Source organism: Leguminivora glycinivorella, chromosome 21 (genome assembly GCF_023078275.1).
Source record: "Leguminivora glycinivorella isolate SPB_JAAS2020 chromosome 21, LegGlyc_1.1, whole genome shotgun sequence".
Classification (NCBI taxonomy): Eukaryota; Metazoa; Arthropoda; class Insecta; order Lepidoptera; family Tortricidae; genus Leguminivora; species Leguminivora glycinivorella.
Window position 1 is genome coordinate 14,165,994 of NC_062991.1, and position 114,484 is coordinate 14,280,477.

Below are 114,484 nucleotides of genomic sequence, written 5' to 3' on the forward strand. Positions count from 1 at the left end.
CTGTGATTATGATGCTATTAAATCAAAGATTTGCATTTAAAAAAGAAAACTTCAATTGAGTATTTGTAGATTTTGTAGTAACTTTGAATATTGACAGGTATCCCTAATTTATGACAGTGATGACAATGTTGTCGTCACTGAACAATGTTGACATTGTCAATAAGTGCGAGAGGGACAAACAATGCCCTCTCATGTGGACACACTTTTTGGATTAACTACTCAATCTAGCTTAATATCTCTAAATCTATGGTACCTACATGTCGGCGACGCGGCGGCGAATTCGCGTGCGGTTAGCTTGTTAGTGTAGGTGTAAGAATTTAGAATGGCAGCATTTTGTGAACATCGAAGGAGTGAGCCTTCTGTGCTTGTACATTGCAGATGCAAATCTCTGGTGAAATGGAAAGGGTGGAAATGCTCTCTTAAAAAGGTGTTAAGCACAAAAATGATAATGAATATGACCCCACGATCGAACTCATATTCCACAATACCTATGGCACCCGCGGCACAAAAGGGGGTCGTGAAATTATTTAAAACCCGCTGCCCGTAGTCATACTGAACACTTATAGCACAATTTCGACTAGTATTTTCAACTTATTTTTCATGGTTTCTTATGGTTTTTTCCATGTTTTACAATCTTTATTATGAAGAGAAGAGAGTTGTCTGTCCAATAATCACGCGGATCGGGGGACATGAGACGCGTATTCAGCGGACAATGTTAAAATATGAGTGAAACAGAACGAATAGTCCGCATAAAGTGTTTATTTTGTAGGTGAATTGATGAAATTACAGTTTTATATATATATTTTTTTTATTACATACCTACACATAAACTATCAATAACAGGGCATCCTAATACGATAGTATGGAAATTTACACAACATTTTATACATTGCCGTAGCACAAAACATATAGCGTAGCCTTTGTGAATTCGTTCAGAGAACAAGAGAATATATCTAACTCGATCGCTACTCGATTGATGGTCCGGAGTGCGCGCGTGAAAGGGGCCTGGCGAAGGAGTTGCGTTCGAGCGCGCGGCTCGGCCAGCAGGGTCGGCCGCCGCCGCCGCCACACATACCGATCAGGGTGGCTAGCCGAATGGCACAATCGCTCACGAAACGAAGCGCTAGTAGATATCTATCTCTATCGCGCTTGCGTATTGGCGCGACAGAGCCAGCGGCGTAGCGGCGCCAATACGCAAGCGCGATAGAGATAGATATCTACTAGCGCTTCGTTTCGTGAGCGTTTCGTGAGCGATTGTGCCATTCGGCTAGCCACCCTGGCCCCGTAGCCGAATGGCATTTCTCCGACGCCAAACGAAAGCGATACGCCGCTGGCTCTGTCGCGCCAATACGCAAGCGCGATAGAGATAGATATCTACTAGCGCTTCGTTTCGTGAGCGATTGTGCCATTCGGCTAGCCACCCAGGTACGTTTTTTAAACGCACCTCTGCCAGGACTATATCAATCTAATATATAAATATAATCAATCTAATTCCTTCGTAAGTATTTCGTAAAAAGTGAAACTACCTTCAATATCAAGAAGCTAAATAAATTGTTACATATTTGTAGTTGTAACATTACAATTTTTCGCTTGTATATTTTACAATTCACAGTCCCACAATTTTATAGGTGTCATGACATACCCTTATTCTTTGTGATACGCTTTCACAAAAGTGACTTATTTGTACACTGCACACTTGTAGCGAACACATATTTGTAATTATTGTGGTACATTATTATGTTTACAACTCAACAATTTTGTCGAATTGTACGCTTGTAAATTTTTGTGGGATAGGGCACAGGATTGTACAACTTGCCTCGTACCAACTTAAATATATACAAAGACAGTCCCAGTTCCCGTCTAACTTCTAGTTTATTGTATCCTACCATGCCTTTTAAGTTGGCTATTGTTCCTCAACCTACTAACTGAGCGGCAGCTGACTAGCCAACATGACAATCGTTTACGCGCTCTGCAGCAAACGAAACGCACAAACACGAAAGAGTGATAGAAAGACACCAAGCGTCTCGTTATCGTTTGTCACTTGTCACCATGGCTACGCTGCCTTTTACGAATTATCGCCCGGGAAGAACTAGGTCATAAAAACTTTTACTAACTGACCCACTTAAAGTAAAAACCACAACAGTCGAGAATTATGGGTTAAACTATAAATATCCGTTTACATTATCCCATAAGGGCTGGTTCGAACTTTCGTAAACGTCAAATATTAGGTCTAAAGTTGGGTCCAAAATTAACCAAACTAAATTGACAGGTCATGCACAAATGTTACCTACCCCTCCACATTTAGACCAGGTGCTGTTCATGAATAGATAATAATAGAATAGAATAGATAAAAAAAAAAAAAATTGAAAAATATTTTTCCCCTCACTAGCTCGGAAACACGTGTTTTGTCCTTTAATACCAGCGGGTAAAAACGCATTTTATCCACTAGTGGGTAAAGTAATTTGACCTTGAATAAAGTCAAATTAACTGCTATAAAATTTATAAAAGTAGGTGAATCTAGTAATAAAGATGATTTACCACCTGTGGAACTACTGGAAGCAGTGATAAACACATTTTTTGCGTTGTAGTTTCCTCTCTATAGTGAGGGGAAAAGTTTTGTGTTACACTCGGGTGCAAATGTATTTTACTTCTCGTGTGTTAAAAAACTCACAAGTTCAGGATTCTATTCTCGAACCACTCGCTTCGCTCGTGGTTCAACTATAGAATCCTTTCACTTGCTCGTTTTTCAATTCCACACTCGGCGTTAAAATACAACTTTGCCCCCTTGTATAACAAATAACTATTTTTTAACCCCTTAGTTGCAAAAAGTAACTACCCTACCCCATTTGGGAATAAGTACATGTAAGTCGGGAATGTGTAGCGCTGGTGACCTAGCGGTAAGAGCGTTCGACTTTCAATCAAGATTTTATTTGCCAGTCGCTTTTCGGTAAAGGAAAACATCCTGAAGAAACCGGACTAATACCAATAAGGCCTAGTTACACATTGTGAAGAAGAAGAAGAAGCGCTGGTAGCCTAGCGGTAAGTACGTGCGACTTTCGTTCCGGAGGTCGCGGGTTCGAACCCCGGCTCGCACCAATGAGTTTTTCGGAATTTATCTGCGAAAAGTCATTTGATATTTGCCAGTCGCTTTTCGGTGAAGGAAAACATCGTGAGGAAACCGGACTAATTCCAATAAGGTCTAGTTTACCCTTCGAGTTGGAAGGTCAGATGTCAGTCGCTTTCGTAAAAACTAGTGCCTACGCCAAATCTTGGGATTTGTTGTCAAAGCGGACCCCAGGCTCCCATGGGCCGTCGCAAAGCCGGGATAACGTAAGGAAGAGGGGAGAAGTCGGGCAGTGTGTAGTGTACTTGACGTTTTTAAAGAAACGAATGTATGACGAATCCTAAAGTTTTGAATCAGGTCGGTAGCCATTCAACGGACAGGAATAGCACAACCAATATTGTGATATCATTGCTCTATATAAAGACATACTGGGTTGCGCAAATGCTTTTACTTACTATTGGATTTATCTCCATTGCGAAATAGTGTATGGTACAGGGCAATTACAAATGCCGGGTAATGCATGGGAAACACGTTTCTGATTGAAAAAAAAATGATAATACATTACAAAGGCTGTCTGGTAAAGATCGCTCTTTAGCGATAAGACCGCCTGTTGTCTGCCTCTATTTATAATCATGTGTTTTGTCTCCACTGTATCTTTTTTCTGTATCTTTTGCTGAGGTGTGCAAATAAAGAGTATTCTATCTATCTATGAGTGAAGTAGATGAGTGAGTGAGTGGCTCGACAATCGGAGTCATGGGACTGTATGAATAGTCCAGTCGCGTAGCGTCGAAACAACTCGATTTCAAACGGGTCCCCTAGTATCTGTAGAAGTCCATACAAAACAGATCCCGAAAACCCCTCCTGCTTTACCAACGAAAATCTTCACGCCTCGCCACTGAGTATTCATTGAATACCTAATGCTCTACACGTCAAATTGAATAAAAATTATTCACCGCGATGTATATTTATACAAGGTGCTCGCGAGGAACCCATATAACTTTAACGGCATATTCTTGGTCACATTTTAAGACTAAAATGTCATATAAACTTTTCTAGATTTCGTCTAGTTTCAGAGTTATTGCCAATTAAAAAAAAAACATTTCCGTCTTGTTACTCAGAAAAGGTCTTCTTAACGGCGCTGATGCGCAGTTGTGGAGCATAGTCTCACAGTAGTCATTGATAGATGTCAAAATATGACAAGAAAAACTTCCAAAAAATTTGGTTTTTAGAAAAATAAATTAAGGAACTCATTTTAATTGCCAACTTCATGGATAAAAATTACTTTATATGTGAAAATACGTCCAAAAAAGTAAAAAAAAAACAACAAAAAAATTTTTTTTGCGAAAATTTTTAAAATTCATATATCATTTTTTCTTTCTTTTGGCCTCAGAAACGCGTGGTTCAAATTATGCGGGTTCCTCGCGAGCACCTTGTATAATATTTACTCGATATCCGTATCTCCGCAACTCGCAGCTCGGAAACGCCGATAGCTTTTATTGAATCGTAAAAACTCAATCCGAGTTAATCACCATTAGTGGTAAAGCTGGGTACATACCGGCGGTGTGATTCAGTTTAAGCCTTGCATCGCGTTGAATAGTATGAAAATGTATGGATTTGGTTAATTGTTTTATTCAGAGTTGATCACCATGACGACCAGTCTGGCTCAGTCGGTAGTGACCCTGCCTGCTAAGCCGCGGTCCTGTGTTCGAATCCCGGTAAGGGCATTATTTGTGTGATGAGCACAGTTATTTGTTCCTGAGTCATGGAAGTTTTCTATATATTTGTATATTATATAAGTATATCGTTGTCCGAGTACCCACAATACAACGCTTTTTCGGAGCTTACCGTGGAGCTCAGTCAATCTGTGTGTGTGTTTTTGGCTAATATATTACTTACACGTGATGGCGATCTCAAAAAAAGAAAATCACCCAGTTCTCTTATACAAACGCAAACGTACAAAAATTGTCTGCGCATTCTTTCTTTTAATCAATAATCAATAATAATCAATAATAATCATTTATTCATTTGCAAGAATGTAGTACACAAAACAAGTTCTTACAGTATACATTATGTCCCATAGTACATTCTGCTTATCAAAGCATGCAAAGAAGGTGTGCTTAATCTAACTTAATAAATATACAAATACAGAGTGGGGCCTGTAACAAAAGCAAAAAATTAAACTGTAGGCTATTCTCCTTATACTGATCAACATTTGTTCAGCGACTTTTAAAAATAACTTGTATTTTGATTTTTATCACCCTTGAAAGTTTTTTCTAAGAGGTAATGTATTGCGAATTCTGTTAAGTCTAAAGTGTGACAGACAACGTCAATGACAATAATAATGGCGTACATTGAAGCTAATATTTATTTTGTATGAAAAATTGAAAATTTAAAGACTTCATAATTTTTAAAAGTCACTGAACAAATGTTGGTCAGTTTAAGGAGTATAGACTACAGTTTAATTTTTTGCTTTTGTTACAGGCCCCACCCTGTATACAAGGTCCTAACAAGTAAAAGATTGTTACACTATTTATTACACACATGTCTAGATATTATCATGATTTCAGAATTTTAAATATTGCAAAATTAAGAATTATTATTTACTACACAAGTCAATTATTAATGTCTGGATATACTAATGTCAAATTTAGATTAAGATTGAAACATGATACAATATTAAATTAAATATTAAATAATTACATTGCGTTACAATTAAAATATTCCTTAAGGCTGTAGAAGCAATTTTGCTGAAGCCATTCTGTGACTTTCTTCTTAAAGACATGGAAACAGTGTTCTTTAAATTCACACGGTAGATTATTATAAATTCTAATGCACATATAATATACATTTTTTTGGCTACATACTAGGCGATAAAAGGGTGCTGCGAGTTTATAAGTATACCTATAAGAACGATTTGAGACCTGAGATTGTAATTTAAATAATTGCAGGTTTTGTTTTACAAAAATACAGATTTATTGCGTAATCATCTAGTTCAAACAATAATGGCGATGACGTGACTTTGGTGAACGAGCCGATCCATTAGTGGCTTAAGGGGGGGAAAGATAAGTTCTGTCAGTGATAATAAAAGGTACTGAATAACTGACAGACCGATATCGTCCAGCGAACTGGTACTAACAATTCGTACTTTATTTTACTAAGCAATAAAGACTAAATAAATAAATACCTAAATGAAAACGTTCTTTGAGTAGAAACTATCTGAGTTTTTTATTCCATCCATAAGACAAGCCGAAAAATGTTTTATAGTGAAATCACATTTAACATCAATCATCTCAGTCACATCAACATAAAATTAGGCTATTTCCTCTCGCATCGACATCAACCAAATTATTTTTATTGATTTAATCATCACTGGGCATAAAAATGAACAGGGTACGTCACTATGTTTGAAATTTGCGTAGCAAAACACGCATATACGTACTGTTGTGTGTTTACTAGTGTTTAAAAATACTGTTTACTTCTTAAACTCTTGAATTTTTCTTTATTTTTGGTGGTAACTAAAAAACCTAAAAAATCCGGATTTAATCCGGAATCCGGATTTTTTCCTACAAATAATCCGAAAATCCGGATTTCCCAACATATAAGCGGATTTGCAATCCCTAGTACGTAGCCAAATGCACAAACGCTCTCGACAATATAATTATGTTTCGCAGCTATCTACTCGTATATCTATCGGTCTTGTGTATTGGCATGACGGAGCCAGAATGCATTTCTGTTGGCGTCTGGAGTCAACCATTGCCATTCGGCTACGCCGGTTGATATACGTATGTATACTCGGTCTGGCGCAGTCGGTAGTGATAGTGACCCTGCCTGCTACGCCGCGGTCCCGGGTTCGAATCCCGGTAAGGGCATTTATTTATGTGATGAGCACAGGTATTTGTTCCTGAGTCATGGATGTTTTCTATGTATATAAGTATTTATATATTATACTAGCTTTTGCCCGCAGCTTCGCTCGCATTAGAAAGAGACAAAAAGTAGCCTATGTCACTCTCCATCTCTTCAACTATCTCCACTTCAAAAATCACGACAATTCGTCGCTCCGTTTTTCCGTGAAGGACGGACAAACAAACAGACACACACACTTTCCCATTTATAATATTAGTATGGATATATCGTTGTCTGAGTACCCACAACACAAGCCTTCTTGAGCTTACCGTGGGTCTCAGCCAATCTGTGTAAGAATGTCCTATAATATTTATTTATTGTTAGGTTGTTGCTGCGCGAGTGTAGTCACAGTATTATGATAACCGTGGATGGTGTAGACACGGCCTAAGGTTTATTATAAATAAGCGTGACTTGGTAACTGACAACTCAGCAGTAGTTTGACGGTAATGTATAATCAATTATAGGTACACATATCAAAGATATGATAAAAGATAAAGATAAAAGACATTTATTAGTGACATTCACAACACGTACGTACATGTACAAGCAATAAGAAAACAAGAAACAGAACAGAACATTAAGTGCGCATCACGAAATGGACCCAACTCAGCATATTGCTAGCTGAAAGCCAGCGCTGGTCTTCCGTGGGGCCCATTCGCTGATGCCACGACAGATAACACACACAGAACAATAAAGAGATGAGATCGAGAAGAAGAAATAACACACACAAAATATACTATTTACACTACATAACAAATATATTTAAATAACAAAAGGAGAGAAAAAAAAAGCATTTTAAGCAGTAAAATAAAAATAAAGAAGTAAAATAAAATAAAATTAATTCTACATTACGAAAAATCGGCTTTCTTTTCGTTCTCCATGAACGCGACCAAATCAAATTGTCTATGCCTGATACCAAATTCTTCTCTTTTAAAGATGAGAATTACACAATATTTTGTATCACAAACAATCACAGCCTAACCACAATGTGGTTCATGACGGCATGACCTGGTGATCTATGAGTAATTCAGTGGTTTCAAGTTTTAAGGTGAAAGACAATGATACACATAAAAGATATCAAATTCTAGGTACTTTATAATCAATTACACTAGTGTAACCTCAGCATTATGAACCACGGCGTAGACACAGCCTATGGTTTAATCCACAATGTAGTTCGCGATGGCATGACCTGGTGACCTAATGTATGATTCAGTTTCAAGGTGAAAATCAATTATACATATCAAAGATATCAAAGATATCAAATTGAACTGTTTCAAACATTATAATCAATTACACTATTGTAACATCAGCATTATGAACCACGGTGTAGATACAGCCTAAGGTCTATTCCACAATGTAGTTGATGGCATGACCTGGTGACCTAATGTATGATTCAGTTTCAAGGTGAAGTTCATGTACTGTCAAACATATAAGGTTTCAAAGACATAAGGTTCACCGACGATCACTGTATCAATAGATAGAGTTACCATGGATTTGATAAGTACGTTACTCATTTTTTTTATAAATTAATATCTATTTTTTATATTGACGACCGGTCTGGCATAGTCAGTAGTGACCCTGCCTGCTAAGCCGCGGTCCCGGGTTCGAATCCCGGTAAGGGCATTTATTTGTGTGATAAGCACAGATATTTGGTTCTGAGTCATAGATGAATACCCACAAAACAAGTCTTCTTGAGCTTACCGTGGGACTCCATCAATCTGTGTAAGAATATCCTATATTTTTTTTTTTTATTATTTATTTATATAATTTAAAATAGAAATCACACAGTGAAAAGTGTCTACACTGTCACACCTCGGACACTGGCAATCAAATATATGAAAGAGGCGCGTTCCTAGCACACATTCTAAGCTCGTGTAAGTGAACGCGTACTACGCTTTTTATGAGTGAAATATAATCGACTGTTCGCGTTTTTGGCAGGCGGTAACTGTGAGGTAACCGAGAGGGGGATGGGCGGCGCTTTCAGCGGGGAGCGGGAGTAGCCATACTGTACGATAATACTATTTATTATACTGGGACACTGTTCACACCGTTTTCTCACACTCATTGATTCGAAAGGAACGATACTACAAAGCTACCACTTTTTTTATTTGTACTTTTTTGCATACTTGTAAGTAAGAATGAGTAATAAACATCGCTGTTCGCTACCTTGAACCAGTTAATGTTCCTCGGAACGAATCTGAAGCTTTTAAACGTTTCACGGAAAATATATTTTAGTGGGTTCAGTTTTGATGACTCAGACTATTGGAATATCTAGAATAGGCGAGACGACTAAAAAATAATAATTCGTCCGTCAGTTAGATTATCAAAGAATTTTAGACACGTATGTATTTCTTCTTTTTTCTCGTAAACGAAAAATGACGACATTGAAGTTTCGCGTGACGTCACGCCTAGATATACAATTTTTACTTAGAAGTGACGTCACAAGCCCACACTCCGGAACTTTGATGCTCTATATCTTTGTAATTTTTCATTAATTAGAAAAATCGAAATATGTGTTCAGTATTTTTGGACGATCTAACTGACGGACTAAACGGAATGCCATTTTTTTTATGAAGTCCTCACCCCTACGTCACCCCTATTAGGGGTTACTTGTACTATTAATATATTATATTCTGTGTTATAAGTTCAATAATATAATATTATTTGAATTTTAATCGTTTAGTTATTTACGGTAAAAATCCTTTTTAAACCCCCGACGCAAAAACGATGGGGTGTTATAAGTTTGACGTGTCTGTCTCTTTGTCTGTGACATCGTATCTGGTATCGCTGTGGCATCGTAGCTCCCGAACGTATGAACCGATTTAGATTTTTTTTTGTTTGAAAGATGAATTAGTCGGGAGCGTTCTTAGCCATGTTTCATGAAAATCGGTCGACTATGTCACGGTCGGGGTTTTTTTTCAAAAAAACAATTTTGTGGTTATCGTACAGATACAACATAAAATGGAAAGAAGTGGGACACAAGGTAATGGACAATTTGGTACTAAAAATATCATATTGTTGACACAGTTCAGGTGAATAAGTTTTTTTGCAAAAATGTCATTTTTGGCACAAGCTTCTATCGCCGACTGTACCTTTCTTTCAACAGTCTCTACTGCTCTCTGAGACGTTTTAAAAACCCCTTACTCGATGGGGATACGACGTTTCATAACAGAGTGCCCATGACCACCTTTCTGCTCCATCATCAGATCAGCTCCATGATACCATTATATTGCATTGTCACGTGATTTACATGTGTGCAAAATTTTAGCTCAATCGGAAACCGGGAAGTGGGTCAAATAGCTGCTATACGTTTTGACACAAACTAACATACTAACACGGCAAGTTAAATAAAAGCTTGTAATAAGTTGATCGCATGCCTATGTTCGTTCTAACGAGCGATTTCTGGTCGCCAAAAGTAGATTCCGTATCGATAGGTTTGGGGATATCCTTAGTATGTATATCAAACGGTTTTTACCTGAACTGGGTTAATTTATAAAAAAGATCATAAACATTTATTCAGTAAGTAGGCCACAGGGGGCACTTTTACATGTCAACATTACAATTTTACATTACAATAAATAATATGAATTCAACAAAATTAAAAAGCTACTTCAAATTAAAAATTAAATGTGTTGAAAAAAAATACAAACTGATACAAAAAATAAAAACAACTAAAATAACTTTAGAGTTGTAAAAGACTAGATATCACAACTAAAGATAATAAATACACTTAATCTATTTTTTTCTTAGAGATGTATGTGGTCTCCAAGAGTCAGAAAGAAACAAACCAGAAAGAAAGGACCGAACAAAGTGCCTCAATGTAATCTTACTCAAAATTAAAGTCACAAGTAGATATAGCCCCTATTAGCTGAAACAGACCGGTCTTCACAAACAGCACCCGTTCACGAGTATGGCGCGTATCTCTGCCATCGCCTCTCTCAACCTTCGTTCGAAAAAGTATAACATTTTATTATCAAATTGTCCATACCCTCGTGTCCCGCTTCTTCAATTTCAAACATAACTTCGAACCTCACGAAAAACATTACTGAATTACTGAAAAGTAATGTTCTGCGTGTCTCGATCATACCTAAAGAAGCAATATGGGCCATAAAGCCACATTAATAGAGGTGAATTTACATAATCATTCCGGCCGTTTTGGAGTTCAATGGCTCATATTTTATGTCTAATGGAAAATTTGCCAGTCGCAGTGGTGTGTTTAGAACAGTATTTCAACTATGACCCTGGCACATAATGTGAAAACATAAGGAAGTAATATTAAAGAAAATTAATTTACAACGGATTTAGAGTACTAGTATCTCCTTTCTCCTAGAATAATAAGAATGGGAGATGATCGGGCTGCTAAGAGGGCGTATCTGGGAATAGCACGCATCGGGGAACCAGGACCTCCCTCTAGTCTTACCGTGTATTTACCAATTGAACCACTAGACCCAATTCTTCCCAATAGACTTACTGATAGTAAGAGCCAGGCAAGAGGTAGGTTAGGTTTTTTAGGTACCTTTAGATGCCCGAAGGGCAAACAGTGCAGAAATAGGAGCCCCGCGCAACGGGGCTCCGTCGAAACAGTTGTCGCGTCTGGTTTCGTGCAAAAAGCGAAGGTTTACAATCAGTAAGTCTATTGGAAAGAAAATTCCCAGTGGTTCAATTGGTAATGCTATTATATTGTCGCTAATATTAGTAGTGGCCGCCCGGCGGGGAGACAGTGTCGTGGCGGATCTGCGTCAGTTCAACTACATACAAGCCGATAATTGGCAATTAGCTACGCAGGATCGGGATAAGTGGCGTGCTCTCATTTTGGAGGCAAAAATCCCTTTTGGATCGCAGAACCATATTAAATTAGTAATGTTAGTACCTACCTCATTTTTCGAAGATTCATGAATAATTAAATAGTACTTTAACATTGAACTAATCATGAAATAAACTATTAAGGATGGTTCATGGTATGACGGGACGTCACCGGGACGGCGCGACGGGCGCTTTTGAATATTATTTTTGACGACCGCTCTGGCTCAGTCGGTAGTGACCCTGCCTGCTAAGCCGCGGTCCTGGGTTGGAATCCCAATAAGGGCATTTATTTGTGTGATGAGCACAGATATTTGTTCCTGAGTCATGGATGTTTAAGCTGAGTCATGGATATAAGTATGAATTTATCTATTTTAGTATGTATATCTTCGCTTAGCACCCATAGTACAAGCTTTGCTTAGTTTGGGGCTAAGTTGATCTGTGTAAGGTGTCCCCAATATTTATTTATTTTATTTATTTATTGCAAGAATTCTAGGAGTATACATGCACTGTGCTCTTGTTTTATAAGATCAATTTGGTTTCAATCAAAGATTAGCCTAATACTTCACGATCTTTTCAAGTTGAACTTGCTCCAATCATTATATTATTATAGTCCGTCAGAAACTTTGCATCAACTAGGTTCACAAGTTGCTAAATGAAATGTGTCTGTATATTTAGTAATGTCATCTGCTTCCCAACTAAACCATAGGAAAAGGTCAAAATAGAAAACTAAATACATACACATACATACATACATACAATCACGCCTGTTTCCCAGAGGGGTAGGCAGAGATCACGGATTTCCATTTACTACGATCCTGACAAACCACTTTCGCTTCACACACTTTCATAACGTTTCTCATACACGCTCGTCGGTTTCGAGTACTTCTGACCTGGCCTTTTTGCAATATTTCCCCGATTTGATCAAGAAAAGTTCGCCTAGGTCTTCCACTACCAACTGACCCTTTCACTCCTTTTTCATATACTTTCTTCGTTAATCTCCTCTCATCCATCCTCTCTACATGCCCAAACCACCTTAACATACCCATCTCAATCTTTGTCACCACATCTACATCCACTCCACACTTCTCTCTTATCACGCTATTTCTGATCCTATCACTCAACTTTACACCAGCCATGCTTCTTAACGCTCTCATTTCCACGGCATTCACTTGACTTTGAAGTCTTTTCTCCCACACCCAACTTTCACTACCATACATAAGTGTAGGCACCAAAACTCCTCTATGCACTGCCAGACGTGCTTTTTGCGATACTTTCTGGCTGCCCATAAAAGCGTTTAGTGCTCCATTCACTCTATTCCCAGCATTCACTCTCCTTTCAATATCTTTTCCATGTTTACCGTCCCTTGTAAACAACGTTCCCAAATACACAAACTCTTTCACTTGTTCCAAACTTTCATTATCGATCTCAATTTCGCAATCTGTCATAATCTCATCTCTTTCAAATACCATTACTTTCGTCTTACTGACATTCATTCTCATTCCTTTCCTCTCGAAGGATGCATGCACTCTTGTTACCATCAGTTGTAACTCCTCGGCCGACGACGCAAGTAATACTAGGTCATCGGCATATAGGAGACATTTGACCAGTAACCCTTCCATTCTCAACCCACAATCATAATCTTTCAGATCTTGCAAACAACTATCCATGAATAAATTAAACAGCCACGGCGACGCTACACATCCACACACACACTACACATTTAGAAAACTAAATGACTAAATAGATCCTATAGATAGAACTTAAGTGTATATAACTCACGTTACGCTTGAAGAAACATAAAGTTGACATTATATTACTGTTTAAAATCTGTTTAATATAGAATACTAGGCAATACGTGTAATATTATGATCGGCATTCCATCTGCACATCAAACTGGCGAGTAATGTGGAACGGTTTTTTCGGACAGACTATTTTGATCGCCTATTGAGCTAGATTATTGAAATACTAGGTCCTCTGACCTATTTTTGTGAATATATGAGACCATGATGATCATGAAATACCTACATGGTGCCTACGAAGGACGATACATACCGGGACTAACATAGTCATACAAAAAAGTGTAAGTAAGTACCCCTGGAGCGACATCGTCTCTTAGACTAAGCTCATTAAATAAAGATTTAAAAAAGTACCCCTGAAATGGCCCACAATTCATGGATATAAACTAAATGGCGCTGTTCCACAGCCTGAAAGTGGCAAGAATCATATTTTCATCAATATTTTTGCATGTTTTTAATTTATTTTAAGAACAAACGACATGATTTATTTATTTTAATATGATGACAGGTATCACTTCAATACACATTTTGGAAAAAATAAATTTGTTGGCCTCATCAGTGTAGTTATGATAGTAATTAATAGGTGGCGCTAACAAATGGAGGTACGATTCTTAGTATGAAGATTGTCAATCCTTTATAAATCATCCTTGGTGCCTAGTGTCTTTATATTTATATTTAGAAAATCGACCTTTAAAGATACCGTCAATTTTGAAGAAAATCTCCCACAAAAACTTGTTTTTCTTACGTTTATTTATCCTTGTGGCGGGTTAAGAATTTCACCACATTTCTTTCATCCCGTGGGTGTCATAGAAGTGGGTTCAATTGTGATGTGGACGATGGTCTAGCAACCTGTCACTAATGTCACAATTTCTTATTTAATCACAGATTGTTACCTCGAGGCAACTGCTAGCTGGTAGGTACTTAACGCGCGACCGCAAACGACTGACGTAGACCTGATTTTTTTTTTTTTTTTTTTGCTTTGTGGCATTGAAAATTGGTCAGTTTTGGAAATACAGTCGTGAGTTTATGTATGTGAGTCTGTTTATATTACCACCTCGATTACCATCCTCTAGCACCTTTCTTCATTACAGACTTGGCAACACTAGACCAAACTTTCTGACAGACTGTTTCAAATACAATAAAGATGACGATTCTGATTTACACATTTGATATGGTTTTAAAACCACCTTGGTAAATTATACAACATAATATGCTAGTAATAGATATATACCTACTCAAATGAACGTTGATTTATCTAATTGTTTTCACGACACCAACTGGCAAAGATTTATTTTGCTATTCGAAAACGTATATAAAATTGCATTTTATCCTTAAGAGTGCAAAGTAATTTCATATAAATTTTAACTTGATGCTTTCAGATGGCTGGTAGAATTTACCTATAAATAATTATTTTGAATCATAGATATTGAATAAATTGCTGAGTTTCATTTAGTTTGATGTTTTATAGTCAGTGTTTTGTTTGGTGTGGTGAAATAGTATTTTATGCAACTGGTGGTTAAAAGAGGTCAAAAAAGGTGAGTGGCGTGGGTAACAATTTGAGGCGAAGCCGAAAATTGTTAATAAAGACGCCACGAGCATTTTTTGACTCAGTTAAACACCGTTGCATACAATACTTTTTCTACGACCAAGCACTTATTTTGAAAGAAAATTATAAATCAACAAATAGGTACCTACTTTCAGTCATCTTAGTTATCTAGTGGACCGCCTACCATTTTGAATATGCAGTTTGAGTGCAACATGAAAATAAAACTGTCTATGGTATGGTTCTTTGAAGCCTGGCCACTAAGACGAATCGAGCCGAGTTGAATCGAGTTCTCATACATTTGAATGCGATTCGACGCGTCGTCAATGAACGCAGCAGAAAACGAAGGAGTCTCGACTCTGCGAATTGGTTTGTTAAGTTGGTAGCAATGTATTTACTGAACTGTAACAGTTATATCGTGCTACTGCTACTAAATGTTTTCAGGGTATAGACTAGATAGACTTGTCCTGACATCTTTTATGTAGGGGTTTAAAGTTCTATGCACGACCTTGTAACTCACGAATAACAGTACGGGAGTAGAAAAAATTGTGTATTTCACTGGTGGCAAAGCGATTAAGTTAATTTTAAAGTATGATATTTATAATTTACTAGCTTTTGCCCGCGGCTTCGCTCGCGTTAGAAAGAGACAAAAAGTAGCCTATGTCACTTTCCATTCGTTCAACTATCTCCACTTAAAAAATCACGTCAATTCGTCGCTCTGATTTGCCGTGAAAGACGGACAAACAAACAGACACACACACTTTCCCATTTATAATATTAGTATGGATACCTATTGTATTTAATTTACTTAATTAGTTTAATGTATTATAATTTTAATGTTAATACAATAATTATGATCATATGTTGATCGCAGAATAAATAAATGAAATGAAATGAAAGTTTGGTTAACCTTTAACGCTCAAGATTACACTTTTTGAAAAATATTGGAATCTTTCGCTTGCTCGAGTATCAATATTGGTACGTGCGGTTAAATAACAACTTTTCCCCCAACAAATAACTATTATTGCTATTTTAGAATAATGCTTGTTGGTATGTAAAGATGACCATCTGTTGTTAATTCGTAATGTAAAAGAAACGTGTGTCGAATAAGATTTAGCAAAGCAATTGTATATTTGTCTTTGTTATTGGTCCTCCCATTGTCCATCTTAAATATGAACGATTTTTTTTTGTGTCAATGGCAACCCTGTCGCTCGCACTCCCCCGCGCCGCCGCCCGCCCCCGGCCGGCGCCCCGCGGCCCGCTATATCCCTTTTTTATATCGTAAACATTGTAACAATATAATATCAACGCCTTAACCAATTTTCAAATCAGCATCGGTCTCCATTTCAACGCGCCTGTCGAGTCATATAAACTTCCTGTCATGTCCCTGTCTATCTTATTTACTTTAGTTTAATAATATATCACGTATTGGCACGGATGTTTTCATTCTGACATAAATTCAATGTCAAAATATTTAGAGCTAAATATAATTGGCGTAGAAACTCTAGGTCCATGGGGTCCCAGCGCGAACAAGTTGTTCACAGAAATCGCGAAGCGTCTGATAGAGGTAACCGGTGACCGAAGAGCTGGCGACTTCCTCGCACAACGTATCAGAATTGCGATACAGCGTGGAAATGTCGCCAGTGTCCTTGGTACAGTGCCTCAAGGGCCTATTTTAGACATTAGCTACCTTTTAAGTTTAATTTTAGTTTCTTATATAATTATGCAAATATGTTCATGTAAATAAAGATATATTAATAAAGAAAAAAAAAATCTTTTTCACCACACCAACTTATAAAGGCTTACTTTGTTATTCGAAAACAGGTAGCAAAATTGCATTTTATCCACAAGAGTGCAAAGTAATTTTATACAAATTTTAACTTGATATCTTGAGCTGGCTGGTAGAAATTACCTATAAGTAAATGATGATTTTGAATTATAAATATTGAACAAATTGATAGATTTGATTTAGTTTGATGTTTTATCTAGTCAGTATTTTGTTCGTGTTGATGTGGTGATTTTTTTTATTTCACTCGGCGGCAAAGTTTGTTTAACCTTCGTGCCTTGAAACCCTCAAGGCTCCACTTTTTGAACCATATAAGTAGTATTGGAATCTTTCGCTTGCTCGGGCTTCAATATTGGCACGTGCGGTTAAACAACAACTTTGCCCCCTTGTAAAACAAATAACTATTGCACGAATGCCTACATTTAATAAAATAATATAAGTTTTTAGGTAAATAGAAATTTCAAATATTCTATTTTTTTCTTTTATGCAATAGTATAAAAACATAGAAGTGACATAGAAGCTAGGATCCAGGCAGGCTGGCAAAAATGGAGAGAGTTAACGGGGGTACTGTGTGATGCTCGAATATATTGGCAATACAGCTAAAAGAATAGAATAGAATAGAATAGAAATCATTTATTCGTGACAAGTGAAAACAGAAATTATTTACACAACACAAAAATATAGGTACATACATAATAATTGCCACGAAATGGTCCCGACTCAGCATAAAAGGTAATGTTTACAAAAGGGCTGTACGGCCGGCGCTTCTGTATGGTGCAGAATGCTGGCCGACGCGGAAGGAGGAAGAGCACGTAATGCACTGCACAGAAATGCGCATGCTTCGATGGGCAGGGGGAGTGACGCTGATGGATAGGGTCCGGAATAGACATATTCGTGGGACATTTGGAGTTGCACCTATAGCCGAAAAAATGTGCGAGAGCCGACTGCGCTGGTTCGGCCACGTAATGAGAAGAGATGACCACCACATGACTAAGAGAGCCCTAAACGACATACCCTAAATAAGAAGGGGCAGAGGCCGCCCACCCACGACATGGATGAGCACAGTGTCGAATGACTTGAGAACGATAGGCGCAAGCCCTGACATGATGGTAAACAGAGAAGAGTGGCGCAAATTGATACGGAGAGCCGACCCCAAACCCTAGGATATGGGAAAAAGGCTAGGTTGATGATGATGATGTAATAGTATAAAAAATAAAGTTAAAACATTACACAACAGTCGAACCACACCATTAAATGTGGCGTGGAGGCTTGTTAACAAAATAATTGGCTGACGTGTCGTTGTGAATGACTACTTACAGTAATTAACACTGGCGATAATTTCACATGCTACAACGTACTTTGTACAAAGTACATAATGCCTGCCTTTTAACAACAGTTATTTTGCGACATCTAATTTGTATATTTAGGGCTTGTTTAGGATATTTTTTTCAAGAATTTACAGAGTGGCGCCTGTAACAGAGGCGAAGAATTGAACTGTAGGCTGTTCTCCTTATACTGATCAACATTTGTTCAGTGACTTTTAAAAATTATGAAGTCTTTAAATTTTTAATTTTTCATACTAAATAAATATTAGCTTCAATGTACGCCATTATTGTTGTCATTGACGTTGTCTGTCATTAGAACTTTAGACTTAACAGAATTCGCAATACATTACCTCTTAGAAAAAACTTTCAAGGGTGATAAAAATCAAAATACAAGTTATTTTTAAAAGTCGCCGAACAAATGTTGATCAGTGTAGGGAGAGTGGCCTGGGGTTCAATTCTTCGCCTTTATTACAGGCCCCACTCTCTATACAAAATATTAATTAATTTGTCCACTTCTCGGATTTAACCTGATCCTCCTGGGTCCTGGTGCCCTCGTACGAGTACATAAGGAACTTTAAATTACATGAATAAAAGAAAGTTCTAAATTCAAAAGCACAAAAATTTACCAGGGATCCAGGAGGCTATTCAACTACTTACGTTCTTCTTTTACCCCATCGCAGATTTCCATAATGAAGAATGTAACACTCATAACCATAATACATATCTGTTTTTTCGGGTAAATGTCCTAAACTTAAATTGAGACCGCCAGACTAAAGTAGGACTAGGCAGGCCACGTTTGCCGCTTGCACCCGGAGAGGGGGGGGCAGTGGATGGCTCAAATTAAGCGCGGACGTGGCAGGCCCAGACGGAGATGGCGGGACGACCTTGATACCTTCATGATCAATTGGCCAGAAATATTACACCAACGGGAGCTGTGGAAATCACGGGGAGAGGCCTTTGCCCAGCAGTGGGACACATAAACGGGCTATTGAAAAAAAAAAAATTATCTACTTATGTTCTTCTATTGCGCCATTGTAGATGACCATGCTGAAGAAAGGACTCTTCGTAACCGTAATATAAAAAAAAATCGGGTAAACGTGGGGCGGCAACGGATAGATTTACTTTTTTCTGAATTCAACTACCTATGATCTTCTTACCCCATTGGTAGATTACCATAATGAAGAAGGGAACGAACATAACCGTAATATTATAATGATTTTTATAGAAAAACCAGTAATAAATAAAATAAATAAATAAGTATTATAGGACATTCTTACACAGATTGACCGAGTCCAACGGTAACCTCGAGAAGGTTCGTGTTGTGGGTACTCAGACAACGGGTCCATATTGGCTCATATAAAATTATTTGTAGTGAAATTATTGTTTGTATTGTTGTTCTCATAATTTTACTTGTCATCATTTTGTTTTATTATTATCAATACTAATACTATCACTGTTCATAATAATAATTTGGCCGAAAATTTTTAATCATAACTTCTATACAAATATTTAATAACATTCATAATTTTGTGTTTAAGAAAATCATTTTATCATAAAGTTATTTAAAAAGTTTGCGGAAGTTCTATGAAAAACTTGTACCATTTATAGAAGCGCGCTTGGAGCTTTTAAAGTGACATGTCGTCACAACTTTTAAAAAAACTTGTATCTTCGTCTGCCAATGAAAAGAAAATTGTAGTAAGTATGTATGGAATGCATATAGACTTACTGCGTTTTAACTTTGAGGAACAGCGTGAGATACGAGATTTTTTAAAAGTAGTGACGATATACAATTTAAAATAAAAAGTCGTTTCTGGTTTGTTCACGATCAACCTAACACGGACTCTGTCTAACATTAGTATAAAATGTATTTATGATGAATGACATTATGAACATAAGTCATTCGAAGTTACGATAGTTATTAACATAAAATTGTTATAAATAATGATCATTATAATGTAAAATTGATGAGAAACATTTTCGGACTACCAATAATCTATGTACCAATTTTATATGAACTTTGGCGCAGCCTCAGACAACGATATATATAATATACAAATACTTTAGTAATGGATACTTTCATGCATGTAAGCGTTACGATTTAATTGCAAACATACAATTAAATTTACACATTGTTGGTTCTATTACTTAATTATATTTAGAAGTGTACCTAATTGATGCCAGTTATTCCAGACTTCATTTTAAAATGTCTTTGACGTCAGCATTCAATAATAGAGCGGGTCAGGTCATATTTATTAATAAGTCTCACGCCTGAAAGGAAATAACTACAGTACGTGTAAATTTAGAAAGTTCAAGTATAAATTTAGAGAGATTCATCCACCTTTTAATGGTCATAAAGGTCCACGTGAAAGTAAAATCTGGGACACGTTTGGGCTTTTGCAGTAATGAGAAATAATATTAATTTCGTTATTCATTAAATTAAGGAATAAAGTTTTTGTAAACTATACAGCAGCTGAAACATTCTAAAGTATAAAGCGTTTTAGTTTCGTCGATGTTGGAGATTTATTTTGAAATAGGAAATGCTGATTCATAGGTTCGTTTTGAGGAGCTAAAAACTTGAGTTTTTTTGGGGAACAGACTATATTTATACTTGTTTTCACATATTCTAAACTAAATATACTATACTTAAGGTGGCGTTTTAAATATGTGTGCACGACTCTGTAAATTAAAAATTAAAGTCCGGGGGTAGAAAAGGAATACTAGTAATTTAGTTACTTACTTATACTAGATATCAATTTCTTTTTTCAGTTACATACTTTAATATAAACATTTTTACTGTCCCGTGTCCGTCATGTAGAAAGGTATTCCCGATGAACTACAGTATGTAGTTCTTCAAAAAAGGAGTGTACAAGTTTCTATTGGGTCGGCAACGCACACGTGACACCCCTCGCCTCGTGACCGCTTTCCATCAGGCGGGCCCTGTTTGCCACCGACGTGGTATAAAAAAAAAAGTGTTTTGCATATCACCGTTTAGGCTGAAATATTATTTTCTAATTCTGGTTTCTCACATATCTTTCCTTCTTTCCAGGCAACCATGAGCGCCCCAGAGCCGGAGCCAGTCCCGGCGGCGCCGGCCGGGACCCCGGCGGACCCCGAGCCGGACGGGCCCCTGATCCCGGTGCCCGTGCCCCGGAAAACCGCCCGCCGGGGCCCTAAAGTCCTGCAGGAGAGGCCGAAACGCGCGCTATTCTGTTTGACCTTGAAGAACCCCATCAGGAAGGTGTGCATCGATATTGTTGAGTGGAAGTATCCTTTTCAATAGTTTAATTTGGTAAGACGACCTCCTTTAACATTATTTTAGCTCTTAGATCCAATGAGGAGGCACACTGACATTTTATCCCGCCTGGCGGCACCTGTGCAAGTGTCTAGGCATGTCACTATCATTCATATGTAAGAGAGAAAAAAAACATATCATCTTCTCGCTCTCACGTATGAAATTCTTTATTTATGCAATGCAAGTGAATGGACTAATAGGGTGGCGCCATCTGTGCGTCCTCATTTAATTTGGGTCAGTTACTAGCTAATTTCGAAGTGTAAATTTAAAAATTCCACAAATACAGCAACAAAACAAGTACAAAACAAGGAGTGTGTACACTCCAGTTGCTAATGAGTCGGCAACGCGCATGTGCAGGCGTCCATAGGTTACGGTGAGTGCTTTCAATCAGGCGGACCGCATGCCTGTTTGCGGACGTGGTATAGAAAAAAGAAAATCAAAGGTACCCTTGTATTGTTATTTCGACTATACATACTAGAAATAAACGAATTTTACGTCAATAGGTTTTCCCCATAGCATAATGCCATATTCAAGCAAAGAACTCACATACCCATAATAATATGTGTACATTTCAGGTAAGTATAATGCTTATTTGTAGCTCATAATTATTCTGTCAATTAAGTATCCAAAATTTCTAATTATTATAGTAAAACGGAAATGCAATTAGGACTATTATCCCAATACGCGTTGGAAACCACAACATTTAAGCCGTTTATCCTTCCCGGCCTGGCCACCCGCGCTAAGTAAACAATCATATTTGCGGCCGAAAACCGCAACAATCGAGCACATGGGCTGAAAATAGCGCATTATGTCATACGGGACGAAAATGATACATGGAATCGAGTTGGTGTTTTTTTTTTATTTTTTTTTTTGTGAAGATCTGTCTGTTTATAAAGGCTCGAGAGACCGAAAGCGTCTGCAAATGGAACTGAGAGAGGTTATGAAACGTAATTAAAGTAGGTAAGGTGCGAACTCGCATGCAATTTTAGATACATTACTTACTAGAGATGCAACGAATAGTTGTTTGGCCGGATACCGGATACCGAATATTCGGCCCAACCATCGGCCGAATATTCGGTATCCGGCCGCCGAATATTCTGACAGCAGAATTTTACCTACAATACCTACAATTTAAGCAGGGAGCGGGCGCGTCGTGCAGGTTTTGACTTGTTTCGTAGTGAACTTCGCGCGGAGACCGTTTTTGTTTAAGTAAATGTTTATTTTTTTAATAATAAAGGGCGATGATTATAAGTATTATAAGCGTAACTGTTTTTTTTACATTCAAATTAAATGTACCCCAAAATCATTCAATAAAAATTGCACATCCGGTATCCGGCCGGATAGTACGTCACTATCCGGTATCCGGCCGAATATTAAAATAAGGGCCGAATAGGCCGGATACCGAATAGTAACCGAATATACGGTGCACTCTATTACTTACTGTTGAGCCTACAAACAACTCAGCGCACCAATCAAATACGTAATGTATTGAAACTCGTAATACTCGTATACGAGTTCTCGTACCGTCTAAATGGGCCTCGCATAAACTCGTATACGATTCTCGCATACGTGTTTTGTTTACACGGAGACATACAAACATCAAAGGCGATTCTCCCGTGCGATATCGTACGCATAGTTTACATGATACGATATTTTTTCTCGTACTTCGATAATCGTACGGTAGAGGCGAGAAACTCGTACCATCTAAATGGGGCTTAATACTCGTAGTGCAGTCACACCTTGGTCAATGGCGATCAAACATACGAAAGGAGCGCGGCGCATACCATGCTTATAATGATAAGACAGGTCGACTTGTCGCGTTCCTGACAGGCGGTAACTGTGAGGTAAACGGTTATACTGTACGATAGTATTCTTTGTTATACTGCGCTTGAGTGGGATAACGAAATATATTTCTACTGAGCTTATATCGACCGGAATTTTAGCCGTAACCATAAAGAGACACAATGTGTCCCTGGTTTGTCAACAAATAATGTGAGCCTGTATTAACCCCATGTTTTGGCGGATTTTGGCCCACAATGCCCCAGAGGTGCAGGTTTTATTAGCGCACGTAATGCCTTCCCGTCGCCAGTAAATTTTGGGGGATGTAATTTTATACGCTCGTGTGTTATTTGTTTAATTTAATATCGCCTTGATAATCGCACGAGACAATTTTGTACACCTGCATAGTGGGCAAAGACGTAAATAAATAGACGTAAATATGTAACTCCGTATAGACGGATAAAGTCTAAGAAAAAACGTACCTCAAAGCCATAGAGAAAAAGGTACGGTGGCCTTTGGGGAACGTTCGGCTAGATGGCGCTAATACTAATATTTGACATTTTAACACAAATCGAGCTAACAATATGGGCCAAATTGTCAAAACTGAGGTTAAAAAGTTTTAAGCTTGTGTCGAGAGATGGCAGTCTATGCACTGTGATTACACATTTTACTTTGACAGTAACTCTCTATAATACTCGATCCTCTTTGATAGTGGGTAAAACATAGAATAGCGCTGACATTTAATAATCAAACGAACTTACCTGTGAAGTTTGATTCCAATTATACGAGTGTATCAATCGAGGATGATATTCTGGTTTACATGCAGCAGTACGAGGAATCGTACCATCTTCGTCACACATTCAGAGTTATAACAACCTAAAAAGGAATCCTTAATAGTGCCGTCTCGCTCATGCCCTTTACCGTGAGAACCCCGGCTGCGCGGCCGCCGCCGGCGCGGGGTTTGCACAACTACCTCATTCTTTAGAGTCTACATTATCGTATTTTGTGCTATACTGAGAATATTTTAGTTTAATTTTCTGGGGTAATGGGCGGGATGGGGAGTTTATATCATCCTCGATTGATACACTCGTATAATTGGAATCAAACTTCACAGGTAAGTTCGTTTGATTATTAATTATACTTCGTGTATCAATCGAGGATGATATTCTGGTTTACATGCAGATGTTTAGAGCATAACATCAGCTCAGAAAATAAACTAAAATGTCGAAAAACCAACTCAATATAATCATATTAATTATAGTATTTAGTAACAATAATTGAAACAAACATTAGTAAATATCGAGATCAATCAGGTAATGTAGGTACATGTAAATGTATACTTTCAACGGTTTACAAAAACTAGTATAAAAATACATTTATCGTTTTCTTAAGTATATAAACACTTAATAAAATAAAAGTAATTTATCTAGTTCTCATCCAAATCGTTCCTAAATAAAGCATTAACAAATTGGTCTTTATCAGTGTGTACTACTTCCCGACAGTAATATTTAAGGAATACATTAGAAGTATCGCTCCAGCCCGCAGCCTTACGAACCACTTCCAGGTTAACTCCGGAGCTGTGCGCGGCCGATGTGGACGCTGCACGCGTACTGTGAGCTCCAAATAATGTTATATCAACACCGCTTTTCTCTAACACATGTTTTACCCAATGTGCTAACGTTTGTGAACCTACAGTTTTGTGAGGCTTTCGGGTACTAATAAAAAGATTTCCTTCCGAATGATTTGACCGTAAAGCCCTAGTTTTATCTATATAATTTCGAAGTGCCAAAGCTGGACAAACACTGGGCCTCTCTAAAATGAAAGGTAATCTGATGAGTGGTTGGTAGGTTCCGGGCCGCGATGTTTTAATAAAATCAGATATTTTAATAACAATTGCATCATTTTGTATTTTAATATTTTGAAGCTTAATTAAACTAATCGTTTGCATTCTTTGAGCAGACGCTATAGCTAAAAGCGCGCAAGTCTTATATGTCAAATCAGCTAGTGCTATGTTATCGTAAGGGTATACATTCGATAAATAATTTAATACAACATTTGTATCCCAAGTTGATTGATATTTAGGATTTGGAGGGTTTAATCTAAATACCCCTTTAAAAAATCGATTAATGTTATCATTTGAAGTCGCATTTGAACCTAATAATATAGACAAAGCGGACCTATGTATATTTAAACTACTGTAACTGGCGCCTTCATTAAGTTTTGTAGTTAGGAACGCTATAATCTTAGTATAATCAGCATTATATAAATCAACATTATTTGTTTTACAAAAATACCACCAACATTTGATAGAACTACTATATTGCTTTAAAGTATTTTTAGCAAAGGAGGCCATCATTACGTCCAAGGATGCTTGTGGGACCCCGCGCTTGATCATAGATTGCCTGATAATTTCGCTGCCACCAGGATAAGGCTCGCATGAAGCGGATGACAGACTCTGAAAGGAGAGTGTAACAAATACATATGAGGGCCGAAAAATATTTTTCAGAAACAACAAGCCTGGACCACAAGGGAAACCATGGCTGTGATGGCCAGTACGGTACTACTACAATACCGACTGCTTTATCTAATTTAATTTTTTCTAACAGTCTGGTAATTAGACTGAATGGAGGGAAGGCGTAAAAGAAAATTCCCTGCCAGTTGAAGGTAAACGCGTCTACTATTTCAGCATAAGGGTCAAGTTTCCATGAAGCGTATCTTTGACATTTGTAATTCTGTGCACTGGCAAATAGGTCAAATGTTGGGTTTCCTAATAATCTACACATTTGAGTGAATACTTCATCTGAAATCTCCCATTCGGTGTCTATGTTAATTCGACGAGATTCCTTATCTGCTATTATATTCTCGCAAGATCGAATGTAGGATGCAAAGACATGAATGTTTAGACTTTCACACAATTGCCATATTTTCCTAGAAATTTCATTTAAATGAGGGTGCTGAACACCGCCCATGCGGTTAATGTAACATATGGCAGTTGTGTTGTCTATTCTCAACAATATATTACAATTTTGTAGACCCGCGGCAAAAATTTTAATACCATAATACGCGGCTAACAGTTCTAACGTGTTAATGTGTAATTTCATTTGTGCATTTGACCAATTGCCACTTGTACTTTGACCTTTGCATGCTACACCCCAGCCGGTGTTAGATGCATCACTGAAGATTTCAAGTAAATAATTATTTTTTCGAATAGGTGAAAATGACGACTCTATGTTATCTTTCCACCATAATAAATCTTGTATTATATTATTTGGTATCGTCATTTGTTTGTTATAATTTTGTGAATCACCAAGAGCTAAAAGTTTTTCTCGTTCAAATAACTTCGTATACATCCAACCATAACTAACAGCTGGGCAGGCAGAGGTTAAAAGTCCTAAAAATTCAGCAAAATATCGAATTGTACATTTATTTTTACACAAAAGTTCTAAGGCTTGAGATTTAATGCGCTGTTTTTTCTCGTCAGGTAAAAAAATAGTCATGTCCGTGGTATTAAAAACAAATCCTAGAAATTTGCAAATCTGTTTTGGTATCAGTTCGCTTTTAGCGAAGTTAATGACAAATCCTAGCGATTCTAAAACGCAACGTAAATTGTTAACGTTTGTTAAGCACTCATTGTAAGATCTCCCTATGCACAAAAAATCGTCTAAATAATTTACTGACAAATGTCCTGACAAGCGTAAGTATCCTAGTACTGGCTTTAATATTTTTGTAAAAACGTAAGGCGCCGAACATAAGCCATTCGGAAGTACATTAAATTCGTACATTTGATTATTCCATTGAAAACGCAACAGTTTTCTGTCATTCTCATCTATAGGTACTAGAAAGTAAGCGTCTGTCAGATCTAAGGTTGCTAAAAAATAATTATGGTCAAGCAATTTAAGTGCAGTTCGATAATCTTCCATTTTGAAGTGTTCAACTTTGACATATGTGTTAAGTTGCTTCAAATTTAATATGAATCGGTGCTTGCCGTTAGGTTTTGATACAGTAAAAATAGGCGAAACGAACTGTCCTTCACATGGTGTACATGGTGATACATAATTCGCATCTAAGAGATCTTAAATACAACCATCAATAATTTCAGCCTGTTTATGACCATGACAAACACTGTTCATCGGTTGTATCATTTGAACCGGTCTGTCTATAAGAGGAATTTTATATCCTTTAATCCAACTCAAAATAGTAGGGTCGTCAGTAATTTCACACCATTTATGATAAAAATACTTTAAGCGACCAGCAATAGGTACCTGGAGATCCTCTGCTAACGCCTGCCCGTGCGCTGGTAGTGCTGGTGCCGCGTGTAGCTGCTGTAGCGGCGACCCCTCGGCGCCGGCGCTGGCGGCGGGCGGCGCTCCTGCTGGCGGTACGGCCGGTGGGGCGCGGGCGCGTGGGTCGGCCGCGGCTCGGTCGCTGCAGGTATGCGCGGCGGCGCCCCCCTCGAGTTTAAAGCTCCCCGCTGAAACTGTGTTGCAGGCGGCCTGTATGCAGGGCGTAATGGTGTAAACTTCATGTCTGAACCAGTTTTGTTTATTGCCTTAGATGACTTGATATGATCACTCAGGTCGTTGCCAAAGAGATATTCGTCGCATCGAGTGTCCTTGAGAGCATCCCTCACATTTTTGTTTAAAATATTTAATATCGCATAACGGCGCGACAGGGATTTTCTATGATGAATGTCACATATTAATCTTCCAGCATCGCCTAAAGCTTTTATTATGTCTTGGGGCATATTATTGTTTGGTAAAAGGGCCCAATTGAGAACTTGTCCTATGGCAGCAAGACTTGTAGAAATCTGATTTTGTTTACTTTGACTGTATAAATCTTTCTTGAGGTTTATTTCAGAAAGAGCTGCTTTAATTTCGGGATTAAGTTTAGGGGCAGTAATATTTGGGCAATTTTTTGGCGGCAAATAATTTTTTGCAAGCTCCAATTGGACCTCTTTAGGCAAACCATTAGAATATATATGTGCCCATCTTGAGGCAATATCCTTATGCAAATCAGCACCGTATTTTTTTTCCGTAGTAGGGTCGTCGCCTAGCAATTGAAGTATTTCCGGATCTAGCGACGGTACATACTCATCTGTAAGAGCCTCGTCTGTATTTATCTTCGATATACAGTTAATATTAGGAGTTTGGTTATACATCACATTAGACGGCGCACTAGGCGCAGTTGGAACGTCATCTTGCATAGGCGGCGCACTCGTCACGGGCGGCGCAGAACACTCAGCGAGCGCACTTAGGGCGCACGGCTCGGACTGTGGCGGTACGGTCGGCGCAGACAATGCACCGGGCGGCGCCGCTTGCGCGAGGGGCGCGGGCGCGGGCGCGGCGTGCGCTGACGGTACGCGCTCCGCGAACGATGCGGGCTGCGCGCTCGAAGGCGATGGCGGCGGCGGGTAGGGGGCGGCGTAATCTATCTCATTGTGGGTAGGCTGAGAATGAACACCCACTTCGTCCAAATCTATGATTTCATCTCCTAAAAAAAAAATTATTTGGTAATAATGTAGATATTTGCCTCGTCACTGTTTAAAGTGGGGCCCAAACAAGAAACACGATTTACGTGGAGTCTCAACACATTTAGTGGAGAAAATAGGTATAAATGAATATGATTGTTAACCGCCTCGATACTGTAAACCGCCTCGACACATTTAGTGGAGGGATAAGGTATATGCTTGTAAACTGCCTCGACACATTTAGTGGAGGAATATGGGTATACCTATGTATGTTTGAAAAACTGCCTCGACACGTTTAGTGGAGGAAATAGTTGTATACTGTTAACTGTCTCAACACATTTAGTGGAGATTATAGTCTATGTTCGTTCCCCTCACTATTAAAGTGGGGTTTAAATACTCATCACGATTTACGTGGAGTGGAGAACAAAGACACGTTGTATTTTAATTACCTTGAATATCCATATTGTCCATTTCATAATAACGTCGATGCTCGTAGTCACTCTCAGACGATGTAGAAAATGAACGGCGCCGACGCCTTAATTTTGCTTCTAACTTTTTAACCTTTCGGAGTATGTTAGAATAATCTTCATCCCTTGAGCGTTTCCTTTTTCCCATTGTGTATCTTGAAAAATCACTGAACACTTGGCACTACTTAATTTATTTTCATGAAAAAATTTAAGTGTGACTTAGATGGCACAAAATCACGTAATGTAGACTCTAAAGAATGAGGTAGTTGTGCAAACCCCGCGCCGGCGGCGGCCGCGCAGCCGGGGTTCTCACGGTAAAGGGCATGAGCGAGACGGCACTATTAAGGATTCCTTTTTAGGTTGTTATAACTCTGAATGTGTGACGAAGATGGTACGATTCCTCGTACTGCTGCATGTAAACCAGAATATCATCCTCGATTGATACACGAAGTATAATAGTCTATTTACCACCTTTTCTGTAACCTATGTTTAACAAAATAATGTTGCTTATGTCCATGGGCGGCGATGACTGCTTCCCATCAGGCGGCTCGTCTGCTCGTTTGCTGCCTATTTCATAAAAAAAATAAAGAATTGATTGATTGATTGTGTATTGTCATTCTGAAAAAGCTACGTAGTTATGAGACTAAAAATGCATTTTTTACAGTTATGTGGTGTTGTGTTCCTGTCGGTGAGTAAGGCTGCCAGAGCTCAACGGGGGTGCGGTGTGCTGATGACGGGAGGACTTACGGAACTAACTTGTTCCGTTTATTGTCCTTTGAGTCGTCGGCAACCCGAACCCTCCTTAGAACTTGTACACTCCTTTTTGCTGTGTACTTAACACAGCAAAAGGGAATGTACAAGTTTCTAATGGGGTGGCAACGCGCATGTGACACTGTTTGAGTTGCAGGCGTCCATAGGTTACGGTGACCGCTTTACATCAGGCGGGCCGTATACTTGTTTGCCACCGACGTAGTATAAAAAAAATAAATAAAAAAAAAGTTATTATAATTAAAGTTAATGTTTATAAGATAAACTTTTACTGTACTTATTATTAATCTTACATTAAGGATTAACTTTAAAAATCTAATATTATATCAATAAAAAGTTGATATCTCAAAGTCCAGTTAAACTATTATACATACATACATACAATCACGCCTGTGTCCCATGAAGGGGTAGGCAGAGCACATGAAACTACTCAGGTTTCAGTGCCACTCTTGGCAAATAAGGGGTTGAAAGAAAACGAAACTGTGACATTGCAGTGACAGGTTGCCAGCCTGTCGCCTACGCCACAATTTAACCCATATCCCACAGTCGCCTTCTACGACACCCACGGGAAGAAAGGGGGTGGTGAAATTCTTAATCCGTCACCACACTGTTATACTTAATTAGTTTTAATTTTACAGACATATCGTAAAAAAACTACGTGTTACACAGTGTGAATACAGTGTGAATACAGTGTGAATCCAAAGTTACTTGCTATTTATTTATACGATAGGAGGCAAACGAGCAGACAGGTCGCCTGATGGTAAGCGATCACTGCCGCTCATGAACAACTGAAACACTCTGTGTTGGAGGCGCGTTGCCGGCCTTTAAGATAGGTGTACGCACGTTCCTTCAAGGATTGAAAGTCGTATCGGTCCGGAAATACTGCAGACGATAGTTAATTCCACAGTTTAGCCACAGTATAAGAAAGAGTACTATTGTACAGTATGGCCACTCTCGCTCCCCGCTGAAAGTGCCTCTAGGTTACCTCACAGTTACCGCCTGTCAAAAACGCGAACAGTCGACGTGTCATATTTCACTCATACAAGCATGGTACGCGATCACCTACACGAGCTTAGAATGTGTGCTAGGAACGCGCCTCTTTCATATTATATTTGACTGCCAGTGTCCGAGGTGTGGTTTAGCTGTGTGAGGCAGGAAGATCACGATGTATAAAATAAACCATACATATCAATTTTCAAGAAATCAAAAATAAATCAGTTAAAAACGTGGCCATCAATCTGATTTATTGAGCGAACAAGATAATCCACTACTTTTATGTGGTTGTAAATTTAAAATCTACCAACGTTACATTGAACAAAAATAAATAGTCGAGAAGAAAATTACATTCAGAATTAGAACGAGAAACTTGGTACCTATCATTAAATGGGCCATTTGTTTCAAAGTTGTCCACCCCACTTTTTTTTTTGGATTTGGATTTTTTTTTGTGCTTTCCACTTGGAATCGCGTGCTTTTTCAATCCTAATGGGAGAAAAAAGAGTCCCAAGGGTTTTTTCCCATTCCGTTACCATTTTTAGGGTTCCGTAGTCAACTAGGAACCCTTATAGTTTCGCCATGTCTATCTGTCCATCCGTCCGTCCGTCCGCGGATAATCTCAGTGACCGTTAGCACTAGAAAGCTGAAATTTGGTACCAATATGTATATCAATCACGCCAACAAAGTGCAAAAATAAAAAATGGAAAAAAATGTTTTATTAGGGTACCCCCCCTACACGTAAAGTGGGAAGTGATTTTTTTTTTCATTGCAATCCTAACGTGTGATATATTGTTGGATAGGTATTTAAAAATGAATAAGGGTTTACTAAAATCGTTTTTTGATAATATTCATATTTTCGGAAATAATCGCTCCTAAAGGAAAAAAAAGTGTGTTCCCCCCCCTCTAACTTTTGAACCATATGTTTAAAAATATGAAAAAAATCACAAAAGTAGAACTTTATAAAGACTTTCTAGGAAAATTGTTTTGAACTTGATAGATTCAGTAGTTTTTGAGAAAAATACGGAAAACTACGGAACCCTACACTGAGCGTAGCCCGACACGCTCTTGGCCGGTTTTTTCATACATTTTGTATGTACATTTGTGCCATTCGGCTACGCACCCATATGACTATACGCGCCATGTTGCGGAATTTCATTAGAACTATTTTCTTCATATAATATTGTCTTCGGTTACCGCGATAGTTACTCATGAAATAAAACTATGGAAACGGATTAAATCGCGTATAATGAATTTTCATTTCATCCCGACGGCGACGTTTCGAACACTTTTTTTTTATTGGCTTCCTAATGATTTGCCAGTTCGAACACTTCACAGCATTCGTGGTCAACGGGCGACTGAGGAAAAATTACAATGTGCAAAAGCTACCCACATAAAAGAAATATTAACGAACCATGACCATAAATAATATAGATTTCTAAGGCTGGTTCACATACTAAAAATAAAGCTAGTTATAGTAGTTATACAATATTCAAAATACTATTTCAAAATATATTTTCTTCATACTATACTGACTGTCAACCCATACATCAGAATAACAGCACCCTCCTGACAATAGTCATATCGTCACTACTTTAAAAAATCTCGTATCTCACGCTGTTCCTCAAAGTTAAAACGCAGTAAGTCTATATGCATTCCATACATACTTACTACAATTTTCTTTTCATTGACAGACGAAGATACGAGTTTTTTTAAAAGTAGTGACGATATATAGAGAGCGAATTTCAGGTAGCGATTTAAAAATTAATATGGATATGGCTAGTGAATTTTTTAAACAAATGTCATGTTTTTTTATTGTTTATTGTTATTAAAATACAGTGACAAACTTATATCTAACATATAGTCCCACAAAACTCTGGAACAGAACGAGTTTGTCTGTGGGTTCAACAGTCTCTCAATTACATAAACAAAATTAAATTAACTTAAAGAAAAATCGTTGAACTTCTTAAATAATAGATAATATAAATTATTGTATTATATTTAGGTTTGCCCGTGTGGTGACGGGTTAAGAATTTCACCACCCCCTTTCTTCCCGTGGGTGTCGTAGAAGGCGACTGTGGGATATGGGTTAAATTGTGGCGTAGGCGAGAGGCTGGCAACCTGTCACTGCAGTATCACAGTTTCGTTTTCAGTCAACCCCTTATTTGCCAAGAGTGGCACTGAAACTTGAGTAGTTTCATGTGCTCTGCCTACCCCTTCATGGGACACAGGCGTGATTGTATGTATGTATGTATGTATTTAGGTAATGTGGTTTATAATAAGGTCTTACAATCTATTCGGTCCACTATGTCGGTGTTTTTTTTTTTCAAAATTTTATTTTTGTGGTTAGGTTATGTTTACATTGAAATTTTTCATAACTTGTCCGTGTCTATTGTTGCGAATGCGACGAGAACAATATTAAAACCACCGTGAGGCACTGACATATTAAACATGTAAAATCGAGTAACTTACGTAAAACATCCACCATCGTATACTATCGGAATCGAGCGTGCTCAATGAAAATGCTCCTCGTTACGGAGCGATTCATGTCGAGCGACCTTCGACCATTTTTACGTGACACCCGATTTTACATGTTTAATATTAAAACCATAACAAATTGGTAAACAAAACGTGACAAAACTAACAAAAGCTTTTGAAACAAAGCTGTGGCACTGGCAAAGCCGATTTCACACGCGTAGTTACTACGTGTTTTAAGGCCCGTGAGGAAATCGCTGTTGGGTTTACAGTTTACACACGGTTTACAAATTCCACAGCACTGATACACATCCTGCTTTTCTTCTGCACATGTTTTTTCTACTTATAAAGTAAGTAAGTAAACTAGAGATGGGCCGAATATTCGGTAAATATTCGGTATTCGGCATATTCGGCATGTTTTTCAATGTTCGTATTCGGCCGAATAGTTCGGTTACATTGCCGAATATTTACCGAATAAACAAATTAAATAAATAGCGTTAGTTGTGTCGTTTTTCATCGCACAATGACATCCTATTTCAGCATTCTAAGGAACCACTAAAAGGAGATAAAATGCGTTAAAATATAAGTACCTACAATAATTTTTTTTTTTTTTTTTTTTTTTTTTTTTTTTTTTTTTTTCATTTATTATTAGGGACTTAAATCATTAACATGATTATGCCAGCCCCATTGTACCTTATTCTAGTGTTTACAAATTGTACTTATTAAAGTAATCTAAAACTAAATATTTGCTTAGCCTCCTCTGAGGTGGGTACTGCTAAAATGCTCTGAAGCATACCTACATCCAATCTATTTACATTGAGTCTGCTAAGCAAAGATTTTCTCTCGCTTTCATTCCGTGCACATTCCGTCAAGATATGTTGTACATCTTCAACAAAACCACAAACTACGCAATTAGGGGATGGTTCTTTTTTCATTAGGTAAGCGAATTTTTTTGACGGGATGTGCCCGGAACGCAATCTTAAACCTATCTTAATTAATTCCCTACTTAACTGAGTATTAATGAACCAAGGTATATGAGGAGGTTCCGACTGCATTGTTTTGTACCACACACCTTTCTCTTTAGAGCGTTCATCGAAGTGTTCCTTCCACATACAATGAATGTTTTTTTTATATGTATGTAGTTTGTCAGTAAAGTGTGGAAAGATATACACGTCTGCGCCATTTTTGCATGCGTCTTTTGCTAGAGCGTCAGCCTCCTCATTGCCTCGTAGCCCTACATGAGCGGGGACCCATTGCAATTTCAAAGTCCTGTCAGTTGGCCACATACTTAATTTATGCAACACAGAGTACGCTAACGCTGTGCCTCTGTATCCAGAGGCGCAGCGAGCTACGTGCTGCAACGCGCTTTTACTGTCTGTGAATATTACGACATGTTTATTTTATAAGTTTAAAGAATAAGACATGGCTTCTGAAATTGCAAAGAGTTCCGCGGACATAATACATATCTCTGATGTTATCTTATACTTACCATTAACGCTATTCTTGGGATCATAGTATGCAGCCCCGGTACTAGTTACATCTTTAGAACCGTCGGTATATATTTTATGCCAACCACTATATTTTTCGTTTAATTCTTGTAAAACAACGTGTCTTAAGTCTCGAGAATCGTACATTTGCTTTGAGAATTCAACTAAGTCTAAATTGCTGGCTATAATATCCCTTGTATTTATATTCGATACCCATGTATTCAAAGTAAACATTTTAAGAGGGTTTGATGATGATACTGTTTCTGATTTGATGGAATTATAAATTATTGCTAGAAGCGGTTTTTTCTTTCTATTCCAATATCTATTTTGGATGGACAGATTAAGTGATTTTAAAAGCTCTAAAGTTTTATTATTTAGCATGGAAAGGCACTTTAAACTATATTTTGTAGCTAAAAAGTTTCTACGTAAGTATAGGGGCTGCATACCTAGTTCGCTCTGCATAACATGTATTGGAGTAGTTCGTATGAAACCTCCAATAATTCTTAAAGCCTGATTTTGTAGTTTATCTAATTTTTCTACATGACATTTAGCACTACAATCATAAATAAAGCATGCATAATCCAGTCTACTCCTAATTAAGGATATGTACAGTCTCCTCAGGTGAGTGGGGTGTACTCCCCATGAAGGCCCCGCTAAAACCTTAAGTATGTTTAAATGTTTAGATACTTTAACTTTTATGTCATTTATGTGGGTATTGAAAAGTAGTGATTTATCTAGCCAGAAACCCAAGTACTTGACTTTTACTTCTGAATTAATTGTATTATGTTTATAAGTCAAATCTATGGGCGGCGTTCGGTGCCCTCGATGAAATAGACAAGTCTTTGTTTTATCTTGTGATATATCTAAACCTATGCTTTCTAAGATAGCTCCTATTTTATTGAGTGATTCTTGCATATGGATGATATTTTCACTTAGTGAACACGACTTCTTGTATATAACTAAATCATCTGCATACTGCGATAGTATTACATTTTCGGTTTGCTGAGCTATTTTATGTGTGACGAGGTTAAATATAAGTGGAGACATTGGATCGCCTTGGGCTAGACCCCTACTACAACGTCTAGTTATATCTTGCATACCTCTTATATTAAGTATCCTATTATTAAGGAATTCCCACAAATAATGACAATATTTTGTTCCCACAGATAACTCATCCAAAGTTGTTACGACACTTTCTATTAAGACATTGTTGTAGGCATTATCGATGTCAAGAAAGCAGGCGAGGGTTGGCATTTTCTCAGCGAAACCAATTTGTATGTAAGTAGTCAGACGAACTAAGGCGTCTATACAAGACTGGCCCCTTCTGAAGCCTGTAACAGACTCTGCTAGTATTTTATGTTTTTCTGTATACCACTCTAATCTCTTTGTCATCATAGCGTGGAAGATTTTGCAGATACAAGATATTAAAGAGATGGGACGCAATTTGACCACCGTGCCATTTTGTTGTCCTTGTTTAGGTATAGGTATCACTTGTATATTGCGCCACTGTTCAGGTATGTAAGAGTTCGAGAAAATACGGTTATATAACATTAATAAATATTGTTTAGCGCACATAGGAAGGTTGAATATCATAGAATAGGTTACGTCATCTACACCGGGCGCAGTATCCTTCTTTTTCAAACAACAAATTAGTTCCTGAATACTGAACTCCTTTTCTAACACTTCATTATTTGACTTAAGAGAGGGTTTGGAGCGCATAACAAAGTCTGGAGATAAACTGGAAAGTAACTCCTTTTTTTGCTCATCAGGAACTGTAAAAGTATTAACTTTAGCTCTTTTTGCCCAACGCATTTTTTGCCACACTTCAGATGCATTGGAAGACTGGCTTAAATCATTGCAAAACCGGTGCCAGCTTTCATTTTTTGCCCGCTTAATTAGGATTTTACTTTCCTTGTTGATCTTTTCATATATGTTAAGATTTTGTGGTGTAGGGTTTTTACGAAACAATTTTAACGCTAGACGTCTCTGTGCAACAATTTTAGATAGTTCGGTAGACCAATAGGGTTTCGGTGTAAAACGCTGAGTGGGTTCTTTACTCATTTTGATTTGAGGTATATATTGGTTGGCCGACTCATTTATAAGTTCTAAAAATGTGTTGTACATACCTTGTATGTCCCCGTTTTCGGTTAGCCGAGTCGGTAATTGTTCCTCGATGTATAATCTGTATGCACTCCAGTCAGCTTTTTTAAAATTGCGTTTATAAGTATAAGATCGGATACTATTAAACTTTAAAGAATATTTAATTAACAAATGATCACTTCCTAGATTTTCGTTTGTTACTTTCCATGTAAAGTAAATAGCAATGTCAGTAGATACAAACGTTACGTCCGGTGATGATTCTTGTAATGTATCATTGACAAATTTAATTCTAGTAGGATTGCCATCATTCAAAGGAATGTAGCCATATTCAAACGCTGCATCAGCCAACTGTCTGCCTCTACTGTCGGTTTTATAGGACCAGCTGATGTTATGACCGTTCAGGTCACCAGTTATCAAAGACAACTTGGAAAATCTTGAGAAAATGCCATCCCAATCACTCTGCGCAGTATGTACCGACGAAGGACAATATATTGAAAGTATATTTTCTAAATATTTACAATTTAAGATCTTCACGTGCAAAATTTCTATCTCTGAGTTATTGTTAGTAAACTCTTTGGTACTTGAATATGATTGAATAGACTTATGTACTATAATTGCTACTCCTCCATAGCCATCGTCTCTGTCACAACGATATACATTGTAACCACTAAAGTTCAGTTCTAATTCAGGTTCTAACCACGTTTCACTTATAATAGCAATATGAACTTTTTCTTGACATAGAATTGCTTCAAATTGTAATCTCTTCGGTCGAATACTTTGTGCATTCCATTGCACAATGTTTAATACAAACTCCTTATCCATTGAAAAGACTAGAAACTATACTGCTCAAAACAACATTATTTTTAAAAAAGTGTAAAACAAATATTTTAATGCCCTCTACAATCAGTTTCAAACCTTCCTTTATCTTTTCTTCTAATGATGCTTGCGACATATAAATATCTTTTACTTTTTTGAGAAATAATACCCATGATAACGAGTCTATATTTTCTTTCCTATTTTCTTGACGTGGTATGTTGTTTTCTGATGTGTTAGTACTTTCTTTCCTTGTATCTCTTCTGTGTAAGTCTGTTTTTGGGTCACTTGTACTTGGTTCTGATAAGGTTGATCTCGCAGGTTTTTTCTTTTGTTGTTGTTTCGTATCAGGTTGCCTTCGGTTCTTAGAGATTCTCTTTTCAGGCTCATCCCCATCATGCTCCATTTCTGAGTCTGTATGGCTCCTGCCATATACAAGAGCGTCACTGTACTTTGTGGAAGAAGAATTGGCGGTTTTCGGTACTTGAATTGGATCGGCGATGAATTCAGTATTACTCTCGATAGTTTTCTTTGTTACATTTTCAGTCTGGTTTAATATTGACTGTAATGCTATACGATATGAGCAATTTTTCTCTGTCATAATGGTACGAATTGTTTTTTCTTTGACATATGCCGGACATCGTTTATCGAGTGCCATATGATCTCCTTTACAATTGACACATATGTAGTCTTTGGTCTCACAGTTGACATGGCCACCCCCACATTTGGGACATATTTTCTTTTTTAATGGGCACAATCTCACAGCATGGCCGAACTTCCAACATCCGGAACATTGAGTTACAGGAAAGTAATTTAACTCCACTTTTATCCCATACCCATATGCATATACGCGTGCTGGCAAAGTAGGTGACATAAAACACAATCGTACAGTTTCACTGTCCACCCAAGTACCATTTTCATCTAGACGTTTCAGTCTTCTCGCTGACACTATTTTGTGTTCGCATTCAAAGGTGGTCTTAATTTCCTCTTCAGTAACGTCTAATTCTATGTATCTTATTATGCCATACGTGTAGTTTAATTCGCTCGTGAGCTGACACCTATATCCGGAATCATTAAATTTAGATGATTTTAGTAATTGTTCGGCGCCCTCCTTATTATTAAATCTTATCAGCACCTTGGATGAGTTTTTAAAGGTGATTTTTTCAATATTCTGTATACCTTCTGATTTCAGCAATTTTGCCAAGCCGACTTGTTTAGGCAATTCATCTTTAGATGTCAGACAAACCTCCCATGTTTTGTCGACAGATTCCATATTATCTGGGCGCGCAGGGTGCCGTTCCTGACGCAAACCTTCGGTGGCAGCTTTTGAATTCGTGAACGACAGGACTGGTGCATTATCCTGAGAGAGACTTCGAATTAAACGTTTTGATCTCCTTTTTCTTACAACCAACTTATATTCCCCCTCCTCCTCATCTTTTTCATCCGTATCCAAACTACCATTTCTAAGCCTTTTTTGAGAACGAAGATTAGGTGATTGAATACCTGGTACTGAATTGTCCTCAACATTCCAATCATTTGACATAACATTTTCTTGCGAACACGACTTATTATTTTCTCCTGATCCCTTGTCACAAAATTCATCATGTTCACTAGACGAACTCAATCACTCATATTCCCACTCAATAACGTCCAATCTATACGCAAACAATAGCCGGGCGGCCGGCCGGCGCGATAACGGCGTAGGTAACTACCAATGCAGGTAAAACGAACTAGTAAACACGTGCGCCCGTAATTAAGTGCCACCTTAATGACATCCTATTTCAGCATTCTAAGGAACCACTAAAAGGAGATAAAATGCGTTAAAATATAAGTACCTACAATAATTATGTAAAAAAGTAAAAATTACGTAGCTTAAGAAACAAAAACCAAAATTTTCTTATGCACTAAATTACAGGAACATTAAGAGCCTTAGTACCCATTACCAATCATTGAAAAGTTTTTAACTCTAAGCCAGGATTTAAAATATGGCGGAACCGAATATTCGGCCGAATGTTCGGTTCGGTAACAGCTGAACCGAATATTCGTATTCGGCAAAGTCCGTATTCGGCCCATCTCTAAAGTAAACACTTTTTTGTACAAGAAAAGAATCAATTCTAATGAACACAAGTTAAATTATAATCTATTGAAAATATTTCAACCTGTGCTGTCTTAAAGTAGTCACACTACTATGTATAATATAAATTAAAACCGAAATAAATTACACATATGAAAGAAAAAGTGACCAAGTTTCCCGCGATTGGAGAGTACGCTGGTTCGATTCCAGCCTCAGGCACCAGAGGACTTGGTCACTTTTTCTTTCATATGTGTAATTTATTTCGGTTTTAAGAAAAGAATAATCACAAACATACATATTATATGTATAATTATACTTTTTTTTTATACCACGTATACGTTTTACGTATACAAACAGGTATACGGTGCGCCTGATGGAAAGCGGTCACCGTAACCTATGGACACCTGCAACTCAAGGGGTGTCGCATGCGCGTTGCCGACCCATTAGAAACTTGTACACTCCTTTTTTTGCATATGGCATAATGTGACATAAATAGCAAAAACATATTTTTTTCCAAATGTAATCTAAAAATTATTCAGAAGGTAGTAAATATAATGTTAGGTACTACCTTTCGCCCGCGGCTTCGTTTGCGTTAAATTCGAAATTTGTGGAACACAAATTTCCACCCCTCATTTTAGGGAAGTGGGGGGTTAGAAAGAGACAAAAAGTAGCCTACGTCACTCTCCATCTCCTTAACTATCTCCACTTAAGAAATCACGTCAACTTGTCGCTCAGTTTTGCCGTGAAAGACGGACAAACAAACAGACACACACACTTTCCCATTTATAATATTAGTGTGGATGAAGATACCACTTGTATCGCTCTGTAAAATGTACCTATTCACTTGTATAACTCAGAAACAAATACTGAACACACCATCGTACATCCAAATCGGATATTTAGCAGGAAATCCGTTGGAACAATATGAAACATACACAAACCAATTGTCTTTTATTAATGTTTGCATGTTAATATATAGAAATTTAATGTAATTGGTATGTGTATACCCAATTTCAAAATTGTACTTTGTATGCCTATCGGCGAAGCATAGCGCTCTGACAGAATTTTGTATCAACATTGTTACCTATGTTTACAAACAAATAAATCGTTTAAATCGTTTAAATCGTTTAAACATTCCAAATTCCTTCTGCCCCATATCAACTAACTGACATCGAGTTTTTGAACTCGCATTCGTAATTCAAATTCACGCACTCCCACGCAGCGTTTCCGGTTCCTGACACTTGCCACAGTTTAAACATAATTTATAATATTTTTGGGGTACGAATAGGAATACTTATTTTGATTTATTTTCATCGACCGTGCGGTTTCAGAGGAATTTCCTCCCGCGGACGCTCCGGCTGTGGAATGAGCTGCCGAGGTATTCCCCATGAACTACTAGTATGGGGTTCTTCAAAAAAAGGAGTGTACAAGTTTCTAATGGGTCGGCAACGCGCATGTGACACCCCTTGAGTTGCAGGTTACGGTGGCCGCTTTCCATCAGGCGGACCGTATACCTGTTTGCCACCGACGTGGTATTAAAAAAAAAGGCCGACAAGGTCAATATGAGGTTTCTCCGTCGTCTCTCGAGAGACTATCTACGTACACTTTGTTTCTACTAATTAATGCGTTTTACCTCATATCCTAATTACAGAAAGGCAATGGAGCAGGAGTGAAAGGTTTCCCTACACTCCTATTCTACTGTTCGAGTGTACTTACTAGTCAAGAGTTTGGTCTTCTTACACACAATTTATAAACAGGTTTCACAGCATTGGCCTAAATATCAGAAAACTATCAAATTCAGCAGTAATTTCATCATGAAGCTTGAGAAAGAACAAAAATAAGTAAAAACAAGCTGCAAAGTGAATATTTCCAAGCGCTTCAAACAGTTCAACATTTTTAGTTGATCAACTGCTCCAAACTATGAATATATTGTGCGCTTGGCTACTTTCCAGATTTCTAAAATCTGCCCCAGATTGTCCTAAGTCCACAAATAAGTGGTGGCTATTTTGTGACATAATGCGCTGGCTATTAGAAATATAATCGCGTGAATTAGCGTTTGAGTTTTTAGAGAGATAAATATTGAATTATATTGTTTGCAGAGTTCTATGAAGGTTCAAGGTTTAGAAGAGTTCCGTATACATTTAATTTAAATGGTATAGGAAGCAAACGTGCATAAGTATAAACACAACAGAAACAAAACTCCGACACAAATTATTTTATGAAATGTTGCGTATAATATGCCTTCTAAAGTAAAAGTAGTAGTGCTCATATTAAGGGGCTACTAAAGGAGCGACTGACAGCTCATAGGCCACGCTTGTCAATTACCTCAGCCCCCGCAAGCACGCACACATAGAAGCGCCGAAATGCGTTCCGCGGAGCAATAGCCCAGCTAAAGCTCCATCTAGCTTCATAAATGTAAACTACAACTATCGGCAGTCAGCCAAAGAAAAATATTTCGGCAAAATGACATTAACAATTTCACGCTTCACAGATGGCGTTGTAACTAATATTGTATTCAATTCATTCGCCCAATGTCAAATAACAAAACGAATGGTTCTTAATGTTTATATCAAAGCTACTATACGTTACTATAGCTTATGGAGTTTTTTCTACACTCCATATTATGCGCCTTAGGAGATTTATAGAGACAGCTATAATATCTATATTAACGAATTATTCTTGGGTATAGGTTTAAGTAGTTTATTTAACCCCTCTTACAAATAACATTTCCTTGCTACCTAGGTATCTAAATCGCGTTGTATTTTTTTTATTGTTTTGCAATACTTACTTTACTTACCCTTTGGAATATACCATACGTTCTGCAACACTGCTAGCCCCGTGATGTAGGTAAGTTCTTTTGACGGCTGCCACGTTTGACACGAAAAATGTTTTAACATATTTAAGAATTATTTTAATTTGGAAATAATGAAGAAATTCATTTAAGAATCAGGAAACTGTGCTCAGCAAATTATCAGTGATACGAGTGAACAGTTTTACCTATCTACGTAATATGGGAATATCATTTTACCTTTGACCTACAAGACGCCGTACGCCGTCTCTAGTTTTTCGTTTTGCTGGTTCACGCCTGTGATATAGCTCGAGAGCCTGGGCCTGTTTACCTAGCGCGCTGCGCTCGGGCTCCGACAACGACGACAAAAGCCTCCGTCGCCGCCGCAGATCGCGTCGGCCTACCAGTTTGCAGTATCGTGTCGTGATAGACATTTATACGTGTGAAGTTGTGCTTTTACCTATGTTTCTTTGTGTGTGTTGTTAATATTGTGATGTATGTTTGTGTTTGTTAATGTATATACCTTTAGTTATATTTTTATAATGGTTAGTTATTTATAATGTCAAATCAATGAGTTCCCTTCCTGAGTCGACGTGCCCCCACTGTCTGGATTCGACGCGCTTGTTTACATCTCGAGGTCTTAAGTCGCACATTACTCGCAAACATAAAGATATTCCTCATTTTAGTTCCTTGCAGTCAGCCAGCAATGCTGTCGCTCACTTTGATGTTTCACAAACAGCCCCTACGCCGCCAGCAGGCTGCAGCCTGGATCAACTTGCCTTATTTAAAAAGTCTGTCCGCGTTCTCCGCCATATCCCGAAAGGGGCAAGGAATATGGCCGCTAATAAATTATGTAGTATAATTGATAGCTGTGTTACAGTTAACGGAGTAAACCAGTGGTACGCTCTATTATCTTTCGCCTACGGGGCCTTGAGAACTCCTGAATCGGATAGCACAGGATCTCTCACCACCAAAGTTAAGGCAAACATAGATGCTTTCTCTTACTTAGCGCCCGTCGAAGTTGTGGCGGCTCACCCTTCACTTCCATTAACTAGGTTAATTGAGACCAAGGCTCACGAAGGCGATTTGAGAGGAGCTGTCAGACTACTTATGAGCGAGGACACAATCGCCCCTCCAGGACAAGACACCCTCTTAGCTCTGCAGTCGAAGCATCCGGAACCATCTCGACCTCTTTGTTTCCCAGCGGAACCAGATGTAAGCTCTCCAACCCTGTCAGTTAAAGTGGAGGATGTTTCGTGGGCTATAAACTCCTTTCACTGTGGAACTGCGGCGGGGTTGGATGGCATTCGCCCTGACCATTTGAAGGAGTTGACATCTGGCTCGGCTGGAGACAGTGGGGTGCGCTTGCTGGAGTCTTTGACCAAATTGTGCAATTTTTTATTGAGCGGGAAGGTACATTCTGAAGTCTGTCCGTTTTTGTACGGAGCTTCTCTCTGCGCTTTAAAGAAAAAGGAGGGAGGGGTGCGCCCAATAGCTATTGGGAGCACTTTCCGGCGACTAGTCGCCAAACTTGGTTGCCGTGCTGTGAGAGAGCAGATGGCTTCTTACCTTCAGCCACATCAAGTGGGTTTTGGGGTCCCTTTGGGTTGTGAGGCGGCAATACATGCTGTTCGTACTTTTGTTTTGGATCCAGAGAATGCAGATAGTTTAATCGTTAAAGTGGATCTAAAAAACGCCTTCAACTCGGTTGAAAGGGATTCCCTCTTAAATGAAGTTAAGGAATATATACCATCTCTCTTCCCCTTCCTCTACCAGGTCTACCACTTACCATCTAACCTCTTTTATGGTTCTGATTGCATAATGTCTCAAGTAGGTGCGCAACAGGGAGACCCGCTTGGCCCCCTCACGTTCAGTCTCGCAATACAAAAAGTTATCACAGAACTCAAGTCTCCACTTAACATTTGGTACCTCGATGACGGTACCATTGGTGGTAAACCGGAAGAGGTAAAGCGAGACTTGCTTGTATTGTTACCGCGTCTTAGAGATATGGGGTTGGAAGTGAATGGGTCTAAGTGTGAGTTTTTCCCTTGTGGATCGGTTTCCTCGCCTTTTCTCGCCAACTTATCATCCGTGTTGCCTGGACTTCGGGAACTGAGCTCTAACTCTTTAAACTTACTCGGTGCTCCTATATTTTCATCTGCAGTTCCTGAGGCTCTGCGGATACGTAGGGAGATGCTTCTTCTTGCTGGCGAACGCCTCAAGGCATCAATCCTCACGTAGCATTGGCTCTCTTGCAAAAATGTTTTGCAGTACCAAAAGTGAATTACCTTCTGCGTACGGCCCCTGTATGGATGTACCCTAGCGACATCGATTGCTTCGACGTCGCGATAAAGTCAACTATAGAGTCCATCGTCAACATTTCCATGAATGAAAACCAGTGGACACAAGCATCCCTCCCGGTTCGCTATGGGGGTCTCGGCATACGACGCATTAAGGATGTGAGCCTGCCGGCCTTTTTAGCGTCTGCCCATGGGGTTGCCAACCTTGTTGCTAACATTATACCTAAAAATGGCGACAGGGTGTGCATACCACATGTGGCGGACGCTATTAAGGCTTGGTTGTGTATTAACACTGGAGCGACGGTGCCGGAGAACCCTAACGTTCAGCGTGCTTGGGATGACACCCGCTCTAAAGCTGTAATTGACAATCTCATCACGAGTGCCGCCGGCGTTGACCGTGCGCGGCTTTTGGCAGTGTCTCAGCCCGAGTCAGGAGCATGGCTGCATGCGTTGCCATCTCCTCAACTGGGTACACTGCTCGACGGTGACTCGCTGCGTGTGGCCGTCGCTCTCCGCCTGGGCTGCGATGTTTGCCAACCACACACATGCATCTGCGGCTCTATGGTGGGAGCTGACGGCCACCACGCTCTGAGTTGCCGTCGCTGCGCAGGAAGACATCCGCGACATTTTGCCCTCAATGAGACCATCCAGAGAGCCCTAAGGTCGGCTGGTGTCCCTTCGGTACTTGAGCCACCAGGACTTAGCCGCACTGATGGTAAACGTCCTGATGGCCTGACTTTAGTACCGTGGGAACGGGGGCGGTGTTTGGTATGGGACGCTACGTGTGTCAGTACCTTCGCTGCCTCCCACATCGCCCGCACCTCGCACGCGGCCGGAGCAGCGGCTCAATCGCAAGCGGGCTTGAAACGCCTAAAATATCTTCCCATTGGCCCGAGCTACATATTTGTCCCATTCGCGGTAGAGACGGCGGGGAGCTGGGGAACAGACGCGAAGGGCTTTGTACGCGAATTGGGCCGCCGACTCAGGCAAAAAGGAGAAAGTCCCCGCTCCGAGTCGTTCCTGGTGCAAAAGCTGTCCATTGTAATTCAACGCGGAAATGCTGCGAGCGTCATGGGCACTTTTGCACCGGGAACGACAGGGAATAGTTTATTTGGATAGTTTTAAGTTTTTATTGTTATTAGTGTTTAGTTATTAGCTATTGTAATTTTCTAACATTTACATTAGAAATAGTAGGTCCATTATTAACATTTGGCATTTTCGCGAGAATAATCACCAAAAATATTTTTTCTAAGGTAGGTAAAATTTATGGTTTTCCTACTCAGAATCACGAGCCCTTTCGATCTGGGGCAAAAAACAAGAAATAAAAAAATGGTCCCGAAATTTTCTATTATTTCGCATACTTTTCACTTTGTAACCGCAGCACAAAGTGTTTGAAAAATGGTAACGAAGTGGGAAAAATTAAGTTTTTTTTGCAAATTCAACAAGCTGCAAATTCCACTTCATGCCAATTGAAATTTAAGAAAATTCATCTTTAGGTATGCAAATTCGTCATTTTAACACAACATGCTGCAAATACTTTTTTTTTGCAAATGCAACATTTCAGAAATTCAACTTCTGGCTGGACACCACCTCAACTCACTGGCACCTCAGATACTACGCGAAGACCAATCAACATAGACTTACATTAGATTATAATTATATTGTCTTCGGTTAGGACGATAGTTATTTATTACTCATGAAATAAAACTAGCTTTTAATGTCGTCGTCGGAAAACATCAGGATATATTTATAAGTAAATTAATTATACGCGATTTAATCTCTTTTCATTCTTAGAAAGAATGTTGAGTTTGCGGTCCCTTCATTGTTACACGGATCCGAATTAGGGTCCATGTAATGAACGTCCGTGTACCCGTGTTACGTCGTATGTCCAAATTCATGGAATTTAATTTTGAAATGAATATTGCTAATCACAACAATAAATTGCTGTAATATTAAAAAAAAAAAAGATGATAATTGCTTATTATTAACAATAAATATGGCAGGGATGGAACTTGGCAGGAAGAAGAAGTAATAGCTTGTATAATTAATTAATTATGCAATCATGCGCTTATTGTTATGATTTTTTAATGTAAGGTACAGCGGGGCAAATCTCGACTGGGGGCAAATGTAACTGGTCCATTTTTTTCATGTTTTACAATGCTTGAATTATTAATTAGAGTGTCCACTGGGGGCGATACGGGATTTTGTCACTAAAATACCGGTTGAAAATAAGAATTTTCTGAATTCGAACGCGTGAGACTCAAAAGCCGGCCCGCTTATATATGGTAGGCGTGTGCAGTGGATCTATGTAGAACTCATCATCATGTATGTAATAAATAAACGTTTCTTAGAAATAAACAGATTTTTTTTTATCATAATATAAAATGGATCAGTTACAATTTCCCCCCAGTCAAGATTTGCCTCTCTGTACCTTACCTGGTACTATGATTATAACAGATATACCCATTTTAGACTAGCGGTCCCGTATGGTATCACTTAAATTCATTTGATTGAATTGATTGAAGTTTGTGTGTCTTGTAATTCGATAAAAGCTACTAACATTACGTACACTTTGTTTTATTGTAAATTATTAATTTTCTGTATTTACATTACAATTAAATGAAAAATGAAAAATGAAATGAAAATGAAATATTTATTTTTCAAGTAGGCATATTACAATGCGCATATGAACGTCAAATAAAGCTACGCCGGCTCTAACCCTACGCCTCAGCCTCGAGAAGATTTCAGTCCCCCCTCAGTTGGGAGGGGGGTATCCACTATGGGACCGGCAAGAAACTCGGCGGGCAACTTCTTTTCAAAACATTACATCTTATAATTAACATGCATTAAATAACAACATACAATTTAACATGCAAAAGTATTCATCAAAGAATATGAACAGACTAGGTACTCTATGGAAATCAATTTCAATAAATTATATTATTGCTTAATAATACGTCGTTCTTCTTCAGAGAAAACATATCAAATTGTCATAGAAGAAAAAGATAATATGAATCTCAATATCATTAAATATGTAATTTACCTACACAACATAAAATATAAAATATTTGATGTGCTTTCTTATCTGAACTGTGTCCTCTATACATAATACAATTATTTTAATTGCTATTCGTTTTTTGTAGTTTCTGGTTCGGGCCATGCATGTTTGTCTGTCAAATAGTCCTCGACTCTGTAATAAGCCTTTAACATCAATGATTTTTTTAAGTAGTTCTTAAGAGCTGGGAGGGGTAATCTCAAAGCAGTGTCAGGTAACTTATTATAAAAATGAATGCATTGCCCAACAAATGACTTCTGTACTTTACGGACACGAAACTTCTTTATGGCAAGCTTATTTTTGTTTCTAGTCTTATAATTATGGATATCAGAATTCTTAGTGAAACAGTCTAAATTCTTAACAACATAAATTATACTATCATAAATGTATTGGGAAGCTACAGTTAAGATATTAATTTCTTTGAAGAGTTCTCTTACTGATTCACGTGTTCCTAAGTTGTAAATAGAACGAATGGCTCTCTTTTGTAATACAAAGATAGTCTGTATGTCAGCTGCTTTGCCCCAAACCAGAATACCGTATGACATTACACTGTGAAAATAACTATGATACACTAGGCGAGCTGTCTCAACATTAGTCAGTTGCCTGATTCTCCTAACGGCGTATGCGGCTGAACTTAATTTGCTTGCTAGTTTCTTTATATGAGGACTCCATTGTAGATTTTTGTCCAATGTTAAACCAAGAAACAGTGTTGTATCTACCATCTCTAAGCATTCAGAGATTCAAGAATTAGGGAACAAATCAAATTATTTTATTGAATATTTTTCGATTTGTTTTTTTTTTTTTCAAGTAGTCACACTAGTTCACACTACTATATTAATTATAAATTTAAATAGATATCATACACGAAAGAAAAAACGACAGGGCCCACCAGGGGCCACTGGTGGCTGAGCCGGGAATCGAACCCGGGTCTTCAGCTTACGCGGCTAACGTCCTTACCACTAGACCACTCGCCCGCCCCCGGGTGGCGCCCCCGGCTATATTTAAATTTTATTTAAATTTATAATTTCTTTATTTACATTAATTATCGCCTAGCCAACTTACTCCGAAGATGGGGTAGGTTAACTAAGAGTCTGGAGTTTAGAAAATCGAATAGATACGTGTTATAATTGCAAATAAATACTTGCGTCAAAAATAAAGGGTTTAGAGACCCGAATAGTTCTTCTATCTGTAACAACAATTATTTTCATTAAATTGATTCAAACATCAAAGATATATGAGCTGAAGCCAAAAGTTAGTCAACTATCCCCGGTCTCCCCTAACCTACTTTTTAGGGTTTCGTAGTCAACTAGGAACCCTTATAGTTTCGCCATGTCTGTCTGTCTGTCCGTCCGTCAGTCCGTCCGTCCGTCCGTCCGTCCGTCCGTCCGTCCGTCCGTCCGTCCGTCCGTCCGCGGATAATCTCAGTAACCGTTAGCACTAGAAAGTTGAAATTTGGTACCAATATGTATATCAATCACGCCAACAAAGTGCAAAAATAAAAAATGGAAAAAAAATGTTTTATTAGGGTACCCCCCCTACATGTGAAGTGGGGGCTGATATTTTTTTTCATTCCAACCCCAACGTGTGATATATTGTTGGATAGGTATTTAAAAATAAATTAGGGTTTACTAAGATCGTTTTTTGATAATATTAATATTTTCGGAAATAATCGCTCCTAAAGGAAAAAAAAGTGCGTCCCCCCCTCTAACTTTTGAACCATATGTTTAAAAAATATGAAAAAAAATCACAAAAGTACAACTTTATAAAGACTTTCTAGGAAAATTATTTTGAACTTAATAGGTTCAGTAGTTTTTGAGAAAAATACGAAAAACTACGGAACCCTACACTGAGCGTGGCCCGACACGCTCTTGGCCGGTTTTTATTAAATGTAGTCTAACATGTCTACCTATTACATATTATTATGTTGAAAAGGTCTGTTTGCTAATAAATACTTATAACAGATTTTTATAGTATTTTCTTACTTTTACCAGGGGCGGCTCACTTCGCGCTTTTATCGCCGCGCTACAAGTACATGTCGGCGGCCGCGAATTCGCGGCCCATTCAGTGGTGACGACTTTCGCGCCGCGCAATAAAATTCAATGTCGCCTGCTCGCGTGCGGTCCGTTTGTTAATGTAGGTAAAAAATTAGAATGGCGGCATTTTGTGGACATCAAAGGAGTGAGCCTTCTGTACTTGTACTATTATATATTCTATGCTTTTACCTCTGTGCGAGGCTAGCGGTCTCATATGGTACCAGCAATCATTCCAAAAACCGAAGGTCACACATTTTTTTACTCAAATATTGTTACCTTTACTCAAATAAACCATAGATATATTTAAAGAACTACAAACATTGGATTTAACAAAAAACACTCACTCAATGGGGCTAAGTATCTTGATTGTGTACACTTATGAGGACACCGTGAATCAATATACATTTTAAATAAAGAATAACGATTAAATGGCGGTATGGTCTCAGTCGTTGGAGGTATACATACAGTACCTGTACAAGATAAAATATACTACTGTGTATAATGTATAATACAAACTATGCCAAGCATAACCAAATAAGGATGTAATTCTGAAAATAAGTGATTGAAATAAACAATTTGGTAGTTATGTTGTTTTATTTTATATGTATTCAAGGAGATGAAGAATACAGGTATGCTATGTGCAAATTTCTTTTTTGATGATTTTTAATTGCAAGAATCCATTTGACCTCAATGGTCTGGAATCCAATTAAAATCGTAGGCAAGCTCGGGTGCCAAGTAAATGATATTATAAGATTAGGAATAATAGGAATGCATCCTTAAAATTAACATAACTGAGAAAACACCGTGTAGAATATTCATATGTCTTGAGAGAATCTGTATCTCTCTCAGTTTTTCTCACTCAGAAGGTGGATCTTCAACACGTCTCGGGTAGTCCGGCGGTTCCTCTTTCTGCAGCCAAGATGAAAGCGAAACCTTGTCCTGATTGTTGACATTTAACTGAAAGTTTAAAGAAATTTAGTAGGTAGTAAAATCACGTTTTTAAAACAAAGATGTCAAATCAGGTAAACAGCTGAACATAAAAAAATCTCTTTAATCGAACTGAAAGAGAGAGAGGCTTTATAACAACAAAAATAGGGTGTGAAATTATTGAAGAATTCGATACGACTGGACGATAATTTCAAGAACAAAGAGGATTGAGGCCCAAATTAATAAGTAGTTATGACTTATGAATGCTAATTGTTACCAGAACTGGTTTCAGACAATACGTATGTTGTTCCATAAACATAGTAAAAAATCTAGGTATTAGGAACCCTTTTACTCAAAAACTGTCCGTAGTTGAAGCTGTAGACAGATCCTTAGACATTAACATATTATCTTCATCAATTTTCACAGCTAGGTAGTACCTATCTAGTACGTATAGAGTACCTATCTCTGCTGACATTAGAATCCCCTTAGTCAAAGTCCAATCCATCAGAAAGGTATTAATTTTATTTATTATTTTAAGCCAAGCTCAGTTTAGTCAAGACTAATTTAAAACTGTAGGTAAATTAAACATAAACGCACTGGCTAGCTCAAACTAACGTACAAGGTAAATCAACTGATGATTATTTTATTTTACATTTTGTCAGAGTTTCGTTTCCTTTCAACCCCTTATTTGCCAAGTCTGGCATAGAAACATGAGTAGTTTCATGCGCTCTGCCTACCTCTTTATGGGATACAGGCTGATTGTATGTATATTTGTAAATATTATTTTATGTAAACTTTATTGCACAATTCATTAAAAAAGTACAGAATTCGAACTTATTTACTGACAAGTTTTATGTGATAGATCAGTAAAAAACCTGAAGCTGTAAAAACAACCTAACAAAACCATCATATTTAGAATAAAACTGATGTAATATAAAACAAAATTAAAGTTTTTGAAATATAGAACGTTAACTAAGGTTTTTTTAGCAAAGTTATTTTTTAATCTTTAGTATAGTATGATTTAGGGGAGTGTACAAGTTTGTAATGGGGTGTCAACGCGCATGTGACACTCTTTGAGTTGCAGGCGTCCATAGGTTACGGTAACCGCTTTCCATCAGGCGGATCGTATGCTTGTTTGCCACCGACATAGTATAAAAAAAAACCGGCCAAGTGCGAGTCGGACTCGCGCACCGAGGGTTCCGTACAAACCTAAGGTTTTCGGAATTTTTCCTTTATGTGTGCTATAAAACGTTGCTTCATGCCAAATTTCAAGATTCTAGGTCGACTGGAAGTACCCTTTAGGTTTTGATTCCCTTGCGAGTACTTGCGAGTTTCAAAATATGCAGCTTAAATTGCTGTTTCTTTTGATTGCGTTGACATAGAAGTTTGATTTTGTTACAGCTTAAAGGTATTATAGACCTGAGTATTTGGTATGAATTTCAATTTAATACCTCTACGCGTTTATGAGGAAATGGGTAGTAAGTTTAAAATTATTAAAAAAAAATATATTATGTGATGTAACTAAAAATGTATGGTTTTCGTAATTTTTCCTTTATCTATGCTATAAGACGTTGCTTCGTACCAAATTTCAAGATTCTGAGTTCACGGGAAGCACCCTGTAGGTTTTGATTCCCTTGCAAGTGTCGAAAATTTGCGGCATAAACGGCTGTATCTTTTGATTGCGTTGGCTTAGAAGTTTGATTTTTTCACAGCTTCAAGGGACAGTAGACCTGAGTAATTGATATAAATTTCAGCTTCATACCTCCACGCGTTCCTGAGAAAAAGGGTCTTGACAGACGGACGGACAGACGGACAACAAAGTGATCCTATAAGGGTTCCGTTTTTTCCTTTTGAGGTACGGAACCCTAAAAATAAATAAAAAAAAACTAAATTATTTAGTTAAATTGATAACCAAGGTACAAATTTTGTTTAGTTTTTTTTAATATTGTGAGATGTGTATCATAACCTAGAGGAACTACACTGTTCAGTTTTATAAATAGTGGCTAAAAATTAGTGGAAATTAATATATGAAATAAAAGTTTATCATAATACAGACTTAGGTATATACCTACGCTTACTTTGTACCTTATGCTCGTTTAGCATGTCGTGTACTGGATATAATGAACTAATAAATATTATGCATTATTTGTATAAAATCCTTTAACTGATGGTATCTGAAATAAAAACTTAGGTACACAGTAAATATAGACTAACTTAAAAATAACCAAAGAATCCACCAAAATGAATTCCCACGGGAAGTACGAGTAATTAGTCAACTATGCCTATTACATCAATATTACTCGCTAAATTCTTTGGCCAAGGAATGGACCAAGCCTAGGGTTTCCTAGTACTATCGAAGAGGACCTTCTTTATATATTATCTGAAGTAACTCTCTAACTTCACCATACCAGTCCAGTCTACTACATATTAGTAATGATCAATCCTTCTAAGTAGTACTAGTACCTATCAAATACCAGAAGCGATGTTATGCCTTATCGTATACTCCTTATGCTAAGAAATGATGATGGTTACACGTTGTCCTGTAGAAACAAACCCATTCGTTGTTTGTGAAATTTCTTAAAAATATTTATTAACATGTAAATATTTGTCTCTTAACTATTTAAAAACGCACTATAGAATAAATAGCTTTTTGGTTTTTCACCGGGCAAGTTGCCCAGAGATTCCTTGTACTTACTTACTTACTTTTACAGACATGATTTATGTTTTAGTTATGAAGATGACGGTTAATGCAGTACAAGGATATTTTCCATACCATCTTCGATTCCTATTTCTATATACCTCTATATAGAAAAAAATGGAGTAGGTATATATAATTGGTCGCTTATCTACCTAACAAATAAATAAAAAGTGGTAACGGTTCGGGAATCAGCAGATATCACATACGTCAGTATACCACAGGTCGATATTCGAGTCTCTACACTTTTTATTGCATTTTTCTAAACACTCTCTCATCCGTCACTATCCGATGACATCACGGCGCTTTTTAGTGGCAAGGACGAACCTGTTTAGTCGGACCTGATTACAGTCTTCTAATCACATGTAAAAGCTACCACATAAGTACCATTCTTTAACACATGAGCTTCTTCTACTCCATGCTTTTAACATTGTGCTTAAAACTATAAACTTAAAACTATACATACATAGAAAGAAAGAAAGAAAGAAAGAAAAAATATTTATTTGGTATAAGAACAGTATAGGTACAACACAATACAAATAGAGTGAACCGGTATACCAAATAGGATGCCGCTCAGTGTAGACCATGTCTAAGAGACACGGCACTGATTTTCAGGGCACCCATAATTAAAACTAAACTTAAAACTACTTATGACAAGATCAAAACAGACTTACACACAACATACATACAATCACGCCTGTATCCCATGAAGGGGTAGGCAGAGCACATAAAACTACTCATCTTCTCTACTTAAAACTATGTGTATATTAAAAGACGTAGTACCTTGAAGTTTCTGGGCCTTATAGTATTGTTCGAAAATAAATGAATATTCTATTTCGGAACACCTGAACCTTGCAAAAAAAATTTACCGGATTATCAAATGAAAGTAAGAAAACTAATTAACGTTTGCCTTCTAGATAGTTATGATTACCAAGACCTGTTCTCTGTCAAAAGAAAAAGGTACCCGTTCTAAATGTCTGCTTGTGTATTCGTGTAGTCCCGGCAGTGCTAAGTTGCCGAGGTACCGAACCCGTCCTTTACAGAATGATTTACATTCCTCACTGTTATAAAATTAAAAACGCATCCATTCTACTGTCTCTTCTTCCTCGTTCCCTCAATGCTGAGGATCGCGACCACAAGTAGCGTGTCTCCATTGAACGCGGTCATAAGCCATGTGGACTGCACGGTATAGGCTGCCGCCAGTCGACTTCTTCACACAGTCAGACCATCTCTTACGAGCCCCACCCCAAGCGCGTTTACCATACTGTACGTAGAAAGCAAACTGGACTGTACTTAGAATCCGTGAATCCGGACATATTAAACTTGGGTACCCGGACCTTGATAACACGGACCTAGCCACAAATGCGGATTTATATAACACTACATAAAAGCGAGCCAGGCACCTCATACACGAAACGCACATGCGACTGCGATCGATACTGAAGAAATAATAAACTTTAATGTTTAGAGACACATGAAATGATGACGACCGGTCTGTCCTAGCGCGTAGTGACCCTGCTACGCCGCGGTCCCGGGTTCGAATCCCGATAAGGGCATTTATTTGTGTAATGAACACAGATATTTGTTCCTGAGTCATGGATGTTTTCTATGTATATATTTATATAATTAAGTATATCGTCGTCGCCCAGCACCCATAGTACAAGCTTTGCTTAGTTTGGGGCCAGGTTGATCTGTGTAAGGTATCCCCCAATATTTATTATTTATTTATTTATTTACATACACACAAACGCATAAATGAGCAAATCCCTAACATGAGCTATGTGTCACTGAAGGGCTCCTAATCGGATCATCATCAGCAGTTCTTTCATCAATCTCTTAACACGAGCTATGCGTTTTTGAGGAGTTCCGTTCTGATCATCATCAGTTCCACTTCGTCAAATGTAAGTCCTTGTCCTTATTCATAATCCAAAACATTAGAGAGACTTTGGTGATAATACAAAAGTCACTACAAGTGTGCCGTTCAAATTTGAGAAATTCCCTTGATCTTTCATGGATTGGTATCCAAAGGAGATCACCAAAACTCCAGCATGATCGAAATCTGACTTGAAACCTCAAAGTGCTTAAAAAACTTAACTCGTTAAATTCGTCGTTGAAGAGTTCCGCTCTGATCATCATAAACTGTTCCACTTCACCATATGTGACTGTTTTGAATGGAAATGCATGATGTTCTAATAAAACACAAAAATCACTATATATTATGCGCCTTTCAGACTTTAGGAGTTTTCTCGATTTCTCCAGAATCCAATTATCAGAACTGGCTTTCAATAATATGTACATACACTAAAAAAAAATCGAAACCTGTCTACTTAGTAACAAACATCAAACATTACACACAAATTGATAGATGATAACCTCCTCGAAATTTGGAAGTTGGTTAAAAACACAAGTTTTTAAAATTGATAATTAAAACTAGGTACCTTATATTATTTAAATTACCTTTTACAATTTTTTTTATACCACGTCGGCGGCAGGTAAGAGGAAAAGAGGTCACCGGAAACTTTGGACACCTGCAACTCAAGGGGTGTCACATGCGCGTTGCCGACCCATTAGAAACTAAGTACACTCCTTTTTTGAAGAATCCATACTGTAGTTTATCGGAAATACCAAAACTATGCTTTATTTCGTGCTACCCTAATAAGGAATTCTGGTAGTGATCGCATACATCGATAAGACCGCCTGTGTAATTCTGTTATTAAATTTGTAAACCTGTTATCTTTGTGGGGCAATAAAGAAGATTAACTTATTTACTTACTTAAAAAGTAAAGTAGTGTGTTAGTGCGTTTTTACATTATCCGATCCGATATCGGATGTAGGAAAGATTTCAAAATAAAAAAATCAAAGATGGTGGCGTAAATATACGGGACATGGGATGGGTCCGACATCCGATATCGGAACGGATGATGTGAAAACGCACTACTAAGAGAAACTATGTAAGAGACATAGAGTCATCGAGTATTTTGCCGAACACGCAGAAAATAGACGGGCCGAACCGCACCAGAAAGGTTCCTTTTGTGCCTATGTTTGGTATGAAATGAAACCCTAAAAAAGAGAAAGCCAATTCTTAGGTTTATTTTACAGTTCTGGATTAAGCTTGAGTTTAGCTATATATAAACAATAATAATAACATTTGTCGGACACTATCCCGGTGAGTCACTCGGGCACATTGCACAGACATGACCTCATAACTAGGATAATTCACCAGCAGTTAGTATTTTCCATACAATCTTGTGGACCGCGAAGTACCGTACTACAAGTAGGTACTTACTACTTACCTGCGCCAGTTCTCGAAAATGGACGAGATACTTGGTTGATTCGACGATCATCGTCGTTTCGGCGAACGATCTCATAGGCAAAAGTGAGCGACACTCGCTAGGGGTGAGATGCAGAAGGCGGTACTCCTGTACACGGCGCGTAGGTCGGTCACCTTGGGCCCTGCCTGCCCCGCTGCTGGATGTATTTAAAAAATAACCATGTACCTGGAGTCTGTCTTTTCCCTTTCTTATACCATTGTTTTTGTATCTTTTGTATTTTTAGCATAAGCTACAGAAAATATTTTGACATACCAACGTCAACGAGTTTTAATCACAGACAACCGCAGAACAGAAAGATCACTGCACAGACCATACAGGTTGTTTGATAGCGAAGTACGTACTAAGTAGAAAATATCAAAGAATTATAGCAGAGAACGACATAATTACTTATGTTTTAATAGCCAAGCCGAAACGGCAGATTTAACATTTTAAAATTGTACTGAAACACATCCAACTTATCAGTACGTATAAAACCATGAGTCGTTTATGTAAATGGCCTTGGAGATGATGAAATGAGAAAATGAGCCAAATAAATATCTGTAAGTACTCCTCACACTAATAAATACCCTTGGCGGGATTCGAACAAGGGACATCAGCTTTAGCAGGCCGGCAGGGCCAGTCCAATCCAATATGTACAAGGATTTCACTCCAGAGTTGTGGGTTCAAATCCCGTTGCGTGGCCAACCAACTTAAACATTGTAATTTTTTTTATTGCAATATCTATTCTTATTTCTCAATGAATGTATTTTTTTATTTTTGTTTTATTTTATTTTACTTATAATTGTGTAAATTATGTACAACACACAAAACAACATTGTATACATTAGGTTAGGCTCCCTCAGAAAAGGTTTTCTTCTTTTGAAGATGAATTAATATTAATTTCTTTATTTATAATTTATTTGGTATAATAAGAAAGAAAAAAAAAACAAAAAGTAGAAATTTCGAAATAAAATGGAAAAAAATCACCTAGAGGTTAGCATTTTTAGCTGATGGCTGGTACCACAGGGCCACGGACACATTATCGTTCCTGTCGAAATTTCATAGCATCTTGTAACTCAAATAGTATAGAGTTTGACGTAGCTTTGGCAATACGCACACATGCGTATATATAATAAATATACAAAATGAACGTAGTTTATGGAAAAGGATCTAACCCACAAACATTGCCAATAGAATTTAAACTTTCTGACAATAACAATAGTCATTCATTTCAATGGCAATTTTATGGAGATAAATCCTTTTCGCTAAACTACGTCCAAATTTTCGTAATTATAAATTGTCAAAAACGCTGCGCGATTTGACATAGGTCTTGCCTCCTCGAGGCCCGCCGGCCGTCTGACATTTTTGACAATAAGGACACATGTATACGATTGACGTATGAAAGAAAGAGAAACGAAACCGCATAAAATGGCCGTTTTCTGTTGAATTCATGATATCGTAAATGATGATAAATCTTTGTATATACGATAATAAAAAATATTTCCTTCTACGAGAGACTAGATAATTTGGAAACCTTCACTTTAAAGTAGGTTAGACTGATTAAAGTTGCATATTTTTTTCACAATGTTAGTTAAACGAAAAATTAAGGCCTTACTTTGGATTAAATTTCTATCGAGAAAATTGTAAGCATTCGTGTTTCGAGCTGTACAAAAATTTCAATCATATAGTCAAGATATACATATCCAAAAATCAGATCTCTAGGTTTCCGGGGCTAAGCACACCAGTGAATCTAAAATCCTAATATTTATCGATGCATGGCCTTAAACATGTAAAATTGTCGAAGATCGCTCGACATGTTTCGCTCCGTAACGGGAGCATTTTCGTTGAGCACGCGCGATGCCGATGGTATCCCGACGCAGACTGCGGGCCGCAGCTCGCTGCGACCGTTGACTCGGGCTCGGCGGCGGCAGGGGCGGTGTGAAACTACCCTCACTTTCGACACAATTGTCATTTGTTGGGTTGCACAAATGACAATTGTGTTACCCGATTTTATATTTTTAATATGTCAGTGTCTCACGGTAGTTTTATTATCAAAAGTACTAGTGCTTAAACGTGACGGAAGTGTATCATTATCATTTACGTTTCGAGTACTGATACGACATTTACCTTACTGGCTAGAGAAATTGAATTAGCAATGGCAGGGTTAGAGCCGGCGTAGCTTTATTTGACGTTCATGTGCGAACTATAATTATGCCTACTTGAAAACTTTATATTTTATTTAAATTTTTTAGCTGTGTCTTATCTACTCGTCATGATTATAATAATTTTTGTTACAATTAAAAAATGTTTTCAATGAGTTCCTGAACCAGCGCTCAGACCGTTCGAGTGGATGATCCTGACTACCATTTTCGCAAACTGCATAGCCTTAGCAGTTTTCACGCCCTACCCCAACAGCGATTCCAACTACACCAACTCAGTGCTGGTAAGTCTACATATCCTGGGTCTTCACTCCGACAGCATCTATCTTTACACCTTGGATTTGGCTGCAAGCATCCCTGGTCTCTTCTCCTGAGAGATCATGTCTAAAATCGTAGCTAACAATAACTAACTGCACTAATTCTGGGCTAGTGAGTCTTCTGAGCCTGGATCCTTACTCCATTGCAGGCAGAGTAAGTCTAGACCTGACCATTTGTCACCTTCTCAGTTACTCGTGCCTTTTACCCTAACAAAGAACAACTAGACCAACATGGTGTTGGTATCATCAGACCCTAGATCCTCTAAAACGTTCGAGTGGATGATCTTGACTGCCATCTTTGCCAACTGCATAGCGCTAGCCGTGTTCACGCCCCACCCCAACAGCGATTCCAACTACACCAACTCAGTACTGGTAAGTAATTACTTTAGCCAAAAGTTAACCATACCATATGATATGAGCACATGTTGTTGTCTTTCAAAGAAAGGATAATCCAAGGCCTTCACAAGCTTCATAACCTACACTACCTGGCCTCGCTCCAGTGTAGTGTTTGTTAAAAGGATACAATCCTTACAAAAAGTTCCTTCGCGAAATCATCTATGAACATGCACCGAGTGTTCTAACAAGCCCGAAATTAAATAGCATTATCAGTAATCTAGACCTCGTAATACTGGGCCAAAAGTCTTTGGAAGTTTATTGGGGTCATCAGTGTTCAAAACATTTTATTCTAAAGGTCCCCCTTTATTCCAAAAGCTGAAGATACAACAGTTACGTTTTTGAAGAGTTTTACAGTTATTTATACTTACTAGACTTTTGGTTTCACATAATTTGTAAACTATTACACCCTTATTCATAAACGTACTCTAAAGTTATCAAGCCGATAAAGTTCGTTTGTCCCTTTTCGAGGAATTGGTGTGATAGAAAAGGACAAACGAACCTTATCGGCTTGATACACTGAGAGAAATTTGCATTGTGAATTTAACAAGTTCGACTTGTTGCGGTTTATCCGTTTGAATCAGCCAAACGTATGTTTAAAACAATATGTGTCAGGTTGTTTTTATAAAATCGACTTGTTGATTCAAATATATTGCCAATTCAAATGACAAGTAGCTTGTTGTTTGAACCAAAGAGCACGTAGGCGCTATTTTAACCAAAAAACTTGTTGAACGAACATGAAAACTGGTTGTATTTTCTCTCAGTGTAACTTTAGAGTGCGTTTATGAATAAGGGGATTAAGATCTCACGGCTATACCCTATGACCAAAATGGTTGTCTACTTCTAAATGTGCTTATTTTATAATTTTTAGGAGAAGATCGAATACGTGTTCCTAGTCATCTTCACGGGGGAGTGCTTGATGAAGATCTTCGCGTACGGGTTTGTGATGCACGCCGGCTCCTATCTGAGGAATGGATGGAACTTGCTGGATTTCACCATCGTTGTTATTGGGTGAGTTAAGAACTTCAGTTATGCCTTCTTGTTTAAACTGTTCTTTTGATACAAAGTAGTCTGTGCAAACAAAAAATTGTGCTTTTGCAAGCGCAGCTTTTTTGGACAATTTTATTAATATAGTGCTCATTATTCTATCAGAACTATCAGAATAAAGAACACTATTCGTGTCGTAGTCGTAGAATGTGTGAGGCCATTGGGACCCTATACATTCAGTGACTACCCTACCATAGAACGCAGAATGGGAATCCCTGAAACAATGTAATAACATGAATAGTTTGAAGTATATGGCCGTCCATTATAAAGATCGGCTTTGGGTTAGCATGATGTATATATAGATCAATTGAATCACTCTAAAATTCAAATGGCTTGTAATTGTGGCCGGGAGAATATATAGTTGTACATATACTGTGCCTGTTTAATTGCAGAATGGTGAGCACGGTGTTGTCGAGCATATTCAAAGACGCTTTCGACGTAAAGGCGCTACGGGCGTTCAGGGTGCTCCGACCTCTAAGGCTTGTTTCTGGAGTACCAAGTAAGTTCTTTACATCCTAGGCCTTTCTAGGATGACTAAGGCTAGAGTGGGCCGGGGCCGGGCTGGAACTTCTAATAAATAAATAAATAAATAAATATTATAGGACATTCTTACACAGATTGACTGAGGCCCACGGTAAGCTCAAGAAGGCTTGTGTTGTGGGTACTCAGACAACGATATATATAATATATAAATACTTATATACATAGAAAACATCCATGACTCAGGAACAAATATCTGTGCTCATCACACAAATAAATGCCCTTATCGGGATTCGAACCCGGGACCGCGGCGTAGCAGGCAGGGTCACTACCGGCTGCGCCAGACCGGTCGTCAAATAGTTCTAATGCATTTTTTAATTACCTTTTTCATGTCGCCAATTGCACCTAGCTTACCTATCAAATTTATTGTCAAACCTGCTAGAGTACCTACCGGTTGAAAAGCAATTTCAATCGATGCTTCAGTAATTTTCTCTATTTAAACTTTATAGCCCAGTACAAATTATACAAAATAAATGAATGCTAGAAGGAGCATTCGAAGAATTCGATGATTTCGGATTCTAAGTCCGCTACATCAAAGGCATTGCTCCAGTCAGTGCTTCTATCGCATGTCAACTACACGTGCTTGACTGGTGTGTGTAATTATTTTGGGCCAAAAACCGGCCAAGAGCGTGTCGGGTCACGCTCAGTGTAGGGTTCCGTAGTTTTCCGTATTTTTCTCAAAAACTACTGAACCTATCAAGTTAAAAACAATTTTCCTAGAAAGTCTTTATAAAGTTCTACTTTTGTGATTTTTTTCATATTTTTTAAACTTATGGTTCCAGAGTTAGAGGAGGGGGGGACACACTTTTTTTTTCCTTTAGGAGCGATTATTTCCGAAAATATGAATATTATCAAACTTTCACTTTTTATTTTACCACTTTGTCGGCGTGATTGATATACATACATATTCGTACCAAATTTCAGCTTTCTAGTTCTAACGGACAGACATGGCGAAACTATAAAGGGTTCCTAGCTGACTACGGAACCCTAAAAAGGAAAACGTAACAAGTGACAACTGCCCTATTCTGTTCCCAGGTCTCCAGATCGTGCTGAACTCCATCCTGAAGGCCATGATCCCGCTGCTCCACATCGCGCTGCTGGTCATCTTCGTCATCATCATCTACGCCATCATCGGCCTTGAGCTCTTCTCCGGGAAAATGCATAAGACCTGCTTCAACAAACATACCAGTAATTATTCAATTTACGAACTAAAATAATTTTGGAACAACTGGGATTGGCTTCCACATCGGCTTTTCTACCTCCAATAAAGTTTGCACTACAAATTGACCGTGAATTCAATTCAATACTTGTATCAAATGATTACGCACTTTAAGTAAAACTTCAGAGGTGACTTGAGAAGAAAAGTGTCGTCTAACACTTTTCTTCTTACGGCAACTATCCACTTAAACGGTGGTTTCGCTTCCACCACGGTCTTGGAAATAGCTAGAATTTAGTTGCTATTTTTTCTTGGAGTTATTACAATTCACCATAACAAATTTTACTAGGCCCATATTAAATTTATCGCAAAAACGATATGAAAATGTTTACTGCAATATGGATTTGACATCGTAAGTCAGCGACTAAGATGTCAATTTTGGCCGTAGTGAGCGCTGTGATCGTTTTAGCTACCCCCTCCACCCGCTTTGTACCCTGCCAATAGCGGTACTTACACCACCATCCTTTGTATTTTCTTCGTGTGCCAAACAACCTGCTTCATTCCAGACGAGATTATGGACTCCCCCCACCCCTGTGACGTAGACAACGGCTTCAACTGCTCGAGCCTGGGCGCTGAGATGGAGTGCCGCGAAGGCTGGATAGGCCCAAACTTTGGCATCACCAACTTCGACAACTTCGGGCTGTCCATGCTGACTGTGTTCCAGTGTATCACGTTGGAGGGGTGGACTGAAGTCATGTATAATGTAAGTAACTTATACCACGTCATACGTGAGCTAACCTTCGTTGTACTATTTAGAAATAACCCAAAAAGTACTCCATCTAGTAGTAATCAACTTGGCGTCGCTCGGTTCAGCAAGAGCTCAGGGTGTTAGGGTTGGGGTGGGAGTGGGAGGAGGTTACCCAAACTGCCCAAGACCAGAGTAAATGGAGAAATATTATTCGAGCTATACACCCCAGCAGAGCGTAACAGGATGTAAAGAAGAAGAAGAAGAACCCAAAAAGTAGATCTATCAAAAGCATTTGAACGCCGAATCTGCTGATGAAATTTCTTTAGAATCGCTTAGATATTGCTAACCTGTAAGACAACGGTTTCTAAAAATTATTATGATTTTATCTGCAGAGAAAAACTCTTTGACAGATACATATATTATATTATCTGGTGTTAAAAAGCTAGTTTTATTGTGGTGCACCGCAAGGAGGTACTTTGGTGCCATTTTAATTGACAGTGAAATTAAGAGTGAACCTAACTTGACAAATTGTGTGGTGATTTTCAGATTCAAGATGCGATGGGCAACAGCTGGGAGTGGATTTATTTCGTGTCGATGGTCATACTGGGAGCTTTTTTCGTCATGAACCTAATTCTTGGTGTGTTGTCTGGGTAAGTACGAATCATGATGCATGTATAATAAAGGGGCTGCAGAAATTACACATAAATGAATTTTTCAATATTTGAAAAGACTGACCCTTTGAAAAAATCCACTAAGTCTTTTTTCAACTCATGCCAAACAATTGAAACTAATAGATTAAGCCCAAATGCTTTTATTTCAGAGAATTCTCAAAGGAGAGAGAAAAGGCGAAAAACCGTGGAGACTTCCAGAAACTTCGCGAGAAGCAGCAACTAGAAGAGGACCTGAAGGGTTACCTCGATTGGATCACACAGGCGGAATACCTGGAGCCTCTAGCTGATCAGAACGACACTGCTGATCAGATGAGGGAGTATAGTTTAGGTAAAACAAGAAATGGCAAAGTTCTGAATACTACACTAAAGACTTCTAATACAAGACAAAACATTGGTTACAACTTGGACATGGACTAATAACTGCACGAATTTTGTATACATTTACTCACAATAGAACTTGAGCCACCAAGATTCATACGCCATAATTATGGTGGAAAGATTCTATAGCTAGGAATGAGGTCTTGGTGGTGCCCGATTGATATTCCGAAATAAAATACGCCGATGCTCGGTACGCCGACAACGATTCGCCGACGTCTGTTTTGGCCGAATAACGATTGGAAGATTCTCATTTCGCATAATATTCGTTCGTAAACGGAGTCAGTAGGCAGAAATTTGATACGCCGATTTACTTTTCGACGAACAATCATTTAGTAATTGTAAAAATTGGCCGACACAAAATTGGTCGAAGCACAATAGGTCGAGTGATCATTTGGTATTTTTTTTTTTGGTGAGTTGGCTGGAGCCTGGAACTTGCGTACAAAGTGTGTGACGTTCTGCCTGCGCAGGACTCACATATCCTCCGTGCCTGATGGGCCTGGGAGGTTTTACCGAGCTAGTCTCAGATGTGGGAGAAAGGGGGTGCAAGGCGAATAGAGAGAAACACCGGTTTCACTTAACTAAGCGGGCTTTTATGCCGTTTATTCACACACACAAAATAACCTTAATACTATCGCGGTAACGCGGCCTATCCTATGCTATATCTAACCTTCCCCGGCCGGCCGGGGTTAAACGGAATCAATCTAGGGTGCGCCGGAAGGGCCTACAACTACAGGGACCTATCGAGGGTCAGGAGGTAGGAAACCGTAACCCGGCCTAGGCGCGAAATGGTCACCCCGGCCCTGATCACGGGGGAGATAAAATAAGGTAGGAGGGTTTCAGAGGGTAGGAATCGTAACCCGGCCTAGGCGCGAAATGGTCACCCCGGCCCTGATCACGGGAGAGATAGGATATATAGGTAACCCGGCCTAGGCGCGAAATGGTCACCCCGGCCCTGGTTTGGGAATTCGGTGGTAATCGGATATCAACCCGGCCTAGGCGCGAAATGGTCACCCCGGCCTTGGTTGTTGGAGGATAAGTGGATGGGAGCGTCGCCGTGAAGCGACGGGGACGGAAAGGGCCGCTGCACTGGCTGCGCGCACTTAAATATGGTCGGCCGGCGATCCCCTCCACTGCGCCGTGCGCTGCCGGTGGGCTCGATTCCGCGCGGGGCGCGCCGCTGTGATGACATGGCGCGCTGGTGACATAGCTATGTCACATACCCCCTCTTCGTCCGGAGATTTTTACCTGGGGAAAAATCACCGTTAATCTAGATTTGAAATATGTGGGGCCCTATTAGTCCCATTTATATGTTGATATGCAGGTAACTATGTAGGTAAGTTATGTTTCTGAAACTCATGACTTCTCATATAAATTTGCGTTACTAGTAAGCGACGCATGTATACGTTTACTTGGTATTTCGTTGTGGGTATACTTATAATTAAAAATAGACATTAAGTCGGTGACGGTAGTTAAAACAAAACTATTTACTTTTTAAATAAGGATAGGTACATTTCGGTTGAACCACTCGTGATGCGATATCGATTCGTTTCTAAACTTTAGTTATTTATTTACTGTGATAACTTTTGTTTAGGTAAATATCCAAATATTTTCTTTGACCTAACTGCAAAAATATGATTTCGAGGTTTTGTGTTATTTGCTGGTTATGATATTATTGCCGCCGGTTGGTTGTTGGTACCTATGAAATGGGATGTATATTTGCGTTTAGCTTTAATTTTCGTAGGTATCTTGGCCAATGCTGGAGTGTATTTGGTCGACTCATGAATTGGCGTGTTTAGGGCGAAGTTAAATTCCGATAGGTATTTATCCCGTTGTGGTTTTGTCATATACCTATTGCTATCAAGGTTTCGAGTGTTTTGTTGTGTTGCTTTACGTTTCTGGCAGGCGTTGCATTTTTTTACGTATTTGTATATTTCACGTTGCATTCCGGGCCAGTAATATCGTTGCATAACTTTTCTAGTGGTTTTAGCTATACCTAGGTGTCCGGCACTCGGCGTGTCATGGTATTGCCCCATTATCTGTGACCTCCTGGCCTCCGGTACACATAATTTCCATTCCGTGTCTGGATCCGTATGTGTGTTGCTTTTTCGGTTGATTATTTTTCTGTATAGTTTTCCCCCTTCGACGCGGTATTCTTGTGTTGTATCTGGATAATTTTGTGTTTGTAGTAATTTTCTTCCCTACCAGCCTTGACTGGCTGTTGCGCTGTGCAGCAGCGTTGGCTGGCTGGCGTATACTGGGCTCCATGATGATTCGTCCGCTACCTGGTTCTGCTTTCCGTTTCTATATCTTATGTCGAATTGGTACTGTTGTTGCTTGGGGTTCCTGGGGTAATATTTCTGCTTGACGGTCTCGTTATGCTTCATCCTTATCTTATGTTGGACGCATGTATTTCCCTTCGGGCTGGCGTCGCATTTCCTGAATTCGGTTTTCAGTATTTCTTCCAATTCTGCTTTTTGCGGTTCCGTTAACTTTTGTTGTTGTGGGTCAATTACTAGTTCTGTTACTGTTCGCGGCTTTGGAGTCTCTGTTTCTGGATGTGCCGTTGCCTGGCATGGTGTTGATCCTTGTGCTTCATCATGGTGGCTGTTTGTTTCATCCTGTGTACTAGGCCACGTGATTTTCACACCTAATCTTGTTAGCAAATCCATCCCTATGATTATGGCTGATGCCATGGGCATCACACGCACCCAGTGTTGGAGCCTTGTCTTTTTTATCTCTATTTCTACTCGTATGCTTGTCCGTACTTGAGCTCTCGTGCCGTTTGCGAGGATGATCCTTCGTTTTGTTTTTTGCTCTTGGCTTTTCTTTTCTTTGCACGCTTTATATACCGTTTCATTTATGTACGTGTGTGTTGATCCTGTATCTATTAGGCAACTGTACGTTGTTCCGTTTATGGACATGTTGATGAACTGCCTATTGTCGCCGTTGTCCTCGTCGCGGGCGGCTCCTATTGGCTGTGGTTTTCCCCACTCGCTCTTCTTTTTACAGCAATTCGTGCTGAGTACCCCCAATGTGCCGCAGCTACTGCAAAATATGCGTTTCTTTGCCCGACACTCTCTAGTGTCGTGGCCCGGTTTTCCACACGACCAGCAGCATGTCTTTGGGTCGTATTTTGGGTGTATCTTCGTCCCTTCGTGGTTATCGCGCTCAGTATTGGCGTTCCGGTACCGGAGTTGACTGTACCTCGGTGTGTGTATGTTCTCATAATCTGCTGCTAGTTTTACCAGATCGGTGAGGTTCTCGAAGTCATTTTTCTTTATGTAGAGCTTGTAATTTTTTCCCATGTTTTCATGTATCCTATGTAGTCTTTCTTTCTCGGTGAGTTTCCCGTATCTTCGCATTAATGTCTGCAGGTCAGTCAAGTAATCGATGAAACTTTCTCCGAACTCTTGTTTTCTTGCTGCTATCTTGACTATTAGGTTCTCCTCGTAATTACTAGGGTAGTAGTACAGTTTGAAGAGTTTTAGGAACTGGTCCCAGCTCTGGAATGAATCGGTGTGGTTTCTATACCACGCTAATGCTTTCCCTTGCATTATACGCGGGAGCGCGGGTAGTATTTCCTCCTTGTCTATACTGCTCGCTGTCATAAACTCCTCCAGTCTTTCTACGAATTCCTCGGCGTCGTCGTATCCTTTGAACGACAGGTTCCACTCCCGGATTAGTTTGGTCAACTTGTTCGCATTCATTTTTCCTTCGTCCTCTGTCATCTTTAAGGGTTTTCCTTTTTCTGGTGTTTCGAACTCGTCTGAGGTCTTTATGGATTCTGCTAGCAGTTTTCGTATCTGCTCGACTGTAAGGTCAGTCGTTGGGATATTCCTATTCTCGGCTTCTTGTATTAGCTCTGGTTTCTTTAAGTTGTAGATCCAGGATGTCGACATCTATGTACTTTATTTCGTAAACGGTTTCCTGTGGTGTTCTCCTGTCGTGACGCGTTGGGATTTAGTTTGTCGCGGTATGGATTTTGTATTTGACGGTATTATTGGTGACCGGATCGCGGCGGTATTTTACTTTTATGCGGGCGGGCGGGCTGCGTCGCGAGAACTAAATGAGCTATTTTCAATGACTGACCTTTCTCCCGAGTCTCCTAAGACTCCTAAATTGTGAGTTTTTCGGTTGGGCGCCAAATGTGACGTTCTGCCTGCGCAGGACTCACATATCCTCCGTGCCTGATGGGCCTGGGAGGTTTTACCGAGCTAGTCTCAGATGTGGGAGAAAGGGGGTGCAAGGCGAATAGAGAGAAACACCGGTTTCACTTAACTAAGCGGGCTTTTATGCCGTTTATTCACACACACAAAATAACCTTAATACTATCGCGGTAACGCGGCCTATCCTATGCTATATCTAACCTTCCCCGGCCGGCCGGGGTTAAACGGAATCAATCTAGGGTGCGCCGGAAGGGCCTACAACTACAGGGACCTATCGAGGGTCAGGAGGTAGGAAACCGTAACCCGGCCTAGGCGCGAAATGGTCACCCCGGCCCTGATCACGGGGGAGATAAAATAAGGTAGGAGGGTTTCAGAGGGTAGGAATCGTAACCCGGCCTAGGCGCGAAATGGTCACCCCGGCCCTGATCACGGGAGAGATAGGATATATAGGTAACCCGGCCTAGGCGCGAAATGGTCACCCCGGCCCTGGTTTGGGAATTCGGTGGTAATCGGATATCAACCCGGCCTAGGCGCGAAATGGTCACCCCGGCCTTGGTTGTTGGAGGATAAGTGGATGGGAGCGTCGCCGTGAAGCGACGGGGACGGAAAGGGCCGCTGCACTGGCTGCGCGCACTTAAATATGGTCGGCCGGCGATCCCCTCCACTGCGCCGTGCGCTGCCGGTGGGCTCGATTCCGCGCGGGGCGCGCCGCTGTGATGACATGGCGCGCTGGTGACATAGCTATGTCACAAGTGTTCTGCGGATTCAAGAATCTAGTTGTTAGATCTTTTGTAATAGTAATTCACATTTATTTCATTTACTTATTTATATTAATCATCATGTTCTGATTCTAAGGATTAATTTTAGTAAATTATTTATTGTTAGTTTCAACTCACCAAATTTTTTATCGAACATAATGTTGCCAGTATATGTAAATTATTACCGCAACGAAAAGAATTTCACATTAATACATTGTTCAAGACCCCCCCCCACTTTCTTCCCGTGGGTGTCGTAGAAGTCGACTGTGGGGTATGGGTTAAATTGTGGCACTGTCACTGCAATGTCACAATCTGGATTTCTTTTAACCCTTTTTTGCCAAGAGTGGCACTGAAACTTAAGAGTTCATGTGCTCTACCTACCCCTTTATGGGCTACAGGCGTGATTATATGTATGTATGTATGTAAAAAAAAAGTGTCTATAAGTGCGTAATTTTTCTACAACAGCGATAAGTTGAAAATATTTTAACAATGTATAAAATGTGAAACGTTATTCGACTAAACGTGGCCTAAACGAAAATATTACTTTGCTAAATGTAAAATGTCCAATAATAGTTCGGATAATTTGCACAGAAGCGAACTGAATTGTATGCGGATCAAGATTCTACGTAACGTTATTCGACCAAAAGTGACAGCGATAGTTTGATTATTCGGCTAAATGGCTTTCGGCGAATCAATAATCGGCTAAAAAATTGTCGGAGAATCATTAGGTAGCCGGTCTTGGTTACTTTGCTGGCAGATCATTGTAGTATCGATCCAGAGGTCTTGAGTTCAAGTCTTACAGACGAATACAGTACCGTGTCTATTTTTAAAATAACATAGGTAGTATATTAATTCTGAAAGATACTCTTAGATCGAATTGCGTTTATTATTTTCCAACAACCTGGCTGCTCATGTATATATTTATTTAAGGACTTAACGTCTGTTATACAGGTGCTGGAGCGGCAGAAAACCACGACTCGTCAGACCATTTAGGAGTGGAGATGAATGAACCACAGAAGATCTGTCTTTGCAAACTCTGGAAGCAAGACTTCGATAAAGTACGTACTTATTTTCATGTCTAATAAAAATAAATAGAGACAGTTACGGTCATGTCAGCTTAATTTGGTAAACTCGAGTGAAGGATTGTTGAATTGTTAGTGATTCAGTTTAGAATTTTGTTAAAGACATTTTACACCTCCAACCTCCAAATTACTTTCTAAGCCAAAGATTGACTTTTAAACGATTTTTAAATATTATTTTACCTATTTTGATTAAGAAGAATTAAGAGATATGATAACTTCACCCACTTGATTCCAGATAAATAGAAGAATGAAGCGTAGCTGTCGGAAAGCTGTGAAATCGCAGACGTTTTACTGGCTGATCATTCTACTGGTCTTCCTGAACACTGTAGTCTTAGCCAGCGAGCATTATCAGTGAGTATAATTTTAAAAGCAGGATAAAAATATAGGTTACACGGAAATATAGATGGAAACAAAAATGAAAATATAGAACAAGATAATGAAAAACGATTTGATAAATGAATGATTCTATAAACAAAATAATGATATGTATTATAATGGAAATTTAAAGACACATTTAAAGTTAGCAAAGGGTGATCCAGGGGATGAACATGATACAATTAAAGTACAGTTAGTAACAGAGTCAAAAGAGACATTTTGTGAAGCGAGAAAAAGTGATATACCTAAATCTTTGAAGCTTTAAGACATTTTTATTGACTATATTTTTCTTTCAGGCAACCAACATGGCTGGATCTGTTCCAAGAGTATGGGAACGCCTTTTTCGTAGCACTTTTTACTTTAGAAATGTTAGTCAAGATGTACAGTTTAGGATTACAAGTAAGTAATTTTCTTGAATTAGTGTTTCATATCTTACTTTAGTTCATATTAATTTGATCCTTTGCCGACAAGTAAAAAATAACGATAATTTCATCAAAATTATCATATGTAGGTATCTATATTTCTTATATCTTGAACTTGTCACTTTTTACCTGCTACTACTACCGGTAGGTAACCTATATCTCGTCTCAGATGTAATATCTGCCAGTGTTCTTAATTAATTGCTCGACTTTCCGTACTATTTGTCTGTATCAGGTAAAATATTCTTGATTACTACATTAATGGAAATATCTCCATACTTTGTAAATACATTAGCATCGTCATCATTATAATCATCGATTAGTTCGATTACTTTGATTTCTTCTTATTTTAAATTATTTTTTATTCTTTCAATTCCACTTGCTCTATTACTATACATATTTCATATCTGTATTTTTACTTTCTCACAAATCCGATTTTTCTTCAGGGTTACTTCGTATCACTTTTCAACCGGTTCGACTGCTTCGTAGTCGTCGGGTCTATCAGTGAGATGGTGCTTACGAAGACAGAAGTGATGCCTCCACTTGGCATCTCTGTGCTGCGGTGTGTCCGGCTATTAAGGGTGTTTAAAGTCACCAAGTAAGTTTGAACTTATAATACGGTCTCCAATATTTGCTGTCAGAAAATTGTGTGTTTTGTTGGTTATTGATAATGTGAGTTTTTGCCAAATTTATCAACAAATAAATTTATCTTGAACCACCTAGACTGACAGACTGATTAGGCTCAGAACCAGTAAAATTGGATGTCTGTAATACAAGAGTAGTTAGAAGTCGGTGGCAGTTATCGCTTACCAACAAGCAAACAATGGGCTCGTTTACACAGTCGTTATAAAGAACATTTTTTCTTCAGATATTGGCGCTCCCTCTCTAATCTAGTGGCGTCTCTCCTCAATTCCATCCAGTCCATCGCCTCGCTGCTTCTGCTCCTGTTTCTCTTCATCATGATCTTCGCTCTCCTCGGCATGCAGGTCTTCGGTGGGAAGTTCAACTATGATCCCGTGGAGGAGAAGGATCGCCACAACTTTGATTGCTTTTGGCAGGCGTTGCTGACGGTTTTTCAGGTTTGTTAAAAAAAAACAGTAGTTCGATTTGTAGACATTATATTCATTATCAGCAACAGAAGTCGCTTGATAATTTTTATCCCTTTTCATATTTTGCTAAGCATTGATACCATCATGGTACACTTCGATTTTTAACAATCGAATCAAAGTCATTATCAATGCAACAATCATCAACATCTTTTTAATTTCATCTACCTTAATTTGAAATTTAAAAGCAGAGTACGTAGATTTTACCTTTAACCTCAAAAGAAAGAATAACCTCTAACATGTCAATTTTTAGATTCTAACGGGTGAGGACTGGAACGCGGTGATGTACGAAGGCATCAAAGCGTACGGGGGCGTCGGCTCCGTCGGCATCGTCGCCTGCATCTATTTCATCATCCTCTTCATCTGTGGCAACTGTATCCTTTGTTTTATCTTATGTTATGTTATTTATATTAATCAATTCATCTATAATTCTGAAGTGTAATTTTTGTACATGTATTCTTGTTTGAACCTAATAAATTTAATAATATTCATCTATTGTATAAATATCATTCATTATAATGGTAGTTAAATATAATAGAGTAGAATTAAATATAAATAAAAAAGAGTTGCTCGGATATATTTTATTTACAATAGAGTCTAACTTAAGATTCACTAATAGAGCTCGGCTCGTAATCTCTAAACGTAAAAAACTAGTCTTTACCAACTAAATCTCTTCATCCTTAACTCATAAGCACAGACATCCTACTAAACGTTTTCTTGGCCATCGCAGTAGACAATCTCGCAGATGCAGAATCGTTGACCAACATTGAAAAGCAGGAAGCGGTGCGTAATGTCTATTTCATATTATTTTGAACCAAAATTCAAGATTATTACACTTTAGCCACTTCTTAACATTAATCTACTTTGTTTTAGAATCCCGATGAGAAAGAAGCCGGTAGTGTAATAATCGATGGTGCACATGCAGATACTGATGATGAATACATCCATGATGACGATGCGTATACGACGGACAAGTATGTACACAATACTGAAGTAAGAATCAATTCACATGTTACATCAAACTTTAAAACTAAACTTTTGTCTTTCAGTTCGGAGCATGAATATGAAGAGACAGGATCAGAAGGAGGGGAAGAAGGAAGAATAGAAATAGAGGGTGGAGAGGAAACAGAGAGGATAGAAGAGGAACAAGAACGGGAAGAAGAGATTATTCAGAGGAATCATATAGGTATATATAGTGATAGATTACTCTATATTTATTGATAAGGTCTAAAGTCTCAATGAGGATACAAAAGGGGTACAAAAATCTCGCATGACAGATCAAAAGAAATGTGCAATAAAGTGCATAAAGTTAGGATTTCCGATTGAAATATCACCATATTTCATCCCTATTACGAGAATACATCGGCACATATCAATGAATATAAAAATACTGACTAACTATTCAAAAGGTCATGCGGTGGTAGAAAAGTGATTTGATGAAAAAAAATATATTTACAGTATAGAATTTAATACGAAATTTAGTTGTAATTAAATAAGTTGATTACGATTTTCGTTTGCTGATGGCGATGTCTATCTATCATGTTTAAAATAATATTCCTAATTAAAAATAGTATCTGTAAAATAAATTTATAACTAAAAAAATGTTAGTAAACATCAGCAAACTAAAATGACTAAATTATTAATCACTAACGACACTAACTTCTGTTAACATGTACTAGTTTAAGCAATAATTCATGGTATTAAAATAATCCCTAGAGATGGTAACAATACTAACAATGCATTAGGTTCTAAAGAAGGACCCACTGTAATGGTTGTGGAGCTAACACACAAAGAAACAGAACCTAACCATGCAACAACAGTGAACACAGAAGGCGACGAGCCGAGATTGAAGCGAAAGCCGACAACGTCATCGGCAAGACCAAGGAGGTTGTCAGAAGTCGACATACACGACTCTAAGAAACCCATTCCTGATGCTACCTCCTTCTTCATATTTACCAAAACCAACAGGTTAGGGTGTGGGACAGCAGCATCTACAGCTTCCATTAATTAGATGTTATTTTTTAAAGTACTTTTTGATTTGATGTTTCTTGATTTGTCATTGATAGTTTTATAATCACGATTTTTTCTACTTCAGTTTTGTTTCTGGCTGATTTTATCTCAAAATGTTTCACTATAACTATCAAAGACGAATTATTATTCTTCACGCCTCGATTTTTCTACCTAAATATTTTCAGCTGTTTTATTATGTATATTTTAATATTTCTATTGTTTATTCTTGACTACACGTTTATGAGCTGTACTCACATTAATTAATTTAGCATTTTCTTATTCTTAAATAATCTTAGCTGACGATACAAACTGATATGAAATTAGGTATCTAAAATCTTTTCCAGGGATTTCGGCATGTATATAGAAGAGTTTCTTTAGTTTAGGGTATGCTCTAGGTTAAAATGCATTTTAGATTTTAACAAAAGTCTACTGTCGTCTCTTTCTATCTCACAAAGATGCCGGGCAGTCTGAAGAAGAGGGGACGCTAGTTACCGCCAGGCCACGGCGGGTTTCAGAAATGAATATGACCAATCAAGTGCCGCCTATACCGAACGCTAGTAGTTTCTTCATCTTGTCACCAAAGAACAGGTGATTGGTGGGGACATACCAGATCTCATTGTAGTCATTGTCTAAATTGACATCATGTTGTCACAATGGGCGAATACAAGTAGCGGTAACTTTATAAACGATGAAATTGGGTACACGCATACACAATTAATGATCAGCATTCCTTTCCGTGAGTAAAACCTAATATTGACTAAAGATTAGAAATACCATAATTATAATGCGTTCAACAGCATCCTCCTTAATGATTTAAGGCCATGAATTTATGTCCCTATAACTTGGTAAGAACTTAAACATCTCAGTTTCTTTATTATTAGTCACCTGGTTTCTGGCAATACAATACTCTAATCATAAGCAATAGAGTCTAATGCGTGTGAACAGATTTCAGCGTTTGTTAAATCTTCTACTTGTCCACGCATATTGTTATTGTCTTACAAACAATTGGCCTTGTCATCATCATTCATATCAATTGTCCCGTCTAAATCATCGCACGAGTGTCGTTCTTCAATGTGAACCTCAAAAATTTGAGAAACAATGAGATTTCAGGGTATTTCAGATTCCTGTTAGTCGTTAGGTTTGATTGTTAGCAGTACTGATAGATCAGCATGAGCTCCCTAGATAGATTTAGGCTGTGGATATGGTTAGTTATAGTATCGTCTGCATGCATGTATGAAATGTTGTCTGTTTGATTTAGTACGTCTGCATTTATGTTGCATGCACTACGCATGAGCTTCATTTTATTTTAACCAATATTTTGTAAGTATATCTATATTCGTATAAGCATCTAAATGTGCCTTTCTTTTACTAATAAAAATTGTTTAAATGTTTTTCTAACTTCTGTCCTTTAAAACAATATTGAGTTTAAAACAATATTGTCATCCTAGTTTCTACAAAAAGTTACTAAAATTATTGAGAAATATTTATATACCACACTGAACTTTTTACTTTATAAAACTATTTTTACATCAAGTCGCACCTATCCTTTCTATTGGCATTGTTCAATAGCCACTATAAACCCAAATTCAACATTAAGTGTATTACTTTGGTGTCCCCTTAGAACACTAATACTATTTACTTCCGGCCATGCCCTTATTAGAATAATTGCTTTTATCTGTATTGACAAGATTATCATATACAGGTTCCGTGTGTTCTGCTATAAGCTGTCAGCATCTTCGACCTTCGGGAACATCATCCTGGTTTGTATCATGTTCTCATCGGCCATGTTGGCTGCTGAAGATCCTTTGGATGCTCAGCAGAAAGGATTTAGGAATTGGGTTAGTATAGTTATTATAGTATACTTCTGTTACCTTTTTATAAATTATTAATTAAATTTATCTTCATATTAGCCTCTTTTTGACAGATTTCAATCTAATGGTGCACATATTATATCTAAAAATGCTTCCAAAGCTAGCTTTGAGCAGACAGATTCTGAAGGTACTGGTTTAGTAACAGGGGGTACAAAATGAATCACAGATTTCTTTATCATTATAATTTTTCATTATATTTGTCATCACTATGTTTTCCTTAACTTTTTCTGCGATAGGAGGCAAACGAGCAGACAGGTCGCCTGATGGTAAGCTTGCCATGGACTTTAATTCGTTTTTTCTTTTCTTCCAGCTCCTTAGTCAATTCGACGTGTTCTTCACGGGTATCTTCACGCTGGAGCTGTTCCTGAAGCTGGTGACGTACGGGCTCATCCTGCACGAGGGCGCCTTCCTTCGCTCGGCCTTCAACGTGCTTGACATGCTCGTCGTCTGCGTCTCTCTCGTCTCCATGTGCTTTAAGTACGACATCTTTATCAACTTCAAGTTTTTTAATCAAGTCAAGTGCTTCAAGTACGACATCTTTACCAACCTTGCTTTTAACCAATTCAAATACTTTAAGTGCGACATCCTCATTATTTGTAAGAAAATTAGTTAATTTGCCATGTTTTAAACGAGAATCTTTACAAGCTCTACAATTAAATTACAAGAAGTTACCAATATTTAGGTATGAAAAGATTTTTTTAATCAATAGTAGGTAAGTTTAAGCGTTTTGTTTCTTAATTCCAGGTCAGGAAGTATATCGGTGGTGAAGATATTAAGAGTGTTCAGGGTGCTGAGGCCACTCAGGGCCATCAACAGGGCCAAGGGCCTTAAGGTCAGTCATGTCCTACTTTCTAAATTATTTTTTCCCCTAATAACTGTAACCCACATGCCACTATTTGTTATTTCTATTAGTTTTTAATATTAATTAGATCAAATTTATACATATTTTTGAATAAATTCTGACAAACTCGACTATACAGCTTCCACTATTTCATTATAATAGACAAGAACAAAATACAATCTGGACGATTTATTCGCTTAATGCTATCGACGATCTTTCAGTTTTTTCATGTGAACATCCACATTATTGATATCTGATACATTTTTTCCATGATTATAGCACGTTGTTCAATGCGTGATCGTTGCTATCAAAACAATCGGGAACATATTGTTGGTAACGTCGTTACTGCAATTCATGTTCGCTGTCATGGGAGTACAAATGTTCAAGGTAGGGGGCTTCTGATTCTCCACATTTAGCACCTTCCTTGGGAATCACGTGTGGTCCACGGTTTCTCCATTACTCATCGATTCCTTATCTAGAATCTTCGATTACACCTTTGGGTAACTAAATGACCTTTTCTATAACTAACTTTACTTTTCCTGATGCAGCATTTAATGTATCAATTACAATATCATATTCTCCTATCGGAATGAGATGTTGTTATTTACTCTTGAAACATTATTTGCTACATCTCACTCATTTCTCATGATTTCATCGTCTATTAAAGTCAGTTCTGTATTTATTGTTTCGCTTCTAACTCTTACGCTATTTATTTTGCTGCTAAAGCTTCCATGTGATCAATATTGGAAAGCTTGATGGTTAACGATATATCAATGTCGTCTTCTGCTTTATTCCTATTGTCTTTAATATCCCCTTTCTTACTATCTTCCAAAGGAATCCATCACATTTCGCACTCTCTATCCTATGAAGAATTAAAATTACAGATAGGTGCATAAAAGACAAAAATAATTTGTCGTCGGCATGTAACGTTAGAAGTAGCAAAATAGAAAACTGTATGTCGTCAATATAGTCGAGCATGGAAATAACGAACGAACCCAAAGGTGTAGACGTTAGTTGACTAATAAAGCCCATGAATGTTAGAGGTAACCACCCCTACCTTGGCGTTTACAGTTCCCCCAAGGATAACAAGCCCCGTTAACAGAGTCGCCCTGAGGTCCCTTGTTAATAAAATTGGTTTGCTTCTCCCCTATGTCCCGCTGCCGGATCGGTCGCCCCGTCGGTAACGTATGCCCCGCTAACCTGAGTAGTATGTGGTGAAATGTGTGATAGTAGCTATTAAGACTATAGGCAATATAATGCTAGTTACGTATTTGTTACAATTTATGTTTGCTGTCGTCGGTGTACAGCTGTTTAAGGTGAGATTTCGATGTTGTGTTTGGGATTTTCTAGAAAGATTTGAACAACATTCATGAACTGACTTTATACTGCTTCTACTATATTTTGTATACTTATTACGTCATTTACTTCTTGCGTTATGTTATATCAGCGTCATAGTTACATATCCGTTTATGACATCAATGTTTTCAACCCTTTTTAGAATTCTCAGTCTAAAACAAATACTAATTGCATGAGAACTAGGTGTCGCATGATCGTAGTCTCAGTTTCTGGTGGATAAATAATATAATTATGTTCCGATTCACAATTTCGATCTGATTTCAAGGGGCTTTTAAAATGTTTTATTAGTATAAATCTTGTATCTTGTATTAAAGCAAATATTAGAAGCTCTTTTTTAAATTCTTATTTAAAAGAGCTGTTATATTATCAGAAACTGGTGCAGAACCTCAATTGTTTTATTGACAAACAAATGTACTCGTAATTTATAATTTAGTGAGTTTTGGTAACATGTAACTGCGTGCTGCTGAGTGCGTGTGAGGCTTACATATGTATAACATACACAAAAACAGCCAAACCAACTGATGTTTAAGTTGCTCACGTGTTTTCTGACAATAAAAAATGTAAGCCGAAAGTTGCTCATAAATTTGTAATTCAGCTTATTGCAAAATAGGTTGATCGTACAAAAATTGTAGCAGACATCAACGCTTTTTATAGTGTTTTCATCATGAGAAATGAGTTCTGTAGACATATCATCAATAAATCCTTTAACAGGTTTAACGCCATCTTTTGATTTAAATTGACTCATGTTTTTGTAGTTGCAAAGCATGGTACTAAAGTTTTGTTTTTTTAGTTTTCTCTTTATTAATCATTGAGTTTTGGTTTCAGGGAAAGTTTTTTAGATGTAATGATATTTCGAAGATGACAAAAGCAGAGTGTCAGTAAGTAACAATTCATTCATTTGGTGTGTTATTTGAGCAATGCTAAAAAATGTCCAAAGATAAAACTAATGGTAAAAATCATATAATATGTATAACTAGAGATTAAAAACGAGATTATTATGGGTTAAAATGTGGCGTAGGCGAGAGGCTGGCAACCTGTCACTGCAACGCCACAGTTTCGTTTTCTTTTAAGCCCTTATTTGCCAAGAGTGGCCTTGAAGCTTTAGTAGTGTCATGTGCTCTGCCTACCCCTTTATGGGATACAGGCGTGATTGTATGTATGTATGTATGTATTATTATATCTTGCCAAAATAGTAAAAAGGTAATATTAATATAGCAAGCCTTTATAGCCAAAAAATTTAGTCAGCTATGAAACATCTACAGATAAAATTAAAATTATGTTTTAATATATTGACGAAATAACTTAATCTTTTATTTTTCAGAGGAACATACCTAGTGTTCGAAAATCGAAATTACGTTGTTAGAGATAGAGAGTGGAAGAGAAATGATTTCCATTTCGACAACGTCATGAAAGGAATGCTGACGCTTTTCACCGTCTCTACGTTTGAGGGATGGCCTGCGTATGTTTCTAGTTTTTCTGTATTATTTTCAAAATATCCTTTATCCAATAGGACAAAGACTGCATTGCCAATATTATTGTTACTATTACCGTTATCATCATTGTTTTCTTCTTGATTGTCATTATTTTAACAGCTATGAAAACATTTTTTATTCCTTTAAATTCACATTTTACTTCCCATTTTAATTTTCAATACATGCATGTTTTTGCTTTGAATAAATTCTTCGTTTAGTAAAAAAAAATATAAGCCTCATTTTTACACACAAATTTGTCAGTATTGATGACATTGCCATTATGATTGCTATGCAGGGATTGCAGATTTGGTTCGGTTCCAGTATTAAATATAGTTTCTGTTGCAGGTTGTTGTATGTGTCCATCGACTCTAACCACGAGGACCGTGGTCCCATTACTAACTTCCGTCCAATCGTTGCAGCCTACTATATTATTTATATTATTATAATTGCCTTCTTTATGGTACGTCTTAATATTATATCTATTTTATACGTGCGCATTCTGATACAATAACACTCTGTCGTCAAAAAACTTTTTAGTACAAACTAGTTTAAACCGACTGGATCAAAATTTACTTCCCAGTGATGAAGATTAATCAAATACTGTAAAATTATTACCCGCGATAAAATATATCCATATATTTAATGAAACTATATTTCAGGTAAATATATTCGTCGGTTTCGTCATAGTTACATTCCAAAATGAGGGAGAGCAAGAGTATAAAAACTGTGAACTGGACAAGAATCAGAGGAACTGCATAGAGTTCGCCTTGAAAGCAAAACCTATAAGAAGGTATTTGTACAATATTTTAAATTTACGTGTTGTGTTTGACGCTCCTTAGAAATAAGTACTCGGCAAAAAGAGTGCACAAGTTTCTAACGTCGGCAACTCCCATGTGACACTCCTTGAGTTGCAGGAGTCCATAGGTTACGGTGACCGCTTTTCATCAGGCGGGCTGTATGCTTGTTTGCCACCAACGTGGTATTTAAAAAAAGCAACGACAAAAAATCTTAAGAATCTAGGAGTCCACAAGAAGACAAGTATCTACAAGTCAACAAGTCAGATGTCTCGAGCTTGCAATCTCCTGCCAGACCTTTTCATTCCGCTCCAAACACGTAAAAAAACGCTACCATCTGAAACCAAGATATCTTTAATCGTTTTTCTGTCAATTTCTCAAAACATTACAATAAAGTTTATCTTTTTTTGCAGGTATATCCCAAAGCATCGTATTCAATACAAAGTGTGGTGGTTCGTGACATCTCAGCCGTTCGAATACGCCATCTTCGTTCTCATCATGATCAACACCATCACACTCGCCATGAAGTACCACAACCAGCCCGTCGAATACAGCAAAGCTTTGGACATGCTCAATATGATTTTCACCGCTGTCTTTGCTCTTGAGTTCATTTTCAAACTCGCTGCCTTTAGGTTTAAGGTTTGTATCATCTGTTTTAACATCATCATCAATACCTTCATTACAAAAACACCTTTTTAAAAGTAGAGTAAGTAGTAACCATCTATTAAATCCAAACTGTAACGAGGTAAACAATTAACTACTACTACTAGGTACTACTTCATAATCGGATAATTTTAAATCAAATATTTTTATTTACAGAATTATTTTGGAGACGCGTGGAATACATTCGACTTTATCATCGTGCTAGGAAGTATTATAGATATTGTGGTATCACAAGTAAACGAGCTCAAAAACCAGGTAACACCGCGGTGCACCATTAGTATTAGCACCGAACACAATAAATGTACTATTTTTACTTGAAAAAGTTTTATTGTAATTAGTAAAGTCTAGATTGGTTTACAAAAGTAACTGCAATTAAAAAATAAATCAAACTGAACCAATGATGTTACTGATGTTAGTGACTTTTTTGATAAAAATAGTACAGTTACTGTCCCGAGCATGGACAATTTTGTTGTTACAAAAGTAAATGTTGTAGCTTACTCTATAACTAGCAATCTTCCATTCCTTAAAATATTGATGCTTCATCAACAGTAGGCACAATATCGATTACCCCATCAAGACTTTCAAACTGTAAAGAAAAAATCCGAAAGTGTATGTATTTGTAGACTCTTCTAGATATTTAACATTTCTTAGCCACTGAGAAGTTCATTGAGAAATTATCCCCATTTGGAAAATTAAAGCAAATTAATCATTTTCATGACTCATGTAAGCCGCATGATGTAGTAATATTTTCCCATGTTATTACAAATGTAGATAACATTGATTTCAGGGAAGCGGTTTAACAAAAGCCCACATAAAGGTAAGTTGCACTCTGCGACACTAATATTAGCTGCCCAAACACTAAACACAAATAAGATCTTAAATCTAAAATAAAACTTGATTTTAATGCTGTAAATAAAGATAACAATATAGCTTTAGATGTACATATAGCTATAGAAGATGGGACAGTAACAAGCAATCCTGCAACTTTTAATGTAAATTCATCTGGCACTGAGCACTCAGCCGATATGCGATGTAAAAATGTAACACCATCACAATATAAATAATAGCAAAACTTTAAATTGATGACTTAGATATATTTAGAATTAACGTCAACATTATCAAAATAAAAGACACTATACCTGGTAGCCAACAAATTAAATCATTTTTCTTTTAGACTAAAGTTGCAAATTACAAATTTTATTTGAATAGTTCATAAAATTCTGTTTAAAATTGTTTCTCAGAGTTCGTCTGCCATTTTCGTATTTATATTTTCAATTCTGAAAATATCTCTATCGCTTCAAGTTTCGCAACGAAAAATATTTGCAAATCTTCAAAATGTTTACTATTTACAACAATTTCAGGAAACCTCAATACCCTCGATCAACTTCTTCCGTTTATTCCGAGTGATGAGGCTCGTGAAGCTGCTGTCCAGAGGAGAGGGGATCAGGACTCTTCTCTGGACGTTTATAAAGTCTTTCCAAGCGTTGCCGTACGTTGCCTTGCTGATTCTGATGCTGTTCTTCATTTATGCTGTTGTGGGGATGCAGGTAAGAACATCAGCTGTATTAACGTTTAAATTAAATTTTTGGAGCGTTGTTGTTTTCGTAACTTTAATAAAAATAAGATTTCGTCTTGTTGGGGTGCATAACTTGGTTGAAACTGATAAGTATTTTGGAATTAAGGAAAAAGTTCTTAATCAGAGTTTTACACTGTCTATTTAGTGGAAGAATTTCGACAAACACATTAAAAAAAAGCGATTTTTCAGTCTTTCAACCCCCAAAGTGCTTTAAAGCCTCATGAATTTGATTAATATCTTCATGTTAAGTTTAGTATGAGTTCGCATAAAATTTAAAATCCTTATAATCTTAACTACTCATCTGCCTAGGAAAAATAGGAGAGGTAATTTTACGAAAGGTGATAGGTAGTAATATTGAAACTCATTTTTAGGTGTTTGGGAAAATAGCCATAGATGACGAAACACCGATCACCAGAAACAACCACTTCCAGACATTCCCTCAAGCCATTTTAGTATTATTTCGTTCAGCCACAGGTAAGAATGAAGATAATAAAAATTACTATGCTTTAGCTACGTCTCGAGAATTTCAACATTATATTTTGATATTACATGAAAAATGCTTATGGCATCAGTGAAATGATTTTTACCTTATTAAAATCCTCTTTAAGGTGGCTCGCTTTCCATACAAAAAACATCTACCATTTATTTAGTCACCGCACACTACAACTAAATAAAAATATGCGCATACATCTACTATACATTATCCATCGTCGCAGTATTGAACGAAATACATTGTTTCATACAGAAATCATGGACAAATCCATGTGAATTTTTTATTAATTTTACGAAAATGTGCGTGCCAAATTTTGTGTACAGACACAGAGCCGTCATATTTCGCGCATTTTTAGTTGACATTGTCATCAGTGACACTTGGCTCTTGACAAGTAATTATTTAAAGATATTGGTTTACTTAACTCAAGCAGACTCAGAAATAATGACGCATTTTGTCAATAAAGATACATATCGTGTATTTCGACACTGCTAGTGTAAATCGAAATGGCGTCTCGGTCAAACGCATTGACTATGAAGCAGAAGATCTCGAGTTCCATTCCGGAGTCTTTTTTAATCATTTGAACTTTTTTGGATTTATTAAGTTTTTTTTATATTTTTTAATAGAATAAATATTCTATTAAAAAAGACTCTTACTATATTTCTTTCCTATTTTTCATACAAAAATACAATACAATCTTTATTGTGCCTTTGTTGATAAAATAAAATATTACACGTCAGGTCAGGTACATAGGTCATAGTGTGGGCATAGTATTAGTAATGTGCTGACTTCCTTACATTTACTGAGCTAGTTGACCTATGTTATTGTTGTGTGAATGATTTTCTTCAACAACTAAATAGTTATATATATGAGTATGTATGTAGGTATGTGGGTAGCTTTTGCACATTGTAATTTTTCCTCAGTCACCCGTTGAGCTCGGAGACCACGAACGCTGTAGTGTTCGAAACGTCGGGATGAATTGTAAATTCATTATACACGATTTAATCCGTTTTCATAGTTTTTATTTCATGAGTAACTAAGGTAAAATACCCCATAATGGACGGTGATGCCATTATGGACAAAAAAACACAAATCCTTAAAAATAAGTATCTAAAATTAGTTCCTAAAAACTGACGGCCATGTACTATAAACTAGAGCTGTAGAGCTGTTTCATTTTGAAGTTTCAATTAATTCAGTTATTTCTAAAGGATTTGGCGACAAGATAAAATTCACCAGTTTACTGAAAAAAATATCAAGACGAATTCTTAGTAATGTTGCTAAGAGAATTGAGTTGATGTATAAAATAATAAAAAAATAATACTCGGTGTAAACTTGAATGCGTTTTACTTACTGCATTAAGCATGAGATAAGGTATAAAACGTATTAGTTTGTTGCTCCAAAGATATAAAGAAATAGCCTTATTTTGCGAGTGTCCATTACTGGAACCGAAAAACTGCGTACCTCCTATGATGGACAAGGAACAATTTACAAAACCAAAATTTACAAGAAACAATCCTATGTTAAAATAACCCAAACTAATTGTATTTATGGTATATAAAATTGACTCATTGAGTATCAGTTGGCTTTAAAAGTAAAATTTTAAACTTATTTCACTGTCCATAATGGGGGATCCAGTACTGGAGAACTGCCGTCCATAATTGGAGAAAAAACACCTAGTATTAATTTGTTAACTATGAAGAAACCAATAGGAGTATCTATTCTGCAATACGCTTGAAATGTAAAAGAAGGACAGGACATTCAAGATTTAACACGCTTAGCGGTAGAATTTTTACATTTATCAGTGAAATATCAAAAACAGGCGAAAAATTTTTTTAAACTGTCCATGATTGGGTCCGTTACCTTATCGCGGTAACTGAAGACAATATTAACTAAATGGTTACAAATAATAATTATTATCAATATAATCTGGTCCAGGCAGGCAATTATGGTCGCGCGATAAATGATAAAACATCTGGCCGTCCCTATAATCGCACTTACTAATAGTGCGACAGGGACGGCCTGATATTTTATCATCTATCGCGCGACCATGCTACCCGTGCTGTACTAGCTTTTGCCCGCGGCTTCGCTTGCGTTAGAAAGAGACAAAAGTAGCATATGTCACTCTCCATCCCTTCAACTATCTCCACTTAAAAACCATGTCAATCCGTCGCTTCGTTTGGCCGTGAAAGACGGACAAACAAACAGACACACAGCACACACCCATTCTTATTTGTAATTTTAGTATGGATTTGACATTATTATTTATATTTAAATAATTATATACGTATAGCCTAATTTCGTCGGTAACAGCGTGTTATGTAATGGCGTCGTTGGTGAACAGTCGCCTGTCACGCCGTGAAACTGCGTTCGAATCCCGGGATTCTAAAAACTTTTTGTATTTTTTTTGGATATATATTTCGTATTTTTTATTGACCGAGCAAGAATGGAGAGCCGAAGGTATCAATTTTATCTTAGAGAACATATTGATTTTTTTATTGTCATTTTGATTTTCTAATTATTAAGTTGAGATATAAAACACAACTTTTAATACCCTCGCTATAATATATTCTCGAAAAATTACTCCTCCAAAAAAATCATTCGAATCGTACTTTAGAAACTAAAATTTATCTATACTTTTTGGAATTTTTTAAAATATCAGATTAGGATAATTATGTTAGAAATTCTGAGTTCGACGACCCAAAAATTATTACCATGTAAGAGAATAGGTTTTTAATCTTTTTTGTGGAAAACGCTCAGTAACTACTGTACGAGTACATATACATTTATGTATAATAATAAAACAAAAAATAGTGTCTCATAGTGTTGTGTTCCTGCCGGTGATTAAGGCTGCCAGAGCTCAACGAGGGTGCGGGGTGCTGACGACGGGAGGACTTACGGAACTAATTTGTTCCGTCTATTGTCCTTTGAGTCGTCGGCAACCCAAACCCTCCTTTGAACTTGTACACTCCTTTTTGCTGTGCACACACAGCAAAGGGGAGTGTACAAGTTTCTAATGGGGCGGCAACGCGCATGCGACACTCTTTGAGTTGCAGGCGTCCATAGGTTACGGTGACCGCTTTCCATCAGGCGGACCGTATGCTTGTTTGCCACCGACGTAGTATTTAAAAAAAAAAAGAGAGAGAAAAAGTCCTGGATTCGAACCCAGTACTTCCATGCAAATCATGCGATAACACGTATTTACCGCAAGGCTATTTAAACAAGCTGTCGCCGCGTGAAATTATCGACTAGAAGGAATACAAAAACACTGTTTGTATGTGTGAGTGGTACTTAAAAATAGTAAATTTATCTACATTAAGGGGATTAACGTTACAATGAGAAGTTGAATGTATGTTGTAATACGTCAATTTTAATATTAAATGTTCGCGAAGCATAATTGAAAGTATATAAATGCCTGTACGACTCCACGAAAAAAATAAGACCGGTAATTTGCAAATTAACGCCATCTAACGCAGCCTGAGCTTCGGGTAACCTAGGCGAGCCACCTTCTCGTATTTTTTTTTATTTATTTGGATACGGTCTGCGGCTTAATAAAAGAAACAGATAATAAGTTTATTTTATTAAGCCGCAGTAACAGCATATGTTTTGGGTTAAACTCGATTTGCTTTTTGTCTCAGTTCTTAACCGATTCTCATGAAAATTTGTATTCAGATTCTATGATTTACCATTTTTTTATCGATCCAGTTTTTGAAAATTTTGTTAAATGCGAAAATTGCTGATGGGCTTGAGCGAGAGAACGCCACTTATCCTATTCGACCAGGGCCATCACTGGCAATAACACCACACAGAAAGGTCACTAAAATATCTGACACAATTTTACTTTTAAGCCATAAGAGCGTGTCAGATATTTAATCCAGCCTTCTTTTTGTGCGATATTATTGCCGGCGACTGGACCATAGTTATGTTTACAACGACAAGAATTCTGTAGTAGGGCGTTTTCAGAATTTGGGTCCACCCAATAAGCGTAAGTTAACTAAAATTAACTCGCTGTCAGTTTTGTGATGACAACTAAGCATATAATCTGTCTAAAAATGTATTTTTTTCACATTCTGAATGTAGGTTATCGCTTAAAGTTTATGTAATTAACACAAAAACAATATTTTTATAGAAATTTCATGTTTAATTCAGCTGTTCTCAAAAATGTTGTACATAGCCAACGCCGCAAATTTTAATTGATCCTATTTTGTTACCAACATTTAGTAATATAATATAAGTCGACTTTCGTAAGATATATACAGAATACATACATACATACATACATACAATCACGCCTGTATCCCATAAAGGGGTAGGCAGAGCACATGAAACTACTAAAGCTTCAGTGCCACTCTTGGCAAATACATATACAACATAATATACAGAATAATTGTTGTAATTAGGAAAATATAGATACTAGAGAACCTTAATGACGAAATAAAACTTACTTAAATTTCAATTCATCAAAAAAATCTTGGTAACAAAATAGGAATTAAAAAAAAACAAATTTAACATTTTTCTTAATTTTTGTACAAGCTTTTTGAGAACTGCTGAATTATCGTCACAAAACTGACAGGGACTTAATTTTTGTTAACGATTTACGCTAATTGGGGGTCCCAAATTTAGAAAACGCCTCGTAGTACCTAGATAGAGATAGGTATGTATTATTATAAATCGGTTTCAGGGGAAGCGTGGCAGGACATCATGATGGGTGTATCCCCGGAACCAGAAGTGCAGTGCGACGACAACTACGAGGAGGAACCGGGGGAGAACGTCAACTCCTGCGGCTCTGTCCTCGCCTTCCCGTACTTCATCTCTTTCTACGTTCTGTGCTCTTTTTTGGTAAGAGGGAGACATAAAATAACAACACCGTAACCACACCGCGATCAAATATATGAAAGAGGCGCGTTCCTAGCACACAGTCTAAGCTCGTGTAGGTGAGCGCGTACTATGCTTGTATGAGTGAAATATGACAGGTCGACTGTTCGCGTTTTTGACAGGCGGTAACTGTGAGGTAACCGAGAGGGGGTGGGCGGCACTTTCAGCGGGGAGCGGGAGTGGCCATACTGTGCTGTAGGCAACTCTTCTTCAGAAGTTCAGACAATCGGCTACCCATTCTATAAGCAGTAGAACACACACGAGGAGGCAAAGCGCCTAGATTTAGGGCCAGTTGCATCAACCACATTTTACAGACACATCACCGTCATGCAGCAGACATCTATATGTTTCCGGTATCACTCAAAACCTCAGACACCCCAACTGATTTTTATTTTTTTAAACTCATCTAGAGTATTCATCTTTTAATCTGATCGTTACTTTTTTTAAATTGAATTTTTATTTTCTGTACAGCTCTACTTGACTTTTAGCTCTACACTCAATAAAATAATTGCTAACTACCATCATAAACCATAAGACTATTTATTTGTGTACGTTACTGCAACGACATAAGGTTTACCAATAGACAGCTAAGATGTCACTGTAAAACACTTTAAAGCTTTATCACAGTAAAATTCAAATTGGACAGGTAATCGCAGTAAGCAAATGTAAACCCAATATTCAAAATGACAAGGTTGTAATTAGGTACGAGTTCAATTTGTTATGACTTATGATAAACATTAAGATTAAACTGACAAACAACGTCAAACTAGTAGCGGAAAAAATGATCGTCCAAGTAACCAGCCAGTATTAATACCCCTAAATACTGAAAAAGGTAAACAACCTCTAGCAATGCGATATACACAATGTTGTATTACGAATACAATAGAATAGGCACGTAAAAAATAACTAATAATACTAATTTAAATAAAAATATTACCCCCATCAAGATATAGCTCAATCGATTCTACTCTCGATTCTGAACAAACTGTTTTCAGGTTTTTAGTGTTAAGTGAAACACGGTGTATATGCAATTTCCCATACAATAAACTTTAACGAACGCTTTAACGTAACGGTGACAGACGGTTTGATGCAACCGGCCCTTAAAGAGCATCAACGAATCTTACGTTCAACTTCTTATTATTCACCTGATTTCTATCTATATGCTTCAATTATACATTTTACTAGCTTTTACCCGCGGCTTCGCCCGCGTAATAAAAGTATTATTATAGAAACCTTTACAAAAAATAAGATTTTCATTTGGATCCGTAGGTTTCTTTGTAGGTACATCTGTCCGCGATTATTTCGATTAAGGTAAAGCGGGGCAATTCTCGACTGGGGGGGCATTGTAACTGATCTATTTGCTGTACGGTCAGCCAAGAAAGTGGTTTACCACTTTTCGACTCTATTGATCTAAAAGTGGTAAACCACTTTTTTGGCTGACTGTACCTTATACATATAACTATTATTTAAAAGAAATTCTTGCAATGATTGTAGATTTGTTACACAGCGACCACAGCGTAGGTAGTAGGTACGAATATGTATGTATTTTACCTATATAAATATTTATACTGGGGAAACTTCATACAAACCACATAGCCAGTATCTCGACGCTATGGTCGGTAGGGTAAAAAGTACTTCCTTGCATTATAGCTTACAATTTTTTCCATTTTGCTTATTATTATTGCAAACGTAAACATATAAAAGGCAAGCAAACAACGATCTTCTTACAGCACATTGAATGTAATAGTTATTACGGATGCAGGATACTCGCCGATGCCTACTTACTAATCCCTTCCCACTGAGCCACCTGCATTTTACACTGCCTAGATATCGATTGCCGACCGATTATTCCGACCCCAATCCCTATTCTTATCCCCGTCCCTATCTCTATCCTTGTCCCCGTCCCCGTCCCCATCCCGTCCCTGTCCCCGTCCCCGTCCCCGTCCCCGTCCCCGTCCCCGTCCCCGTCCCCGTCCCTCCCCTATCCCTATCCCCGTCCCCGTCCCCTATTTCTATCCCTACCCCTACCCCTATCCCTATCCCTGTCCCTGTCCCTGTCCCTGTCCCTGTCCCTGTCCCTGTCCCTGTCCCTGTCCCTGTCCCTGTCCCTGTCCCTGTCCCTGTCCCTGTCCCTGTCCCTGTCCCTGTCCCTGTCCCTGTCCCTGTCCCTGTCCCTGTCCCTGTCCCTGTCCCCTGTCCCTGTCCCTGTCCCTGTCCCTGTCCCTGTCCCTGTCCCTGTCCCTGTCCCTGTCCCTGTCCCTGTCCCTGTCCCTGTCCCCCTGTCCCTGTCCCTGTCCCTGTCCCTGTCCCTGTCCCTGTCCCTGTCCCTGTCCCTGTCCCTGTCCCTGTCCCTGTCCCTGTCCCTGTCCCTGTCCCTGTCCCTGTCCCTGTCCCTGTCCCTGTCCCTGTCCCTTCCCTATCCCTATCCCTATCCCTATCCCTATCCCTATCCCTAACCCTAACCCTATCCCGTTCCTGTCCCTGTCCCTATCCCTGTCCCTGTGCCTGTCCCTGTCCTTGCCCCAGTCAAATTATCATGCTAGGAGGTGAACTTTGAAAAATGCTTTCTCAGTGCTCCTCTAAGGACCTTCCGTGTCAATTTGAAACCTCTTGAACCAGAAGTAAAGATAAAAACTAAACCTATACTTATGGCTATTTTGGATATTTTAACCCCATTGCACAACAACAGAGGAGAAAATTTCTTTTCCACCTCATTAGATTTTAAAATCGTTGTATTTATCGTGATCAGCGACCCGATAAACCATAAAAACGATACCCATATTGTGTTTTTGACTTTACCCCCTTTGCACCCCTTTAGGGGTCAAATTTTCAAAAAACCTGAAACATGTATTTAGTCATGTCTTTAGGAATCCTCCTGTGAAGTTTCGAATAAAATAGTCAAACTAATCTTGTTCCCCATACAAACTTTGAACCCCCCTTTGACCCCCTTAGGAGGTGAATTTTAGAAAATCCTTTCTTAGTGCTCCTCTACACTATATAAGGAACCTACGTGCCAAATTTGAAATCTCTAGGACCAGCGGTTTCGGCTGTGCGTTGATATGTCAGTCAGTCAGTCAGTCAGTCAGTCAGCTTCTTCTTTTATATATTTATAGATTCACCTGGCCCCGTAGCCGAATGGCATTTCTCCGACGCCAAACGAAAGCGATACGCCGCTGGCTCTGTCGCGCCAATACGCAAGCGCGATAGAGATAGATATCTACTAGCGCTTCGTTTCGTGAGCGTTTCGTGAGCGATTGTGCCATTCGGCTAGCCACCCTGGCCCCGTAGCCGAATGGCATTTCTCCGACGCCAAACGAAAGCGATACGCCGCTGGCTCTTTCGCGCCAATACGCAAGCGCGATAGAGATAGATATCTACTAGCGCTTCGTTTCGTGAGCGTTTCGTGAGCGATTGTGCCATTCGGCTAGCCACCCTGATCCAACTTCTCCTTTATTTTCCTTTCTCAGTTCGCATGATTTGTTCTTAAACATTTGGGATAACATAACCCTTTTGGAGTCCTACATTAAAAAGTATTTTCGCCTCTTTAAACCAGACTCTGTAGGACCAGACATTACCTTACCTACCTATAAAAAAAAATGTTTTTTTCTTACAGTTAAAATTAACCCCTGGAACGCCGTTGTCAAAAATTTGCTACTGAATTAATAACCTTCAATCTGTTAAATACAGTTTAAATTGTCTAGGACAGGGGACCGATGTTTGAATCTCGAACGCATGAATTCGCCGTTCGAAAGTCTGTGGACTCTGTGGAAAACGACGTAATGCTACGACGATTCAAAAATCGATCCCCAGATCTGGGACAAGGCAGTTGAGGGGTTAAGCATCATACTTTGAGAATTGCTGTACTTAGACAACCCATTGAAAATATTTGGCTCTACTGCGGCCTCCCTACCAATCACACTTTAATTAAATAAAAGTGCTAATTTTACTTCTAATTTATTGCTGACAGAAACAAATCAGACATTTTTAGATACAATAAAACACGTTAAAAATCATCTTTAATAATGAAGAAAACCACCTACGTGTCTTTATATAGTTTTATACCTTCAGCATAAATTCTGTACGTGCTTCCAGAAAACTCGACGTACGAGTATTTTATACTGACGGTTCTGGTTTCTTCATTGTAGTCCACTTTTGGGGGGTTGATCGCCTTCACAGTCACCTTGACGTAGCTTACTTGAGTATCTGGTGGGCACTGAAATTATTAACCGATATAGAATAGATTAAACGCTGGAAGCGCTGGTTGCCTAGCGGTATGTACTTACGTGCGACTTCCGTTTCGGAGGTCGCGGGTTCGAACCCCGGCTCGCACAAATGAGTTTTTCGGAATTTATGGGCTAAATGTCATTTGATATTTGCCAGTCGCTTTTCGGTGAAGAAAAACATCGTGAGGAAACCGGACTAATTCCAATAAGGTCTAGTTTACCCTTCGGGTTGGAAGGTCAGATGGCAGTCGCTTTGAAAAACTAGTGCCTACGCCAAATTTTGGGATTAGTTGTCAAAGCGGACCCCAGGCTCCCATGAGCCGTGGCAAATGCCGGGATAACGCAAGGAGGATGATTTTGGCACGCGATGAAAAAAGTTTGCCTACTGAAGCATCTCATAGGTTATTATACAGTTACGTTGGGCGTCAAGTTAAAAGTATGAAAATACTTCACACTCTTGTAGATAAAATGCAACTTTGTCGTTAATTTCTGAAGTATCCAGGGAGCCTTTAACAGTTGGTGTGGTGAATAGATATTTATTATTTCAAATGTTCTATACTTACAGGTATAGTGACTTCTGTATCAAATCGAAGCCACCCAATCCAGCTATGGCTATTGAATATTTTGTCTCCGCCTTTTTTACCTGTAAAAAATTCAAGTAGGTTCATTTTAATTGTATTCCTTGAGTATTACCAAAATCTAAATTTTAATACAAAACTAGGATAGGTGGTAATATAACCACCAAGTGGATGCCGACAAAGAAACGGGGACGTGGCAGGCTTAGGCGAAGATGGCGGGATGGCGACACTTTTAAGATTGACTTGGCCGGAAAAAGCACATCAGAGGGAGTTGCGGAAATCAAGGGTAGAGGCCTTTGCCCAGCAGTGGGACACTCTAATTTAAAAAAAAACTAGTTTTGACGATAAGCCATCTTTGTTTGCACATTAAAAATAAATCTTTATAGATGTACATTTTATTTTTTTAATAACTCGATAACAGTAAGAGTTAAGACAATAGTTTTTTAGAAATTAATTCTAACCAACCTAAATAACCATCCTTAAAAGTCAACGGAAATTAATAAAAATAGGTCGTATACAAAAAAATCACGCAATATGTAATGCACATACAATACAAAATCAGCACAAAAAATACTTACCAAACTCATACACATATTCTGGTATAACATTTGGGACACCCACAACATTTAATGCCAGGTTCAGTAATAGAACCAAAAATATCATTCGTTTAGGATTAGGACCCATAATGATAATTGTCACTAAGGTAATAATTATTCAAGCGTACGTTATCCCTTTTTATTGAAGATTTGTATGGCTATAATTGATAATGTAATGACATGGCAGTGTGAAATCGATTTATATGTCAATGACAATTGATTTAGTTCCAATTATAAAGTACCTATCTTAACGCGGTAACACGTGGTAATAAAAAATCAATAGTCAAGCGAAATTAATTGGAAAATATTACTTTTTGTTGCTCTTTTATACAAATTTGAATAACTAGGGATCAAATTATGAGGTTCTATTAAATCTGATATTTCACTCCTGAGATTAGGACACAGAGTTCTAAAAATAATTGGGACATCAAACTACTGTATAGTCTGTATACCCTATCCTATGCATATGGGACAAAATTAAGACAACATTATGATCAAATATCAGACAATACATATTGTTTCAAAGGTTGAATACCTATGTACTTTTCATTTCATTTTCATTTCATTTATTATCAACCAACTTACACTAACAGGTAAACCAAACATGTAAGTTATAGGTTACATTACATTAAATCACAACTATATAGGTAAATTGAATAAAATTAACGAACTAGACAGGACTACACAATATTACATATACACTGTTTTAGTTTAAATTTGACAGCTTATTATACTACTTACTAAATAATTAGCCTACCTAAATAATTAGTACATAATAACAATGACGCTATGACGTTATAGTTGTAGGAGTGGAGATCGACTCCAAATACCGAGTAGCAGTGGCTAGAAGCTTCGGTTCCCCCTGTGAGAATATGTCAGTCTGGGGGTCAAACAAAAGAATATTATTAATGTGATTCAGTGCTACATACAAAGGGCTGGAATTTAAAGCTACAGTGTTGGTGATGTAGTGCGAAAAGGGTTTCCTTCGGAAACGTCCACGCGTATTTATCATGCTAGTTCAGTGAATGTCAGTACATCTTGTACTGAGACTGACTGAGATAGCATGACACGTTCGTACGTTTTCGTAACAATTCGAAGGCAAATCTTTTCGCATTACATCTCTGTAAACAATTTAATCCAATAAATTAATTTCTCTATTAAATCAAGAATTGACTATCCCACTTCTGATGTCTTGTAACTTTCGTGATAATTTTGGTTGTTTGCTTGTTTCAGATTATAAATTTATTTGTAGCTGTCATTATGGACAACTTTGACTATTTGACCAGAGACTGGTCAATATTGGGACCACACCACTTAGATGAATTTATAAGGTAAGTTTTCCCAACTATAATGGGCATTCGCGAAAAAAGATTCAAATACTTTTTATTCTAAAATAGGTATAATTAATGTTTTTCTTACTCAGAATCACGAGTTCACGAGCCCTTTCCATCCTACTAGGTGGAAAAAGCGTCCCAAATTTCATTTTTCCACTTCGTTACTATTTTTCAAACACTGTACAGCGGTTACAAAGTGGAAAGTATGCAAAATAATATAAAAATTTTAAAAACATTTTTTTGTCTCTTGTTTTTTGTCCTAGATCGAAAGGGCTCGTGATTCTGAGTAGGAAAATCACAAAATTTACCTACCTTAGAAAAAATATTTTTGGTGATTATTGTCGCGAAAATACCCTGATAACAGCCTCACAGCTACTAATGTCTGATAAATTAATAAATTAATTTGAAAGACACATCCAATAGTTTTTTCGCGTAACAAGTTCCTAAATTTAAATTTAATTTAAATTAAATTGAAAAGAAAGATGCCCGTGTGGTGACGGGTTAAGAATTTCACCACCCCTGTCTTCCCGTATGTGTCGTAGAAGTCGACTGTGGGATTTGGGTTAAATTGTGGCGTAGGCGAGAGGCTGGCAACCTGTCACTGCAATGTCACAATTTTTCGTTTTCTTTTAGCCCCTTAATTGCCAAGAGTGGCACTGAGAGTACTGAGACTATAGTTTCATGTGCTCTGCCTACCCCTTTATGGGATACAGGCGTGATTGTATGTATGTGAAAAAAGATGCCGCATAACGTTCACGGTGAACGGTATAGCGACCGCAGTTCAGTACAAAAAAATACGTGTTTTAATTCTTTTTTTCAGGTTATGGAGTGAATATGATCCGGACGCGAAGGGCCGGATAAAACATTTAGATGTAGTTACATTGTTAAGAAAGATTAGCCCACCTCTAGGTAAGTCAATCAAATCAGCTTCTTTTTAAGAACTGTCAAAACGATTTGCTAGTACATGGAATTTATATGAAATCGCGAGGAGTGACGTCACGGTCAATTCATTTACTTTATATCTTTCTTACTTGACTCTTTCTGACTTATTTACTTAATAGAAATTATGTTCAAAAGTAACTACTGTCCATCGTTTCTTCAAACATTTTGGTGCTTTATTTCGTGCACTGCATTAAATATTTTTCCCCTCACTAGCTCGGAAACACGTGTTTTGTCCTTTAATACCAGCGGGTAAAAACGCATTTTATCCACTAGTGGGTAAAGTAATTTGACCTTGAATAAAGTCAAATTAACTGCTTTAAAATTGATGAAAGTAGGTGAATCTAGTAATAAAGATGATTTACCACCTGCAGGGCCGGATTAAGGGTAGAGCGAATGGAGCGGCCGCTCTAGGCGCCACATGGTAAGGGGGCGCCAAAATCGAGAATGTGGAAAAATCCATACAAAAAATTATACGTTGCGTGGGCGCGCACATATCACAAAATGGCGAGAGGAGTCGGAAATGAATCCACCTATTAAAAATCTAGATTTGTAATTCAGATTAAGTGGAATGTTGCACCACATTGCCATTCACAAGGGCGCTGATGCTAGGGCGCCGTAAAAGGAGGATTCTAGCCCTTGACGAACCACGTTGTTGTGCGGCGAACGGCAAAGTTATGTCGCTATCCAAATGCAAAAATATGAGTCTACCCGATAGTCCAAAGCGGAGTTCCTCATAAAGCCAAAGGCGCAAAACGGCTCAGAGAGGCGCAATTTTGTGAGTCATAGCAGATGGTGAGCGAATTTCAAAGCACTCAGATTACTTAGTGGCAAAATACCGAAATGGGCATCCCGGCGGTGACGATCGAGTCCACAGTTAATCTCTTAATTAACTCTTAGTGTTATAAAAATAATAGTGATGACGAAATATAAGGCCTAAAAGTCGGGAACATAAAATACCCCAAAATATGTCAAAGACCGCAGCTCCGCAGACGATAAAAGCTTGAAAGTTCGCGGATTCCCCGGAATTGAATAATTCAATTCAATTCAATTTCAATTTAATTTCAATTTATTGCATAAAATTAACACTGACAGTTAAACCTTACGTGCTAATTAGTTTTGTATTTCTTAGGATCTAACATGCAATATACAATATCAAGTACAGTGAAGTGAAACAGTTCATTGTTCATTAATGAAACAAATATTAAATTAAATTTAAATAGAACACATTACATTAGGTACATTCAAATTTAGATGTCATTTAGGTACATTAAACAGGTTGTGAGAATAAAATTGATCATTGATATAAATGTGAGGGAAGTGAAATAAATTTATTAAATTCATAGCAATACAATATCGTTCGGAAAAGTCAAAATGTTCAAATAAAAATAATTGAGAAACATATAAAATAAAAGCAAAAGTTAATTCAAATTATGTCAAAATAGCGAAAATGGGTCCTAATAATTTAAAGAAGTCAAATTTTAAAACTTAATTTTATTTAAAACAATTCAGGTAATGGAACTAGTGGTAACCGTTGTTTCGATGTAACAATTTGATGCGGCTAGGAATTTAGCTTCCGTCGTTAAAAATATATCTAGTTCTCTGTCGCTGTCCAGGATGGCGTTTAGTAACGTCAGTGCCAGGTGGAGAGGGGAGGCGGCGAGCAGGCGCGTGCGGCCCGCAGGCACGGCAAACAGACCACGGCTACGAGGCCGTAGCTGTTTTGCGGTGAGACGGGGACTCGCAGTGATATTTGTACCAGTAAAGATGGGTTCGTTACTTTTCCGCGAATCAATTGAAAAATATATTTTACTAAGTACATATTTCTGCGTGACTCTAAAGATGTATAATCTACCATACCTAAAACAAATAGGGTGGGATAGAGAAGGGGTAAAAGCCGTATAACTTCTTATAGAGGAACCTTATAAAAGTCTTTTGTACTCTCTCTAATAGAACCGTGTAGTGTTTTTCGTGGGGATTCCAGACAACAGCATTAGTTTCCAGTTTACTTCGAACGAATGCATTATAGAGAGTAGTCATGGCATGTTTATTGTTAAATTGTTTTGCTTGGCGCATGACAAATCCCAGGCATCTACGGGCCTCGTTACATGTTTTTGTAATGTGCTGATTAAATGTGAGCTGAGAATCAAACCACGTTCCTAAATCCTTGATAATCTCAGTGCGTTTTAACGGTTTGCCCTCTATGACATATGGGTGGGTTGTAGGGAACCGAGCACGCGTGTATGTGATAACTGAGCATTTTTCATTGTTGAGGGATAAGCTATTGTCGCGCGCCCAGGCGCAAACGCTATCTATGTCGAGTTGCAATAAGGAAAAGTCTTGGAGGCTGTTAATTGGCTTAGCTAATTTGAGATCATCCGCGAAAAGGAGGCATGATGAATGACTAAGTGCCGTTGGTAGGTCGTTAATTAGGATTAATTGAGTCAATAGGAAAAAAAATCGCGCTCGCTTCGCTCGCGCTTACTATTTATAATTATCTTCTCTTTTAGTTAGAATAAATTCCGGAAATGCGCTCCTCACTTGGCCACTATAGTGCTCCATTTTGCTTGTTATTTCACACGTAACTATACTAGGGTGCGACTACGAAACTTCAACCATTTGTCCCTTTCGCACTCTGTATGATGAAATCCATAAATTCTGTATTACGTTAATCTTCAAATTACGGCAATACTATGAAAAAATTTCGCGCTCGCTACGCTCGCGATTTATTTTCCTACATAGTAAAACTTCTTCCCAAGGGCGTCGAAACTCAAACTCGCTCTACCCTGATCGAGTGCACGGGCCGGCGCTGACCACCTGTGGAACTACTGGAAGCAGTGATAAACGCATTTTTTGCGTTGTAGTTTCCTCGCTATAGTGAGGGGAAAAGTTTTGTGTTACACTCGGGTGCAAATATATTTTACTTTTCGTGTTTTAAAAAACTCGCAAGTTCAGGATTCTATTCTCGAACCTCGCTCGAACCATTGCTCGTTTTTAAAACTAGCCTATTGATCCTGCGGCCCCTGCGGGGGGCAAATGTTCCATTTTCAACATATGATATTCTATAAATAAGGTACGGTATCACAATATTTCTCATTTCTAAGCATCGTAATTACCCTTGATCGAACAAATTGTACGGTACGACAAAAGGAGGCTAATTGTGATGCTATATATTTATGTATTTATTTAACATGCTATCGTTTCTAATTCTCATTTCAAGTTGCCGAAATAGTTATATATTTTACAAGGGGGCAAAGTTGTTGTTTAACCGCACGTACCAATATTGATACCCGAGCAAGCGAAAGATTCCAATATTGAAGCACGTAGCGAGTGGTTCAAAAAGTGGAATCTTGAGCGTATCGGGGGTTCAAAGCACGAAGGTTAAACAAACTTTGCTATCGAGAGAAACACATAATTTTTCACCAAACCAACAAGAACAAAGTACTGACTAGGTATAAAACCTCAAACTAAATAAAATCCATAAATCTATTCAATATTTATGATTAAAAATCAGTAAATTCTACCAGCCAGCTTAAAACATCAATTTAAAATTTGTTTGAAATTACTTGCACTCTTCTGGATAAAATTCAATTTTGCCATCTGTTTTCGTATAGCAAACTAAGCCGTTACCAGTTGGTGTGGTGAAAAATAATTAATGTTCCGCAGGGTTTGGCAAGCTGTGTCCACACCGCGTGGCCTGCAAGAGACTGGTCTCGATGAACATGCCGCTCAACTCGGACGGGACTGTCCTGTTTAACGCCACGCTCTTCGCCGTCGTTCGGACTTCGCTCAAGATCAAAACTGAGGGTATTTATACATTTTTCGTTTTGTTTTACGAGCTGCAGAACGTCCTTACAAAATGCAAAAATTCTACCTACCCTTATTACAAATACAAACAGCATAAAAAAATAGAAATAAATATGTATTCAGAAAAGATACTCAATGCACATATAAATATACAATGTAAATAGACACGTAATATTTAACACGTAATTTAACTTCAGTTTTAACTATTCTTAACTTAGTTAAAAAATAACATAACAGAGCAACTTTTTTTTTAAGTTTAATAGTTTTAATTTGTATATAATTGCTTAGGACAGGACTTCTTAGTTTTGATTTTCTTTGTTGTATTTAAGTATCTAATTTACTTAATCGAAAGTCAACATAGTCAAGAAGGCCGAATGTAAAATAAATATACCTTTACACAAATCCTTACCTGATACTCTTGACCACAGGAAGACGCAATCAAAATGTTGCCCCGTCAACTCCCAGTAAGTTATCGTTTGGGTCATAATTATTTTCGTTGTCTTGATTTTGTCCCCAAAATAAAGACCGGGTTCTACTTTGGAGACTACTTTTTGTGTGAGATCGAATTTTACTGGCATCAATCGCAAACACTATGTTCTAATTTATTTAAACAACGGTACGAAACATGGAAAAACCAAGGCAACATAATTTTGACCCGATTGCCACCTGTCAGTTTCTAAACATTTATCAATATCATTGTTTAAAATGTTATAATAATCAAGACCAGACAACTGGAGAATACAACCGAATAAGAACCTATACTTTAAATGGTTTGAATTCTCTACGCCTACATAGGCACTTACACACACAGACTAGGAATAGCACTCATTAGATGTACCTACCTAACCTAACATACCTAATTAAACACTTACATTAATTATACATTTATCAAAGTAAAAACACGCACAACATACTCGTACGTACACTCAATGTAAATAACAATAACTGACCTATTTCTATCAATGTTGTACTTATAATATATAATATGTATTTTAGTTTATTTTCTATATCTTGACAAGATTGTCACATGTAGCTCATAACAACCTACAAAAAATTACTCAAATCTCTAGCTAGAGCTAAACGGTTAAAACTTTTCATTAGCCTACTTTGAATATATTTACGTTAAAACATGAACTTTTTTTAAATAGTTCTACATTAGTACAATAGAGCTGCTAAACTTATTTACTTTTTAATCAATTGACTTTCAATTTGTTTATTAAGTAGCTTAACACATGTAAGTATAGTCACCGGCAATAACATAGTACAAAAATGCTGCTTTTAAATTGTCACACATTTCGTATTGCCGGTGACTGTGCTGCTCCTCCACTTAGATGTTTTAAAATATTTGTGCTTTAGTAAAATACTCAATGCTCTTGAACATCTTTACTTTTTATTAAATCTTTACGATCTCCATGAGGTCCATCCAACTTATCAAATCAATAAAAATATGCCATCAGATTTGTTTAAATCTCCTTTTTCTCTCAGGCAACATAGACGACTGCAACACAGAACTTAGAGCGGTAATCAAGAAGATTTGGAAGAGGACGTCGCCCAAACTTCTGGACCAGGTGGTACCTCCACCTGGGGACCCGAACGAAATCACCGTCGGCAAGTTCTATGCCACATTCCTGATTCAGGACTACTTTAGAAGGTAGGGTTTAGCGGTAAAAGGTTATCTTGTCTTATTCATTTTATATTTACTAACGTACACAGTATTATAGTACATTAACTGAAATTTCGTAGGGTACTACCTATTCTAAAAAATAATTTTAATAAGGTATCCAACTTGACATTTTTTTAAGTCAAAGAAAGAAGATAAAATGGTAGGAATGTTTGCACTTTATTGTAAAATTGCCCATCAAAATATTGTTTTCATTATATTATACACAGTGATCGGTTTTTTGGACTCGACATGGGGTGAACGACCTCAATCATTATGTTAGTATGGATATGCCCCGGGAATCCGGGCTTAATGTTGTTAGAAAAGGCAAAAAAATATGTACAATGTCCACAATGCCAAATGGTTTTATTGCTCAACCAAAAATATAAAGCAACATTAACATTATAAACTTAAACTAAAAATAGTACATAACGTAATAGGCCTTACTAACATGCGATTTCATAACCACTATAAATCTCTCCAACTGGTTGCCATGTAAGAGTAAAAAGTTCCTTAGAGATAATTTCGTCGTATCAATATTAACTTTTCTACTTGATATCCCGCGAGGGTGAATCCAAAAAACCGATCACTGAATTTATACATCATACCTACAATTTTGATTTAATCATTTGCTACAACTCGACGTTGTTTATTTTCAATTTTTTCGAGAGTCGGTGGTTCATTGTTCTCTTTCATAGTTACATTCAGAAAGTCTAATGTTTTATATAAAATGAGATTTCAAAACAGTAGTAGTAGTAGTAGTAATCACTTTATTGTGTACAACAGATTCATATACAGTTACAGAAACAGCGATATTAGGCATGATAATATTTACGTTAAATATTATATTTCTTCTATTACGTGAGACAGAAAAAAGCTTAAAAAATAGGATCTCCGTTCACTCATTTCTCTTATTGTGTCAATGTCCGTTTTCGACTTCATTTCCCTTCAGTTTGATTTGTTTCGAACACTGACACTGTTATTTTTGTTTCATAGGAATCACGCGTAAGTAACATCGGACGTATGTCTCTTGTTTAGGACTCGAATGTTCCCATTTAGTGTTTACGCTATACCTAAATCTGGCTCCACACAGGCGGTTATGTCTCTTCGTAATTCCTTTTTTGTTTACTGTGCAATAAAAGTACAAGTATCAAAAAATGGTATACCACAAGGTTTGTCGTCGTGATCGAGATCAACCTCAATCGACAATTACTACATTTCTAATCCAGCACAATTTAATATTTCACTGCTTCTTGCATTAATACTATTAGGTCTACTTGCACCAACGAAGATGGGGGGTTAACCTACCATTTTATATGGAGTTTGACAGATGACAGCCCACTAACCTTGAGTTAAGAGGTTGGTGCAAGTGGACCTTAAAGTCAATTATGCAATGCCAATACGAGTAAGACCTTAACTACATATATTTGAATATACAGAGAAATATCCAAAACGGAAATCTACACAACTTTTCGATTGGACTCCATTTTTTTAATATTTCCGTAGCTCCAACTTTTCTTAATTTTGTTTATTTTATTCTTTCATCTAATTATCAAAAAAGAAGTAACGATTGACTGTACATAACCGTCAATGTGGTTCCAGTGTAAAAAATGGTAAATAAATTAGAGTATAAAAATACGTAACTACCCTCAAATAGTTTGGGTTCCATGCATGTACCTAAGACGATGACGTAAATAAATATATAACTAAAGCTCCCGCAAAAGCTTCAAGGCATGTCTTTGGGTTGTCCCCGATTCCAAATAATGGTACATAAAATTTTCCTTTTCGTATTATATGGTTAAATGTTGTGTTTTTGTGATATTACCTTAAAAACTTAAATTGCCGTTAAACTAGGTGGTCTTTGTCCGATTTACTTTTAGGAAAATTGTAGCACTTAATAATTTACTTAGGCTGCTGATTATTTTACAACATAAATAAAAAACAATATTCTAATATCGTCATTGCACTTTTACTATTGTTTATATTTTATTGGTAAGTACATAAATTTAGGTTCCAGAGCTCACCATCGGCCCAGGTGTGGGATGCAGTATGTAAGCGAGGTAAACTACCTTCAGTACTTACAGATAAAAGCGTTAAAATCAACGTTTTTTTCTTTAAAACCAAGGTTTTGGAGAAAAAATGCCTTAAAGTTAAAAAGGATGCTTGGGAATGAGTATCATGTGTCCCAACAAGACGCACCTCCAGCACATTCGGGAAATGGTATTCTAGCGTAGTTTCAGACTAATTTGGCAGTTTTTTATCCGAAACATGAGTGGCCACCCAGGCCTCCAGGTTTAGGCGTATTAGACTATTTTGTATGGTCATACATGCTTTGAAGACTAAATTTTTATAAAATCATAAACCTAGATCATTTCAAAAAGGTTATCGAGAGTATTTGGGATGAAATGTGAAGAAAACGGTGCGTGCCGCGTGTGATCCGTTTGAGAAGCGTTTGAGGCTGGTAAACAAGTTAATGCTGGAGTTATTCCAAAACATTTGTTGTGAATTATATTACGCAATTTCTCAAAAATACAAATAGCCATTTTACTCCAAATTTTATAGATATGCGATGGCTCCTAGATCACGCATAGCCTAGCTTACACTAGATTTTTCTCTATAATAGCTTAGACTGCACACTAGTGCACACGTACCGTCAATGTACCATTCAATTCTCAATATAACCTTCTTTACCTCAAGGTTCAAAAAGCGGAAGGAGCAAGAATTAAGGCAAAACGATGAAGCGTGTCACCAGATGACTCTACAGGCGGGTTTGAGGACTCTTCACGAGGCAGGACCTGAGCTGAAAAGGGCTATATCAGGGAATCTCGACGACATTACTACAGAATGTGATGTGCCTATGCATAGGGTAAGCAACACAAAACTTGAAAAGGAAGCATTCGTTTAAAAATCATTAAATCAAGAATTATTTTGGACTTTGGAGCGCTAAGGTTTCCCTTATTTTCCTTGGATCTGGTTTTTTAAAGTAAGGTGCGTTTGTAAGACCAAACGGCATAATCCTAAACTCGTAAGGCCCAGCGAATTGAAATAGAAATGTAGTTACAATAAGACTGATTAATTTAGACTGAATGTGTGCAACAGAGAAACCACTCCTTGTTTGGAGGCGTGTGGTCGAGCATACGAAGACACGGACCCAACAGACACGTCAGACACGGGAAACCGGGAGAACCTCCGATGGGTAAATTTAGTTTTTTTATTTATTTTATTAATAAACGAATCAATTGCAATCATTTTTGGAATTAAGAATGATTTTTCGACAATATGCATTGATATTGATATAGTTACAAACATAAGAGAAACTCCATCTGGAAATGTTATTACCTTGCGATATTATATATATAATAATTTGTAACGCAATGTGAGATGAACTGGTATAAAATACAATATTATTTTTTGTTTAATAATAAGATTAATAAGGAAACCCTAAACCCTGTCTAAACTTAAAAATGCTAGTACTGCCTTGGGTGATCAAGAGGCCGTGAGTTCCAGTGTTGCCCAAGGCTGAACTTCTCCACTTTTAAATTTATTCTTAGCCGAGTGGCATCAATTACAGACTTTTCTGCCTCTCAAAAAGTTAATGTATACACGGTGTTTCCGGTATCACTCAAAACCTCAGACACCCCAACTGATTTTTATTTTTTTTAACTCATCTAGAGTATTCATCTTTTAATCTGATCGTTACTTTTTTTTTAATTGAATTTTTAATTTTCTGTACAGCTCTACTTGACTTTTAGCTCTACACTCAATAAAATAATTGCTAACTACCATCATAAACCATAAGACTATTTATTTGTGTACGTTACTGCAACGACATAAGGTTTACCAATAGACAGCTAAGATGTTACTGTAAAACACTTTAAAGCTTTGTCACAGTAAACTTCAAATTGGACAGGTAATCGCAGTAAGCAAATAAACTCAATATTCAAAATGACAAGGTTGTAATTAGGTAAGAGTTCAATTTGTTATGACTTATGATAAACATTAAGATTAAACTGACAAACAACGTCAAACTAGTAGCGGAAAAAATAATCGTCCAAGTAACCGGCCAGTATTAATACCCCTAAATACTGAAAAAAGGTAAACAACCTCTAACAATGCGATATACACAATGTTGTATTACGAGTACAATAGAATGGGCACGTAAAAAATAACTAATAATACTAATTTAAATAAAAATATTACCCCCATCAAGATATAGCTCAATCGATTCTACTCTCGATTCTGAACAAACTGTTTTCAGGTTTTTAGTGTTAAGTGAAACACGGTGTATAGTTTTATTTTTGTAAATTACAATTTTGTAAATAAATTGTATTGTATTCATTAGGAGAAGGAGTGGGTAACCATCTCAGTTCGATGATGCAGCGAGAATATGGAGTAGGAACTTTACCTCTAGCACCAACAGTGTAAGTAAGACCTCAAACTATTTTAAGAAGATTAATATATTGATGGCGATGATCATCCTCATTATAATTGCTTGTACTATTTTTATCAAAATCATCTAAGAGACTAAGTTTTTTGTTTTATAATTTCAAAATAAATGATCTTCAAATAAAGGGAAAGGATCGATCAAATGAATTATTTTAAACACTGATTAAAGTTTCGTAATAAATTTGATCTTTCAGGCCGAATGGACAACCAAAGGAGCAAATACCACTTAGACCTTTAATATTCAATGGAGAGTCAGAGAAGATATATCAAGTTCTAGAGTGAGTACTCAAATCGTAACGACAAATAATATCATTGCTTTATTGTCATTAAAATTCTAATTATTTGTATATAATATAAGCTCTAACGTTGGCAAAATTAATGCACATTAAGATTTTTGTTCACAAGGCCAACATAAATTTAGAAGATGATTCATATTTTTGTCCAATTCTAAATGGAAATTACTTGTTACATTGCAGAAAAACCACAAATGATCTAAAGAACGCTTACAAAGGTAGTCTTGTGTGGTTTTGAGTTTGTTTTCCCCAAAGTAGATCAGCCTTTTGGACCACAGCACAAAATAACCCTAGCTTAGAACTAACACCTTTCCTAACACGATCTTCTATTTCACTGCATCCTTGTGGAATCCGGTAACGTATCAGTAATCAGAAATCTAATTACCCGGAGATGTTAGGTCAGATAGGTCTGGCATTCGGTTGCGTTAATTATCTAACGACACCAAGTGAAGTGGCTCAGATAAAAACGTCCCCAGCTGTGTCTAGACAAAAGATACATCCAGAAGACTCGACGTCTTCCAGGGAGAAGTTACCGATGCCGAGAAAAGCGTCACCGGAAGATAAAACGCCATCGCCGAGCGCGTTCGAAGCGATACAGCCGAAGATATCTCCGCACCTCGCTAGCGAGTGCACACCGACGACCGAGTCGAAAACGATGACCTTGTACGGCTACAATGCAGCGGCGAAGCTTCCTTTCGCGTTCTCGCACGCGAAAGCCGTGTGCCGTGGAGGGGAGAGGAGAAGTCTGCGAGCTATCAAGCCGGTGGTGACAGGTCGGATGGTGCGCAGTGCCTCGTCAGGGGCGGCGAGCTCGCATGCGCCGCCCGCCCAGCTTTTAGCTCGACCGCACTCGCCAGGTCCGCACCCAAGGGAGCCTCCTTCTTTAAGTCCGACTACGCGTGTTGTAAAACAATCCTGAACTGGGTGGCTAGCCGAATGGCACAATCGTTCACGAAACGCTCACGAAACGAAGCGCTAGTAGATATCTATCTCTATCGCGCTTGCGTATTGGCGCGACAGAGCCAGCGGCGTATCGCTTTCGTTTGGCGTCGGAGAAATGCCATTCGGCTACGGGGCCTGTAATCATTGTTCTTTAACAAACTCCATACCCTTTAAAACATTATTCGTTTTTATTATTTCCTGTTGTAGCACTTTCTTATTCTTTTATATTACTATCATTTAGATAAACACCAAATAATAATCCACATGTCTTTACGTTTTGAAGTTTTGGATTCTTTTACAACACAAAATAATAATTGGCAGTTTTAAAGAAAAGAAAAAAATTTGATGAAGCAAATTATCATGATTATTTCTTAGAAGGGAGCTTCCGAAAAGTAGAAGAATAAACATCAATGCATCACTAATAAAATTCAAAAGCTTTACAGAACCAAGATGGAGGAAAGAAATGGTAGAAATGAACACTCACAGAGCTTCTGCCAATCAAATCACAACTAAAACTAAAGTCAAACCAGCCAGATATGACAGTAAAAAAAAGGGCAGAGAAAAAAAACCTTCCTCTTTCTAACACTATAGCACCAATACTACAAAGAAAGAGATAGGAAATCTCCAGCTTTGACTAGATATATCAGTCTATCTTCTGCCATATTTGGCCGGCCAGACTATAACACTAACACTATATTTTGCACATTATACACATTAACTGCTGAATTTGCTATGACATTAAAATCATAACCATACAATTTAACAAGTCTTTAAATATTACCAGAATAACCATTTTTGTATAAAGCAGCATGTAAGAAATCGTTTGAAGAGCTAAAATAGTGCATCTTAGTAAATAGAAGAGGTTTAGCAGCTTATAGAACAATTAATACTTGATTTTTAGATTTTACTCTGGTGCTGAAGTGGATGTTTGATCAGTATCATTATTATCCATAAAATATTATTTTAATGATCTTTATGATTACGATAATCACGCCCCACGTTGGGCGCCATTTTGAAGCGGCGGCTAGCTCGTTTTTGGGTTCGGATTGAGGCTATTTAGAGTGGAATACGTAGATTTAATTAACAATTTACTGTTATAAGGCACGTTACATTATTGTAACACCCAAAAGTATATAACAGTAAGCGAATTGGCAAGTTTATACACATTTTTAGAACTTAAGCACATAAACAATGTTACTCGTAACGCGCTGGTTGCCGGTGCGCTATAACAATGATTATGAAATACTTTTATAACGTTATAACAACCACGGTTAAAATTCATGAATTTCATCATTTATTAGGTACTTGAATGTAATGTAGGTAACCGAGTTACACAAAAATTTGTTAGTCTTCATTCAACTTTAATCAAAGTAAATCTAAATTGTGTAATGAGAATCTGTAATCATTTAATCATTATTCATCAATCATGCAAACCTGAAAAGTGACTTGTATTTATCAGGTATTAGTGTTCATTTTCTCTATATCTCAAACATTCTATGAATAATAATGATACTTCATACATTCTTCAGTGACCTAATTAATTTTAGCACGAAGCTTCTAATAAATATATATCGTAAAGTTTCACGAGGACCTCAGATTTAGTTGCAGTTTGATAAATAAATAGATTAAAGCTTTAGAATAAAAATGAATAGAGAAGCTAGTTTTCGCTTCATTGATAGATAAATATATAAGTAAGTAGATAACACCATAATTTATTAATTTTAATATAAAAAGTATAACGACATTAAATTTGATGTAGCGTCGACTGATACAGCAAGTGTTTAGGAATCATTTATAAAATAATTTTATAAAGTGTATGCAATAATTGTTTTAAGTTTATAGTACTTAGTGGTACCTATTCAAATTACTTCCAAATACTTTTTGATAAGTAGGTTGTTTGCACGAGGTATCATTCAAAGAATTATAAGTATTAAAGGACAAACTTAGTTCTAAGAAACTGAAAATTCGAATTATTAGATTGACTTTGATATTTTGTTTACGTAAATATCAAATGCGGTTGACTATTGCACATTTTCAACATAAAATCTTCACCAATAAATGATTACAGGAGGCGATAGCTCGGGCCGCGGCGTGGTGTCACTGCCGGGCAGTCCGCGTGGCATCAACTCCTCTGTACCCGTCGTTGGTTCAGCTGAGAGTCTGGTTACTAGGGTACGTTACCGTAAACATGTTGTAGAACTACATTGGGCAGCTTCAGTTCATTAATCATATAAGATTTATAAGGCAGCATGGAATTTTGCAAAGCCTTTAATTTAAAAATATGTAGTAAAATAGTAATGCTCGCAGACGTTTCTGCATGATAAAAAAACTGTTATTTCTGATCAGGTGTTAGCTGAACAAGGTCTGGCGGCTTACTGCGACGCGGAGTTCGTAAGGAACACCTCTCGGGAGATGCAGGAGGCACTCGAGATGACGCAGGAGCAGATGGACAGGTATAACCTAAAGCCTTGTGACAGAACAAGTTCTTAAGACGTTAAGTCCTTCTCGTTATTAAATATAAAACTTACGTTTTTCAAGGCAAATGAAAGATTCCTTGATCATTCCTTTTGGTGCCGTGACCAGGATATAAGATGTACTGTTTGTAGCTCATCTTGGATACCAAGGTTTATAATCAAATAATATAAAGCAGCCTTGCCCGTGTGGTGACGGATTAAGAATTTCACCACCCCCTTTCTTCCCGTGGGTGTCGTAAAAGTCAACTGTGGGATATGGGTTAAAATGTGGCGTAGGCGAGAGGCTGGCAACCTGTCACTCCAGTGTCATTTATGATTTTTCCCTGCTAAACCATATTTTTGATCACCTGTAATACCAGGGCCGCAGATCCGGAAGGCGAAATAATAGAAATTTTCCTGCATACCTACTCCATATTTCCTATCACCAGTAGAACCAGGACCATAGAACCGAAAGGTGGTAAGGCAGGGTTACACAGCCGTAGGCACACAGATTAGTTTATGTATTGTAAATAGTAGAAAATTAATAGGGTAGTAATATTTTAAGCGGTTACTCACGTATTAAGTCGATATAGCGTTCGACATGTTTCGGTCCAATTTCGAGAACCTTTCTCAAGAGTAGCGACCCCGCCTTTACATATCGAGAGCGCGACGCATACTGCGGGCGCTTGCTCGGTGCGCGCGGCTGCTGAGGACAGGCGCAGGGGGGGTCGGCGGCGCGGGCGACGTCACCGTGGCGAAATCGGAGCTACCAGTGGGTAATGCTATTTTGGGGTTACTTTGATCAAAGACATAAATTACCATCTTCAAAAAATCAACTTTATTTAAGATTGTCTCAATATTTATCACAAAAAGAGATCAAATTGTCAGCCTCAATAAGTACCTTAACATAATACACAATAATCAACTTTGTGTACCTAAGTATGGTCAATGTTACCCCATGCAGGTGATCAAAGACACCCCACAAACTAAATAATTAGTAATAAAATGCCTAGTTTGAATTTTAACACAAAACTCAATAGAATGATATACCTAAACATATTTCTGGCAAGCTAATATTCACTGTGAACCTTTTACTTTAATACCCACTAAGTTAGTTTAGAAGTTATTTGAACATGATAAACAGCGATAAACTATACTTACATTTTTACAAGAGATTTGCACTGCCCATGACCATACTTGTTCACTGCGTTAGTGCAACTAATGGTAGTAACTATCGATAGTGCCAACGCCGTTAAAAACACCATAAGGGTTCCTGTTGTACCTTTTGGTACGGAACCCTAAAAATGGACAGATGCGTTGGGACATGTAACCCCAGTAGTAAAATAGTTTTTATATATAATGGAACACAATTTTGTTTCCAATTAACCCCTTATTTGCCAAGAGTGGCATTGAAACTTGAGTAGTTGGGATACATAGGCGTGATTATACCTCACGTTTTCTTCTTGGTGTTGCCTAATGATTAGGAAACTTCTTCGAAATGGACATGGAATGATAAAAATGTATGTAGGCAGACTGATTTGCCTAGGAATCTCGCTACGTCTGTATAGACACCGAAACTTTATTTTTTGCTGCTCATAAATTGGCCGTCAACTCTCTGTTTTTATAAATTTACTAAATCATAACATTTTCTACAGAAGTTATTAGGTACCTTCCCGTTATAGATATCAATTAATGGTGAGTTCAAGTACGTAGTGACTCGGTACAAGTAGACTTGACATTTTCTCTCTATTCTTCTGATTCCAATTTCATTCTTACCAGATTCTGACCTTTATTCTGAGACTAATTATCTTAAATCTTATACACATGGTAACGAGTAGGTATTAAAATGTAACTTATTTTTATAGGGCGGCACATCAACTTATGATTCAAGAGAGGAATATAAAACAAGCCCAAAACCAGCCTCAAGTTGTAAGTATCTACTTCAGCATTCTGGGGTCGATAACACCATAAAAACCATGTCCAAGCATATCCAAATGCACTAACCGTATTTCATGCTTACCATAATCTTGCTTGTATGTTAACCAAATGCTAGTTCCTTTTCCAGTATTTTTAAATGTCCTACTACCCTTTATTCAGAGGACGACACTGCCGTCTGAGATCAAAACTGTTCGTATGAGATGAGCTCTTGAGGTTTGTTTAGTGTTTTCCTCTCTGAACTGCAAATCCAGTATAGCTTGTGCAAGTTGCCTATACCTAACCTACCCTCACATCACAGCGTGTGAATGTGTGTAACCCTTACCTTATGACTTTGGCAAATAACTGCTTAAAATAGCAAATTGTTTTTAGTCTTCAAACTCTTTTGGGTGGCAGTTACCCAACCAAGCAGAGCAGATAGTGTGTTAATGAACAGAACTTTGTAAAATTGACAAATTAAGTAGGCGGACATCTTAACATGTCTACGCTATCTACATTTGTATGTTGTTTACATTATTCTTATTCTTGTACATAAATGGAAACTAAATAACACCTTAATCAGGAAACAAAGGTTAACTTTAAAGAATATTTTTTTCGAGTTCAACGTTAGATGAATGGTGAAATCGGCCCCTTTTACAAACTTACCTCTAGTTCCCCAGCACACAGAATTTAATGAATGTATAGGCTAACATTTGGGCTGTTACAGGGCGATACGCTAGCTCGCCACCCTTACCAGCCCCCGACCATGCCCCCACCCTTCAAGCCGTTATAGCAGAGAGTGGCCGCGCCTCTCAAGATGGCGGACACGATCAAAATGGCGGCCAAGATGGCGGCGCGCCGAATGGCAGCAATGGCGCGAAACACCACAGACAACACAAGAGGAAGAGAAAAAGAAAACCAGTATTGGTATAGTCTATTGAAATATGTTTGAGGTGTGCTCAAATATTTTTTTATTTGTTGCTTAGGGTTAGTAGATGATTTTTACCGCCGATTTATCATCGCAATAGTTAGGATGGGACAGTAATATAGAAATCTGCTTTCAATAAATACTTGTCAGTGTCTACCAAATTGTACCGACAAATCTACTAAGTACGTTTGTAAATCCCTAATTGAATTACCTACTTTCACGTGAAATGTCAATGCAAAACATTATTACTTGTCAATTGTTCTTTGTTTATTAAAACTTCTGAAAAAACAAAGCGCTTGATAGTTCAGGACGGCGATCTAAAGCTTAGATAAATTTTGTTCAGGTCAAAGAGCAGTAAACATGAGTGATATCATACAAGTCACGTTCCCGGTCACTCCTAGATGGCGCCACGTGACGTAAATTTTGTATGGCTATAGACCTCCGGTTACCATCGTATATTATCTAGTGTTCTCTCCAAGAGATAAATAGATGGCGTTGTAACCAAATCTGAGGTCAAAGTGCCTTACGAAACATGTAACTTGAGATCTTGCTAATTTATCATTTACAAGAAAAGCTATGTATTCTGTTCTTCTTCTCTTCAATATTTTATTTATTGCTGTTAAAATCGTCGATTAGCATCTCTTCTTAGATGCCTAAATTTGTTGGTATTAGGAAAATAATGGTCTTCTGTGCATTGAGCATAGAAGACGTTCTATTTTATTAACTTCTGTGTACAGCAGATGAAAAAGTGAGATTAGTAGATCGAATGTATCTGGTAAAATTTAGACGTTGTAATGTTTAGAAAGGGCCAAATAATATCAACTTCAGGAGTGGTTCGTAATTTGAAATACTTGTAACATATTTATTGTATGTAAAGAATAAACTCATCTTTATCATTCAGCGTTAGCAAAAACGGACCTCAAAATGTATGGTAAGACGATTAGATACCAATTTATAATCATTGTCTATGGCGCTTATGCCCCGCGGTGTCGTATTTGTATACGAACATCGCTCATAACGCCGTAAGCGCCATCGACAATAAGGTCTCTTTACCCAGATAACGTCACATTTAGAGGTCCAAAGGTATAGTATGAATTTTCTGAGATGCACTTTTCGGTTTTGCCCTAATCCGCTAAACAAAGGCCATTGTTTCTATTATTCGCCGCGGTTAGCTCCCGTTTCCACAGCACGTGCTAAAGTCTCAGTGTAGTTAAAGAGCTACTATCATGATAGCAATAAGGTTCAAATCCATAAAAAGCCCTTTCGGAGATAACACGTTTTGTCATCTTCAAAAAAAGTTACCTGCACACTGCAAACTGTTTAATAAATTTGAACCTTATTGCTATCATGATAGTTGCTTTTTAACTACACTGAGACTTTAGCACGTGCTGTGGAAACGGAGCTTAGGGCCTTTGTTTAGCAATTAGGGCAAAACCGAAAAGTTCATCTCAGAAAATTCATACTATACACATAAGTTTAAACAGAAACTAACGGACAGTTATGTTGGACCTATTGGCCCTTTGTGTAGATTTAAAAAGAGAGAGAAAATTATCTCGTACGTATAAAATTTGTTATTTGTAATTATTCTACGTGTAGTTTAACTCTTGCATGAAAAACAATATAGATATCATAAAACATTTTAAATGATTGATATACCTTATATTTCATATAGGTATGTAATTTTGTCGGTACACATGTATGTTAACTGATTTTCTTTCAGTATTGTGGTAAGTATGGTATTATTTTGAACTTTGTGTTTGGGTGCTCGGCAGGAAACTGCCAAAATGCACAATCCGTTAAATTCACCGTGAACTTCCGTTAGAGTATCTGTTGTTATATCAGAATATGTTAATATAAAGTAGCTAGTAAATATTTAAGAAAATACTTACATGAAAAGTAAGACCGCGCGCACATACCAGTGTGTCTGAAATAGTTATGATTACTATGAGGCAAGGGCAATTCTGTAAATTATAAAATGCTAGACCGATTTTGATTAACAATTTATGAGTGTACCTCTGTACCTACATTTACCTTTCGCGTTTTGAACACATATTAAATTAAAACATATAC

At 37.8% G+C, this 114,484-nt stretch overlaps 4 protein-coding genes across 4 annotated transcripts; 1 reads left to right on the forward strand and 3 right to left on the reverse strand.

Annotated features, from left to right (window-relative positions):
- Positions 1-24,578: 24,578 nt before the first annotated feature.
- Positions 24,579-27,683, reverse strand: LOC125237355. The gene is made up of 2 exons (XM_048144355.1): positions 27,554-27,683; positions 24,579-25,746 (listed from the first exon to the last, which is right to left on the reverse strand). The coding sequence occupies exon 2, from the start codon at positions 25,684-25,686 to the stop codon at positions 24,718-24,720; it is 969 nt and encodes a 322-aa protein (XP_048000312.1). The 5' UTR covers positions 25,687-25,746; positions 27,554-27,683; the 3' UTR covers positions 24,579-24,717.
- LOC125237333 (proline-rich protein 36-like) lies at positions 26,911-29,364 on the reverse strand. Its single transcript, XM_048144326.1, has 4 exons — positions 29,208-29,364; positions 28,382-28,781; positions 27,554-27,818; positions 26,911-26,934 (listed from the first exon to the last, which is right to left on the reverse strand). Exons 1-4 carry the CDS (start codon positions 29,227-29,229, stop codon positions 26,911-26,913), a joined length of 711 nt encoding a protein of 236 aa, XP_048000283.1. The 5' UTR covers positions 29,230-29,364.
- A 30,085-nt stretch (positions 29,365-59,449) lies between these two features.
- Positions 59,450-113,498, forward strand: LOC125237357 (muscle calcium channel subunit alpha-1-like). The gene is made up of 45 exons (XM_048144357.1): positions 59,450-59,484; positions 60,782-60,921; positions 61,350-61,456; positions 62,533-62,685; positions 63,220-63,416; positions 63,948-64,051; positions 64,222-64,400; positions 70,326-70,432; positions 70,692-70,807; positions 71,128-71,230; positions 71,697-71,848; positions 72,119-72,329; positions 72,610-72,730; positions 73,054-73,139; positions 73,230-73,330; positions 73,406-73,542; positions 74,177-74,324; positions 76,069-76,204; positions 76,548-76,714; positions 76,982-77,069; positions 78,287-78,394; positions 79,260-79,312; positions 79,756-79,893; positions 80,252-80,366; positions 80,566-80,696; positions 81,114-81,339; positions 81,520-81,618; positions 82,151-82,180; positions 82,725-82,910; positions 83,311-83,413; positions 88,108-88,265; positions 94,932-95,029; positions 95,853-95,941; positions 99,638-99,778; positions 100,207-100,242; positions 101,264-101,429; positions 104,136-104,304; positions 104,538-104,634; positions 105,781-105,859; positions 106,079-106,162; positions 106,700-106,950; positions 109,188-109,291; positions 109,466-109,572; positions 111,438-111,501; positions 112,192-113,498. Exons 2-45 carry the CDS (start codon positions 60,830-60,832, stop codon positions 112,417-112,419), a joined length of 5,565 nt encoding a protein of 1,854 aa, XP_048000314.1. The 5' UTR covers positions 59,450-59,484; positions 60,782-60,829; the 3' UTR covers positions 112,420-113,498.
- Positions 92,243-93,832, reverse strand: LOC125237356. Its single transcript, XM_048144356.1, has 3 exons — positions 93,681-93,832; positions 93,088-93,167; positions 92,243-92,514 (listed from the first exon to the last, which is right to left on the reverse strand). Exons 1-3 carry the CDS (start codon positions 93,784-93,786, stop codon positions 92,338-92,340), a joined length of 363 nt encoding a protein of 120 aa, XP_048000313.1. The 5' UTR covers positions 93,787-93,832; the 3' UTR covers positions 92,243-92,337.
- Positions 113,499-114,484: the final 986 nt, after the last annotated feature.

Bases quoted from the DNA above. Each gene is read 5' to 3' on its own strand.
- LOC125237355 (XM_048144355.1), bottom strand. From the start codon at position 25,686: ATGATCAAGCGCGGGGTCCCACAAGCATCCTTGGACGTAATGATGGCC.
- LOC125237333 (XM_048144326.1), bottom strand. From the start codon at position 29,229: ATGGACAATATGGATATTCAAG. The intron at 27,819-28,381 runs GTATGTACCGTC...AAACTGGTTCAG, and splicing joins GACGAGGCTCTTACAGATGA to ACATGAAGTTTACACCATTA. The intron at 26,935-27,553 runs GTACCTATTGCT...TTTTGTGCATAG, and splicing joins CGTTAGCAGAGGATCTCCAG to GGAGATCTTACAATGAGTGC.
- LOC125237357 (XM_048144357.1), top strand. From the start codon at position 60,830: ATGAAGATCTTCGCGTACGGGTTTGTGATGCACGCCGGCTCCTATCTG. The intron at 73,140-73,229 runs GTGCGTAATGTC...ACTTTGTTTTAG, and splicing joins ACATTGAAAAGCAGGAAGCG to AATCCCGATGAGAAAGAAGC. The intron at 76,205-76,547 runs GTTAGTATAGTT...CTTTTCTTCCAG, and splicing joins AGAAAGGATTTAGGAATTGG to CTCCTTAGTCAATTCGACGT.
- LOC125237356 (XM_048144356.1), bottom strand. From the start codon at position 93,786: ATGGGTCCTAATCCTAAACGAATGATATTTTTGGTTCTATTACTGAAC. The intron at 93,168-93,680 runs GTAAGTATTTTT...AATTTTTTACAG, and splicing joins AGAATATGTGTATGAGTTTG to GTAAAAAAGGCGGAGACAAA. The intron at 92,515-93,087 runs GTAAGTATAGAA...TAATAATTTCAG, and splicing joins ATACAGAAGTCACTATACCT to TGCCCACCAGATACTCAAGT.